This window comes from Vigna unguiculata, chromosome 11 (assembly GCF_037176805.1).
Source record: "Vigna unguiculata cultivar grain cowpea cultivar isolate G323 ecotype 2 chromosome 11, ASM3717680v1, whole genome shotgun sequence".
NCBI lineage: Eukaryota > Viridiplantae > Streptophyta > Magnoliopsida > Fabales > Fabaceae > Vigna > Vigna unguiculata.
This window is the reverse complement of record NC_140802.1, coordinates 38740504-38859626: the sequence shown is the minus strand read 5'-3', so window position 1 is coordinate 38859626 and position 119123 is coordinate 38740504. Positions and strand designations below refer to the sequence as shown.

The following is a 119123-nucleotide window of genomic DNA, read 5'->3' as shown; positions in this document are numbered from 1 at the left end:
AAAACTTAATACATGATTTAATATAACTGTAACTACAAAACAAATCACACAGATAAAGTATTGTTTTTTCAGATTCTTGAATTCATCAATAATTAAATAAAAACTAAAATTTTCAGCTATTTATTTTTATATAAATATGAAAACATTTCTAAATAATTAATAGGAAATTTCTCATGTAACTCGTTGAACTTTAAGAAAAAGATCTTCTAATTGAACAATATGATCATTAGTATTATGTTTCAGACTATGTAAAAAATTGAATTAGTTTCCTTTTATCACTTTAAAACAATGAATCTATTATCTTATTCTTCATTAATATTTATCACAACCTAATAAGAGATTGAGAGTTCCTAAAATGGATTAAAATCAAAAAATAAGTTATTACAATCTAATAAAAAATGAGAATTCCTACAAAAATCTATGATAATAAAGTCACAATTCAAAATCGGTTATAAAAAAACACATCATACATTACTTTTACTTCTATATTCATAAAAAATAAATATAAGACTCATGAGATAAAAGATAATGCTAACTATTAAACAAATATTTTAGGATGAAGTAAGATATAAGAATTTCCTTTTTTTCTTCAATTGTAAAAGAGAAAAAATAAAATTAAAAGAAAAAAAATAATAAGTTTGTATCCAATTTTTTTTTTTTAAAAGCGAAAAAAAAAACATGTGAGAATAAGAGATAAATCTAATATGTAAAAAAACTCAAAAAGATAATAAAAAAGGATGTATCTTAATAAATATTTTTAATTTTTATTATATTTGATTTATGTTTTATCATTTATTATTAAATGTTATACTTTATAAAATTTTAAAAAAAATACCTAATTTAATAATCATATTTTTTTTTAATATAAACTACATATAATTTAAAAAATTTTTAAAAATATTAAAATTTTCTAAATTACATATAATATAAAAAAAAATGGGAGGGGATGCCATGGCCACTCCCTGCCCCCTCAAAACATCCGCCACTGCATGGAATGAAAAACAGTGAGTATTTTTTTGCATCCAATATCATAAATATTTTCATTGCATTTTTCCTGTTTATTAACATGTACGTGCCTAAAATAACAGAAAAATCTAATAAATAAATCTAATATTTTAGATTTTATAAAAATTTCATGCAACTTTGTAATACATCTACTATCTTTTATATTAATTACATTATATCCACATGTATTTATTTCCTATTTTCTCATTCTATAATAAATAATTGAGAATACAATAGAAAATATGTAATCATTGATACTATAAAATAAAAGTTAAAAAATGACAAAGTATTTTTTGGTGGAACGTTGAAACATTAAATAAAATGCAAGAGTAGGGATAATAAAGGAAAGCAGTATTTTAATTTTGAGGGATGGAGAACGGAAAGGAAAGATAGTGTCAATGAAATAAAACATAGGTATAATTAGTCATTTGGTCTGGTCTCCTAATTTTTTTAGTTCAATTTAATCCCATATTTTTTGTTGGTTCAATTTAGTACCTTAATTATTTGAAGGAGTTCAATTTGGTCATCTCCAAAGTTAATATCGTGTCTGTGAAGGACAAGTGTCAAACTGCAAAATTTTTTAATTTTTTTCTAAAACTTTATAATCTGTCATATGATCAAATTTTTTCCTTTCCAATTTGAGAATAAAGTAGTAAATAAGGTTAATTATAACTTATATATAAGTATTAAAATAATTTTTTTTGAATTTATACATAATTAATAACACATCCTTAAAAATCAATAACACAACAATTACACATAATTGGCATACTTAGGACTCGAACCCAAGTCCTCTTAACAATACTTTTCCACATCACATTAAACAACAATTAATGCTATAAAGGCGTCTTCTACCCGCATTTATTAATTAATTAATTATTTAATTAATTAATTTTCCCGGGTCTTACAAAAAGTGTTTTATACAAAATATTTTGCAATAAAATTGGTAGCAATTTCTTGCAAATTTTTGTTCACAACAAAATTTGTAAGTATTTCCTACGAAAAAAATTTCAAAATAAAATTGGTAGAAAATATGAGTTTTTTAAGTAGTGATTGTAAAAAATATGGGTACTAATAAAAATTATAAATTCAACAGCTTGTCATGTGGCACGTGGCAAATTATAAATTTTTAGAAAAATAAAATAAAATTTTAAAAATTTTTAAAAAATTAAAAATTCAACAGCTTGTCATGTGTCATTTACAGACACAGTGTTAATTCTAACTTAACAGAAATGATCAAATTGAACTCTTTTAAATAATTGAGGTACTAAATTGAACCAACTAAAAATATGACACCAAATTGAACTAAATTAAAAAGTAGAGGACTAAATAAGTAATTACACCTAAAACATAAAATTAATTAATGAAAGGAGAGTAAATGTATAATACGTTGTTATAGTTTTTTTAATGATATTTACCTAAAGTTATAGTAAAAAATTGTTGGAAAATGGTGATAGAATATTTTATTGATGTTTTATTAAGGTCTTAATTTTATTTTTTTTACATAAATGTATCTTATTTTAACGTAAAAGTATATGAAACTTTACTTTACATATTACTATATACTGACCAATATAAACTCTTTAATGAATTTATAATTTAAAAGCCAGAGCCTTTAAAGTCACATTTTTTTTATTAATCATTATACAAATTCTATTCAACGCTTAACACCCTATAAAATAAATTCTACCAATTTCAACTAACTTATTTTCCATAACTACAATTTTTAAGATATATTTAGAAAGTTGATTTTAAACCTAATTCTTAATTTCTGCATCAAAAGGAGAAAGGTAGATTGGTGGTGTGAATGATTTGAAAGCCGAAAAAAAGGCGAAGATGTTAATGGATGAATATACTGCATTAGCCCAAGCACAGAACACGTGCGTCAATTCTCATGTGTTACTTTAACTGCTTATTATGTTCATAACTGATTTAGCCAAAACACACGTCAATGTTTTGTCTTTTTTCAAATAACATACACGTGCTATTATTATTATAAAAGGTTGTTAAAAAAAAAATATGTTTTAAAGGTGTGAAAATAAAAGGCTAAAATATATATTTGATTTTTATTTTCGTTGAGTTTTGTCAATTTAGTCTTAATATTTTTTTTTTCGATCTTAATTTTCGTCAATTTTAATTCATTGTTAATGTTGTTTAAATAATTAACAGTAATGGATAGTGACTGTCACGTGTTACTTTGTGATTTTTTTTATTTTTTATTTTTAATTTCTGAAAAAAAATATCCATATGTCAATCTAACGTTGTGTCACGGGTTAGAGTCAATGTTTTTATATTCAATTTTATACCTATGTTTGTTAATTTTGTTCATTTTAATCATAATTTTTAAAAATGGAGCAATTTTGTCTCTCTCTCCAAATTAAGACTAAATTTAATTTTCATATAGAAGTTATAATGATGTTTTCGTTATAATTCATATTTTTATTAAATATTGTTTATTTAAGGTTACGATTAGTTTAAAATTAGGATGAAAATTTTAAGAATGAAGGCGAACATAATCTAAAATTTTAAGAGGTTATTCCTCGTCCTTAAAATTTTCGTTCAATTTTGTACATAGGTGTATATGTGTGATGTCACTGACAATATGAGGCTGAATGATGTATACGGGTTCATAGACCCCTCAACTCACTCATGAAGACAATAAGTTTGATGACATCTAAGCATATGTGACAAAATGCCTTCAATGGAGAAAGGAAAACTATTTTGTTCCTTATATTGTTGGGTAAGTGTACTTTGTTAACTTATGAATATAATATGGCATTTTAATGCATAATAATGAACTTATTTTCTTCTCAGGCATCGTTGGGAGCTACTTGTGGTTGATAGATTTGGATTGTAGATGATGTTGAGTTTGATAAAATGTATTATGTTGTTTCTATTCTGGTCTGGTTTGAAAATATGTGAAGGTTTAAAATGTGAAAACTAACCAAAACAAAAAAATCATTTAAAAAAAAACACCCACATATTACATTGGTTGTTACTCCAATCGAAGCAAAAAACCACATTTAGTCTTGGTTCCTACCATAACCGAAGCCAAAAGTTCCCCACATATGGCCTCGGTTCAACAATAACCGAAACCAAAAAATCATCATATTTTAAAATAATTACGTAATTTTAGGGCCATTGACTTTGGTTGCTAGTTGAACTGGAGCAGAATATGAAGCTTTTTCTTCAGTTGTAAATCAAAGCCAAAAGCTAACCCTTTTTTACCTCACTTAAATATGTCTTGGTTCTAGAACCACATCAGAATGACAAAAATAATCGCAGCCAAAACTTTTTCCTACATTATTGACTTCTTCGATTGCCTCTAAAGAGTAAAGGTTATCTCTTCTGTGAAGTTTTTTATGTGGTGAGTTATTCTAAATGGAATATCCATAAAGGTTAATTTAAGACATAAAGTGATCATCTTAAACAACAAAAATTGTGTTATGTGTGGTGAGTCAGGGATTTTGGGGGTAAGTCATAACCAGGTTTCAAGCACATTATGAACATTTCCACCTTTTGAACCTCAACCATAAAGGAAATATGTTATAGAGAGGGGAGGGGGGGTTGGAAGGCTTCCTATAGTGTGGAATCTCCAGAATCATAGGAATTAAGAAAATTTCAGTTTTCACCCAGTTAAGAGTATGGACATGGTTAAAACATAAAAATGCAAATGTAACCTTTTCATTTTTTGATTGGTGTTTTTGTCCCATAAATTGTTTAAGATCAATAAGATAGGTACCCATCACATACTTAGGATTGTTGGTATATTAGGAAGTAGGAATTTACTCAGTTTTGAGGGAGTTTTTTTACCATAGGAAAGTTATACATTAGAAGGTGTAGCAAGATGGGAGAGGATTAAGGCATTTGTGAGTTAAGAAGAATAACTTGGTATTTGTAAAGGGATCTATGATCTATCACCTGGATTTTGTGGTCTATAGTTCTTTGTTTTTGCTACAGGTATAGTTTTCAACTTCTACCAAGGAAGACTCACTTATGAAAATCTCTTATGGATGCAACATTATTCATGCCAAAGTTATTAATAAAGTTGTTGTACGTGTTTAAATAAGAAGAGTTCTCTATAAGCATGTATACATAGGCAAATTTTGTGACGTGAGCCTATAAGTGAAGGATTATTATTCTGTTCTAGTATCTTAATAGATAAATGTGTTGTGTACTTCTCTTGACAAGTTGTTTGATTATATAGTATATTTTGTGGTAGTTTTGTTATACATGAATACAATTTTCATAGACTTTTTGTTTAAAATACAACCTTTAAAACTTATCATATGAATATTATGTATTTAGAAAATCTTATAAATATGTGTATAAGAATTAGATAAGTTAGAGTACCCTGAATATTCTGTTATATATCTATACATAAGCCGAAAAAAAAAACAATTGTACCAATAAAAACTAATAAGTGGAAAAGACCACCTGTAATATAATTTGAAAAGAATAACTCTAGATCAATTCTGTTGGGAATTTGAATCCACTTTTGTCTTTACTGAATTGTATTCTAGAAACCCTTTTGCACTTATTATAATGATAGGAAAATACAGATTAAACAAAGGTAAATAATAATGAATTTCAACCTACCATCACCAATTAAGATAATATATATTAATAATACCATAAATTAATATATTTAAATATCTGTACTAATAATAACAATAAATAAACTTTCAAGAACCCTTAACCGTCTACATCTTTGGTAAATAGACCAAAGTTAATTGGGACTTAGATTAAATTACAGAAGCATGTAAGAATTAAACATCAGAAAATAAACTTCATTCATTTTCACTACCCTTATTATATACATACAGGTATATATTTCCATGGAATAAAATAGCATGAATTTATGAACTTCCATGTAAGTCGAAACTATATTGAATTTATCAGATTTCTTGACCTCTGTATTTCATTTTATAGACTTTCATATTAGTTAAGATTATTGAATTTATCAGATTTATTTAATGTGACGGAAATTATAGGAATGGGTGAAGATTAGTTAAAAACTATGGGTATGGTGGTGCAAGAGTATCTATATATTATTACTTTTCTGTTCCAAAGGTCTTCCCTCGACGTAGAGCAAGATGAAGATGTAGTAGATGTAGGCGTAGACGTACACGTATACATCTTCTAACTTTTCAATCAAAAACATAAAAATTATCGTATGAAACTTAATAATTAATTAATGAATTTCAGTACTTCCATTTTTTGAAAAAGTCAATATTTTTGTGTTTTGTGAGAGGGATAAAGTCCAACCTAACATCGCATCATGTTGCCCTATTTTTCATGGCCAAATAATAATCATATAGACTTTGATAAATAAGTTGATCTTTGGTGGAAAAAAATTCTTGCCATCATTTATGCGTGAGCTATAGATTAAAGACTTTAGACAAAATTTCAAATCAGAAAAGGATATTGACTTAAGAATATATAAATAGAAGAAATTTCTCATCTCGTGACCCAGTTTTGTAGGTTTAATCTCAAAAAGTTATAGTACAACATTAGAACTTATATTTATATTTGTTATTCAAATTAAGAAAGAATTAACGTTGAAGAAAGATAATTTGGATTCTTATATAAGACAGTTTGGTTAAAAACAATGAGAAAAGGAAAATAATGGCTCAAATATGCATTGTCATGAATCACGATTACCTTCACAGTCAAATACTCATTAAATTGAATTCAATAGAATACATCTTTGTTGATTTGTTCTTATATGACCGTCATACGTGTTGCTTAGTTATAATTTTTTTTACTACAGTTCTAGTAAAAATTAGAAACAACCGTCATATTATTTATGTGATGAGAGTCGTAAGAGGTTTTTATTTTAAAATTTATTCTTTGGTCTTAAACGTAAATGGGATTAACTTTGTGTGGTTTGGTGATAACTACTTGAGACTATGAACTCAGAGGAGTATAGGTACTATAAGAGAGAGCACCTTTAATGAATTTTATATTATGAACAAATGAATTCAATATTAATTTTTTTTTTCATTTTCTTATATAAAATGATTAATTCTAATTTGAATTTTGACGTTATATATATTGGAAACATAATAGAAATAATAACTAATAGAAACAAAATTTAAATCAAAACTTTTTATGTAAATATACAAAATAATGGAATACACAAAATAAAAAAGAGGGAACAACCACACAAAATTTTTAACATGAAAAATTTTCAATATGAAGAAAAAATATATGGAACTTAGTTTAGAAAAAAGAATTTGTTAATAATAAATAATAGGTATAGGTACATCACAAATGCTCTTAGAGTTTTTTAAGATCAGCCAAAAAATGTTTTCTTCAACAAAGTAAATAATAATACAAAAAAGCACTAATAAATATTTAACTAAACAAAAGAAGAAATAAAATATAAGAAATGTGGTATGAAACTTTTTTTCTCCAAATTAATTTATCTGCATAAATTTATGTGGAATATTGATTACTTTTTTTCTCCTTTTTCACTCTCTCTTAGTTTCTTTTTTTTTCTTCACCATATTGTCATACGAAGGATTACATTATTTTAAGATGTACAATGAACTCGACTCGTAACTCATAAAAGAATTTTTTTTTTAATTAAGTCAGAATACCACTGGGTTTAATCTCGTGATCTATGTTGTTTATTACTAATGAATTAAGTCTTTAACTTCATTATACCAAAAAGAATGCCCTACACTTCACACTTATACGAGTCTTCGTGCACAGCATTGGACCATAGAGTGTGGTAAAGGGAGCTTTCTTCCTGCACTCTCAAATTTCAACTTGCACCCCCATGAAGTTTGTAAAATGCCCGTTTATCTTTATGTTTTTCACATTATTTTTTCTTTTTCTTCCTACACCAGCAAGGCAACCTCTGTATCCTATTCTTCCTTGAATTTTTGTTTCAGATTCATTGTGAAAATCCTTTGTCACTGTCGGAACAGTCTTGCGCACTCATTGTTCCACCGCATCTATGTAAGAGATTGGTTTTCATAACTATTGTCATTCTCATTGTTGTTTATGTTTATTCCAAATTAGTTATCTGTAAAGTATTCCAAATATAATCTAAAAGGTTTCCAAAAGTGAAAATCCTAAACAATAGGATAAATTCGAAAATTTCAAGTACAAGGGGTTGCGGGTTGAAATTATGGGCGTGCAGGAAGAAATGTCTATGATAAAGTTATATATTGGGCTTTCAAGCACTGCGGCAACACATGTTCTAGGTAATTGCTATATAAACCCCCTTAAGTATTACATGCACACACCCTTTATATTTTTATAAGAATATCCCTTTCAAACTAATTGTGAAAATTATTTGTCATAGCTTAATCAACTAACTAAATTTTATCAATTATGAAGTTATAATTCAAATAATCGATTTAGTTAAATTAGTCAATTATATAATAGTTCTAGGCAACTGCTAGGGTAGACAAAAGGTATTCGTTTTTATGTTATACTAATAGTAATGCTTAAGATTTTTAGGTTTAATTAGTCGAATGATATCTACTTTTGTTTAAATGTGTTAGTTTGGTACCCACTTTTAAAAATGTGTCAATCTAGTCTCAACTTTTGAAAAATTATCTTAATCAGGTCCCTTTCAAAAACAAAAATTACTAGAGTCGTTAATTTAATTTATGATTTTTACCACTAAATTTTAATATAAATATCAATACTTAATTTTATAAATCATTTTAAATATCAATATTATTAACGGTGTTAATAATTTTTAGCTTAAAATGACCTAATTGGGACATTTATTCAAAAGTTGAGACTCAATTAACATTTTTTTAATAGCGATACCAAACTGACATATCTAAATAAAAGTGACATCATCTGAATAATTAAACCAAATTTTTATTATAATCATAATTTCACTGTGCACCATAAATTGCTACCAGATTAATGGAATAATCCCTTCAAGTTATGCTCACTTCATCGTTTGTTATACGAGGGAGCGCAATTTCCAACTGTTCCACCTGATTAGCATGTATCAGATTTCTCATAAACAATATTGGAATCATACTAGTAGTTTTACACCCTAAAATCTCAATCCCATGATTAAACAGATTTAAAATATATGTGTTAATCTATATTTGTGTTATTAAAGATATTTGTGTTAATTATTTTCAATGAAAATATGCATGTTAAGGATGTTATTAAAGTAATTTATTAATTTTATTAATAATTAATTGTTTAATTTATCTTAAATTCATGAAAGTCACACGTGCATTTACTCAATTAATATAAATTATTGATTGATTAAATTATAATTTAATCAATTAGATTGATTAAACAAATTAATAGATGATTATTATCAAATTAAAAGTATATTTTAAGAAATAATTAATTTTCCTTTTTTCAACTAATACTTTTATAACCGAAAATGTTTAGATTTTAAAGACGAAACACATGCGCACATGTGTCAATTTTTTTTTCTATTCCAACAAAAATTTATGAAATTATTTTATCAAAATTAATTACAAAAATGAATAATTTGTATAATTTATTATTATTAAATATCTTTTTATTATAAATAACTATTTGAATTTAAGAATAGTATTAATTGAAATGATAAAATAATTATTTTAATTTATAAAATAATTAAATTTAAATTAACGATCGTTAAAAGTGAAAATGTAAATATAACTATTTTAGTTTAAACTAATGGCTACTTAAAGAATAAAATTGAAAAAAAAAGTACAATATATATATATATATATATATATATATATATATATATGAATAATTTTAATATTACACTAAAAGTAACCGACTTAACATCTACATCAACCTTCTATTCAAACCAGATTACCTTATTTTCTATTCATTTTCTTTAGTGTCCACCTTGCTAAAATTTAAAATCAAAACATAAGTAAAGACTTATCATCCTTAAATCTTATTTTCGCACATTGGTCGATTCACTGTTTCACTTTTTCGAAACTTTGTGAATAATGTTCATAGGAGGAGACAATTTTTTTTGTTCATCATTCTTCTTTAATCTCTCACTAACACAAGAAAAAATGACATCTATGTCACTGATTTACGTTTGACATGAAAATAATATACTTAAAAAATACACGTGATATTTTTATAAATAAATAAATAATATTTACATCTTATCTGTAATAACTAAACATAAAAAATGTTTTTTTATGTATGACCTATGAAGAGGATATACACAAATTTATTAAGGTTATTATTGTTGAGAATTTATGTGTGAGTCTAAGTTCTACATTGAATAAAAATGAGAATGAAAACTCATAAATACATTGTTTTAAGATTTTTGGTTAAGAGTGGTGTCAATAATTTATGTGGTTAAGTTTAGGTGTTGTATATGAACATAAACCTAATTATTAGTCACTAAAAAAGTTAAATATCTAAAAGATTTTAAGGATAAATTACTCTTTTGGTATTTGTTTTTGTATGGCTTCTTCATTTTTTCTATTGTCTCAATTTAGTCTTGATTTTTGTAAAAGTGATTCAATTTAACACTTATTGCCAAAAATTAAGGACTAAAAGAGTAATTTAGCAAAATTTTAATGACCGATAATCAGGTTTAGGTTCACATGAAACCTAATAATAGACATGTCAAAATGGTCAGAACCTATGAGTCAATCCGGCTCACCACAGGTTTGAACCGGTCAGGTTAAAAAATTTAAAAGTTTTCAATTATGGACGAAAATGTGTTGGGCTCACTTAACCCACATGTTATGTGGATTTGAGCCAGGTTAGGCTGACTTAACAACCCATAACCAACTTATTTTTTAAAAAATCTTTTTTTTTTATCTTTGAATCAAAAAAATAAACCATGATTTCATTGTATTTATTTGCATTTCTTAATATCTTTGAGATCCTGCAAATTTCAATATCCGATAAAAAAAATTGTTTACATCCAACAAATTTGAATATTTGAAAATTATTTTGTTTTTATATGAATTATTGAGGCAACTCACTTAATTCACCAACTCGTTGTAAATTAAGTGGATTGTAAAATATCTAACTCACCAAATTGGACTCACTCATTTTTAATCTTGTGATAAATACACTCACACTACTTAATAAGGTGATTTCTAGACAACAATAAACATATACTCAATTGGTTTAGAACTTGGATTAAAAATTAAATTTTGAGCCACATCAATAAATATTGATGTTTTGTCTTAACTATTCACTTTTAGTCATGTCTCTTTACAAAAAAAAATATTTAAATGAAAATCACTTATAATATCATATAAAAAATAAAATAATTTATTAAATGAAGATAAATCTTTTTATAAGGCCCATTTAATTTCTGCCTTTTATTTTAAGGGTTGCCCCAAACGATTGGGCTTAAGGGTTGGCCCAAAAAGAAGATTATGACCTAATCTGCCCTAGTCTCACCTTTTTCCCTTCACTCTGCAGAAAACACAACTATCACGTTCCTTACTCTCTCCAAGAGCTCTGCTAGGGTTTAATCCCAACCTCGATCCTGTGAGTCCAGCTTTGTCTCCTTGATTCGTGTAAGTATTCACAACTTCCTCATCCCTTTCCGTTCGTATGTTCGTGTTCCTAGCTAGGGTTTCATGGTGAATCACTCTAAAAACTCGCTTCGCTTTTCTGTTCCAGCTGGTTCGTCTATCCCGGGAACTGTCGTGTCCCCGCTGTTGGAGTCGAACCCTTCCTCTAGCTATTTCCAGGTAAGGGAAGCTAGGGTCCGTGTGTCTAGTCGTTTTTTTTGCTTGCTCTAATATTATTGTATGATTCTGTGGACTGCATGCTACTGTGAGTTGATGAAAATGTCGTTGTAGCCTTTTGGTTTGATGTTTGCATGACTATTGTGTGAACGAACAGTGGCGGGCACGGGTTTTCTCTCCCAAGCGAGCATGCCTCGTCTAGGCGAGACTAACAGAGGCTCGCCCAAGCATTTCTGTGCGAACGGTCGCTCAAGCGACCTGGTTTCTTTTTGAGCGAGGTGCAGTCTCGCTTAGGTGAGAAGGGACTCGCCTGAGCGAGACATCGCAAAATCCACTATTCCCCTGTCGCGCCCTCGCCTGGGCGAGAAGGGTTTCGCCTGAGCGATAAGGCCTCTCTCGCCTGAGCGAGGCCTGTTAGCTTGAGTGAGACTGCAAGTAGGTTTTGGTGCTTTTGTTGAATGGTTCATTGATGTGTAGTTTGCTTGTCTGATCTAAATGCTTTACTGAAAGGGTTACGGGATGATGCCATGATTAATATATGAGTTTGAGATGGAAATGGTATGTTACCTTATTGGGTATGAATTGGAAAGCATGAGTTATATGATTTGTTGCTTATACATGATATTAGTGTTATGGGAATTTCCTGATTTGGTGGGTGGAACATGTATAAAGTGTGGGTAGGGCGTAATTCCATGACTCTTGTAGTGAGAGCTCTTGGTGACGCCTCATCTGTTGGACGTAATCCCATGGACCCTCTTAAGGGGAGTCCCTGGTGGTTCCTCAACGTAAGGACGTAATTCCACGCGAGTATCGTGGTGGTGCCTTGAGGTCAGGACGTAATTCCACGAAGGCCACGTGGTGGTGCCTCTTGTAAGGGTATAATTTCGCGAAAGCCTCGTGGTGACGCCTCATTGCTAGGACATAATTCCACTGCCACGTGGTGGTGCCTCATTATGCGTATCCGGATAGTCAAGTCTTGGGGGTCTTAAATGATTTTGGTAATCCACGTGTGAATGTCTGCTATTCATGTTTGACTTTGAGATTGCATGTTGACTGTTGTGATATAAGATTTCTTTACACTAGCTTACCCTGTTTGCTTGTTTGGTTGTCTTGTATGTGGCTCTTCTCTTATTGCGATGATAATCAATTCTATTGATGTGAGCAGATGGGAGAACCTCTGGTATTGGTGATGATGATAGGAATGATACAACTTGATGAACTGGACGAGTATTAGGCCCACCATGAGGCTCATCGCTGAAGAATTTATTTGCTATGTTTTTCTTGTTTGTACAAGACCTAGTACTATTAGTTCACTAGTGTATTTTGTTTTAGACCGTGTGAGACCTCCTTTATATTTTATGAATATGTTGGAATACAAAGTACTTCATATCCTAAATCTTCGTAGTAAATATTATGTATGTAACATTTTTATTAAATGGGATTTACCTATTTATTCGACATTACGCTTTTACATAAAAATAATAAATAATAAGTATATATATAACAAATCATACGACCACACTAAAAAGCCAAAAAATAACTAATTATATATAATAATTAAAATATCTAAAAATTAAACAATTAGTTATATATGTGTGAACTGTGTGTGAATTGTGTTGATGCCTTCAGAATTTCCGAGTGACAGCAATCCGCCATATATGAAATAAATGCTTTCCCATTTTTCGTTGCACTTTTTGACTGTTTCTAATCTCTTACCATACTTTCACTGTCGGTTTTCAGTGTCATGTACCCATCAAAGCGCGTCAGATACTTACAGAAAGTTTTTCTAATAAAATATATATATATAATGATGCCTGTATATTTTATTTTATTTTATTTTTTAAAGAAAAATAGATTAAACAAAAAGTCGTTTCATTTAATTGGGATACATAAATTATTATCTCTCCCAATTCTTCATATATATATATATATATATATATATATATATATATATATATATATATATATATATATATTTTATTTTTTTTTTCATTGGCTCATGCTATCAGAAAATTATCAACATGTAAAGTATTTTATACAATTTGTAGTACAAGCAAGAATAAACATATATACGGATAAAATTTCAAACAAAACATTTATAGTCTTATATTAGCGGAATCACATGCGAATGTAATTTTTTTAATTTAAAATAAAAATGATTTCAATGATAAAATAAAATAAAAAATTGAACACAAACAGAAAATTCCCTTTTTATATAGTTATATCTTAAAACTTAGTTATTAGTTCTCAAATGAATTATAGTCTATTGGTATATATATGAAAAACAAATAAAGTAATACGAGAACAAATTTATAGTACTTTAGAAAAATATATTAAAAATGATGTTAAAATAATACAAAAAAAAAATTACATGCGAATGGAAAATAAAACTCTCTAAAAAATAAAAAATAATCCTTGAATATTACTGGCTCTAATATTAGACCTCACCAATTAAAAATTAATTTTTAACATTAAAATATTATATAAGAAAATTTTAAGGGGCTCAGAAAGTAGTATTAAAATACTATAAACATGTTTAAAATACTAACAACAACAATAATAACAATTTTTTTATTGATATCAATAATACAACTGAAAGAAGTATTTTGTACCTCTATATATTTTAAGAAAAATATATTATTAATAATAAGTGATATATATTATATTATATAGGTAATACTAGCACAAATATAAAAGTAAAAATAACAATATATTGATACAATAACATTTTAAAATAATACAATAATACAAATACCAATAAAAAGAAAATATTATTTGTGCCAGCATATTAAAATAATATCACTTTTGATAAAAACTTTCAAAAAATTTATATATTTTTCTGATGGTGTAATGTAAGTGGAGATAATCATATTGAGTCTACATTTCTCTCAACGGTAACAATAATTTGTTAGTATAGTAAAAATATTTATGTTTAATTAACTTTTTTATCTTTATTTTTGTCCAAAAATTTTAAATTGGTCTTCTAATTTTTTAAAGTTTTAATTTTATTTTAATTTTAAAAAAATTGATACAATTTGATATTTTTATTAAATTTTTTGAAATAAATTAATGATTTTTTATCAAAATTTGCACTATGGTTATGTTACTTATATTAATAACCCAAATCATTTTTTATTAACCATTTCAATTTTGATGAAATTTTTTTGTCCATTTCAAAATATTTAACAAAAAAATCAAGATACAACATTTTTAAATAAAAATAAAGAAAAAAATAATTAAACCAAATATATAATATAACAAACTTATGAAATAAGAAATATAAGTGCTGTTGTAGATAGAAAAGTCCGCAGTCAAACCCACTTTATTTATTTGTTTATTTTGAACATCTGGGTCTCTTTGACTTAAATTTGTTGCTATTCGGACAACTCACACATTTATTATTTTTATTTGTTTCTTTTTTTCCATGATTAAATATCCTGAGAAATTATTGTATTACCATCTGCCAACATCCCAATCTGTGTAATTTTCCTAGAAAAAGTACCTTAAATTTAAAAACATTACGAGATTGACAAGTACAAACCAAATCATCACCAACAACAACTACAAATATCATAGATGCAATTCCAACGACACAACCCTCAACATTGTCTTATCTGTTTTTTTTTTTTCTCAGAAAAACAACGACAAGATTCTCCAAAAGCAAAAAATTATATTTCTCGTCATTTAAAAGAGCTTTTTAGTCTAATTTAATTTTAAAAAAAAAGTTTGTAAGATAAAATTTAACACTAATATATAAATTATTTATACAAATTATTTGATATCACTATTAAGGCTCGACATTTATAAATTTTATACTTTCTATACATCAGTTAAAATTGAAAAAAAGTAATAATTAAAATAGAAGTCAAAATAGGGTTTAATTGCAATTTGCAATTTGCAACGGAAGCTGGTATAGTAATAAAGAAAAATGGAAGGTCTTTATATTTGATCATTTAATATGCTATCTCCCACGTACCCAAACCTAAAGCTCTTAACTTGTTCACCATCACCATCTCTTCCTTTTAATTTCCATGTGTTGACCTTATCATTCACAACAACTTGTATAAACTATTCCTACCTTATCTACCACTCTCTTTTTTCTCACTACGTGTCTTCAACATATGCTACATATATTAAAAAATGCTAATACAATATTTTGCATTCTTTTTATTATTTTTATCGTTGGATAAAGTCTCTTGAGTACATTATTAAATGTTGATATGGAGAATAAGTGAATAGATATAACAACAAATTTAATCTAATGACAAAAAATGTTTTCTTGCAATTTCTACTCTTTAACTATAAAATAAAGTTTGTATAAATTAGAGTTATTAAAACAGGTAGAGGACTCATTTATTATAGTGTTTTAGCTTTATTATTTTTCCTATAATCTATTTTTTTTTCTAATAATGAAAATTGATCTAAATTTCAAATTAGTGAAATGATTATGAAAAAAAAAAAACATAATATTAAATGCATTGAGATTTTGGTTTTGATTTTAAGAATAAAGAAATAAGGAAGAAGGAGCAATGGAAAGGAGAGGATTCGTCGTGGATCATGTATATTTCTTCCATCCATTTTTTTTTTTTATAATTATGTTGGTTGTTGTTCGACTGTGTTAAGATGTTTGTTTTAACCTTTTTTTTTATAATTAATTGATGACTAACCACGAACACTCACGTAAATCAGATTCTTTGGTAAGCTAAATTTAATTTCGGACCATTTTAAAATTTATAACTTTTTTAATCTAACTAGTATCTATGGTGTGCCAAATTGGTTTAAGTTTTAGCTTATGAAGTTCTACTTACTTTAATACTATAATATTAATGAATCCATCTATTGATAAAATAAATATTAAAGAACTATATATTTATGTTTATTTTATATTATTGCCTTAAATAGTGAGTTAGTTTCGATAAGGGGAGTGATGCGAAAATCTTGATTTATCAAACACACTTTTTTATTCTCTTTTCAAATATTGTGTGCTAAAATTTACTCATGAATTTCAACTAAATGGGACCATTAAATATATATATATGTATATATTATTTACGCCTTTTCATGAATTTTAATAATAATAATAAATACGTTATTCTAATTTAGTCGGTATTTTTGAACTTAAGTTTAGAGTACATAACATTAATTAATTTTTTTTATCTTTTTCCTTGTTTATAAATAGTCTTCCTTAACTCAAACAACATTATTTTGTTATAAAAAATAATGTGACATGTTGAAATTGTAATCATAAAATTGAAAATATATTAAAACGTGAATTCTTATACTTTAGAGTTGATACAATATATTTATAGTATTCATCTTATTTTGTAGCTAATTTATGGCTGTCATTTATTTCTTGTTCTTTTCTCTGACTCCTCCATAATAGAATTCAAAGGAAGACCAAAAAAGCTAACACTATTTGTTTCATGTCATTTCTTTTTAGTTGGAACTGAGTTGAATCCAACTAACCATGGATGAAATGGAGGTTCCTGCACTTTTCCTGTGTCCAGTTTCTTTGCAGCTTATGAGAGAACCCGTGACAGTGTGCACAGGAATCACATACGACAGAGAAAACATAGAGCGATGGTTATTTTCATGCAAGAACAACAAAACCTGCCCTGTCACTAGGCAATCACTGTCACACACAGATCTTACTCCAAACCACACTCTCCGACGTTTGATCCAAGCATGGTGCGACCACAATGTCTGTCTCGGACATGAAACCTTTTCATCTCCAAACCCAACAACCATTGACCAAACCGAGATTGTCAAACTTCTCTTAGAGGCAAAGAAGTTCCCGGAAAAACAGCTCAAGTGTCTCAGTAGGCTTCAATGTATTGCTCTCGAAAGTGAAAGTAGCAAAATCTGTTTGGAGTCTGCTGGGGCAATCGATTTCTTGGCTTCCACCATGATGATAAACTCAACTGGTATGAGTGAAGCAGCTATAGAAATCATGTTTCACCTAAACCCTTCTGAATCTCAGCTTAAAAACCTGATGAACAACGAAGGGATTCAGTTTGTTGAGTCTTTGGTTCATGTGTTGAAGCTTGGAAAGCACCAATCTCGAGGTTATACAACTTTGCTATTGAAGTCAGCATTTAAGGTGGCTAGCCCAACCCAATTGAACAATGCCACCCGAGAAGTGTTTGTGGAGATAGTTAGAGTGTTGAGGGATCAGATTTCAATGGAGGCTTCAAAGGCAGCTTTGAAGCTTCTGGTTGAGTTGTGTTCATGGGGCAGGAACAAGATCAAAGCAGTTGAGAGTGGTGGGGTTTTAGTCCTCGTTGAGCTACTTCTTGAGGTGTCTGAGAGGAGAGCATGTGAACTCATGTTGATAGCTTTGGAGAAACTATGTGGTTGTGCAGAAGGAAGGGCTGAATTGGTGAACCATGGAGCTGGATTTGCTGTTGTGGCAAAGAAAATTCTGAGGGTTTCACAAGTGGCAAGTGATAGAGGGGTCAAAATTTTGAGCTCCATTTGTAGGTATTCAGCCACCCCTAGAGTTCTTCATGAAATGCTGCTGTTTGGGGCTGTGTCAAAGTTGTGTTTGGTGCTTCAAGTGGAGGGTTGTTTCAAGGCCAAAGAAAGGGCAAGGGAGACACTCAAATTGCACTCTCTGGTTTGGAGGAACTCTACATGCATTCCTCTTCCTTTGCTTGCATCTTATCCATGATCTAATGGATCATTTCATATCGTATCATAGGCTTTGTCATTATCAACGTCAAAGTATTGAAATATGTTTGTTGTTGTCCCTGATCTTTTCTAACACTTTATTGTGGAATTATGTATATGTCAATGAACCTCTCAAGTGCTGTGAATGGAAAATGAATCGCAGTATCCATGTTTGTGAACATGAAGCTCAAGAACTGTAATTAAGTTTTCATTGGATTGTCATGTGCATTCTTTCATATGCATTGACCCACAGAAAAGGTGAGATTGATTTTGGTTGGTTGTGCTGAGCTTTTAGCTGAACATGATGTTTCAATATTGAAGTATTAGTTTTACCTAATCCACTTCGTAGTGATATAAAGACAAAGAGCCATTGATGTAAGCTTAAAATCAATTTTGTTGCTTGAGCTACTTTTGGAAACACCTATGAACATATTTTTAAATTATTTTAAATATTATTTTTAAAGTAATTATTACAAAAAAAATTGTTTTCAATTATATCATAATTTATATATATATATATATATATATATATATATATATATTACAAACAATATTTAATCATGTTAATCATGTTAATGTATTTTAATTAAATTCTTAACGTTATTATAATTTTGGTTTACGTTGGCTTATCTTGATCTTCAGCTAGATTGAGTAACGTTGACATGCAGCTTGGGACGACCATTCTCGACCTTCAACCCAAGTCGACCCATCTCGAAATTCAACCTGGGTTGGTCCAAGTGGACCTTCGACTTGAGTTGGGTTGACTAGTCTCTTCCTTCAACGTAGGTTCCACCAATCTTGACCTTCGACCTAAACAAGTTGTCTTGAACTTCGGCGTTAGCCGACCCATCTCAACCATCGATATAATTCGACCCATCTCGACCATCGATATAATTCGACCCATCTCCACCTTCAGTCCGGACAAACCTATATCAAATTTCTGCTAAGGGTGGGGCAAAATATGGGTTGGGGACCGACTCGGCCGAATTTAGCTAAATTTCAAACGAGGCAAAGTCGACCAAATTTAAGTCAAAATCGATTTTATCGAAATTTGATCAAGCCCAACTAGGTCGAATTTGTCCGAACTTCCCTTATATGTACTAAGCCGAATTCAAGAAAATTTTGGACAAGACAAACTCGACTGCATTTTGGTCGGGGCTTAATCGACTAAACTTTGTTGAATTTAAATAGGAGCCGGCTTAGTAGAAATTCAGACGGACCCGAATTGGCTGAATTTTTGTGTGGGCCAGCTGAAATTTGGTTAGGGCTGACTTAGCTTAATTATACCGAATTTTGGCCAGGGTTGACTCGACATAATTTTGACGAATTTTGACCAGAGAAAACTAAATTGAAATTCGACTCAGTTGAAATTCGGTAGGACCAATTTAGTTGAATTTCGGTTGAGACCGATTTTTTTGAATTTCGGTCGAGATCGACTCTGTTGAATTTTAGTTGAATTTTGCTTAGAGCCAAATCATCTGAAACTCGGTCGGGACCAAATAGGTTGAATTTAGCCAAAATTCAACGGATTTATGGGTTTTGATCCTTATATGGTAGTCCACTTTTTCATTTCTACCTAATACCACTTATACCACTTGTTAGGTTTTTCGAGAGAGAAGGTTCACTAAAGACTTTTGATACAGGGACTTGCACTTGTCTGAGCTAGTTTTAACCATCAACCATCGATTCTGTTACCACTTGTTAGGTTTTTCGAGGGGAGGAGGTTCACTAGGGAGATATAACAACAATTAGACCTGCGCCCAACAACATAAAACATTGACACCACTCTCAATCCAAAACTTTCAGACAATGAGTTTATGAGTTTTCATCCTTATATGGTGCTCAACTTTCTCATTTCTATTCAATATGGGATTTAGACTCACACTTGAATTTTTAATAGAGATCAATTCTTTTAGTAAGCAAAACCTAGGTAATTAATGTTAATGACCAATTTAAAGATCAATTCATACTAGAAATTATTCTAGTTACCAATTTAGAGACCAATTATAATTTTTGAAACTATTTTAGTTACCAATAATTTTTAGTTTATAAATTAATATCTAAATTGGTCACTACACTGACTAATTATTTTTTATCACTAAAATTGATGATCAATTATTTTTTTTTTTCATAATGTTTATTTTAGGTTATGAATTAAAAGTGAAAGCTTACAGTTAACATATTATATATATATATATATATATATATATATATATATATATATATATATATATATATATATATATATAAACATATTAGTATTAATTTTGAATTTACATAAAAAAATATTATCCGATCATCTTTCATTAGCTGCTGAATCTAAGTTTACACGCATAAGACAAATGATATCATGAAATTATTAGTGTTTCTGTGACCTATTTTCTTCGGCACAGCTTCGTAATGGAAGTGTATATAACCCACTTGCTTTTTGCAGCTTCAAGGATAATGCGTATTAATTTTTTAGGTTGAGATTGAGATTATCAAAATACCTTACTAAAAGTCACATAGTTAATGAGGATATAATTAGCGTAAGATCCAAATTTAAATAAATTTAAAAAATAATGATATTTTGAGATACTTTTAATTTACCATTTTGATCACTCTTTAGTTATAATATTATACTATTTAAAAAATATATTAAAATAAATAATTAAAAAGTTATAAAATTAATAAATTAAAAATAAGTTAAAGAAATTATCAAAATATCATTATCTTTTCTTATCGATAGTACCACTTACATTTGACTAAATTACTAAAAAAACGCAATTACCATACTTGTTCACCAAATTTTCCACATAATTTAATATTCAATTAACTATCCGTCAAGAATATTAGAGTTGTTAACGTATTACTCACGACGTTAAAAAATGTCAACTACTTAATATTTCGCTTCAATAACTATTTAATATTTAAACATGAATGAAATCAGATGAAGATACTCAATGTTTTTTTTTTTTATTTCAATTCTTAGAGTATTAGAATAAAATATAATTAAATGTTATATATAATCAATTATTTAGCTTTTAAATATTTTAATTTATTTTGTTATTATATATAGTTATCACTTTTATATAAATAATATATTTTGATTTGATAAATTTATTTTATCTTTTTGTGTTTTAATATGGTATAAAAAAGATCTTTTTGCATTCATTTCAATAATATATCTAACTATAATTTATTTTAATATAAAATAAATTAAATAGTCCTCTTTAAAATAAATTAAATTGTCCTCTACTTTTATCCAATTCTAAACTCTTAACACTAAAATGTTTAAAATAGTTAAGAATACTAGCTAGGGTTCCATGAATAATCAATAAACTTAATGAAGTCAACTCTTGATCTCAACTTTCCCATCAATATGATATCATAAATTGGTAATGTTGATGATAAACATGATGATTTGGCCTTCTTGGCATAATGAATGGCCAGAATAGAGTCAACCCAATAGGTTGCAAAATATTCAACTAAAAAACACATGGTCAAAGAGTTTACGTTTGACCAAACTTCACATGTTATTGGATTAAGCATACAATAACTAGGGCCCAAACCAGGGGAAGAACGAGTCACAAGTTGAAACCCAACATATGGTGAAAATTTGAAAGAAATAAACGACTTTTTTTTTTGTAATTAGAGAGAAAAATGTTTTTTTGATAGATTTGATCATAGTATCAAAAATAATAAAATGATCATTATTATATGTATGATCTGGACCAACCCAACTGATACTTTAATTTTAGATGACTCGATTTATCTCTTGATTCAGACTAATTTGACTCAATTTAATCTTAAATTATCTTATCTAGACTTGGATGCATCTTAATTTTAAATTTTTAAAATCCAAAAAATTATCCAATCTAAATACAATCCAAATCTAATTAAATTGATTTGATCTAAAATTAAAAAATATAATTTTGAATTAGGAAGAAATCCCTTTAAATAGACTAATAAATTATAACTTACGAATTTAATTTCACAATTTATACTTTTCTCACCCTTAATAAATTGAATGCAATAAAGTGCACAATAATTGCAATTCGGGGGACATAAGATTGAGCTGGCTCATCATTTTACTTAAGCTCGAAGGTATTTTCTATTGTTAAAAATGAGTTAAGCATTATTAAAAAAAGAAAGAGAATATAAGATAATAGTTACTTAAAAAAATAGCATTTTATAAATAGAAAATGATACTATGATTTTTTACTCTCTGATGTATCCCTAATGTGGCTTAGTATGGATCATTACTTAATGTATCACCAGTGGCGGAACTTGAACCCAAATTTTAGGGAGGCCAAATTATATTTTTTATATTTAAATTATTTTTTTATATTAAAAAAAATTACTTCCTCACATTATTTTCTCTATTCAAAACAAGCACATATGATAATAAAATCCAAAAAAATATGATAATAATATATATAAAAGTGTAACGTAAAGTTTATTATCAACAATCATATATTAAAAAAAAGCAAAAGTTACTATAGGTAAATTTTAAAAACTTGAATAATTGAATCAGAAATGAAGTTTGTTGTAATATCCCTTGCAATATAGATTATCATAGTCCTTGTTATAAAAACTTTTAAAACCTATAAAAAAAACACTCAAAAAAAGATAAAACATGTTGATGAAAATCAACTCAATGTCAATTAGAATTCGATGAAAATCAACTCAATTACATGTAACAATGAAAACATTTGAGTCAGGTCGTCCACTTGATTTTTTACTAAAAAGATAGCACGATAAACAATACGCAACATCTTTTAATAGCAAATAACGAATACTCTAACCATGAAGGAAATAAACTAAACCATGTGTATTGATATCTTCTTGGATAACCATCTTTACTAGACAACGGATAGTTTTCTAGATACATTTGATATAGACCCCATTTTAGATAAGTCCTTCGTACCTTATCAATTTGATTTGGTGGGTATTGCCAAGTTTGAGGACGTTTACCTGATAGGAACTTTAGATAGTTTTTTTTTCATTTTCTTCAATTTTTGGATTATCGTGAAGTTTTTTCAAGTTTAGATGATGTAAATGCATTTTTTTCATCTTCATCACAAACATCCATCTTGTAAAAAGAATCAATTCTTCTACTCTTTATCATAATTTTTCTAATATAAATTTGTCACCTCTCACCTATTTAGGAAAAAATAAAATTATGAATACCCCAAATTAAATATCAAAACCAAGACTCAATATATTAAGAAAATTAACACCTTCTAAATAATTAGCTTCCTTTATCTTAAAGTAGATTCCTAATATTGTTCTTCCCCTATACAACTTCAAAAGCTAAAACATCTCTATCTACACAAAGAGAGTTTGATCAACAATTAGAGCATGACTTTATAATTATAAAGATATGCCTAGAGCGTAGAAAAGTCACATACAAGAGGAAAACATACTGTTTCGAAAAAAAAAGGGTAAAAAATAAACTTACTCAAAAGAAAGAATTGTTCAGTCCAAAATGTTCCTTAACTTTTCAATTTTGTTGTAATGTCGTTTGATTTTGAAAATAATAAGAGATTGATGATAAAAAATGGAATAGAAAGAAGAACAGAAAAAGAGATGGAAGTACCGAAGATAAAGAAATCAAATAAAGAAGTAAAATAAATTACAAAAGAGAAGGAAAACCTGATTTTTAAATTTAAATAAAACTTTTAAAAATTAAATTATATAAATAATATAATAATATATAAATATATTTTTAAAATATATATATAACAAAAAAAAATTTTGAGAGAGCCGTGGTTCTCCACTGTCTGTCAGACTTAAATCTCACTCCTGTATATCATTGTTATTTTTTTCTTTAAAAGAATCAATAATTCATAATAATAAACTATGTGAGAGAATAAATAATGAAAGTAAAAAATAGTTATAATATATTTTTCTTTATAAATTTTGTTGTCCGTAGACATGATGCATGAAAATCGTCCAACCGACAGGTTTTACGGAATTAATTTAGACAGTGAGCCTAGATACAAAGAATTTCTGTTAATATCCCAAACAGTATGACAACCAACCTTAATGGGCCAACCATAGAAGACAAGTATCCACTCACAAATCTCTATGTTTGCTTCCCCCACCACCCCATCCATATCTTTCACAACTTTCCACCCTTCTCAAATTTACTCACACTATTATGCCACACTCCTTTTCTTTTCTTTTATTCAATAGATTAGATATAAATAAATAAATATAGAATTTAGTCCCTAAAATAAAAGTTTGACACGTTGAAAATAAAAGTTATTTAAAGTTGGACGATGATGATTAATTCCCGTTTAACGTGAAATGGATGAATGTTTGGGTTGATTGAGATTTTTGTGTGGAGTGAATGAAAGAAGAGATTTTGTAAGATTTTGGCGAGGACAACTAGTTATTTAATCCACCAACATAGAACGTAAGAAGGGTATATAGTATTGAACGAAATTTTCCGTATATAATATTGGATGGAAAATAGAGCAGCACGTGTAGATAATGTTTTGTTGGAGCCACTAATTTTTGTTCGCTGCTGTTTATTTTTCCCTTCTTTTCAATAATTTGACGAATTTATAAAAATAGTATTATACGAACTAGGGTTGGGTAGCTAAATGAAGTATATGTTTTTACCCCAAAAAGAAAAAAACACTGAAAAGGGTTTGATGAGCATTCATTCTTAATGTCGGCCACCTTTTTGGATAAAGCTGTGGAAATACAACAAATAGAATTGTCGTACGTAAGCTAAATATTAGTCAATCCATGCCATTACCATGCCACTAACATTAACATTAACATTAACATTAACATTATTTCTTTCACATGTTGCTTCTTTCAGGTTGTTAACAAAAGTGGTCGTAGTCTAACGTAAATGAGTGGACGTACGTATATATCCTTGCATGTTAAACTTTTCAGTGACATATATTCTATTTCTATATATATTCCTCCAACCAAATATATCATGTCATATACATCATGCATATGCATGCATGCATTCATGAATGATTCCTCCACTCACATACATCTCTTTCTTTCATCAACTTTGGTACATGTATAACTCACCAACTTAACTGTCACCTATTCAGTTATGCATATTTTAAGTTTAATTCGATTCTGGTTGTCTACGTTTCAAATTATAAAATATATATTTTTTTAATTTTACAAAATAGGAAGGATAAGAAATAGCAATTTCAAAACAGGAAATAAAAACAAGCTTCTTCTTTTTATGTATACTGAATAATACTTTTAAAAATTATAAAGAAAAGGGGTATAGCCATGAATTTTGTGAAACATCATAATTTTGCAGCTAGCCTTTGTGGTAAAAGTAATTGATGTTTAAGTTTTATATATATCCACGCATAAGAAAAATTCCGCGGAAGTTTTATCATCAATGTGTATTCTCTTCAAAAGACTAGGATGAAGCATTGTCACTTTCTATTTTTATTCCAATAGAAAATGAAAAAAGGAATAAAGAAAGTATATGGTTAAAGTTTACATAAAATTTCATTCCCACCTTAGTCAAAAATCATATTTATTATTTAAATACCAAAAATATTGTAATAAATTGTTGAAATAAAGAGGAAAATATTATAAAACAAGAAAAATTAAGGAATTTTATTAATTGAAAAATTATCTTTTTAACAAAAAAGTCTTAAAAGTTGAAAGCGTTATTATGAGGCAATATATTTTTTGGGGGCCACTGGCTTTAAAAGATCCGGCCTTTCTAGCGGGCCGATGATCCACCGTATGTCCTGTAAAATTTGTAGAATATTTTTCTTAGAATATAACTTTATTCATCAAATTATAAAAATACTAAGCTTATTTTAATAACATCTTAATTAATTTCCAATCTACTCAAACTATACAAATTGTTACTTAAATTATTCTAAGTAACACTTCTAAAATATTCTCATTCCCCTCCCTATAAATACCCTCATTCTCCCCTTCCTCCATTCTTATCATCAACCACAAACCAAACCATACCATTCAATTCCTCTCACACTGGTCTCTCTCAAGAGACCTCTGTTGGAAGCTGTTGCCTTGCTTCCTTCAAGGTATATTTTCTTAATTCAATTCTTGTACAAAATTTAGATACAATTTTTTTACTGATTTTTTGTTGTCTTTTCTAGTTAGATTAAGATAAAATTACATTTCTGATAAGAAAACAAAACCAGAATCACTTAGAAAAATGTATCTAAGTTTTGTGCATGTATTTTCCCTACACCTCATTTATAACCTGTGTTTTCCAAAACCTCATGCACGTTACCTATTTGACTCCACTTTGAATCTTGAAAACTCTTGTATTGAAACACTTGTGACTCACTTCACTACTTTATTTATGGTTATCGTCACGTACACTTCTAGGGGAGTGTTTATGATGTTGTTATTGCTACTTGGCGTTTTGTTCTAAATTTTGTGACTTTTATGTGCAGCTAGCTAAGTAAGAAGCACTTTATATTGCACACGTCAGCACCTTCTATTGCCATGACCAACAACGACAACATCAACAATGTCAACGACAAGCTCCAAGGCCAAAGCATGTTATATTCCTCTGCTTCTTCTTCTTCTTCCTCTGTGAGGAGAGAAGAAGATACCATGATGCAGAAGCAGGGTATCATCACCATTTTGGACTCAAACGCTAACACAATTTCTTCTGCTTCTTCTCTGCGAAGAACTCTCTCAGCAGACATGTCCTCAAAGAATTGGCTCTCTCAAACTATTGCTCCTTCCCAAGAACTCCTGCATGCCAAAACCATTGGTGACTCGGAAGATGATGAGAGCAATAACAAGGAGCTTGACGATGAAGCCGAAAGAGAGAGGCTCGAGATTTGGAGTTCCATCCAACGGAACAAGAAGGAGGAACAAGAGAAATCAGCGTCATTTGATACGTGGAGCTCAATCATTTCCCTGAAAGGGAAAGATGAAATCTCGAAATCTCTTCCTGCGTCACCTTATGTTCACCCTCTCGTGAAAAGGTCCAAGAGTTGTTTGAGCGAGAAGAGCCTCCAAATCTGCACTGAGAGTCTCGGATCCGAGACCGGCTCTGATGGGTTGTTGTTCTCTTCTTACTCTTCTTCTGAGACAGGGGATGCAGAGGAAGAAGAGAAAGTTGTAGAACCAACAATCCAAGAAGAAGAAGAAGAAGAAGAGATGAACAATTATGCTTCAGTGGTGGCTACAAAGAAGGCTTTGCCACCAACACGTGCTTTCCCTCCACCACTCCCTTCACTTCACATGCGTTCACGCCGCGACAATGGAAGGTTGGTTCTAGAAGCTGTTTCTGTTCCTTCTCATAACAATTTCAGCATTCAGCGCCAAGGTGGTCGCCTTGTCCTCTCTTTCTCCAATCACCAAGAGGAGGAGGAGGAAGAAGAAGAGAATGACGGTTCTCCGGAGCAAGAATACCTCGGACGGTTGGAGATTGAGGAAGAAGAGTACTCTTTTGGGACGAAATCACGAGTATCTTCCACTGGATTCAATTCTGGCTTCATGGAATATGAGAGTGTAATGGAGAAAGGACGCTTACTGTCTGGTGGGGTGACAACAAGTAGTGTTCAAGGGTTGGCTTTGATGATGAATAATAAGAATAAGCCAATCGGGGCAGTAAACAGGAATCCAAAGTGGTCGGAGAAGTTCAGTGAGATGACCAATTTTAATGATGTTAATGCGGCACAATCACTGCCTCCGAGGCCTAGGGTGGCGAGGTTGATTCCATCAGCACCAGCAGTGGCTGCAGCTGCAGCTGCAGCTTCTCTCAATTTGAATGCCTATGAGTACTATTGGAGGACTAACTCTGCTCCATCAAAAGGTACCAGTGTTAAACTTGACCCACTTGACCAAAACAAAAAACATCATCCCAATCATCAAGAGAACACGAAGAACAAGGTTGTTGTCTCGAGGGACATGAACAAGATGGTCCCAAGGGAGCAACAACAGGTGTTGGTTCTAAGAGGGAAAAATGGTGATTACTTGGTTCACAATCTGAAGAGTTGCAAGGATTCTAGAAGGTCGTTTCTGTTCTGGGAACCCTATTGCATTGCCACCTCTTGAATCCGTCACAAACAACTAATTAATCCAGAATCCATTGCTGAAAACACTATTTATTGCTTCACCATCATTTTATCTCTACCTGGTTCCAGTCTTGGCGGGAGCTGTTTAGTGTTGTCAAATAAAGGAAAAGGGAGTGGGAGAAAAGGATAGTGAGAGAGAGAGAGAGAGAGAAGAGAAAAATACTTTATTTGTGTTGTAAGATAAGAAATGACTTGAACAGTGTTATCATATATATATAATACTATTTATCTGTCTGTATTTGCTATTGGCTAATCGTTTAATACATACATAAAGTAATCTTAGTTCATCTTTGACTTGGTCGATTGTCTGTCTTGTCTTGCTCTAAAGCTACTGATTTTTTTTAGAAAGTAAAGATTATATAGTAAATAGCTGTGGGAATAATTTAGATTTTTTGTTTCTTAACACAGAAAGGAACTGAAAGATGGCATGGTAATTACAAAGTTGTTGAATAAGTATAATTGTATGGTGGTGCGGTGGATAGGTTAGAAACATAAAATATGCAGAAATTTGAGGAGTATTTATGCATAATCCATAGTTAGAGGACATTTATAGGTGTTGTCAAAATCAGAGTGATACGAAAAATAAGATAAAAAAGGCGAATGAATTCTGAAGCAGTATTGAGAAGAAAAGAGGTGGGGGAATAAAGGTGGGAAAATAACAGTAATCTTTGTTGTGAGACAGTCTGGAAGATAGGGTTATAGATTGGAGGAGGAGCAAACAAACGTATAATATATATGTGGAGTGATGCAGTTCGTGAATTGAGATTAAGCCTCATCGAGAATTTCTGAGACATACCCTTCTGATTCTATCACCAAAAACAGTAAGAAAATGAGTTTTTTCTTTTATATATAATTCCATGCACACATGTCATGAAATGAGACGTAAAAAATTTAAGCCTAAGGAATATACATAAATTCTGCTAGGCTGGCTAACAATATATACCAGTTGAATGGAATGAAAATAGCGAGGTAGTGGCTAGTGGTGGCTCATTCACTACCACCACCCCCAATGAGCTTGACCATGATGATCAAAAAGCCAAAGCTAAGGGATTCAACCATTTTGGACCATCAAAAACAAATAACAAAGGAACTGTGTTTTGTCTTTTCTTTCTGTTTCTGTTTTCACAAATTTTTTTAGTTAGAGAAAAGGGAGGATGGAAAATGGACACTTATACCAAGTTTATACCTCATCACATGCAACATCACTGTACATCACTCATACAACTCAACTATAAGATTACAAGATGGAAGAAGAAAGTGAGAAAAGATCCCTTCTCTTTTTTGCTTTTTCGGTTTTTGAAAATATGCTTCTTTTCAAAATTCAAAAGATTTACCTCACAAATCTTTGATTTTTAGTACAATACAAATGCCTTTGGTTAATACTTTGTTTCAGTTTTTTCTTGAATGTCACCTTTCATTTATTAAAATATGTTATGCATACCATAATCCTTCTCTTCTTAAACAAGAAGTTAGAATGTTTTTTATTGGTAAAAAAGATTTAAAAATAAAGAAGTACTTCGTTTGTAATAAACTAAACTATTTATAATAAAGATAAAAAAAATCATTTATTATAAAATGAAATGATTAAATATATTTGTAATCTCTAAATTTGGATGCAAAATTGAAATTTGTTCTTGTCTTAAATTTTGATATAATTTAGACTCCAAACTTAAAAAATAATAAATATAATTCTTTTAACCTAAACAACCTTACATTTCAAACTGATGTTAGAGTTGAAACGTGTCAAATGATGTTAACGTCTGATCTAAAATGTTATTTAACATGTAAAAGTATTCAACATAATGGAATTGAAAGAATTATAATTTATATATATCTATTATTTTTAAAATTTAAAAACACAAACTATATAAAGCCAAAGTAGTTAGTTAGAAAAAGGAAAAACCCTAGTTGAAGTTGAAGTTGAAGAACATGCCGTAGAACACAGACTATCGTGTTCATTGTGTTTATGCAGCAGATGGCAGTGGGCGATTGGGAAAATAGAGTTATTCCCATATTTAGTGTCGATCTGAATTAATTGAAAAGAATAGCAGAAACAATTTGTATGGATATATGTAATGGAATGGATTGGAATAGTTGGAAACATATTCCAGCATTTAAATTTTCTGTCTTTGTTTCTGTGCCACCATAACGTATCATCCAATCAAAGAGATAATGGGAGAAGAACTTCTTCCTTGATGAGAATAATTTTGTGTTAAAGAAGTCTTTATTAGAAAAGGAACACTTGTTGCTATGGCGAATATCTCCCTTTTCTTTTATCCCTACACTTTGTTTGAACAAATTTGAACGAAATATAATGAGCTTCCAAAAAGTATCTGGAAAGTAGAGATGCTAGCAGCTGCTTCGGATGACGTATATATATATATGTTTTAGCTATCTTTCGGTTTAAAAGCTGCAAATTCTGATAAACTAGAATTTTCACTTCTTCATTCTATAATTATTATTATGTACCACTCTAATTCATACCTAGCTACACCTTCCCTCAATTATTCCCTCTAATTAAATCAAATTTTATATAACATTCAATTTAAATTCTCTCCCTTCATCTTCTTCTATATCTTCTAATTTATCTGTCAAACACAACGCAGATGCATGTAATATTGAGTTATGGAATATTTTTCTAAATTTTGAAAATGAATTACTAAATCTTGTAATTCAAATCATTTAATAAAATTATCTCAGGGATTTTCTACTCAGATGATTATAAGTTTATATAGTTTTCTATCTACTTCATTTCAAGAAAAAGTATGTAGGCATTAATTATAATACTAAACTCATTAATAAATTCGGATTAACATAGTTGGAGTTCTCATATTACATAAGTAAGAATAAACTTTCTTTTACAAATCAATTCTATTGGATTAAATTAAATTTAAAGTTCAATGTTTACCATCAAAAACCATTTAAAAAGTTTATCATTATTTAAAAAAATGCGCTCATGACTTATTTCATAAAATTTCATCAAATTTAATCAATATCATTTTTTTTTTCACAAATAAATATCTAATCCATTCACAAAAATATACAACAAGCAAATATCCAATTAGTAAAAATAATTAATAAGTTAATTTCAATTAATAATTTCATAATTTAAAATTTAATTTTAAAGTTAAAAAATTAAATAATTAAAATGATAGTGATGTTTGATAACACTATTCATAATGTTCATAACTTAAAAGAATAATTTTTGAAAAAAATAGAATTGAGTTATATGGTATGATTCAATAAATTCATTCATAATAATATTGGACATTATTATTATGAATTTCGATATCTTAATTACGTTATACCTCAAAATTCATACATTATAAATAACATAACATACAATATAAAAACAGTATAAATAACACAAGATGATGCCTCACCAAGTGGAATTTAATTCAAGATTTTGGAAGGAGAAAAGAAATAATTTTGAGAGTCAAAAACTTGATATAAATTGTCAAAATATAGTTCAACACACGTGTGTGTGTATATATATATATATATATATATATATATATATATATATATATATATATATATATATATATATATATATGAATGAGATTAATGATATTATGTTATTTATACCGAATATTATAATATTTAATATATTTTAAAAAATTACTATTGAATTGGAAGTATTTTTCACAAAAAATTATCAATAAATAATTAAATTAATCTAAAATTATTTTATAACTTATTTTCTATATATTAAAATTGAAATAATAAATATTTTGATCGGCTTTCGGTATTATAAATATTTATGCTGACTTTGTGGTGTTTTGTACAAGTAATAGGTAAGATGAAACAAAAACAAAATAATTATTTAAAAAAACGCTTACATTACATTTTGGTTATAGTAAAAAACTAAAGTATAAAAGGTATATCAGGCCTCGATTTTTATAATGATTGAAGCGCCTAATTTAAATTTTTAATTTAATTTTAAGGGTATTAACTTTTGGTTTAAGTCTCGATCGAACTGTAATACCTTTAAAATTAAATAAAAGTATAAATAAAAAAGGAATTAGATTTGAGTTATTATCAAAATTGAGACCTAACATTTTTAAAATTAAATAAAATTCTATATGAAAAAGAATATTATATTTTGAGTATTATCAGAATTGATGTCTAATATTCATTTCTTCATTTTCTTTTATTTATGTATTGTTTTATTTTTCAGTTTTTATAGAACCGAAATATAATGTGAAACTTTATTTTTCGGTTGATAACCAAGATCAAAAAATTACAATTTTTTACCTCATTTTAATATGTTTCTGTTCGACAAGTAAAGTATTATGTTCAAAATAAGATATGAAAATCATTTCTTTCTTTAGTATTAATATTTAATATGTATTCTTTAGTGTTAATATGTATAATTAAAATAATAAATGGTAATAATATTTTTCTATATGACGTTGTAAATATACTCTTACAGTAGCATTAGATATCATTTTCATTTAAGACTAAATTTTATTGTAATCGATATCATATATCAGTCCAAATAACATGTTTAAAAGTAAATTATATATATATATATATATATATATATATATATATATATATATATATATATATATATATATATTCAAATAAAACAAGAGTTTATGGTCTCTTCCAACCTTCATAATTATATTTGCACAGATATTTTAAATTTTGTGATTTTTATTTATGTCTCTAAATGATAATCGACATCAATGAAATAAGAACACAGCTAGTAATCCCACAACAAAAAAGTCACAATAGTAAACTAAAATTTACTATTAATCTATCTTATGCAATTTTTATCTTTCTTTTTGATGAGTTATTTTGATATTTCTAAATTTTTTACCATAAAAGTCACAAATTTTAAAAAATATATGTAACTCTGGTTCAATTAATCTTCATTTATATGCATTTTTTTTTTTGTTATACATTTTAATAAGTTACATTTATTTTTGTCACGTAAGATGAATATATTAGGTTTAAAAACGTAACTTTTATAAAGCAAAATATATAAAATAAATAAAATTAAACGAAAATTAAAAATTTTTCCAAATCTGAAAAGTAAAATTGAGAAAAGTTGCTCGTTAAAAATTGATATCTAGACATAAAAAATAAAAAAGCAGAATTGTAAAAATTGTAAATATAAAACAATAAGATAAGTAATTTAAAAAAAAATTATTAAGAGAAAACAAGAGAAGATATTTAAATTTATGATAGAAATAACACACTCCAATCTAGTGGTGAAGATGTGATAGTGTGTGGTATATTCTAATTTCAATGTCATTATTACATATTAGACTTTTTTTTAATGATAGAGATTGGAATAAGATGAAAATAGCATTGACAATAATTAATTGAGTGAAAAGTAGTTGTCGTACAGAAAAAAAAAAAAAACAGTGAGACATGATGAATTCATGCATACATGAACGTGATTTTATGTTCAAAAAGTCTAAACTTACTTTGAGCATATACTGAATATATATGCATCTGTTCTAAAACCAAACACGAAGTCATTAAATTCGGAAAATGACTTCTATCGTGTGCATTAGAGCATCATTCTAGTTTCAAATTTTTGTTCTTGTGTTTTTTAATTCAATACTAATTATATTTTTTATAATTTCAAACACTATATTGATAATACTCTACAATTTGAGAAACTAAATAGTTAATAAATTATTGTAATTAGAGCTTTATGAACGTGCTTCTACGTATAATATATGATTTAAGTTTGTGCTAAAAGGGAATAAAGATAATTAATCGGTGTTGGTGCAGTGAATATTTTAGTTATTAAAAAAGTTTTAGTTTTTTTATTTATAATTAAAAGATAAAATAATAGATATAAAATATGTATACAAAATTATTGAGTGTCAAAATAATAATTTCTCCCTAAATATAGAACATCGAAATACCAAGAAGAACCTCAACAATTATAATTATTATGGATAACAAACAAAAATTGGGAAAGCAACTCATACAACAACTTTACAACATATAATAAATTATTCAAAATATCTTTTGTATCACCTGCTTTCGGTCTGCATGTAGACGTAGTAAAATACATTATCACATAATCAATCTTTGTTGCTTATCAGATAAACGTCGTTTTGTGAATAGTGTGACGAGTTTAATGTAATGATAAGGAATTGTTAGGATTTTAAGGAGGGGGTATGGGCCTTGATCCTTATATGGTGCTCTACTTTCTTATTTCTGGTCAATGTGTTGTATTCGGATCTGATACCACTTGTTAGGATTTTAAGGAGGGGTATCACTGGGGAGACGCAACACCAATGAGACCTGAGCCCAACCACATAAGGCATTAACATCACTCTCAACCCAAAATCTTAAGGCAATGGGTTTATGGGCCTTGATCCTTATATGGTGCTCTATTTTCTCATTTCTGGTCAATGTGGGACTTAGACTCACACTTGGATTCCTAACAGGAATTAATTTTTGTTTAAATTAAAGTTTATTGTATGATAGATAAACAGCCGTTTAAGGAACGTGCTTTTATAATAACTATATATATCTAAATATAAATTACTTACCCTATGACGTGTTTATCGTTCATAATTCAAAACTTGACTTTTCACGACTTAATGGCAAAAAGTAAGAGTTATACTTTTGTATATTAAACATGTTATTTTTATACAGTAATTTTCTAAAAGTGTACTTGAAATAATCCTGTTCCATCCAAATTATAGGTAGCCCATTGTTTCTTGACAAAATCGTAAAACCCACTATGTTTCAGCCACATATCCAAGGTTTTGAAAGGTTTAGGTCCCCTGATTTTACTAATAAGGCACAATGGTCCAATATTGTTTTGTCCAAAACATTCTATTTGCCTCCAAACCATGTTCCCTTCCGATCTCTTGAAACCAGAATTTGGTCTATTCTACTAATAATAACCACTCATTGGAACACTGTAAATATTACACAAATAAACATGTTATTACTCATTAACATTTAGTTTGCTAAATATGAGTGGCACAAAGAGGTTAGATTTATATGCATAATCTAAATAAGTCATTTCCCATAAATCTATTACTAACCAATCGATTATCTTATGTAATCTTGATTAGTTAATATTATAACACTTTCGTCAAACAGTTTCTTAGTCATAAAAATAAAATAGAATTATTTACATAAATATATAACTTCTAAAACAATATGTCTACTTAATTTATACTTTATCAATCATTTTATATTTAATTTACCTTTCACATTTTTTCAATTTGCCAGTAAACTCATGCCAGACAACAATACCATCACATAAAAATTTTATTAAAAAATAATATAAAAAAAGAAAAACATAAAAAAACCTAATAAAACCCATGATAAAAAATACATTATATGCCACGTAAACAAATTATATCTGTTAGCACTCTCCAAATACTTTCTATATTCATTCAATTTTTTTTTTATCTCCGATAAAAAAAATAAAAAAAATAAAAAAATGAGATAATCTTTTTCACCTCCATGTTTGCATAAGACTGTGTTAGCAAGTGGGAAGGAGGGACAGAATCGTATGCTTTCCCTTTACATATTTTCCATAACGATTGGTTTCCCTTTAAATGACAATTGTTTATTAGGTAAAGCAAAGTAGTGGTCTATGTTCTTAAACTTTTCATGTTCTTCACACGTGCCATTTTCTCACTCGTCATATTTCTCAATGCCTTTGCCACTCACAAATGCTATTGTATAACTAATAATATACTAAAAACATTCATTTTTTATCCAATAGGGTGAGGGGACAAAATTAAATATATACAAATAAAAAGCCTCTTTTCAACAAAAACATAAATTCACATTTAATATTCCACTTCTCAAACTAGGGTTTTTACAATTACTTGGTATTTAGACAAAGTTAATTCAAACGGAGCTTAGGTTAAAAACAATGTTATCACACACTATAAAAGAATCACTACATTTTATTTACATAATATAATAATAACAATAATATGTTAAAAAATTTAAATATATGGATCTAAATCTTGTGTTGAATAAAATATAACAATTGAACGATTTATAAAGTAGAAGAATTATAAATCTATTGTCTTAGTCTTACGCAATCTTTAACTGTTTTTAAAAAAACAAGGAGTTCTTCAGCTGCTTTTCTATAATGGGAAAGGAACTATAAATTAAGACGATAGTGTGTACCGACTAATTAATCAACTAACCTAAGAACGAAAAGAAAAATTGTGGAAGAACGAATACAAATAGAAAAATTTTGTTTCGATAATTTAATTGTTTTTCATATGTGTGCGAAAGGGCACCAAGGTTTGCTTCAATTTGGTACATGCAATAGTTAATTCAAAGTTTTAGGTCAAACACTATACTAACGAACCTTTATAGGTTAAAATAATTGGTAAAAAGTTTGAAATAGTGAATTAAGCTTTATTTTGAAGCTTAATTAGGTCCTTTAATGATGCATGCTAATCTAAAATACTATTATAGCTATGATGAGACTTAGAAACAATAGTGTTTAGGTTGACGGAATCAATTAAACAATAATGAAAGCATTAACGATGTGGTTAATTATAGTAGTTGAATTAATTAGTGGCACAAACTCGTATATGCTTGTGAATATTATATTATTATACTGCGTAATAGCTAGTTATGCTAAATGATAGCTTGGTATTAACATATACCTGTTTTAGTTATGAATATAAGTGAAAGAAGTTTGAAAGTAAAATTCTGATTCAAAGAATGTAAACGTCGATAAACTGAACTCAGAAGTGGAGTCAACTCCGAATCAAACCGTCCAGGCCATTGCATGTTAACACTCCATTACCAAATTCTAATGAATATTAAATCACTAACACTACTTTTTCCCATTAAATATCAGCTTCAACATTGCTTTTGAGGATTTTTCTATTCTAAAATCAAAACTTTGATTAAAAATATTAACTAGTTATAGGGGTGGCAATGCGGGCTGGTCCGGCCCGTTTAGGCCCGCACAACGCGGGCTGGCTCGCTCCGTCCCGCATACTTTATGCGGGCTGAAAACATTGACCCACTCCGCATACTCCTTGGCCTGCGGGCCCGCTTTTTTTTTTTTTTTTTTAATTTTTATGATAAAACTTTCAATGTTTAAAAATTGGGAAACTTTAAGAAGTTCACAAAATTAAGTAAAGACTTTGGAGAATTAGATGATAAATTGATAATTCAACATTTTCATCATATTCATATTATGACATACACAATGTATTTTTTAAATTTTAGCACATTAAAAATTACATAATACTTGTCTTTTCCAATTATACAAGAATTTGAAACGTTAATGCAAGAGTCCATAAAAGAAGTAATTAATATACACAAGTGCAAGTTTTTTTATTTTAATTTTATGCGGATTTGTGGGCCTATGCGGGCCGGGTCCGCGCGGGCCTGCAAGCTCACTATCTTGGCTCGCCCCGCATTTTTTTTGCGGGCCTGCGGGCCGGGCTCGCGGACCAAGTCCTAATTGTCATCCCTAGCTAGTTATGTTGTAATACATGTTTAATTAAGTTTTGAGTCTATCATAAATTTGATTATTTTTAATTGAGTTCTGTTATTTTTTTTTTGGGTACTCAAAAATCTTATATCTTTTAATTGAGTTGTTTTTGTTTAACTTTTTTTATTAATTTTGAATGATGTGATTGTTATATTAGTCTCTCAGCTTATTTTAATATCTTCACATATTAAGAAATAAGATTTTGTGATTAATAAAATAATATTGCAGTGTGACAATAAATGACTTTTACTACTATAATATCGTTAAGATCAAAATCTCATATTTCTTATTATGTAGAGATAAAAAAAATAAGATGATAAAATATTATAAACTCAATTAACGAAAACACTAACGAAGACTCGATTAGATTAAAAAGTATACAAATTTCAAATAACCACTAATAATTTAAAAGTAGACAGCATTCACTCATGAATGTTTTTAAGGAAGTATCATCGGATAAATTTATTATAAATGAATTATGAGTAAACTCATATAAGAGATTAATACATTACTTTTAATTTAAAAGAGTTTGTCATAATTTATTTTCTATATATTATTTAAATTTTTTATGTTTTTACATAATGTGAGGCCTGCTATAAGAAATATATATTTTTAGGAAAAAATAGTTATTATAATATAATCTTAATTAAAATATAGGTGTGAAAAGAAAGAAATAGGTGGAAGTAACATGTGGACATCTGAGTTGTAGCAGTGTTGTAAGATTTGTTAAATGAGAAATGATATTCGAAACAGCATAGAAGTTGTTCGATGAAATGTCACGTCACTTTTTGTGTTATTTGAGCTTTGTTTAAACGTACGTATATCCATCAATTCCTTAATTCTCTTCTGTTTATCCTTATCAAAAGAATTTGTGAAATGAATCCTTTGCAGCTACCACAACCGCTTATTTTCCCCTTTAATTTTATTTTACTTTACTAATGTAAAAGCTTATATGAATCTTCGCTCACTAATCTCACACTTTGCTTAGCACAAGATTCCCACAGATTTTTAAATTTATATGCCAATTGCTACCTATATATATACTTTCTTCCACTAATATCAGATGACCTAAATCAGAAACTAATGCTCTACAAATGCCATTTTTCATCATCTTTTTTTTCTTCACACCTGCATTCTGGATTCCACTTCAATGCCACTTCAACACATATGTCAATACCCACAGCTACACTAATATTATATTTCATGTGCCATCAAATAAATATTATATTTTAGGTTAAATGTACAAACCCTGTTATGCTTTTGCTTCTGCTTACTATTGTATATTCGACATAATGAATTAATTAATGATTGTAGCTCGTGACTTTTTTTTGGTTACCAGTTCACTTTATTAAGATACTATATTTATTCAATATTGAGATTAAATGACTTATAATTTTAAAAAAGTATATCACTAAATATTGATTTAATAATAAAATTTAGTTAAAAACTTTTTATTTATAGTTTAGTGTTATAGATAATCCGATAGTTTAATACGGTTTATAGTTCAACATCGTTTGATAGTTGAAGAGTGAATGGTGCCCTATAACAAAATGTTTAATTAGTGATAAAAAATTATTAGTCAATATAATGACCAATTTAGTTATTAATTTATAAAATAAAAGATTATTGATTACTAAAATAGTCACTATTATGAATGAAAAATTATAATTGATCTTTAAATTAGTTTTGAAAATTTAGCTACCAAGGTTCTAGTTATTAAAAAAAAAAATTCACTAAACATTAGCTACCTTGGTTTTTGTTACTAAATGAATTGGTTTGTAAATTATTTTTTAAATAATTAGTGACCAATTTAACGACCAATTATAATTTTTTATTCATAATAGTGACTATTTTAATAACTAATAATTTTTTATTTTGTAAATTGATATCTAAATTTATTACTATAGTAACTAATAATAATTTTTAGTTACTAAAATCGGTCGTTAACGAAGAATTTTCTAGCCGTGGTGGTTTATCATTTGTCTTGATGAGTTTATCTATGTTCATCAATTTAGTTGCATTGAATTAGATCTTAATTAACTTTCTTTGTTGGTAATAAGAGAATCCTTCTATATGATATTAATTTTATGAGTCATTTATGAAAGGTAGTTATTAGAGTTATTTATGCATACATAAGATCTTATATTAACAATTTTGATTAATTGAGAGTTGTGAGTTCAACTTTACAATAAAAAAATTGGTTGTTGGGAGAGAAACTTCAAATTACAATTTTTGTTTCATAATGAATTTGTGTCGTGAACATATATTAAAGTTCGATAGCATTCCAATTAAAAACGTTAATCTTTTGTATGTTTTCTCTTATTAACCTTTTAAGTGTTCTTCATAATTTTTTTTATAGTATGGATTTATTGTTTGTATGGTAGACTATTTGAATGAATTTATTTAAGTTATTTTCACTACATAATCGCATTTCATCGTTTAATTTGTTGTCTTATAGAAATCTATCATTAATTTGGACAATTTTAGTGAGCCTGGAATATATAAAATATGTTGGTCCAAAACATTATATATTAGCTAAATTAATATTTTTGAATCTTTGTGATTGATTATGAAATATATTAGATGGAAAAAAAAAAACAACTCAAGACCATCAATTATTGTTTTATAACAATTTGAATCTCTTAGAGTCGTAATTAGATATATACATAAGTTTTTTTCTCAGCAATTTTTTGTATTAAAGAAACATTTTATGCATATTTAATTTAATCATATATGTTATACGTTTGTAAAACTAACATTAACCACGGTATATAAATTTAATTATGTGAAATTAAACTAAAACACAAGTAAGATATAATAACATTTTTTAATAAGAAAAAGCGAACAAAACATTACCAATCCATACAACATTAATTAAACCTCCTTCAACTCAACTCAAAATGCAATATTTAAAAGAAAGGAGTAACATGTTTTTTGCAAGAGGACTAAAATACACCAACAAATATTAGAATACGCGGATTGGAGTAGAGAATATATAGTGTATGCTATTATGATACGTATACACACGACTTTTATATATAAAAAAAAAATTAAAGAACCTCAAATTATTCTCTATTTATTTAATTTATATTGTCGATAAATTTAAAAAAAAAAAAACATGTTTTTTCAACAAATAATTTAATTATTTTTTTCTTATAAGTTACAGTATAACACCTTAACAATTGAAATAATTTTAAACAGTGGGTACTATATTCTGAATAATGAGTTATGTGAAAACCATAGTGTTGTTTATCCTTTTCACACCCGAAATAAATAATCGGAATGTGATTCCTGCTTCATTTTGTTTATTAAAAGGATAAAGAAATTGATGAGCATTTAAAAGGACATTTGAATGTTGCAAAGGCCATGCTCCTCCCAATTTGGTACCCAACCATCCCAATCTATCAATTTTTAGGATCAGCCTTCCCTTTTTTGCTTCCTCAACCTCACCACAATCATTAGCCTTCACTGCCACTTAATTATGAACCTCTCTCTCTGTGCTTGCTCAGTGGTGCTTGCCAGTTGCCATGGAAATATCTTGGAGCAGCATCTGGGTATATAGATCACCATTTTTTTCTGGTTAAAATTGAAAAGAAATTTTTAAAAATAAAAAATTGTAGAGGGTATACTATAGCGTTGAACGTAGTAGATAAGCTTTTGTAGGTTGAGTGGCTTAGCTTTTTAGTTTTTATAGGCGGACAAAGAGCATCTACTTACCATCTTTGCGTTCCTCAGTTCGTGGCAAAGGATACTACTTGCCTTTCAATTCCTCTATCTATTCATTCATTCCTTCATATATACTTTCTTTATGCTATTTCGTATTTCATATATACATCGTATATATTATTCTTATTTTTATCATATCCAATAGTTACACATCATTTAGAAGTCAAGATCAAAAAGACGATTTAAATACTTTTTTTTTATTTATTAAACTATTTTTGAATAACAAGATCGTAAAGAAATTTTATACTAAAAATAAATAATATCTCAGATGCATGATGATTGATCCTCAGATGCATGATGATTGATCCTTACGATATTACTTAATAGACTTGGGATCGAAACACTTCTTTGTTTTTTCCTCTCTGTCTAAATATACTCTTTGAAAATCATCAACATCATCACCTTTTAGATGGTGGGTGTATATATTTGTATAGAGAAACCCTAATATGAGTATTTTATACACGCACGAATAATGCAAAAACTACAGTGATCGATCGAAGATGGAGAGAGAGAGAGAAAAAAAAGAAGAAGTGAGAGTTGTATCCAAAGAGGGTCCCTCAAAATCAAGAAGTGACGCGCGTTCATTTGTTTCCACATACAATATTCCTTGTGATTAAACTATTGTGAGTTTTAAATTTGTAATATTTATTTATTATTATGTGTGTGTGTGTGTGCATGTAAGTGATGATGTATTCTCTTTCTCTTGTGTTGTGGGTTTGTTTGTAGCAGCCAATCGTGTTTTCCTCCTACAAAGGTGATTCCTTTGCTTCCTTCTTAAGCCAATTTCGACCAAAAAAAAACCCCACTTTCTGTCTTACCTAATTGGTATGATTAGTAATGTGCATGAAACTGTGTTTTTCTCCATTGAGTAAGGTTATGGTGCTAATTAATTACCTCACTTTTCTTGTCTTCCTCTTATTGCCATTTCCCCTACCAATATCACTTTTATGTTCCTTTCCCAATTTTTTTACAAAAATAATACTTTTTCTTTTGTGGGAGAGGAAGATGATGAGTTATACTTTCACTCTGAAAATTCTATGTAATTTGTTCCCATATACAATTTTCCAACTTTCTCCAATCCACAGAATATATATAATTAAAAATTACTTGGTTAGTTTACGAACTACACTTTGAGTTTTTTTTTTTTTAAGGTTTCTAAAACTAAAAAATAATAATAATTAATTTGACTCTTCATCATGTAAAAATTCTTAATCTAAAACACCCTTATATTATCGATCTTTAGCAGTTTAAAACTGTGGGAACTTACCAAGGTGACTTATTTTTTAAGTTTAGAGACCCATTTTTTTTTAAAAAAAAAAAAGAATAGTTTTCAATAATTTAACCTAAAAGTAAATAACTTTTTAATTTTTTTACTTTTATGGACGGTATTAATTTTAATGTTAATCTAAAGGAAGTACTTTAGATAACTGGAGCAGGAGATTTCACCTACGATGCTTTTAAGATATTTTCATTCTCAAAGTAATTAAAAATCTTAATTAGTGAAAGAGACCTAGCTAATTGCATGAACCAAATAAACTAATACACATCATGATATATAATATCAATCAAACATGAATAACTCACTCACCACTTCTAATTCAAAACTTTAAAATAACAAATTTATGAGTTTTTATTAATAGTATTTAACTTTTTTATTTTCATTTAATATACAAGTTAAACTCATACTTAGATTATATGAACATATTTATATACCAAAAATGGTTGTGAAACTAAATCTTCTTATGTTACTATTACCTCAATTTTCACACATGGGTTTCAACTTGCAAAGAATATATTTAACCATATTAAGATGGTTTGGCAGGTACATATATGCTTGATAGTATCAATAACTTCTGAAATATGACTCAATTTAACATTAGCATTTAGGTTTTTGTCGGAATATCATTATTGATAAGACATAGAATTTAAAATTAATCACGTTTTTATTTTATGTATTTTTCTTAATTTTCCTTTTGAGAGTTTGTCATTTAATGTTAAATGTTTTAAAGCTATCCATACGAAATTACAGAATAAAACTGAATTTTCATACGATAAAAGTCAAGTTAAACAAAAAAGGTCACCAGTAAAATCACTTGATTTACTTCTGAGCCAACAATTTATATTATTATATATGGTTATTTGTTGATTTTTTTTCTTAAAAAAAAAATCTAATTTTATTAAAATTGAAACAAACTTATTTTTTATATTAATTTTGTTTATAATAATTTTGTATGTAACACGTGACGTGATTATGCATATCCATTTTCACTGTTCATTATCGCCATCCATTTTCATTTGTTCACCAATGTAATTAATTTCAGAAAACAAGTAAACAGCACATAACATATATTGCGTGACAGATCACAGTGTATTTAATATCCAACACGGATCCTGTTTCTGTTCTCAAGAGAATTAATTCCTATTTTATTTAAATTCACTATATTTTTATTTTTGGTTTTCTATTTTTTTTTATATTTTTATTCATTTATGGTTTTCAATTATAAAGATTGATAATTTATTTTTTTAAAGATTAAAATTTATATAATAATATTTGAATTTTTATATGTTTAATTGTAAAATTGATATTTTATTTATAATGTACTAAACATATAAAATAAAATTAGAGAAAAATCTTACTTAAATGAATTAACTCATCGATTTATAATTAATCGAGTTATATTATAAAAATTTTAACTCTAAAAATTAAATCAAATCAAATTAACTATATATTTTCTTTACTTAATCCTACATATTCATTTAGTTTATATTTTTTTATATACATTTAACTGAGTTTTAATATATTTTAATTAAAGTTAATTTGGTCTTTTTGTAGAATTGATATGTCACGTGTAAAAAAATGGAAATATCTTTTACTTTATTATTTTTTTTATTTAACAAATAATACTTTCAAATAATTTGACATGAGACATTTTTAATATTTCGATACATGACAGTTTTCATCGATATTAAACTTTAATAAATTTTGAGTTAAATATTTTTATTTAAAAAATGGAGTGAAATTCAGTAGGGGTCACATCTTTTCCTATTATCAAGTGCAAAGTATCGATAAATTTTGACAACATGCATGAATTTATATCTTGAAATTATCTATAATAAATAGGCACATCAACATTTTCCAGAATCCTTCTCAAACCTGTGTCCATAATAAAAATGGGAAAAGGGAAAGAAAAATAAAATAGAAATTGATAAAGGAGTGTTTTCCTGGTGCGTAAGTAGGGTCCACTGAACACGGTTCTTAGAGCTTTTGGCCCCTTACAAATACCCTCATTCTCCCCTTCCACCATTCCCATCATCACTCACCCTTTCTTCCATCTTCTTCCTTCTTTCAAGGTACAAAATGTGCATTCAATTTTTTAATTCATTTTTTTTCTTCTTTTTTCTACTCAGAATTAAGATAAAACTTCATTTCTGACACTAAAATCACCTACATAAATGTATCTAAGTTTTGTACACGTATTTTCCCTGCACCTTATTTATATTGTACGTTTTCCAAAACCTCATGCATGTTACCTATCTGACTCCACTTTGAAACTTGAAAACTCTTGTTTTTAAACACTCTTCACTACTTTATAGTTATCATCTACACTTCTAGGGGAGTGTTTATGATGTTGTTTTTACTATTTGGCGTTTTGTTCTAATTTCTAGTGACTTTTTTGTGCAGCTAGCTAAGTAAGAAACACTTTCTATTGGACATGTCAGCACCTTCTGTTGCCATGACCAACTTCAACAACAAGCTTCAAGGACAAACTCTATTATTTTCTTCTTCTTCTTCTTCTTCCTCTGTGAAGAGAGAAGAAGAGACCATGATGCAGGATCAAGGCTTCATCACCATTTTGGACTCAAACACAAACACAAACACAGTTTCTTCTGCTTCTTCTATGCGAAGAGCTCTCTCGGCAGACATGTCCTCAAACAACTTCCTCTCTCAAACCATTGCTCTTTCCGAAGAACTCGTGCATGCCAAAACCATTGGTGACTCGGGAGATGAAGAGAGCAACAACAAGGAGCTTGAAGATGAAGCTGAAAGAGAGAGGCTCGAGATTTGGAGTTCCATCCAACGGAACAAGAAGGAGGAGCAAGAGAAATCAGGGTCATTTGATACGTGGAGCTCAATCATTTCCCTGAAAGGAAAAGAAGAAATCTCGAAATCTCTTCCTGCGTCTCTTTATGTTCATCCTCTTGTGAAGAGGTCCAAGAGTTGTTTGAGTGAGAAGAGCCTCCAAATCTGCACAGAGAGTCTCGGATCCGAGACCGGCTCTGATGGGTTGTTGTCCTCTTCTTATTCTTCTACTGAGACAGGGGATGCAGAGGAAGAAGAGAAAGTTGCAGAACCAACACACCAAGAAGAAGAAGAGATGAACAATTATGCATCGGTGGTGGCTACAAAGAAGGTTTCGTCACCAACACGTGCTTTCCCTCCACCACTCCCTTCACTCTCTCATCAACAAGCAGGTCCTTCACTTCACATGCGTTCACGCCGTGACAATGGAAGGTTGGTTCTAGAAGCTGTTTCTGTCCCTTCTCACAACAATTTCAGCATTCAGCGCCAAGGTGGTCGCCTTCTTCTCTCATTCTCCAATCACCAAGAAGAGGATGAGGAGGAGGAAGAAGAAGAAGAGAATGATGATTGTGTGGAGCAAGAATACTTAGGAGGGTTGGAGTTTGAGGAAGATGAAGCAGACGAGGAAAAAGAATACACTTTTGGGAGGAAAGAACACCTATTGTCTAGTGGGGTGACAAGTAATGTTCAAGGGTTGGCTTTGATGACGAACAATAAGAAAAAGGCAATCGGGGTAGTGAACAGGAATCCGAAGTGGTCGGAGAAGTTTAATGATGTTAATGTGTCACAATCGTTGCCTCCGAGGCCAAGGGTGGCAAGGTTGATTCCATCGGCACCAGCGGTGGCTGCAGCTGCAGCTTCTTTCAATTTGAATGCTTATGAGTACTATTGGAGGACCAACTCTGCTCCGTCAAAAGGTAGCAGTGTTAAACTTGACCCACTTGACCAAAACAAAAAACATCATCACAATCATCAAGAGAACATGAAGAACAAGGTTGTTGTCTCGAGGGACATGAACAAGATGGTCCCAAGGGAGCAACAACAGGTGTTGGTTCTAAGAGGGAAGAATGGTGATTACTTGGTTCACAATCTGAAGAGTTGCAAGGATTCTAGAAGGTCGTTTCTGTTCTGGGAACCCTATTGCATTGCCACCTCTTGAGTCCGTCACAAACAACTAATTAATCCAAAATCCGTTGCTGAAAACACTAATTATTGTTTCATCATCCTTTTATCTCTACCTGGTTCTGGTTGCAGTGTTTGAGGGAGTTGTTTAGTGCAATCAAATAAAGGAAAAGGGAGTGGAAGAAAAGGATAGTGAGAAAGAGAGAGAGAGAGAGAGAGAAAGGAGAAAATAGTTTATTTGTGTTGTAAGATGAGAGAAATGAGTTGAACAGTGTTGTGATATATAATACTATTTATCTGTCTGTATTTGTTATTGGTTAATCGTTTAATACGTACACAACGTAATCTTAGCTCATCTTTGACTTGGTCGATTGTCTTGTCTTGCTCTAAGATTATCATAACTTCTTAGCTTTTCAACTTTCTTACTTTTGTAATCCTAACCAATGGGGTTTCAGAATCAGTCCTGTCTTGCCTAATTGGTCTTATTTTTTGGGAACACCATGATCATTCCCTGATATGCCTTTCCCTTCCTCGCTGTTAAACTAACACAGTGACAGCAAAATTAAAATCATATTTTTCTTTATTTGAAGAACAAGAAAACATATGATTTTGTTAATAGAGACTAATCTATACTGCAGTTAATGGTTGTACGTACGTCCACTGGTTCATGCTTTTGGTTTAGAGAAATAAAGTTGGGAAAAGAGGGTAGCACTAAAAAAGGAAAATGTAGCCATATGTGTCATGCAACATCACCGATGCATTTTTGAATGATATTATTAAACAATGTGAGACAACTATGGAAAGGAAGATGACAGCATCACCAACTTCATCTGATATATATATATATTTTAGCTGTCAATTTTATGTGGGTGGAGATGACGAATTATCAATAGAAAACAGAAATGCACAAACTTAGGAATAAAAAATTAACATCAAGTGTGATTTTACTTCCAATATGTTGCTAATGGTAAGCCATGGATTGCATGCTACTTATTTTGTTTTTCTGTAGTAAACTACGTTTTCTAAGCTTATCTCTTTATTCTCTTGGGCCACAAGACAGAAAACCATTCATTTTGTTTACTATTGTCTGATTATACATCCACAGATAGGAATTCTCTCCTTCAAAAATTTTCGTAACGACTTGAAATAGGGAGGGTAAGATATAGGTTTCATCTAGGGAAGTGATAGTTTAATAAAGTTTTTGCTAACAAACTTTTGACAAATTACCAATGTATTATTTTATTTTGGTTAAAAAATAAAATGATAATCCATTTTAATTCTATTTATAGTAACTTTCTCAACTTTGTCAACTTTTTTTGTCAAAACATAATTTTCTTTTTTTATTTATAGACAAAAAGTGGCATCATTTAATAAGGATCGTTCTAATTTAGTTACATGTGGAGGTAAGGTGAATATGTAGGTGACTTTTTAGTCCTTTTGGGAATGTTATACTAGCTTTATGGGATCATTTAAGTTTTGGAGGTAGGAATTTCACATGTTTTGGTTTGAGAATGATTTTAGTTTACTTTGTCATGACTTCTTGATCAATGAGTAACTCCTTGAAGTTTTACTAGGAGATGATATTGATACTTATATTTTTGTAAGTATAAAATTTTGAAGTTTCTTATGTTTTTTGTGAAAAAAAAAATCATTATGCTCATAAGTTAAATAATTAAGCTTTGACTAAAATCCCTTTTTAGTCCTCTAATTTGTTTAAAAAATTCAATTAGGTTTACAAATTTTATTTGGTTCAATTAAATCTTTTAATTTTTTAAAAATGATCCAATTTAATTGTAATTAATGACAACATTTAAATGACTGCATATGTGATAGGTGTGTTCAACGTGGTAATGTAATTTGTTTTATGCTATGGAGACCACACAAGAGGCCTCCATCTTCCTTTCAAATAGGGAGGGAAAGCACACAAAATAGACATACATCTTCCCCTTTCTCTTCTTTCTTCTTCTACAAAATCACACATAGGCCGTCTCTCCTCTTCTTTTGTTTCTTCCCTTAAATCACATCATAAAAATATGTATATAAATTGAACTCTTAGTTGTTGATAATGTTAAATATTAGTAGTACATTTTATTAAATTCCATTCCAAATATTCAAAGGTCCAATTTTAAATAATATTAACCTGAAAAATTTGTCACACAACTACCCATATAGGATTAGGCACATAAATCACAATGACACTAACAATAACAAGATTATACATAACTAATACTTCACCTCTCAATCTGTTTAAAGGTATGAGGATTAACGTCAATATTCGAACTAGGAGTGATCTTCTTTTTCATAACCTAATTCCTCCATTCCAACTTGTTCATGGTTACATCCCCACACCACAAGATCCCCTCAACCACATGTTCAGACTCTACAACAATCATCCTTGCAGTGGTTCCACTATGATCCTCCACATCGGTGTCAAAGTGGTCCAATACGTAGAGCACCACTCCTTCATAATCTCCTTCTTCTTCCCCAACTTTAAATCCTTTGATGAAACCTCCTTCGCCACGCTAGAATGTTGTTTGATCAAATGGATGAGAGAGATGTGGAGGTGCAGCAACAAAGGATTTTTCTAATCAAAGATGCACTTGCTACTGCTAGCACCAATATATCTAAGAATGCTTAATTCATTGATTTAAATAGTCTTAAACTGTCAAACAAATGAGTATCCCAAACCTACACTAAAGTATTAATGATAATTCTCAAATATCATAGGGAAGCAAATTATTAAATATGTTCCTCCTCCTCCTCTTCTCTTCTTCATCCTTCTTTTCTTCTTTTTGTTCTTCTTCTTCTTCCTCTTCTTCCTCTTCCTCTTCCTTTCCCTCTCCTTCTTCCCCTTCTTCTTCTTCCTCCTCCTCCTCTTCTTCTTCTTACAACAACCAAATAATATATAACACAATTTTTTTAAAAGTGGCATTAAAAAGCTTAGTACATAATATAACATCAACAAAATTAGAAATAGCAAAGAACAATTTTACTACTAAGTACCAAGAAAAAAAAAAACACAATTGATAGTAGGATGACAAGACAACTTTTATACAAGGAAACAAAACAAGAGACAAATTAACAAAATATCAATATCAAGGACACTTAATTTAGCAAACTTAATTTTTTTTTTGCTATATATAATAACAATGAACTTCCAAAAGTTGCCACAAGCAACAATTTTTTTTTTCTTTTTGTGTTTTCTTTCTTTTGCTTTTTTTTTTTTAACAACAATACATCCCTTAAATAAATAAATAAACTGTACTAACCTGACTCTAATATTAAACGATAAAGATTATTCTTAGTCTATATAAATTATAAACTTAATTAAGATTTGAACGAAACTCATAGTACCAATGAAATCATAACAAACATGAGATTTACACAAGGATATTAATTATTGTCCTAACACTTGAAGAATTGAGAAATATAAGTTCTGACCTATAGAATTGCAATTGGACGGAAAAAGATATAAAAATAGATGCCACAATGAGGCTTGATAAGTCTCAGAATATCGCCACAAAAAATAACAAATTCTTTATAAGATAAAAATAATTCAAGAAAGACCTTAACAAAGAATTTCTATCACTTCAAATGATAATTAAAACATTTTTTCTATTTCCTTCGTTCAAAATTATTTATATCCCTTTTTTTACAAAAGAAAAAAAATTCAAATATTTTATTCAAAATTTAACAATTGAGCTGGACCTGTAACTGAACGTCACCATTTTCCGCAAATTTTCTTGAATCAATTTAACTCTTGTTTTTGTGATGAACCCTTTATATTGGGTCTGGAACTTCTCGTTATCTTGAGTATAGACTTCACTGATCTGCATTTTGGAAGTTTTATTTTTTATTTATACGCGTTTCGAAATATGACAACAGTCCTTTTATCTTAGTAAATAAATGAGTACATGTAAATTACCTTCACGATTTAAAATATATTGAAAATTCCATTACTGTTCAGTATAGGCCAGTCAAGTATTTTCTTAGTTTCACTATTTTTACTTTTAATTAAACAGTATTCTCCGCATGTACATTTCACATCTGAAATTAACCAAAAAATGTTCTTCGACCATTTCAAACTTTTTATTTTATCTCAAGATATCTATATCTAAATTTCCTAAGTGCTATCACTTTCAATGTCCCTTTTTATCACCATCCTATCTTTTTAAGAAACATTGGTAGTTAAAAAGTCTTTATGAATCTAAAATATAAATTATACTTAAATATAATAATTCATTATAAATTTCAATTACAATGTAAAAAAATTATTAATTGTGTAATTTAATTTTATCGGCTAAATGCAAAACAGATCAAAACGGACCGAGTATGATCCCTGTTCAGACTCCTGGATTCATTTAGGACGTGCTTTGGAAACTGAGAATGGGGATTAAAACATGCAATATCTATCACTGCCGGGAACAGTGTAGGGTATTTGAAGCAGAAGGCAATATACAAAATTCTATTCTCAAAATTCACATTTCTGTCAGAATATGTGGGTTCACACAGAAGTTAGTTGTACAGAGCATGGATGGGAATTACACAAAGCAACACCTATGATACATGGACCCCCAAGAAAGATTTCTGATTTTATATATCTCACCATCACAGGGAAAAAGAAAAGAAACCCGTCCTCTTCATTTAAAATATAAATTCAAAAAACAATAACCTAGGGACGACGAGTAAAAAATATGTAAGAAAAATAATGAGAAAAATAACCAACACTGACAACCCATGACGCACACATCCATGACCTTGATTTTGTACCTACGGCTCAATTTACAACAGCTGGGTGGGAACCCAAACTGCAACTTCTAGCTTTGTCAAAGTCAACCAACCTAGCAGTGGCTACCAACTTTGCTTCTCGAACTTGTATCTTCTAGATGCCAGATGATTGAGTAGCGAGAACCAACACAAAGAAAAGCTTGGTCCTTCAACATTCTGCGGGTATCGGATCACAAGCTCCAATACCCCGTAAATGGCATCATGCTATATGTAACATCGGAAATTCAGGCGATAGCACAAGCGTCAAGGCATAAACAATACGGGTTTCCTTCATAATCACTATATCCAAGCCAGAGAACCTCGGTCATTTGTTACTTGAGGACGGCCTCTAGTTGGTGTTGGTGGTCTATTGGCATTCAACTCCTATTACGTTTTAACCAAAAACAAATGTGTGAATAACAAAAAAGAGAAAACAGCAGAAATATAGATTTAGTCCCATAATACCAATTTTCAGATTAAAATTCACTTAGATATGAACGTATTCATTTAATAAGTGAAATATTATGCTCTAACCATTGAGTGAACAATACCTGCATCCATGTGTCTTCAATGTGTCGCTCCGGGGAAGTCTCTGGTGAAGAAATTGCAGGTGGTAATGGATGAATCAATTTAGGAACCACTACAAGATCTCTTCCCAAAACTAAAATCGCCCCAGCATTATTTGCCGTACCTATTACCCAGCCAACAATAAAGCGCCAAAATTTAGAACGGAGAATTATCTTTAGAGGAAAGTGCAATGGAGAAAGCCCTGAGCAATGGAGAATTAACAAATACCACAGTAGTTTGTCGCAGAAAAAAGTGTGATCAAATGTCCCTGAGCAAAACGCTCAAAGCCATCCATCACACATTCATGTGCCCGAACAATCAGCTGAAGATCATTGTTGTTGCAAAATTCCATGACCCGATCAGGCTGCAACAGTAAGACCCATTTAGATGAGCATAATATCACATAAAGGAGTTTAAACAATTAAGGCAACAGAACCTAAAATTAAAAAAAAAAAAAAAAAAGCAAACAATTCCAAAAAGGCAAGCGCCTAGATCTTAGATGAACGAAACTAAAGATAGAATTAGATATGAACCGAAATTTTTTATCCCATCACACTGAAAACATGAGTACAGAAATGTATTTATGGGCATTGCTTACTGAGAGCTGTACTGACTAACTAGTAAAACCTAAAGCTGTACAAAATGACTTACATACGATGACTATATAAGCTGTATAGACTATCTTGTTTCTACCAACACTAGAACAATAAAAATAATAGCCATCAGAAAAGGTATGAAGTCTTCAAATTAGACGAAATACTGAGTGTAGCATTAACAATAACGACAGAAAATGCTTAGGGCTAAGGTAACTCAAGTGGGAGAGCCGTATTATGGGTGACCTTATTGCATGGTTCAGAGAGTACTTGTGTATGTGATGTAAGTGAAAGTGTACGAAGATATGTATCAAGGTGAATTCTTCGTTCTTCATCGACCCTATCTATTTTGAGAGACTCTTTATGGGAAGGGAATAAATGAGACTTTAGACATGCAGTATAGAAAAGCGAAACAACAGCACTAGTAAATGAAAGAAATCAGATTTGTAGTTTTTGCAACTATCTATGATAAGGCTAGCTTTGAAAATAATCGCACGTTAGAAGTTTCAGGGCATAAACACTGCACAATTTATTTGAAAAGTTTCAAATCATGCATCAAAATTAGTAGACAGTAATACATAAACATGAATTTTCTGGATAATAAAATTAATGCATAAGCATGAGCATTAATAAAAGTTTGTCAAATTTATGAAACCGAAAAACAAAATAAACAATATTAGTATACAAATTGAATTAGAATGTACTGACATTCTAAAGATTTTATTCACCATCCTCCGATCATATATGGTCAATTATGTACGACTGTTGACATTAATAACAATTACTTTATAAGTCGTACATAAGGTATTTTTTTAATTCGTTGATGGTGTAAAAATATTTACAATGCCAGTAAATAAAAATTAAACTATTATATATTTGTTGTCAAATTTAGAAAAATCAAAAACCTTAATCTATTTATATCATTCTACCGGAAACTAAAACAAAATCATAATGGTTTGTCCGAATACCAAATAACAACCACTCACCCCAAAAGTAACTAATCCTGGACCCCGAGCATTTGGCCGCAGCCCTTCCACACTGTCATTCTCTGTGGGGTCAGACCTGGAGAAACACTTCATGCTGTCATTCTTTCAAAAGAAAATGAAATAAATTGTCACAAACATCACGAGTATACAAAATACACCAACCACAATAGATCCATAAGCACAATTGATCCTGCTTCCATCGTAATTGGACGCTGAATATTCTCAATTTGTTCCAAGTGATTTATTGAACGACCAATACCCCCATGCATGCAAATAATTTTTTTCTCAATTAGTGCTGCCAGAGGAAGCCAATTAAACAGACGGTTTATACGGTGCCATGCCCAAATTCCATCTCTCTCACCCTATAAGAAAATTACAGAAGTTCTTGAGTGACAGATAACAAAAGAAAGATGACCTGCATATGTAATTTCAAAGTCCTTACCATCCTCTCGATGCACTCTATTCGGAAACCAAAAAGGGCATTAATATCTGCAGCTTCATGGTTTCCACGTATTAAATGTACATTGTTCGGATACTCAACCTGCATAATCCAAACAACCATGCATAAATTTGATGCCATCAAACTTGTCAAACAACACAAAAAGACAACCTATAGCATCCAGAGTACCTTCAGAGCAAGCAGAAGGCTAATAGTTTCCAGGCTGTGTTGACCCCTATCAACATAATCTCCAAGGAATAGATAGTCGATGTATCTGATAGTCATTATACAAAATTAACATTAGAGGACATTAAATGCCTAAATCACTTACATTAGAATGGTCCAAAAAATATAATGCTGCTCGGTCATGGGGGAAGGGGAAATAAATACTAATTATTTATTCTATTCAGTACCTCTGCAATAGCCAGAAAACCAGTAGAAGAGTAAGAACCTTCTTATAAACTTATTTGAACAGGTCTTTTCAGAAAAAAAATGCTTATTCAGTTTTTTCGTTAAATGAATTAATGCTCATATATGGTATTTACATATTTTGCTTTTATTTAACTAGTTATAAAGAACTTTAAAAAGTTAAGAATTTGTAATATGATCCTTTTATGGTAACTTAAAAATGATCTAACTAAATATAAAATTATGCGTTAAAATTACCAACTCAACCTACTTCAACCATAATTAAACCAATGAACACTCAATCAAGCCCCTTACCAGTCCATCGTTTGGTCTGATTTAAAACAACTCATTAACATTAACCATACAGTTGGACTCCACGATGTTCAAGATATATTTTGAAAGCAAACCCTCGGGCACAAACAATTAAAAGCAGGTTGTCGTAGTTTGGACACCTTAACACGCTACCAATCATGCACAGAAACGATCTGATAAATACTTATTGACCCAGAGGCTATTACTAGAAATAGGAGACAGATGTCATAATAATAATAATAATAATAAAAAAAATAGCATTAGTGACACAATATAACTATCCTTCATTCACATTTATATACAAATCAATCCACGGGAACTAAGCAACTTACGATATGTCACCAGCCGTGGATGGTGAGCCATACTCATCAAAGAGGCGCATGAGATCTCCAAATTGCCCATGTAAATCACCAAATATTTTAATTGGAGCCCTAAGCTGTATGACGGTTGGTTCACTTGAAAATATTCGTTCTGCACTATCACAAAGATCCGCAATTTCATTGCAGTCCAAGAAAAACTGTCGCCGAACTGGCGGTTTCCAACCACGTGGCTTTAAGAGGTGAGCTACAACCTATAAAAGAAGGTCCAGAAGCTTGATAAGAAACAGGAAGATATAACTTGAAGCCAACAAGTTGGGTGATTAAACGTAATATTTAAAAATAACCTATGAAGAGACGTAAAAGGAAATCAAGCTTCAACACCACACATTAAAAATATTGCAATGCAGGAAAAGGGTGTGAATGTAATGGTGTAGTTATTAGTTAATGCCAACAAAAGGAGGGTTAACGAACAAGACTAAACGAATACCTGACCCTATTCATGACTAGCAGATTTTATAGGTCAGGTTGTTAAGTAGTTCATGTTATTTTAAACCGATTACATATAAAGATATAGTGCACCTGATCCTCTACTATTGCTTAACTAATAAACACAAATACTATTTATTCTTAAAGAATTTAATTTTAATCTTCTAGTAGTGCAAAAATTCTTCACTGTCATCCAATCATGTATTCTCAGTTTTAACGTCATTAAAGAGTTTGAACATTATAACCACCATTAGCTAAAATGCTTCCAACAGTGTGGCAACCTATTATTGATACCATTAAAAATATGTGGAAGATTAAACATTTTTTCCAATATTATTGGTACGAATACTATAATCAATTATAAATAATAAAGAGACAAGTACCTTCTTTGGTACACTATTGATAGACATCTGTCGATCTAATAACTTTCTAGCAGCTGTTGCACTTTCAGGAGTCCCATAACTGACTCGCCTGCCTTCATTCTCAAACTGATCAATTGAAAGCTGTCTAACCATGCCACCTAATGCACCACCAGTCTCTGCAGCAACAACCACCTGCAGAAAATTCCAGGAAATGGACATTGGCCTTCAACATCCATGGAATTTGAGACAACATAATTTTCCCAAGGAAATAAAAAATGTACTACTCACAGCTCTGTGATGCAGCCTCACTCCACCAGGAGGAATGCTATTTGACGCAGAAGAATCAGGCTTAATCAAGGAATATATTTGTTTCCCACTAGGTGTTGCCTCAGCCCCACGATCTCGATCAGGCAATTCAACTTCCCCATTTACTTGCCGTGCTTTGGCAGCTGCCAGTGTGGCACTAATAGCTTCAGCTTCTGCAGCTGATGCTTCAACTAGATATTCAACTCCTTTGCTTGTTCGCCTGTTAAAAATTCTTCACATGAATGACAAAGCCAAAATAACAATTCAATACTTCACCCAAAGATATTTTCAGATGATAAAAACAGACATACCTAGTTCCTGGGACTAAGGCATTTTCAGTGCTGATATCAGTATGTATGTCCCCATTTACAGGGGGGGCAACTGGATTTCCCAAAACAACAGCACCATCTGGAGCTGCTTCAATCATGGTTTGCCTTGTCCTATCATCAACAAATCCACCATATCGTCCAGGTAGTCGTCCAGCTTGTACATTAGATGCAGCTGCAGCTGCTGCATGTGAAGCAGCAGCTGTTGTTTCAGCAGCAGCAAGATCTTCAGCAACAAGTAGATCGTCCAGCAAGACCCCTGTGGCATAAAGAATACAACATGGTCACTCACACATCAAGCAAAAAAATTAGAACTCACCATAGCATACAATACCAAAGTGAGCACGATAACAAGCTTTTCAGCTTGCAAGAAGAAAAAAAAAGAAAAGTGCCTGGTCATGCTCAACAACAGTTCAAATTTGAAATAATATTGTTATCCTAGATCCATAGAAAAAAAAAATAAATGAATTTTACAACTGTTAATTGGAATTATCTCTCATAATGTTCACACATGCCTAGTGTTGGAAGAGAGAAACGTTAAACTGAAAGCATATGTTTTTGACACAACACACGTGCGTTATTTATATTGAGAAAAAAGAATCAATACAATAAATAGAGGAGATTTGATATCCTTTAATAATAAAGATATAGAACTGGAATAAATAAAAATGTTTCTAATAATACATATATAATCTAGATATTCCTGATTATATAGGATAAGCACCTTATTTTTATTTCTATAATTATAGCAACAAGCAATACCCAAGTTTCTCTCAACAATCTAGATGTGCTCTACTCAACTCAAAAACAGCTACCTAAACATGCAGTTGAGCTAAATTAAGATTAAGATTTTCGGAAGTCATGTAAGAAGACAAGAGAACTATCACTGATAGGTATTAGAAGTAACTGACCGCTCTTGTCAGTTAAAACTAACATAAGAGAGTCTAACAGAAAATCAGTCCAACAGAAAAGAGAAAGAAATATCTTCAACAGAATCATTCTGACAAAATAGTAAAAAACTAAGAAATATATTTAACGATCCGAAAAATTGAAGCTCTAATAATGGCAAATACAGTTTTCATGATAAGGATTGTTCCCTACTTTTAGACTATCAGTTGATCATTCTCTAGTTAATACAAGATCTCGAACATATTCTTTCACACTATGCATCAAACACCTCAAGCATAGGACAAAATATTTGTGGTGAGTAATTTGATAGCGGATGACACAATAATTAATAGAAAGTGGGACAAAATAACAAGATGAGAATTGCTCCGATTAATATGCTACAATGTGGCCACATATGTGGTTGAACTGGGATATTTTGTAAATATCTAGTCTCAAGCTTGATAATCTAACATGGCCTGATATGGTCAAAATATAGCATATAAGTGGATTTAAACCTTACCCTAAAAACCATTTGTGTGAAGTTGAGTTCATTCAAATCTCATCTCACAATTATAATGAAAGAGATTATTCTAGCTATTTTGTTGGACCTATCATCCAATACACTATTGGCCCATAATTAGACCACTAAAATTTAGTCTCGCATTTAAGATGTCCAATTCTCAACTTGAAACAGTATATTGAGATTTTGCATTAACTAGTAATATGACTAAAATATAGTATATAAATGGAGTGCAAATCTCACCTTACAAATTGATTTTGTAAAGTTAAATTAAGTCGGAATCCATATTCTAAGATATGCTAAGATGATCATGTGATTTGAGCTATTTCGTAAGTTTCTACCTTCCACCTCCTCTCCTAGCACCAAGAATTCATATTCTAGTAAGCAATACTAACATTTAATTCCATTTGCTTCAAAGTCCAAACAAAAATAAAAAAATAATAACAATAAATTCAACTGAATATTAAGCAAAATAAAATGTGTGAATTAGATACATTGAAGTGACTAAATTAACATCATAAAAAAGTATGACCTCATCAACAACATTGATATTGATAAAAGTGTTGAACAATAGGAAAAAAAGAGATTGAGCTGACACTGTGTTTTTCTAACAAAAAGGAATTAATACAATAAATAGAGGAGATTTGATATCCTCAAATAATAAGGATATGATCCTTATTTCTACAAGTATAACACTGCTCCTTAAGTTGGAGCATGAGTCATGTCTGTCCAGCTTGCAGCAAATATAATCAGTGTTTTATTCTCTTAAGAGACTTGGTGAATGTCAACCAACTATTTACTAGAATTGACAAATCTAGTAGTGATATCTCAAGACTCCAGTCTTTTCTTTTATGAGTGACGATCCCCCTTAATATGCTTGGTCCTCCTACTAAAGTCAGCATACGAGACAATGTGTAATATTGTCTAGTCGTTACATATAAGGTGCATTTAGAAATTTTATCCAAGTCTAAGCTCTTTGAGGAGTTATTTTAGCCATATGAGCTCACAAATGACTAATGCTATTTCGTTGTATTCTTGTTCTGCACGTGATCTTGCCACAAAAATTGTTTCTTACTTTTCTACAATATTAAATCACCTCCAACAAGAACACAATACCCTAAAGTGGAGGATCAATCAGATTGGTGACCCTACCTAGTCAACATCAAAATACACAACAATTTGATTATTTCCCTTATCTTTGTAAATGAGGCTTTTAACAAGAGCATTCTTAACATACTTTACTATTTGTATGGTTGTGACCTTGACTAAAAAAGTTTAAAAATTGACTTACTATGGTCACTACAGAGATCATCTCAGGTTTGGCCACAGTTAGGTATTTTAGTTTACCAACTAACATAATGTATACCCCAGAATCAAAATACAGCACTACTCAGTCAAGTACAAGTTTGGTACAAACTCATTCAGGTGTCCACGGACTATACATCCCTATTTCTCCTAGAATGTCAAGAGTACATTTTCTAACATATGACCAAACCATCCTTGGATTGTGCAACTTCTATACCAAGAAAATGCCTTAGGTGTCCAAGATCTTTTGTCTAGAGCTTTTGAACAAGATATTGTTTTAGTTATACAATACCATCCTTATCACTATAGTGATAACAATGTTGCTCACATACACAATGAGATAGATATAACCTAGGGGAGAATAACAATAATACAGAGAGTAATTAACATTGCTTCGTTTATTACAAACTATTGGATTATAATAAGAAAACTCTCAAACCATGCACGAGATAATTGTTTGACACCATGTAAAAACTTGTGTATACTACCATATCACACCATCTTAGAAAGCATACTTTAAGCTTAACTTATCCTTAAAAGACCAGTGTAAGGCAAATTTGCATCCACTTATACTAGAATTTGGTCATATCTTTAGTCGATATAGAATCTCCAACATATTCCCTCACACCAAGGATTGGACATCTCGAGTGTGAGAATAGATGTTTATGAGTGGTCTAAAAGTGGACTGATAGTAGTTAGTGCGATAGACCCAACAGCAAACTTTGCTAGAATAGGCTTAAAACCATGTTAAACTATAGGAAAGAGAGAGACATTGAGTTGTATGTGTTTTTAAAACAACACATGCTTTACTTATAATCAATACAATAATTAGAGGAGATTTTACATCCCCTAATAATTAAGATATGATACGGTAATACATAAAAACTTTCCAAATAATACATATATAATCTAGATATTCTTTATTATATAAAATTTACTCCTAATTTTTATAACAAAAACAGTCATGAATGTTCAAGCAAATACGAAATTAATTCCATTTAGATGAACCCAAGTAACTTAAATTTAAGACTTACCGCCACGCAAACCACCATAGATAAAAATCAGGTCACCAATAGCAGCAGCAGCATGCCTACAACGCCGTGTCAACTCAACTGATGCATCTCCACCAGCAGCATCAGCACTGTATCTACCTGTTCTTGGACTGGTAACAACAGATTTTGTATCACACCAAACACCAGCAGCAGTGTCCAATACTACAAACAGCAAAAGAAACAAAAGAAATACTTATAAATGCTACATTAATTGGCATAACAATAAATCATGCTTTCACATACAAAAGAAATTACCATCGGAAAAAAATAACTAAAGGCTACAGCAGCATCTAGGCACGAGCAAGGTACCCTACACAGTAGCTAAAACAGTAATGAAACTTCAAAAGTATTTGGTATCGCTTATAACAGGTCATCCCGATTTCCACAAGATTCTCTTTCTCAATTTGTCCAAAAGTAAATTCATCCTTCAGTCAAAAACGAAAAAAATATGTACACAAGAATATAGGAAGATATAAGGTTATAAAGGCAAATAACTACTCCGTAAAAGATTTAAGTTCTCTAAAGTGAGGGATACACAGATAAAGTACAAGTCATAACAGTTGATCCAAAATTAAAAAGGCATATTTTAACAACTTCATAGTTTGTTATGCAATAGCACGTATGTTAGTACAATAAAAGATATTAACTTTACAATCAACAGTTGTACCTCTGCTCTTTATCCAAGATTAAGCATCACAACAAAGAACCAAGTACCTGCAACACTTGATGAATCTTCAACCATCTGTCCTCCCCCAAGAGCCCCACCAAACACATGAAGCCTTGCATTAACAAATACCTGGAATCGTTAAACAAGTAAATTGAAATCCTTAGAATATATGACCAACTAAGAAATAAATATAAAAAATAAAAGAAACTAAGTCATACCGCTGCATGTTGATATCTTGGAGATGGTGAGACACCAGGAGCAATGGCCCATTCCCAACGGCCATCTCTATGCTTAGCAAGTCCATATGCACTTGCCAATGGCTGTAATATAAGATTTAAGGGAAGGGCAAGAGGGAAAGAACATGTGGTCAGGTTAAAAACAAGAAATTCATATGGGCCACATGAAAATACTTAACAAAGACAGAATTACATGAATCCACCAATAACCGTTTGTTAATGAGAAAACAAAAAGCAGAAATTGATAATAACTGTTAGAAGTCCCACATCGACTAGAGATAAGGCCATTTTATAGTATATAAGTGAGGTGCAAACCTCACCTTACAAGCCGGTTTTGTGAGATTGAATTAGGCTTAAAACCCACTTCTAACATGGTATCAGAGCCAAGTTAGAGCCTATCCTAGCGAACTTTCTTGGACATTCTGTTCCACCCGATATCGGGCCGCTAACGGACCACCCACTAATTTCTTGTCCCACGCACGAGATGAATATACCTCGGCGTGAGGAGGTGTGTTGGAAGTCCCACATCGACTAGAGATAAGGCCATTTCATAGTATATAAGTGAGGTGCAAACCTCACCTTATAAGCCGGTTTTGTGAGGTTGAGTTAGGCTTAAAACCCACTTCTAACAATAACTATCGGTAGAAACGAGGTCAAACATAAAATAACCATGAGTGTTGACTATTTACTCGCAGGTAATAATAGACTGCCTGAGCAATTTAAAGATTCTGTATAGTTGTCAGAATTTTCAACAGGTTATTGCCAAAAGTATTATCTAGCTTCATTTATTTGAACTCAAATATCACCGGATTCTATACCAGTCCTATATGTGGGTAAGTCAGATTTAAAAATAAATGAGTGGGTGCCAAGAAACAATTTAACAATAACGTGTTCTGGATGGAGGTTAAAACAGTGGACAAAATGAACAGAGATTATGCTTAGTCAAGGGAGTGGGATCTACGAAATGAACATATTGCTACTTGCTGCTTGCTGGACCTTGTGCTGCGCTTTGAAAAAATGAAGTGCTAATGTGGCTATGGATTTTTCTTCCTTCAAAGTAATAACTCTATAAGGAAACAAGTTATTTTACTTATCAAGAAAGAGTAAATACAGTTTACATCAGAATTATGATATTAAATTGAGATTCCTTTGCTCAAACAGCAGTTCAACAGGATTATGATATTATTTTGCACTGAATTGCAAGCCTCATATTGCTCTCACTCTGGATCTACTTCACGCTCAAGTCAAGAACAAAAACAGAAGATCACTTATTTATGAAGAATTGAAGGTAGTCACGATTCTTCGGGTCAATCCAATTTGCAAAAGAAAGATACTGTCCTGTAATCTGCTACAATCCTCCTAGTATCTCTGTTTTGTTTTTGCCTTTCTTTTTTCAACTCTTGAACATACCTTATCTTTGCCCCTGTTTACTCCTCCATCAGAATGTTCTTTATATGGAAACCAGGTAGAGACAGACCTAATTATTATGGTGAGTTAACATCTTAATCTACCATGGTAGCTTAAGAAAAGTGGATGGGCCACAGTGCAGGTAAACCACAAGGGCATAATGGGAAATAAAAGTGATACTAATGACAAACTATGGAAAATTCATACAAGCAAATTCCTATAGAATTCAATTCAATAGAATGACAGTGAATGTCTGAATAGATAACTCACAGCACTATTGGCATCCCTCCCTCCACAAAGCAGAAGAAGCCCATCAGATCGTGCACTGGCAGTTGCATACCTAGTAAAAAGTAAATGACAAAACAGTAACTCAACCCCAAATCATAAAAGATTCAAGTATACAACAAAATAAAGAAAAGGAAAGTTTTAGTTGTGGTAACAACAATCAAGGTTTTTGTAGTACACTACCGAGCTCAATAAAAACACACCATTAGCTAATTTAGCAAAAACGGTCAAGAATCATGATTGATCAAGTAAATAACAACAGGAGAAAGCTCCCCTAAAGTAAGTTTGCCACCAAAGTCAGCAACTAAGGGCACATTCAACCTTACATCATATATTGAGTTAAGTTTACAATGTAATTTATTAGATTTCTAAGAAAGTAGAACTAAACCTAACCCAACTCTACAAAATTGTCTTGTAAAATGAAGTTTGTACCTACTTATATATTATAATCTAGTCATATGTTTAGTTCATGTGAGAACTCCAATGCACCCTGTCATATCGAGAACTGGACATCTAGAGCATGGGACTAAATACTTGTGGGTGATTTGAGAGTGGTCCAATAGCAAGAAATACAATAGGTCTAATAAGCCTTGTTAGGATAGATTTTAATTCCACCTTAGAAAGTGGAGTTAAGCCTAACTCCACCTTGTAAAAATAACTTGCAAAGTAAGATTTGTATCCATTTATAAACTATAATTTAGCTATATCTCTAATTGATATATGATCTCCAACAAAATTAAGGGAGTTTATCTTTATTTGCTAACCTCAACAAATACAAACTTGCTTTAGAGGAGCCTTTCCAATTAAACAATAATGTAGCATTTAACATTCACTCTTCATTAAGAATATTCCACAACCTAATTATCATCACACATAAAAGCAACCCCAATATAAAGGCAATCCAACTCTAATATAAAACGTTCTCAAGATGTAGAAAGAATAAAGCCGTGATCAACAAATATACCATCCCAAATATACAATGCAATAGTAAACCGGATAATAGCATGTTTAACATGGCAGAACTACTGAAAATTACAGAAAATTCTGTTTTCACCAATTTTTTCCTGGAGGAGGAAGAGGGGAATAGATAGAACAAAGAACATTAGGAACAAAGCCAAGGCATGGAAATAATTAAAAAATGGGACAAAGAATTTGATATGAAGGGAAGCAAACTTAAAAATAAATTTAACCAAAAGCATATCAGTCTAACAAACCAACACATCCACATCTTCACAAGCATGTCAATCTAACAAACCAACATGAAGGATTCAAATTTATTCAACTCAATTACAGTCACCTATATTAACCATCAGAACCTAGTTTAAGACATCAGAAGCTACAGACAAGAAAAACCTGCCCCAAGTGACCCTCAAACTTAGTCCATGAAATCAAAGGATTTTGATACGGCGCATGCATAATATTCAATGTAGTTAATTAACATGTGTGTGCGTAGTGAAGTCAAGATATTACTAAAGAAGGGTAAGTTTCATGGACACATTACATGCATGGAGGTGGACCCTCTCCTTCTGGCTCCAACTTGCGCCATTCATAAGGCTTGGCAGCTGTGTCCAAAGCCCATACATCAGCCAAAGGTCTTTTTCCTGGAAAGCAGGCAACAAATGAGTTAACATCCAATAAATTTGCATTTAGAGGAAACATCCAGTACGAACAATGTAAAAAGGAGCATTCCGGTAGTTACCATCATTGCCTCCAATTACCATGAGATACCTCTGCCCCACCAAAGCCATAACATGTCCATAGCGTGGCCCTGGTCCAGGGCCAGGAACACCAACTCTAAATGACATTCAGAATACACTAAATCAGATAAACATCACTAAGGAGGAAAGAAAACGTAGTTTATTATTCTATCTAACCTATGCCATCGTGGTCGTTGCTGAGTGAGATCAAGAACATGAAGATCCTCAGCAAACAAACCAGCAGGACCGATGCCACCCTGTTTTATGGTGTGCAAATACTCCAGTGAGAATGGCAGTACTCATTTAGGGAAACAAATTAAACAATACTTAGATAACCTAAGAGATAGACTCTCAACACTACCTGAATAACTACCATAGTTCCCACAGCAGTTGCCACATGTGCAGCCCTAGGCGTTGGAGGCTCACCAATGGGAGTTATCCTGCAATAAATTTCCTAATAAGCACTGAAGCAAAGTACACAAGGGTATACAAGTATTACTTAAGCCTTAAGAAGAACTTAGTACTGAGCTTACCTAGACCATTTATTAGTTATGACATCATAACAGTGGACATCAGCAGTGGCACCAGATAAACCTGCAGTGCAAATGAAATGTACCAGTCATGACAAATTTCAACCATAAACACCAACCAATCCAATCAATATCAGTGCTTATACAAAGGGCGGAGCAAGGAATGCACAACATGTAGAAAAAAATCATTGTCTGTCTTGAAACATCCCTAATACAATGAATAGATTATGCATATTCCAATTAAATTAGGAACGGCCTAATCAAGTTTTAACATCAGTATTTAGCTTCTGACATTGGCTTGCACCAGAAATAATGAAGGATAGCTGGAACTTCAAGAACTGCACCAATTGTATGGAGCTTCAAATGATGTACAAAAGTATAGCCATTAAATTATGATATATAGCAAGGCCTGTCAACTACGTAGAAATGGGCTGCATTGCTTGCCCAAAACAATACCACTTGGGCCTAGATGAGAAACAAAACATTCTTAATCAGCCTTTTTATATTTTTTCCTTCATCAGTAATGATATATAAAGTAACCCACCAGAAACAACAACAATCAACCATCAATCTTGTGAAACCATCTCTGTCCTATAATTCATGATAATTTACCATCAATACCACTTCAGACTGCAATTCGTGAGAAACAACATATTTGAGTATTCAGGAAATAAAGAGCCAAATATGCAAACAACCATCTCTTGACAGATATGACAGGTACCTTTTGTGAATCCAATTTTTTTCTGGAATAAAATGACTGTTTCCATTATACACCACAATATCTCAAACAAAAAACTTACCCAGTTACAGCAGCAAAAGAAGCAACAGGAAGAAAGGAAATAAAAAAGTTAAGACAAACGGAGCCTTATTACTTCAAGTAACTCGGAAATGATGTGACATGGATACAAGAATACAGAAATTTAGTAAAAATTCAATATATAATTTAAGTCCTAGAACTATGTTGACATGAATTATATACAAAAAAAAAAAAACTCATGCAAATGCATAGTGTTTGCAAAGAGATGTTGATATTTTGCAATTAATTCAAGACTTTATCATGAATGATGATCAAAATTTGCAACCAAAAAAGAATAATTGTTACCATTGCAAGAAAATCACAGTTACATATCTTCCCTTTACATATTTTTCCATAACCTGTGTTAGAATGTGACAAAATGTATCATCTGTACTATTTAAAAGAAGTCTGGCTCCATATAATTGCTAATAGCTTTATGGATATTGAGGAAGAGATACAATCATATATAATTTTATTTGTACTCAAAGTAGCAGAAACACATCCGAAACATCAGTCCATTAAATTTAAAAATAAATAAAAATAAAAGTTGAAGAATACTCCTTAAATACTTTATTTAGGATATTGGTATCAGATATCAGATATGTGGATTGCACCAGTAAGTTACCGTTTTTTAAGAATCTGAGCTTCATAGCTTCAGACAAAGACAATATTCCATAACCCACAGCAAAGAAATGGGGATTGGCCCAATTCAACAATTGGTTAAGATATAATTAATAATGAAATAAATTTCTGGCTCATAAGTAAGCATAGAAGTACGGACGGAGTAAACATATATTGGATTGGAATGAATAAGACACATTATATTAAGAAATTAAAGACCAGCTAATCTAATGAAATGTTTCCTAATACTGTTTTTTTCATCCATTTTGTGCCCCACTAAAAAGAGGGCAGAAAGCCATGCAAATGGAAACGTTTTATAATTAACTATAAACTTCCATTTTAACCCACAGACCACAAAAAAGGAAACAAATAATAAAACAGCAATATAGGTAAAAATTTCCATAGATTTCAACTCATTTATTGCATTGTAGTGTGCCCAATATGAATGAAGTATCCAAAACAACGTTAATGAGAACCATGGTCTCCATGACCAGCATTTAGTTCATAAGGAGGACAACGACGGGAAAAAAACCTCTGGCATAGCACTTACATTTCCATAACCTTAACCAACAAACAATCGAAGTCATCGTGTATAAACATCTATAACAACTAGCCAAATACATACACGGTCGCATGCAAAGCGCGAAGCATAAATTTCCAGATTCTGATCAGACTATCAAACCAAAAGTTAAAATACTCGGCAGCTGCATCTACGTTATGTTATTGCCTTCACGACGAAAAGGAAAGTAAAATACATACGTATGCCAGCATTTCCAGCGGATGAAGGAGTCCCTGAGGCCGCAGAATTCCCTTCAAGCTCAGTGGCACCACCGAACAAAATCAGCCTCGGACCGATATACCCCGGCGTCCCCTCCTCTCCGACCGCTGCTACCGCCGTCAACGTGTGGCCGCACCGCGGTCCCGGCCCATCCTCCTTCTTCTCCAAAATAGCATTCACCACTGAGTAAGTCGGCGCGAGTCTCGGACCAACCACCGAACTGTGCTGCATCTGACCTGCCGTCACCGGCGACGACGGCTGCTGTTGCGACGGCGACTGAGCTGGAGATCCACCTGCCGTCGACAAAGGCGGCGGCGACGGAGGAGGCTGTGACTCTTTTAACTGGTCTCTCTCAGCATGGTTCTGCACCGCCGAATCGTGATCGGCCTCCGGCACCATCGAGGAATCAACGTCCATTTCTTAACCCTAAGATTCGAGCAATTCCTCTAAGATCGGTGCTAGAATTCCCGCGAAACAGCGTCCTGTGCCAACATTTCGATTCGGTTCAAAAAATTGCGATTAAAAACCCTAACATAGATCCTCCGCTCCTCCAATTCAAATTAAGATTTTCACACACACGCAAATTTTCCGAAAATAGAGGAAAATTCAATTAGGTTATTTCGTTTCTCTTTCTCTCTCTGTGTTTTCGCTCTCTGTCTGTGCGAAAAACAAAGAAATGAAAGGAGCGGTTGTGAACGACACGAAACGGGACGGAGGAGCAATCTGAATTCCCACGCACAATCGCAACCCAAAGCAGAAAAATAAAATTAATAAAAAATTAGAAAAAAAAAAATTCTTTCACTGAGACAAAGGGATCTGTCTTTCTCTCTCTACTTTTATTTCTCTAACTTTCTAATTTTTTTAAAAAAAGGTAATTATATATTATAATATACTATATATATTACTTTGAAAGGCATGTATTTAGTGATACCGAATTATTCGGTATTTGGTTGGTTGACATGGTTGATTGTGTCGAGGAACGAAGAGTGAAGTTGGTGACCGGTAGGGGCGGTCGTCAGAGACGGATCTTAGTGTTCCATCAGAGTCACGGTTTCTTAAATTTTAAAAGAAATTAAAATGACATGTAATATATTTATATTAGGGAAGATTAAATTAGGTAGAATTTTATTTTGTTAATAAGTATAAATTCAACGTTAATAAATAATAAATAAAAAATTAAATATAATAAAAATAAATAAATTTATTAAGATATTTTTACTTTTTACATATTCTTATTCTTGCATGATTTTTTTTAAATAAAAAAATAAACATAATTTGTCTTCTTTTTATATTTCTCATATATATATTATTTTATAAAATTATGTACTACATACCTCTTCGTAACCATTTGTTTTCTTAATTGTGACTTAATTATTATAATTTTATTTTAATAATTACATGTTTAAAATTTTGATAATTCTTTTAATTTTTGTTTTTGAATTGATATATAGATGATGAATAAAAAAAATATATTTATTTTTTAAAAATATAAACAAAAGATACATATAAAAATGAAAATGAAACAGATTATATTTCTATTTTGAAACCTGCCGATAAATATTCTGAATTAGAGAAATTTTTTGAGATTTAAAAAATTATATGTGAAGAGAAATTGTAAAAACTTATGCCCCTAAACTAATATTTTATAATAACACTGGTAATAGTAAAAGTTGACTTCTTTTAATTGCAATATTTTTTGTCTCAAAATGTATTAGCATTGACTTTTGTTATCACAAAAGCTTTTCAATTTTTTCCGCTCTAAAGTATTTACCACCAACAAGCCAAAAGTGGAAAGATGAGAAAAATGATGGTGAATTTTTTATCGTAAATCATTTACTAAAATAAAATAACAGAAAGCGATGACATCTGAACTCTCTTTTCTTTTTCTTTTTTTCAGATGAAACAAAAAGAAGATTACATATTCCTTTGCTGTAGTTTATGTTTTCAGTGATAGTCATGTAAACATGAATTTAAAAGTTATTTTTTTAAATTAAAATAAAATAAAAAACAGTGAAAGTGTTGTGGTGTGAGTATATTTTGGCAAAAGGAATGTTGATGTAGAGTGGTAAGGAAACCTATTCATAAAGACATTAATGGTGTTGAGTGGCATGTGTTGTATTATGTTTAGGTGAGTTCTGAAAACATGAGGGTACACATTCTTTCTGGTTATGGAAAAAAAAAGGCACTTTATTAAATACTACAATGCAATGTCTTATTTGATGACTCCATTCCTTTTGCTTAGCTCATTTCTCATGTCATGCCAATTATTGACAACTAAGGATAGGACCTCCATGTCTTTCTACAAAGGTTTCATTTATGGTTTTGGTTTGAGGTTTTTTGTCTTTTAATGTGTCTCATCATTCTTTAAGGTTTAACTTTTAAACGGTTTTTGGTAAATATGGTTTATGTGCAGAAACCAAGAATCAGATTTCGACTTTACACGGGATTTGTTCATTATTAACCAGGTTTTTTCTTTGTACTTGTTAGTTAATTATTTGAAGTTTGAAGAATGGTAGGGAATACATGTTTGGCTCACTGAGGAAGAAGGTGTTTTCATTTGAGTTCATCATTTTCGTTGTTTTCATGTGAGGTGGAATCTCGTAGACAAGCTCACATGGACCAAAATGCATGCCAGATCGATATGTATCCTCTTCAGATTCTGATTCATTTAATTTTCTTTAAGAGATTTTAACTTAATCCATCACTGTTTGTTTATACTGTACATATTTTTGTTTCCATATTCATGGAAACTTGGAAGAAATGTCATTTATATATTGATATTTATATATTGATATGTAATTAAAATATAGCGTGTTACTATTTTTTTGATAGTATAATTTTGTATTCTTAATTAATCAACAATGTAAATATTTTACATAGAAACACACTTTATGGTAAATATTTGTATTAACTAAGTTGATTTGTTTCCTTTATGGATTACATACATATTGTATCTATAAATAGGACTCTTCCTATCAATAACAATACACATATGAGTTGCTCCCTATTCTCTCATTCTCTATTCTCTATTGTTTCTTCTCTATTATCTATTATTCTCTTTGTTATTCATTTTATTTCATAACACGTTATCAGCAAGATGTTCCAACCAACTGAGGACTAGTGAAAGTTTTTTCTCTCTAATGACAGGGCTCTGCGTGTCTCAATCCAGGATCTTTCTAATCCTTTCTCAATTTATAATTTTACCTTATATTCTTCCTCTTGTGATAAGAATTGTTTGACTTTATCAATTTTCATCTTCGTCTTATTATTTATTTTTATTATGACGATTATTATTATTAATATTATTATTTTATGTGTTAGTTCTAAACACGCGAAACATTGCAAAATTTTGGATTTGTGACCCTTGATATTGCAAGGAAGAATTTCTTATATTGGATTTTAAATTTTGAAATACATTTAGATGCAATGGATAATTGAATACCATTAAATCAAGAAATAAAGCATCTAAGCAACTAATTTGCTCATGCGACAAAAATATTGTGAAAAAGGATTCACAAATATTATGAATTTATTTCATGCCTATGTATGGCTGGCTGGACAAAACAATAAAGCTTTTGATGAAAAATCATGAGATCCGTCTAATCTCTTCCATTCCCAAAAGTGAATGCAGCAATCAATATTATGAATTTATTTCATGTCTTTGTATGGCTCATTGCTTTTGATAGAAAATCATGAAAGTTGTCCAAATTGGTTCTGCTCCATTCCCAGAAGTGAATGCAGCAACATTTTATTTATATTTCATGATCGTGATCGTGATCGTGATCTTGATTATGGACATGGTTATAAAGAAAATTTTAAAGACACATTTTGTCACCAGAAGTGGCACAATAATGTGAAAAAAAAGAGGAAAAGGAAAATGTGAAAATATTGACAAAAAGATGAAAGTATTTATTACCATTACGATGGTAAAGGCCATTTGAGTTGTACTTATTGTACACCAAAGCATCTTACAAATAATGAGAAGAACATAGAAACACACTTTGCTTATGAAGATGGTGATTCTGATTATGGCCATATGGATGCTACTCATCTTGATATTGTTATTTTCTTTGCTAAAGAAAATGGAAGCATTGATCACCTGATTATGAAAGTGTTAAAAAAAATAAAGCTCATATTGATATTTACGTTTATATAAAAAACGAATGTTTGCACTAGTACCAAAAGATATGTGTCTTATTGATAGTACAACAACTTATACAATTCTCAAGAGTAATAAATTTTTCTCTTGTTTGATAATGCGAGACATCAATGTTAGTATTATTTATAGTACTACAAATATATTTGAAGACTCTAGAAGAGCTATTATACTTCTACCAAGAAGTTGAATAGAAACTTATTAGGTTTCAATGACATTTGTCTAAATGAATATTATATTGAGACAAACAATGAAAAAGCTATGAAATATCTTTATATCTCTATGATTGAGTTGAAAAAGAAAGTGTGTTGGAGAAATTATCAACATTCTCTTATAGTTTGTACTACAAGTTTATTAGTACAATTAAAATGTATGTCATAGTAAACCAGAAGTTTACAAATCAAAATGATTGCCTTGTTTGACATGATCAGTTATTATGATGCGAAAAAAAAAGGGTTGAAAAACTCATGTGGACACGTTTGAAGCGTGATAGACCTATTGGTTCCAAATATAAAAACTCTTGAATGAGAAAGGGAGCTAAAATGCAAAATGACCTAATCGAAAAGGTTAAAATCCCAAAAGATTCATTTGACATAATTAATGGTTCGGTTCCATAAGAACCTCAGGTATCTGAAATGGTTGAAAATGATGAGATCTCAATAAATTATATCATCAATCATATAATATGGAACCAAAATGAAGTTAACATTGACGAAACTTTTACTTATAACATAGCGATGAATGCTATGAATGACAATGAGGATCAATAAGCAATGATCATTGAAGATTGTCGGCAAAGAAAAGATTGGCCAAAAATGAAAATATGCAAAGAAGCATAATTATATTTGTTTGCTAAACGAAAGGTTTTTGAACATATAGTTCGCACACTTAAAGTTATGAAACCTGTTGGGTACATATGGATTTTTGCGCAAAAATCAAATTAAAAATGATGAAATTGTTAGATACAAAGCATAATTGGTTGCTAAAGGTTGTTCACAAAACCTTGTATTGATTAGTGAAAAAACATGTTCACTAGTATTGGATGCAACAACATTGCAATATTCGATTATCCTAGTTGCACAACAAGGTTTGCATTTACATCTAATGGATGATGTTACAACCTATTCGTACGGTTTTTTTGAGAATCATATTTATTTGAAAATCCCTGAAGGATTTTATTTGTCCAACAAGACAAACTCTAAAGAGGGTTATTCAATAAAATTGAACATGTTTTTTTATTGATTAAAGAAATCAAGATGTGTGTGGCATAACCGTCTTCTTGAGTACTTATTAAAAGAAGGATATAAAAATGATCCTATTTGTTCTTGTATTTATATGAAAAGATCCAAATAATGAATTTGCCATAATTATTGTTTATGTAGATGACATAAACATCGTTGGAATTCCTAATGAGCTCACAAAGGCAATTGATTACTCAAAGAAATAATTTGAGATGAATGATCTTTGAAGGGCAAAGTCTTATTTGAAATTAGAAATTGAGTATTTAAATAAAGGTGTTTTTATACGTCAAGATGCTTATATAATTAAGGTGCTTAAAATGTTCTAAATGGACAAGTCATGTCCATTATGCACTCCAATAGTTGTGAGGTCGTTAGATGTTGATAAAGACTCTTCTTAGACCTCAAGAAAATGATGAAGATCTTCTTGGTCTAGAAGCACCATATCTTAGTGTCATAGAAACACTAATGTATCTTGCGAATTATACTCGATCTAATATTGCATTTGCTATAAATTTGTTAAGCAAGATATAGTTCTTCAACTATAAGAAGAAAATGGTTTGGAGTAAAACATATACTTTGTTACTTTAAGGGTACTACGAATATGAGCTTATTCCATCCAAATGATTCAGATTCAGACCAATGGGTTATGAATATGCATGTTATTTTACATATTCTTACAATGTCACAATGGTTGATCACAAACAAGATGTTTGTACACATGAGGTAGCACAATGGTTTCATGAAGGTATATGAAACAAACCATAGTAGCAACATCGTCTAATCATACAAAATTACGAGGAAAGTTGTGAATATGTTTGGTTAAGGTTTATAATTCAACATGTGCAAGAAACTTGTGACTATCCTCGAGAAAGATGGAATCAACAACCATATATGAAGACAATAGTGTATTGTTCAATTGAAAGGATGATATAGATATCCAAAAATTCGTTCATCTGAAAATATGACAAGTCTATTTGTAAAGTTTTTGCCAAGAAAAACTTTTGAGCAAATGACTCACAAATTCGGACTCTGTCACCTTAATGATGTAAATTTACATGAGGGAGAGAATTAGAATATGTGATGAACAATATTGTATTAAAGAATACAGAATGTTGTACTCTTTTTCCTTCATTAGGTTTTTTTATCCCAAAGGGTTTTTCCTAGTAAGGTTTTAACGAGGCACATTCTTTATCAATGGACACTCAAGGGGGGAGTATTATGAATTAATGATTGTCCATTGATGTGATACATTGACTCATATGATTCATTACTCTTTATGATAAATATTTGTATTAACTAAGTTGATTTGTTTCCTTTATGGATTACATATTGTATCTATAAATAAGACTCTTCCTATCAATAATAATACACAGGATGAGTTGCTTCATATTCTCTCATTCTCTATTCTTTATTGTTTCTTCTCTATTATCTATTATTCTCTTTGTTATTCGTTTTATTTCATTTCAATATTTATATATTTATATATTGATATGTAATTAAAATATAGCGTGTTACTATTTTTTTATAGTATAATTTTGTATTCTTAATTAATCAACAATGTAAATATTTTACACTGAAAAAATATTGAAATTTAAAAATAAACGTATTTTATTAAAACATTAAATTCGCTTAAAAGATTACAAGAAATCGAGAAAAATATTTTACTTTAACATTTTTTGCATAGAACTTTAGTTAAGTTTTCATACTTCATAGTGGACACAAAATTGTAAAATTGGGAAACGGATTCGGTGACTTTGTAAAGCAGGAAAAATTAGGTGACTTTATACTTAAAGTGGATCATATTTTAACTGTCTTTTTTAATATTAAATAAAATATATGTTAGTAACACTTATGTAACTTTTCCTGTTCAAAAGCCACTGAATGTCTTCATAAAATTGTATTCGCCCAAAAAAAGAAAAAAACATGATAATGGCTACAAAATTTAGAAAACTATTATTTTGAATTTAAATTATGAGAGATATTTCTTCTTTCTTTAAAAAGTCTTTGATCACACTAAAGAATAGTAAAAAGCTCAAAACGTTAGTTTTTCTTTTCTATTGAAATGAAGAACTTGAATTAATAGAATGAAATTTAGAGTGGTAAGATGGGCTACATTAAATTCAAACTAGAGGAACTTCAGACAACCAATTTAGGGATTGAAAATCTACCTTTCCTTAAGGAAGAAGAATAAGATATTATCCTACTTCTCTCCTTGATTGTACAGTAGTGAAGCAGAATATAGGGAGGAGTTTTATTTGTAAGCAATGCCTTGCACAAGAAGACAAAGTTTAATTAGCTAAGAAAATTAATTCTGATGGTCTTCAAAACGTTAATTTAAATAAAAATGCATTCTCTCTTCTCCGGATTTAGAGCTTAGACTTATTTTCCTTTCATTTCGATGCATGATATATTAAGTCTGTCTTTTCAAAGTGTGAGAATGAAGAGTGATGTCTACGTTATCCTCATTTATAAATAGAAGCAACCCAGATATATTTGAAACATTTTCCTCTCTTCCATCCTCATGCACAATGAAACTTGAGAAGCAAATAAAGGCTCATAGTGGCCTAAAAAAGTAGCTCAAATGAAACCAATCCCATAGATAGAAATAAAAATCTGTGTAATGTTTTATTGTCCTAAACATCGGGCAACCTTCAAAATCGTCTCAATTATCGGCACAAAGATGCGTAGAAAACACACGTGTGCGCTCAACTATCACTAATACTAGTACAATGGAACCTGATTTTCCAGTCCTATGGCATCATTCTCAACCCATTAACAAGAACAATAATATTTACCCAAACATCTTTTTCCTATGGGACGAGCTTACGTAAAATTGCTCAACATCATATTTCCGTAATATCCAAAACAAACGTTATCTTTAACCTCGTATTAACAATGTAAATATGAGTTTTAACACATAAGCTGTTGTACAAGAACAAGATCATATGGCCTCATCAATCCTTCAGAGAACCTGTGTTAGCTGGTTTCTGAAAGAATCTTACAACCGGCGTCCCATCAGCATCATCGTTTCCTGCTCTCCAGGCACGATCTTTTTTCCTCTGCGGCTTTTTATGATGTTTATGAGATGCCTTGGGCTTCTTAAGAGTCGTACTTTTTGGAGCAAGTCCATTAGCCATGTCGAATGAACTGAGGTCATCCAAGACATGCTCAAGATTTGGTGCAAGACCACTCTCGACATCTGAAGAATCTTCAACATCAGACGAATCTGATGCATGCAAGTCAACTGAGTCGTGTCTGGTGGGATCTTCCAAAGCATGTTCCTCTTCTGATGTACCTGGAGGCAGTTCATAGTGAGGCAGCTTCCCATCAATGTAATCTTTCAGTATCTGACGGGTGCCCCTAGTTTCATCAGGGAGTCCACTAGAAGCAACATACCCACGGGAACCACAGTATGCTCTTAAAAGTTCAGATGCTAGAGGGGGACGGGATTGGGACTCGTATGGCTTAGGTTTAGGAAGCGTTATCCTGTAAATCTGTTCGATGAGATGTCTTGGGACTCTATCGGCCACAACTTGGATAGATTCCCGGTGTTCAGTCATCCTATCAATGGGCAACACCCCACAAGCAATCATCTCATATCTTGAGCTAGAGAAAGATGGAAAAACTAATCCGGGACAATCACAGAGGGTCAGCTTATCAGAGATAATTAATGTCTGAAAGTGCTTTGTTTTCCCAGGGGTGGAGGTAACACCAGTCCGCTTTTCACCAACCAGAGCATTGATAGTTGAACTTTTCCCCACATTAGGATATCCAACAAATCCCACAACTACATGACTAGATGATGAGCTGCCAGCAGTATTTTCAGCAGGTGATTTAATGTTAGATGGCCCTGCATCAGAGGTGCCTGAATTCCTCCTCCTGTTCACTATCTCTTCTGCCTCTGATTGCAGGCGGGCCAATAGCTCGTCCCTTCCGTATATCTTTGTGTCTGGGCTATTAGTTCTCCCCATGTTATCATCATCCCATGATGAACCAAGGTTTTTGCCCTCCAGGGCTGCCGTAGCAGCTTTAGCAGACCAGAAGATGAAGAGAATATCATGAGCACGAAAATATGCTGCCCATTTCTCTCTGCAAAATAAGAGAAGAAAAGAAATACAGGACAAATAATGAGGCAAGAAACAAAACCAAGGCCAATGATTTGATTATGCATAAACCTCGTATTGGAATAAAACATTCAAACCTGACAGAAGCAGGTAAAAGATCTGCCTTATTAACCAGAAGCAATGTGCGTTTATGTTCATCAACCTCCCGTGCATAAGCCTGTCTCAAAGAAATCAGTGCAAAACAAATCATGCTTGGCTCATGCGATAGGGATTCTTTTTTAAAATAAAAACAAATAAAGATAAGGGTTCAGAGCGGGCTATACAAACGTACAATGTCTGATCAAATCTATCTCATTACTGCTTACCAAAAATTTTTATGGAGATTAAATTTAAGCTAATATTTTTTAGAGAATAGAAGTAGTGAATCTGAAAGGACGCTTTGACTGTTCTAAACTCATTACACAAGAATACCCAGTCCAAAATCGTCCACTATTTGCTACAATCCTAGCCACCTCTAGAGTTGTCAAGTCAGTATTTAGTTATGAAGAAAGAAAAAAATATCTCACCTCAAGGTCTGGACAACGATAAAACAGAGGATCTCGTGAATCGACAACCATAACAAGCTGACAAAAAAGAATTAGAGGATTGTCAACTTTAACATTTCATGCACTTCAAAGAAAAGGAAATATATAGAAAGAATAACACAGTTGATACTTCAATACACATACAAATTCATTACTGATATAATATATATATATATATATATTGATAGGAAGAAAAAAATGAATGTACATCTAAGGAGGAATAAAAAGTAGACTAATATCCACTGTCCCAGGTTTCCTACTAGAGCTTTTCTTTCTTTTTTTCACAGTATTAGAAAGTTGAAAAATGTGATCGTTTCAAACACTTCTCAATTTGCAGCTAATGATGCAGCTCCCACTTGTTTACCCGTTTTCCCTTATTTTTTGTTTCAATAACAGGCCAAATTAAAGATAAGACCAGCTAGAAATGAAATCAATGAAACCAGTACAGTTAAAAAGGAAACAATAACAAAAGATCACAAAGGGTTGTGGAACTCCTTCTGTGTCTATTAACATGCTCCTAACAATCATCTTAAGCAGAGCAGAGCTCCATTATTTGTTATCACTCCAATATACTGTTTTTTCCAGTAAATGAAGTGACATTAGGGAAATGAGAGTGAACTCACCAACATAGAAAACAAGAACATGACAGAGTAGACTTATTTACTTCAACAACAAAAAGTGTTGCATGGATAAGCAGATGCAGTTGTTTTGCAATCATATTCATAAAAAGGAGATATATGCTTATCTTCATTGTGTACAATCCAAGTAACTAGGTCATTATCACTCATTCCAGCATAACATAATCAAACTAAAATCCTTCATCAACCCATAAAACTTCAAAGAGGATATGAACTCACCAGATCACTACGTTCAACAACACGCCAGAGCTGTCTCCAGATGTCAAGATTTTTCTCAAACGGTGTAAGGACAAGCTTCTTATTCTCCTCGAGCCTGAAAGACCGTCAAAAAACAAACTAAAATCGCCTACAAATCCTTTAATAACGGCAGCAAAATTTGAAAGATGAAAATTACATTCGTAATCCCTGAACATGCAATAACCCTAGTTTCCATAACTTAGTTCTAGAAATCCTATTCATAGCCTATAATCCGGACAAGCCTAAACCGACTAGAACTAACCTCGCTAAACTGCGACGCCAAACCAAAAAAGCTTGCGTTTCGCTGTCGTGAAGCTCCTGGGGGGACATGTCGGGAGTCCACGGCGGCCGGCGCGGGACTCGGAGGCTGCTGGCGTGTAGCGCCTCCTCCTGCTTCCTCGTTTCTTCAGGCGTCATTTCGGCAGGGTCCCTACTCTCACAGAAGGATTAAAGTCACAGAACATTCACGGAAATAAGAGCGTGGCACGTGAGTGCCGAAGGAAGGGAGAGAAGAATCACAGGCTTATGATTGTGGTGGAGGCGACGGCGTGTTCGGGGAGAGACTCGAGGGATTGTTCGATGACGGCGTCGATGTCGGAGACTTCGGTGAAGGATTCGAGAACCTTCTTTTTGTAGAAGCGAGACTTGTCCTTGCTCTGTTGAATCATCTGATTGTGCTGCTTCACCAGGGCTCGACCTAGCCCCGTTTTCTGATTCTCGTTCTTCTTTCCCATGGCTTCCACGCAGTGCTTCTTCTCCTTCCTTTTTCAGTTTCTTTGCTCTGCTTTTCGCTTTCTGCGTCCGCTAATGCTACCTACCATGGCTGGATTCGGATTTAGGGTTCGGATATGTTGCAACGAAGAGGTACCGTGACCCGGCTCCGTCCGAGTTATTTGGCCCGCTAAACCGACCCGATATGCAATTAATACTAATCTATAACAATTAACAAAGTTTTTCAGACTAAAAGTATATTAATAGCATCTGCATGTTTTGTCCCTACAAAGTATTTCGATAGATTAAAGAAAATTAATCTAAATAACTTACCAACAATTAATTTTTTTATTTCGGAGTAGAAAATGAGAAAGCAAAAATGTAAAAAATTAGAAAAAAATAAAATTATTCATATCAAGAAAAAAAAATAGGACAAAAATAAAATTTCCATAAACGACCTGTAGCATAATACAAATGTAATAATTAGATAATCACGACGTGATAAAAATACTCTCTTTATAGAAAGTTAGATTTAGTTAAATATTAAAGGCTTAGATACCTTTTTGGTCTTTATTTTCGTAGTGTTTGACATAATGTTTAAAATGGTCATCATTTATACCGAATGTTTAGAATGGTCCTCATTTTTGCAATTCGTGTTTTATTTGGTCCTTTTCTGTAACGCCGTTTAAATCATTAACAGAGCATTGTACATGTGGCATGGTGGTTTGTATTAGGGTGTGTTACGTGTACTGTACAGGAGGCTTAATTAGATATTTGGGGATAAATAAGTGAGCTAGGGTTTAATTACACACAATAACAGTACGAATAATACAATAACAACTCAAGTGAACCCTATTACTAATTGCAGCATCTTCTCAACAACCTTCAATGACTTCTCCAACTCATTAATCTGCCTCATTTGTGTTATGATGATGACATCATTTTCATCAACACCACCATTTGAAAAAGTTGCAGCCCACATTATTGGAACCACCGTAAATCAATAAACCAAAAATTAAAACCAATTTATTATTAACACAAAAATAAAAATAGATTGTATCCAAAATTTTCTACCAATATTCTTTGGAGTTCTTGTCATCCTCAAAGCAGTCATCTCTCTGCAACTACAAATCGGGGTTAATTCGTTTTTCGTTGAACCACCAATAGTGCACGAAGTGATACAACACGGTTGCCTCCAACGATTACAACCAGAGGTAAAGGAAGAAGATTGGGACCGTAACATACCTATATAATGGGATTGCAGGAAGAAGAAGATTGCATCAATACCAATTGGGAATAGAGGAACAAGATTGCCAAAACTCACCAACTGCCCAAACATTCCCTACCAAAACCCTAGCTCACTTATTTATCCCCAAATATCTAATTAAGTCACCTGTACAGTATACGTAATACACCCTAATACAAATCGTGCCACATGTACAATGCTTCGTTAATGATTTAAACGGCGTTACAAAAAATGACCAAATAAAACACGAATTGTGAAAATGATAATCATTCTAAACATTCGGTAAAAATGAGGACCAAAAAGGTATTTAAGCCAATATTAAAAAACATTGAAATCTTTATTATAAATGTTTGTTTATAATATACTCATCCATTAAATTAATTGTGCAACTTGCAACAACAATTGTCTACCAGGAATTGAACTATTCACATCCATCACAAAACAATTGTTAAGATCCATTACTTATCATTAAACCCAAAAACTACAGTCATTAGTCAGGACTCAACTCTTTTTACTTTAAAGTGTAACACAAGATCAAGCGTCACGATTCGATCGTGACCCGACCCACCACTGACATTAGTTATATTTAATTAGTGATTGACCACATAATCATAAAAAAATGGGTCACCAAAGTGACTGATCATATAACCATAACAAAAAAGGGTCACCATACATCTCACGAACGAGAAATATATCATATGAGAAAAAAAAATGGCTCACCCTTGAGGGGAAGTTGTTGGAAATAATCCAAGTGTGAGAGTAAAAGTCTCACATTAGATAGAATTGACAAAGTTAAACATTATATAAGAGTAAAGACTCATAACACCATTGACTTAAGATTTTAGGGTAGAAGTCATGTCAAATGCCTTATATGTGTAAGACCAATGTCATATATAGAACCTCAATCTCTTTATGTTGGGATTCCAAGTGTGAGTCTAAGTTACACATTGACTAAAAATGAGAAAGTTGAACACTATATAAGGATAAAAACCTATAAACTCATTGTCTTAAGGTTTTGGGTTAAGAGTTGTGTCAATCCCTTATGTGTCCTCGAGAGGAAAATTGTTGGGAATCCAAATGTGAGTCTAAATCTGACATTAACTAAAAATGAGAAAGTTAATCCAAATATGAGTTTAGGTCTCACATTGAGTAAAAATGAGAAAGTTGAGCACTATATAAGAATAAAAACCCATAATACCTTATATGTATAAGACTATAATATATATATATATATATATATATATATATATATATATATATATATATATATATATATATATAATCTCCCAAGAACGATAACCTATATGAAAAGATGTATAAATCCAACATTATTATTGATGAAGTTATACATGAATAGATATAATCCTCATCAAATCGATAAGTTATTTATAGATAACTAAATGTATATCAAAATATAACATGTATACACATTAAAATTTCAATTTAAGTACGATATTAATTAACAAAAACTATCATAAAATACTACAAATAGTTCTTAAAGTACAAAATAATTCAAACAGGTTTATAAAATTGTTACTAATATTATTCCAAAATAATTCAAATAGGTTTATAAAATTGTTACTAATATTATTCCATGTGTTTGATGTTCTCTTCAAAGACAAACTAAACAGGTCAATAGACGAATTCTCGTCACTCATCATGTTGCTAAGTTACTAAAGAAAACAAATGGAACTAAAGATATTGAATCATGTAAGATAAAGTTACAGTTCATTTTCTAATAGAGTTAAAATCATAAATCTATTAATAATACAAATGAAGATAGTACAAAATACAAGTTTTTAATAAAATAATATATATGTAAAACTTGAATTTCAAACTTTTGTCCAGAAAAAGTAAAGAAGCTAACATGTCAAACAAACAGATTTTTTAACTAACTAAAATTAAATAAAAAATCAAATTTTGAAACTTAAAATGAACCCTCAAACGCTCATTTTTGCATCACTCCCTTCCTCTCACAGACTCCCACTTCCTCTCACTCCCTTCCTCTCACAGACTCAGTATTTTTTCATTTTCTTCCTCTCTCTCACGCATCACTCACATTATTTCTCTCGACACAACCTCTACTTCACTCAACGTTTACTTTATCCTCTACAAGGTTATCTTTTCTCAAAGTTTTCCTTCTTCTACATGAGTAAGTAATTTTTTTTCATGATTTCTTTCTCAGATGAAAGTTTCGATCTTTACTAATGAACACATTCAACGGATTAAAGTTTCTGTTGGATATCGATTTTGCTCTCATATCTACTGTTTTTTGTTTTATTTTTTGTTGGATTGATGTTTTGCTCTCAGAATCATGAGCAATGTCAAAAACACCAAACAGGTAAAAACTTTTATGCGATTTTTTGTTATTCTACCACCATATTTAACTAATCTTTTTTGTTATATTAATATGTTTAATGCATGTTTTTCTCTCAGATCTACTTTGTATTTCTTTTATTTCTAGTTTAGAGTGATGTTTTGCTCTTAGAATCATGAGCACCATCAAGAACATAAAAAAGGTATAAAAAAATTCTGCTATTTTGCATTCTTTTACCATATTTAACTTCTTTTCTTTGTCATATTTATCTTTTCGATGGATGTTTTGCTCTCAGGTCTACTTTTATTTGTATTGATGTTTTACTTTCAGATTCATGAGCACCGTCAAGAACATCAAAAAGGTAAAAACTTTTTTGCTATTTTGCGTTCTTTTACCATTTAACTTCTTTTCTTTATTGTATTTATCTGTTCGATGGATGTTTTGCTCTCATATATACTTTTCTTTGTATTGATCTTTTGCTCTCAGATTCATGAGCATCATCAAGAACATCAAAAAGGTAAAAACTTTTCTGATATTTTTCATTCTTCTACCATAGTTGTTCTTCTCGCAAATCTTTGCTTCTTCTCCAAGATCTGAATACTTTTTTATGTTTCTTTGTCTCTAATGAATGAATGCTTTTTGGCAGATAGATGAAATGTGTCAAGAACACAATAAAGGTTGAAATTTTTGTTCTTCAGTCAATAGATCTGAATATTTTTTTATGTTTTTTTTGCTCTAGTGAATGAATGTTTTGTAGCAAATGGATGAACTATTCCAATAACACAATAAAGGTCGAAGCTTTTTGTTATTCTTGCGAATGTTTTCTTCTTCTCCAGATCTGAATACTTTTTTATGTTCTTTTTCTCCGATGACTGAATGTTAACGGGTTGAGGAACACAATAAAGGTAGAAGTTTTTGTTCTTCTTGCGTATCTTTTCTTCTTCTCCCATATGTGAATATTTTTTGTGTTTTTTTTTCTCTAATGAATGCATGTTTTCTAGGAGATGGATGAACTGTTTCAAGAACGCAATAAAGGTATAAGCTTTTGTTCTTCTCGCGAATCTTTTCTCCTTCTCCTGGATCTAAATACTTTTTATGTTTTTTTTTCTCTGATGAATGATTTCTTTCTGTCAAATTGATGACATGTTTGAAAAACACAATAAAGGTACAAGCTTTTCTTTTTCTCGAGAATTTTTTTTCTTTTTCTCCCATATCTGAATTTTTTGTGAATCGTTTTTGCTTTTACCACCTATATGTAATGTTGTATGTCTTCTTTCTTCTTCTTTTTTATCAATGCATTTTTTCTTTGAAATGAATTAATTGTTTCAACAAGACAACAAACTTACAATTTTTTCTTCTTCTCTCATATGTTTTCTTATTCTACCACATTCAAGTAGTTTTCTGTCTTTTTTGCACTTTAAAAATGAAAATTTTCTTTTTAGATGAATGAACTCTTTTTTTGTTTTTTCTTGACAAAGTGTCAAACACATTCATGTTTTTTTTTAATGATTTTCACTTTTGATTTTTTATTTATGGATTTTTGTATTGTTGGATTCATAGTTCTACTGAAGTTTTTGTATTTTTAATAACTCTAATGCCATTATTTATATTTACCGTTAGAATAGTCATGATCAACACATTTATAGTTTTGTCTTTCATATAAGTTACGAATGTTGAATTGTATCTTTGGGTCTATCAGTAACAATCTTCTCCCACTTCATTACCCATCTATAAGTAACAATATTTTCCGTCTTCTGTTAAAAATATTCTATTACTATTCTTCTTCATTACCAATATATTGTTATGGTTAAATATTAGTTAAAATTGAAGTTTTCTATCACTTTTCTATGTTATATAATTTCTTAAAAGTAGTAAATTATGAATACATTTATCAACGCTTATCTGTATCCATTATAATTAAAGTAATGCCAAGAAATAAATATTTAAATTTAATTAACTTAATTAAATATTACAAATGAATAAAAGCAAAATAAATAATTAATAAAAATAAAGTTTGGATGAGAAATATTTATAACAAAATAAATACTTAAAAAGAAATAAAGATTGGAGAAACATTATTATAATATATTCATATTTTTCAATAATGTTTATTGGTCAATAACATTTACAAAGTTTGAACTTGAGGAGCCATAATCACTTATTTTTGAAAGTGATAAAGACAAAATCAACAAGGATATCATAGTTATATATCCGTTTGATTAATTTTTTCTATTTCATCACAAGTTTTTTATTTTCATTTAAAGGCTTAAATACCTTTTTGGTCCTCATTTTCGTAGTGTTTGTTGCAGATGGTCTTCATTTTGACAGGATGTTTAAAATGATCCTCATTTTTACCGAATGTTTAAAATGATCCTCATTTTTACCGAATGTTTTAAAAGGGTACTCATTTTTACCGAATGTTTAAAATGGTCTGCATTTTCACAATTCGTGTTTTATTTGGTCCTTTTTTGTAACGTTGTTTAAATCATTAACAGAGCATTGTACAAGTGGCACGCACAGTTTGTATTAATGTGTGTTATGTGTACTGTACATACAAATCGTGCCACCTGTACAATGCTACGTTAATGATTTAAACGACGTTACAGAAAAGAACCAAATAAAACACGAATTACAAAAATGAGGATCAATTTAAACATTCGGTAAAAATGAGGACCATTTTAAACATTCTGTCAAGATGAAGACCATCCGCAACAAACACTACGAAAATGAGAACCAAAAAGGTATTTAAACCTTATTTAAAAGACCTTTATATTTACAATGTTTCATGTTTTCTATTTTATATTTTAAAATAATATTGTTTTGATTTCTAATTTTAATCATTATTAACTATTTTATATTACTTAGTTTAAATACATTTATTTAGCAAAATAAAAATTAAGACTTTTATTTTTTGTTTTACCTAGCTTACTAAAGAAGTTTTTTATACTTTTCAAAACTTACTTTTCATCCTCCAACAACTAAAAGAGGTTGAGAAGAATAAAAATAACTTTTCAGTTTCTTCCAACATTACTTCTAAGATAAACTTTTCTCTCTTCCAACGCGTTTTTGTCATTAATTAACATTAATTATGAAGAAACAAACGACTTTTTGTGTGTTTCAATGCAATGTTATATTTAAATTTATTGTATTATAATTTTAAATGAAAAATGTTTTTAAAAATCTACCTTTCTTCTTGAAAAAGTTTTATACTGGTCTCAAAAATCTTCTCACCTTTCCATAAAGTAAAAGTCATTTTGAATTACCAAATCTCTAATGATATCTAATCTAATATGTAATACATAATATTATATACAATTGCAAAGCTAACAATATTGTTTTGAGTTCTAAGTTTAACCATTATAAAATGTAAATATTACAAATAAATGAATAAATAGTGAATAGTAGACAACAATTAACTTATAACAAAGAACAAAGATAGAAAGAGAAATAACAAAAAATAGATAACAAAATAAATAAATATATACTTATTATATATAATATATAATAAATACATATACTTTAGATTTTATGAATTTGTCAATAAACAAATAATAAAAGTAAAGAACTTGATTGCACACATTTATCAATAAATTTATTCTACATTAAATGAGTGTGCATCTTTCCATGCATTGATTTTAAATAGTAAAATTAATTTCATAACATAAAATTTACTATTTGACAATTATAATAGTAAACTAAATACAAATCATAAACTACAGTTTATTTTTATAATAAATGCAGATCATATAGGTTAAATCCAAAATTTTCAAAAAATTAAAAAATTAAAATCAAGATCACAATATGATAAATATTTATTAAAGTTTAATAGGTTAAATCTAGTTAAATCTATGAATGACTCTTTTACTTAATTTTATTTAACTTTCTGAAGAAGATTTATACACCTTTCAAAACTTCTCATTTTTTCATACTTACTTTTCATCTCCATAAATCAATTATATTGACAAAAATAAAAATAACTTAAGATACATGTTCTCAAAGATGATGATTTGCTTTTTTTTGTTTCCATACACTTAACATACATATTACAAAATTTTAAATTCGAAATATATGGTATTAAAATTTGTATTTGAAATTCAAAATCACAAAAAACTATTATAATATGGAAACGAAGTTTGATTAATTATTTAATTCTTATTTAATTAATTTGGTAGAACATATAACATTAATATTAATTAATTCTCACATTGGCATATTTTGAAAGTATGTTTTATGTGAGTAGTATCATCTCTCTATGTATGCCTAGTGATTGAAAATGACAATTTCATAACTAAAATTTTAAATTATTTTAATATTGTAGTCGGTTACTCAAGTGTTATATCTTGGTATGTTTTATTTATTTCTTAGATCGTCCTAATGTTTTTGTTCCTGATAAAGAAAAAAAAAGAAAGGGCTTGATCATAATTGAGCATGTATACGAGCAGGTACTTGAGATACCTTTAGTTCAAGAGGTTGGTGCATCGAGAGCACAACGAAATTAATGTAACAATTATCAGTAGAAAGGTATGCTTGAAGGTAAGCTTTGGAATGATATAGTTTATTCATGGAAGTTGTTCTTTTTCTTCATCTATTAGGAGACAAGTTCTTCTTCATCTTTATTGTTGTTTATATGTACAAGTTTAGTTCTTTATAGTTATGGTTGATTAATTTCACCGCTGATTTGTAGAAGCTGCAAGGCAAAGTGGAGTCTCAACTAACAACTTCACCAGATGGAAGCAACTTAAGAGGAAACAACTAGGACAAAAATAGATGAAATTGAATATGTGGAAGATATGGAGAATTGGTGGGTACATGATATGACTAAGATAGTTCCTTAGAAAAATGAATAACTTAATTGCCAATGTTAGCGTTATTACTTTCTGCATGAAGAGGTCACTATGGCAATAATAGATGAGAATACGCTTTGGGTCAAGATCATCATGAGAAAATGAGAAAAAAGAAGGGAAGTTTTAGGAAGTTGATGAAGACACTCAATTTTAATTCGACATTGAGTTCATAAACATTAATCTCACTATCATAAAATGAGCATTTCTGATTACAAGCTGAATATAGGTGATTATGAGAATGATAATAATCAATAATGTTTTTTACTTCAGTTATTTCTCAAATTCATAAGAAACTTGAAGATGATATGTGATTCATCTTTTCACGACTGTCAAAAAGGACTTTTATTTTTTTGTAATAGATGAGAATACGCTTTGGGTCAAGATCATCATGAGAAAATGAGAAAAAAGAAGGAAAGTTTTAGGAAGTTGATGAAGACACTCAATTTTAATTCGACATTGAGTTCATAAACATTAATCTCACTATCATAAAATGAGCATTTCTGATTACAAGCTGAATATAGGTGATTATGAGAATGATAATAATCAATAATGTTTTTTACTTCAGTTATTTCTCAAATTCATAAGAAACTTGAAGATGATATGTGATTCATCTTTTCACGACTGTCAAAAAGGACTTTTATTTTTTTGTAATAATGATTACAGTGATAACATAGAATTAGTTTAGTTTATGTCAATTAAGGTATATGATTTTTTGTTACAAATATGAATGATGTATGCGCATCCTAATCCATCCTACCTCTCTGACTATATGTAGTGTGTTTTAACTAAGAGACTTACGATATATAAAATAAAATTTGGTGTATTATTCTTACATAATAAAAGAAATGTTGGAAAGAAGCGATATACACATAGCCAAGAACTTGAAAGATTGTGTCTACTTAAACTTAAACCATACAATAAAATGAAAGATAGTTATAACAGAACTATCATTGTTACATTTTTGCTCTTATATTTTGTTGTACTTCAAAATGAAAATAGATTACCAATAATCATGTATCAATTTAATTGGTATTATACATCTTTATATTAACAAATTTACAAAAAATATGTAAATATATTATCATATAATAATATACTCTATTAAAAAACAAAAAATAATAATAATTAAGGTCATTTAATTATTACAATTGTTTATTCATATTTCAAATATTGTTTGACACATGTACTTTATCATTTGTTCTAAACTTAACATATTTCTATATTCAAATCACAATATATAAAAACAATTTATATTATTATAAATAAACTTATCATATTTTTTTATTATTCATTATTTTAATTAATTATTATTTAAAATAATAAATATTTCATAAATTTTACTATTTTTTATATAAAATAAAATACATGTATATAAATATTTAATAAATCTTTATTTCAATAAAATACTTGCATTGAAAGGTTGAATTCTTTATTTCCATGAATAGCATTAATATATCGTGTATGAAAATAATTAATGTAATAAAATATGAAAATATGAAAAGAATTAAAATAAAATAAAAGAGGGAAAATAAATCAAAAAAGAAATTTCTCATCTATTTTCACGAATAACATTAATAAAAATTTCTTTACACAAGAAATAATAAATAGTAATGTTATAATTAATGAATTCAAAAAGTAATAAATAATAACTTTATAATTAAGAAATACTAAATTTTATTATGTTTTGGTTCTATACAAAATTGTGATTGCAAAATTGGGAAATTATAATTGTATTAATTTTTAATTAAATTTTTTTGTGAAGTATTGCATCTGGATTTTAATGATATTATTTTTTTATTGAGAAATGAATTTTAATTATATTAATGTTTAATTTAATTAGGTGAAAGGTAGTTGTGTGACTTAGAACACATATAACAAAAGACAAGAGCAAACTCTCTCTAAAGTTTGACTTTATCTTTCTCGTGCCATATTCACTCATGGACAATTATATGTAATCGTTTCTAGAGTGAAATAGAAAAAAAGATTGGATTGAAAATACTAATTATAGATGAAGATGAAAATGTAACTAACCACTACAACTACAAATGTGGTTTACAAATAAATATTTAAAAATCTTTGATAAGAGGTATACAAATTAATCTTATACTATTCTGGTTATTTGTCAATTATAGTATTGCATTTTTTTGTTTTTTTAATCCAATTTTAAATTTAATAATGTTATATCGATTTTATATTGCAGATTGTAATGGTCTTCTGAACAATGAAATCAATAAGAAGTTTTGTATAAATGTTCATAACAAGTATATCTATAAATGTTTAGAAAATTAAAACTTTATATTGAACAAAACAATAATTATTACAATTAGTATTGTCATGATCTAGATGTTTCAGAACTGTTGTTGCATTCATTTATAAACATAATAAAATTGATATTTCCCATTTTAAATCATATTTATCATTATTATTAATATCTACTTTTAACTTCTTAATTTTTTTCATTTACTAAAAAAACAAAATCCATTCATTAAAGAATAATCCGTGCCTTGCACGGGTCAAAAATTTTAGTAAACAACAATTAGTAAGATGCAAAGTTTGTTGGAAGTCCACATCGACCATAGATAAAACAATTTCATAATATATAAGTGAAGTACAAATCTTACCTTACAAGCTGATTTTGTGGTATAGAGTTAAAGATGTTCATACCTTTGATGCAAATTTATTAAAAAGCTGAAAATGTTCTTTAATAAAGTGTAGAATTTACTATTATTTTTGTGTTAATGAACAGTTGCATGAATCGCTAGTGATTAGTTAATTAGGTGATACATTGTATCTTTTGACACGGAACCTTTTCTTTTTATTATCAAGCCATTCTCATATATATCCTATTCTATTCTTATCTGCTATATCCTCTTCTCAAGCCACATTTTCAATACACAATTCCAGATTTGATAGTAATCTCTTTCATCAAAGTAATGAAATGAACGAATTTAGATTTTTTACTGTCATATGTTATCTTGTCTTTAAAATACACTAATATAATGATTTTATTATTTTTAAATATATTTAAAATCTTTTTACATAAATATCCAGTAGTGTATTTTGAAAGTACAACAAAAAACAGTACAAAAAATTCAGAGAAACTAGACTCAAAATTAACAAGTAAAGGTACATGCAGCCTTCAAGAATGTACAAATACTCTTCATGTAATGCTGATATAAGCCAAAAACTGGTATGCAATAAATATTCTGTAACAAATAAGAAGGCAAAGAACAATATAATCACAGAAAAGTTACAATACCATCCCAAACCATCAAAATAATCCATAGGAAGAAATTTTGTTCATGTTGTTAAAAGAATTTGTTATACTGGCTGGTGAGAGAGTCCCTCAGATTTGAGTACAAGCCGTAGAGAGAGTACTGGCGCAGGTTTTCCACTTCATACCATGAATTAAGCACTGATAGATGCTTGTCTGTACCAGAAAATGCTAGCTGAATTCCCAGACTGCAATCTACTGCACCTCCTCTGCCTTTACAAGATGATGTTCTGATACCACAATCTTGTTTGTTGAGGCATACAAAGTTGGATTTTCCCTTGCATGAAGAGCAACCATCTCTCTTCCAGTACAAGTTCTGCAGCCTACCCTTCTGAAACTCCAGCACCTAAATCCAATGGAAAGTCCAATCACACCTTAGATTTTTCAATAACTAACCAAAACTCAACTCATCATGTTCATGATCTACATCTCTTACCAGTGTGAAACTTGTCACTGTATATGTGCTGTTTGCAACAAATGCAAGTGGAGACCTTGCAGCATACTTTCTCCCAGCAAATGCCATCATGTATCCACCATAATTATCCTACTCATTCAGATGAAGATAAATACAGTGGTCAACAGTGGCTTAACTTTAAGTTGGAGCACACAAGAATAAGGGGAAATAGTTTGTAAAAGGCAGATTATTATGATAAAAAATATTGTCAATATCTTCACAGTAATTAAGAAAAAAAAAAAGTCTATCTTAATCAAGTTCATTAAGGCTATTCTGTCACCCAATATTGTGCTCTTCTTAAGCCACCCACAAATATCTAATGCAACATTCAAGATGTTTATTCTTAGAGTGTGTTGGAGATTTCATAGTGATTACAAATAAAGTCAAATTATAATATATAGACAGATGCAATCTTACTACAAACCAGTTCTGGGAGATTAAGTTAGGCATAAACCTATTGACTAATACATAGCAATATGTCTACACAACAAAAATACATTATGGTTGAAACTGGTGAATGAGGACTATTCCAATCCTATAGAGGCAAATACTAGAAAGAGAAAATATTTATTTAGCACACTGCAAAAACAAAAAGAAAATAACATTATTGAGCTAAATGCAAAGAACATAGGTCAGGTTTGCTCATTGTACCTAACTCCTTTAAGCAGGATTCAGGACAGGACGTGCATTATATGATAGGTATTACTGCAATGGGGGTTGAATCTCTATTCCCTGGCTTTGATTTACCATTTTTGCCAAAGCTCTACTTGATCTCTTAGCAACATGGTATATTGTGCCATATCTGATGTTTCTATATTGGAGCACAAGTCTCTGAAATACATAGCAATTTCTCCTCCATGTGCTACGATAATAAATAGCCTCTTATATCTCATTTAAAACACTTTAAAGCTGAATTTATGACATTCAACAACCTCAATAACCTCCTTGTACAGCTCAATTTCTTCTTGCCATAACTAGAACATAAAATTAGGTTCATTGGTCATGTCAAACGAGAAAGTCGTATGACAGCTATAAAAATATATCAAAACTTATTTCTACTTCTAACATTTTCCCAGACCAAATTCTTATTTTCCAAAGAATATCCATTGATTGTTGAACCCTCGCCATGACACGAAATCACCATGTCAATATCAAATACAAAAGTGCCCCACTCGACCAACCAATGAACAGAAGCAACAATCCCAGTATCCCCATCCCATATTCTACAATGAAAATTACAACACATAAATATAAGGGATCCCTTGTTTGCACAATGGTATCATCCACCATTTTCTTTAACATTATCTTTTACCTCTATCTCTATCACACCAACTAACTAATTTTGTACTTACACCAATAAAATTTCTCCAAATATAATCTTCATCTAATATACATCACTGATTCGTACAACAATATCACCATGTCGACTATTTTATCCTAAACATTGTCTTCTCTTACTCTCTTATATATTTATGGTACAAAACGATAAATTTCTACGAATACAGTCAACATATCACCTCAAAGTTCCAAACTTTTCAACACAACAGAATCATACATCCATGTCCCAGTAAGATTATAGTCCCAAAAGTCCACAACCAAGATAAACAAATGGATATCATCAGTTTCAAATTTCAATCAGCCAGACCCAGATAAAAAAGATCGAACCAGTTACTCACAGGGAAAAAACTAGAGGTGTTGATGGTGAGGAGAGAGATCTCATCAACCTTGGGACGAAAGAGAGCAAGCTGAGAGTTGGAGGAGGAGAGAGAAAGACGGTGGTCACAGGGAGAGAGCTGAAGGGACTGATTGAAGAAGAAAGACTCCCTGGAACTGAAGGCGATGCCAAAAGTGAAGCCATCAGATCTCTGAATCTTGGCATCAGCACAAGGCTGGTACACGCTGTTGGTGTTGGTGGCAATAACAACAGCTACTACCAGTGGCAGCAGCATCAACCACAATGCTCCTTTCGCTGCCATTGTCGTGTTTGGATTTGACGATGATGATGACGATGGTGTGGTAGGAGTGACAAGCGTTTGTTTTTTTCTTTCCCCTCAACTTTGAATCTACCGGCTACTAATGGGGTGTGGCTGGTTTTTATCCTACAGTGTAAAGTTACAAACTTTGGAGAGCTATAAGAAGAAAAAGGTGATTAGAGTTCTGTGAGGGTGGCAAATTTGGTAACAAATAACGAAGTTTTCTTTTTTTTTTTTCTGACTCTTTTTTAACTTGCTTCAATTTTTTATTGTAAACTTTTTTAAGTTAGTATATTTTCTTAATATTGTAGCAAAGAATGTGTTAAAAAGATAATTAAAATCAACACACGAAAGACATAGCTAATTTGTATTTATTTTCTTAAAATAAAATTAATTTTGTCTTTCAAACTAAAACCGATGGTTTTAATCTTTGTAATTTAAAAGTTGTTGAGTTAAATATATATGTTTTCCTTAAACTTTTGTGTTGAATTGAAATTTCCTTTTATACAAAATTTGATACAATGATCTTAAATATTAAAAATAATACAATGCTTATTAAATTAATTGCGTTAAATTTTTTTTAGTTTTCAGACTAGCATTTGAATTTATATCAACATTTAAGATGAGAAAAATTCAAATTTCATATAAAAATTTATAAACTATTTAACTTGAAATTATCTTTCTAATTTTTTATGCTACTAATTATTATATTTGATCGAACATTCAATTAAATATCATTTTATTTTTTGAAATTAATTATTTTAACAATTGAGGTTGAATGACTAACGATAGATTCTAAATTTATGTTGTAAAAAGCTAACTTAAATTTCATGATTCCAAATATATCAATTATTTTAAATGTTTGATGAAGTGAAATATTATTGTTTTGAAAGACTATATTTTACATATGATATTTTTTGAAATCTGATTATTTAATTTAATGGATTTATTTTTGTTATAAAAGGTTTAATTTAGCAGGAAGGTAAAAAGAAATGCATAATAAATTTTTGGAGCTTCATTTTGACAAATAAAAGTAAGAAAAAAATATGGTTGGTGTAATCAAATGGAAATAATAGAAAATGATAACATAAATATTATTGTATTAGAGAAGCGAGGAGGGAAACGCCTCGGTCAACACATCAATGCAGGAGGAGATATCTTTGAACATCACGTAAACTATAATTACATGATGACGAATTACAGGTAAAATAGTTTAAGATTGAACAAGGGTAAATTAAACCATAATCAATTATTGAATCAAATATTAATAGGTTAAATTTAAATTTGTTTTTGTTACATAAGATTTCGAGTTTGATTTGTGTAAGTATTTAAACTAAAAAATAAAATGTCTCTATGAACGATTGAATTATTTAAATATTTCGCCCATTCGATAAGTATAAAGTCATTCGTGTTTATACAACTATATCTAATGAATGAAAACTTTGGATAAATTACGATAATACATTACTCTGAACATTTATAATGTTTATTAGGTATTTTAATACTTATTACATGTGTGTGGAAAATGTTTGTTTATTCATTATCTCAAAAGGAACATGCTTTAGAAGTGTCATGACATAAATATATCAAATATTGTGTCTATAGCTATTTTACACCAACAACTCATTTCATGTGTTATAAAGATTGCTCAGAAAAACTTTCAACTATGCATAATCCTTACTTTTCTTTGTTTAAAAGAAAAATTATTATGTGATTAAAGTCTAACAAGTGATGACGTTTATTGAATAGTTTCTTAAAAAATAAATGTGTTTTTATGTTAAATAAAAAGTATTTAAAGTGTTTCTAAACAACCAAGTGTGAAGTTGAAGAAAAGATAATAACTCCAACTTGTCTTACAATAATTCCAAATGATTTTCTCTTGTTAACTCTCTGTAAAAAAGTTTCTCTTTAATAAAAAAATTAACAATAATAATCAAGATGAAAACGCTAAAATTCTTATAATCTTTAGCAATTTTTTGTTTTGTTTTGTGAATAAGAATACTCTTTCGTATTTGAGGGGAACTTGAAAGAGTGTTTTCCATTTTGTATCTGTATTAGGACATTACCTATTATACTCAACCACTTATATCTAACACAAATATTACCAGTCAAATTTGTATACACATCAAAATTCAAATAATATTTGTATAAAAACCTCTTGATAGTTTGAAACTGTTAACATTTTTTAAATAAAACTCGTTATATTAAAAATAAATAATTAAATAAAAAATAAACAAGTATAACATTCTATCAATCATTAAAAATTTGGAACTGCAGACATAATTCTGAAAACATAATCATAATAGTTGTAACTTTCAGGTTTCTATTTTTTTTTTCAAAAAATCAAATAATAAAATAACTTAATATGAAAAAAATATTTTGAAAACTAAGGCAACATCCTACTAAAATAATTTAAATATTATTACAAAACTAATCTACACATCATAAAAAAAAACACTTTTATCAACGTTTGGTTTACAACACAGTAAGAAAATACTCTAGCAAACATACATACATCTACTTAATTTATTTGATTGTAATGAAAATACATGCATTACATGAATATTTTTTTATTATATGTTTTTATAATTACAAAATTAAATATAAATATTTTTTTATAATTTTATTGTAAATTATTTTTATTTATTTTATAAATAGTTTTCTAATTAATGGAACTATTTAGATAATGATACAAATTATTATTATTATTTTCTTGAAGTAAACAACACCTAAAAGAGTTTAGAATACATATGATTAACCAACCGCTTTTGACCTTCCTTAATGTTGCTTAGAAAATTATGATATTACAATTTTGACCGAATTAAATAAGAAATGAACAAATATTTTATTTTTAAAGAATATAAAAACATTAGAAAAAAGAAAAATAGAACTCTCCTGCATTTCCTAGAGCTTACGAAGGAAGGATCTAGAACAAAATTCCAAATCAAACATATGGTTCACACCTCCAACTTCACCTAAACAAGCAAACAAAAATTCTAGACTCTTCTCTTGTGGGACCCACGCCACAAGCACCCTCCATCGCAACCGTCCATTGATCACTCTTCTCTCAATCTCCACCACATAAAATAAAGACAAAAATAAAGAAGATTTTGAATATAAATATAAATATTCAACTCTGGAGGTTTCGTATCTAGGGTGTTGCTTCTTCTCTAGTTTGTTCCGATCTAGAGTTTTCCCTTCTCGTTGTTCTTTGCTTCCTCAAACTAGGGTTTCAATTTCGATCCATTAGAACAAGATGTTTGGGAGGGCACCAAAGAAGAGCGATAACACACGGTACTACGAAATCCTCGGCGTCTCCAAAAACGCTTCACAGGATGATTTGAAGAAAGCTTACAAGAAAGCAGCCATCAAGAATCACCCCGACAAGGGCGGTGATCCCGAGAAGGTACCTTATAAGTCTTGAATTTTCTACTTTGATTAGGGTTTAATTTGTTGATTTAGGTTTCAATTGTGAGGTTGAGGTTGCATGATTGTCGGTAGTTGAATTAGGTTTTAATTACTTTTAGTTGTTATGCAAGGGAGGCGATGCTTATGTTTTTTTTCTCTTGTCTGGTGTAGTTTAAAGAATTGGCTCAAGCTTATGAGGTTCTGAGTGACCCTGAGAAGCGTGAGATATATGATCAGTATGGTGAAGATGCGCTTAAGGAAGGAATGGGTGGTGGCGGTGGCCATGATCCATTTGATATCTTTTCATCTTTCTTTGGCGGTGGGAGTCCTTTTGGATCAGGTTTGGCTGTTGATATAATGAATGATTGTTAATTTTAATTGATCTATAATCGTATGATAAGTTTGACTGTGTGCTAAAGGGGTTATGGCTTTGTGAACAGGTGGTAGTAGTCGTGGTAGGAGACAGAGGCGCGGAGAAGATGTGGTTCACCCTCTCAAGGTCTCTCTGGAGGACCTTTACCTAGGGACTTCAAAGAAGCTGTCCCTCTCCAGAAATGTCATATGCTCCAAGTGCAGTGGGTGGGTATTTTCAGAATTTGTTTGGGTTTTGTTTTATAGTAGTTTTCTTTTTGGAAAAGTCGTTTGTATTGGGTTTAGAAGTATGATATTCGTTAGTTTGGACATGATCTACCTTATATTGTTGGGAGGATGAATGTGTTCTTATATAAAACAATTATTTTTTAGGGACAGTCTTTGTCTTTTGATTTAATTTAGGTGTACTGAAGGAGTTAGTTCTTGGCTCCAATTTAAGTTAAAGGGAATAATACCTCGTTTGGTTTTGAGGGAAGGATGCGATTAATATTTGCTACTTTTTAGTCCCTCTGTGTAGGAGAATGATCACCTATAGTCTTCAAAATATAATGATTCCTTTTGTTTTCTCATTTGTGGACATGTGTCATACATAGCCTTATGTTCATAAATGAAGGACTGAAACGATTTTTTTTTTCTTGTGGAAGACAAGGGCCATAAGATGCTATTATTTTTGATAGATTGTAAGGAAACAACGTTTTTATACTTACAGGACTATAAGCAGAATCATATTTAAGCCTTTGCATTTTATTGTTTGCATTATTGTCGCGTGTTCTATCCATGGGATTTATTGTATTAGTTGTTTGTGAATTGTTTACAGCAAGGGTTCTAAGTCTGGGGCTTCGATGAAGTGTGCTGGTTGTCAAGGAACTGGTATGAAGGTTTCTATAAGGCACCTTGGTCCATCCATGATTCAACAAATGCAGCATGCTTGCAATGAATGTAAGGGTACTGGAGAAACTATCAATGATAGAGATCGCTGCCCACAATGCAAGGGAGAGAAGGTTGTGCAGGAGAAGAAAGTTCTTGAAGTGATTGTTGAAAAGGGAATGCAGAACGGGCAGAAGATTACATTCCCTGGTGAAGCTGATGAAGCGGTATGCCGTGATTCTTACAATATTCTTATTGCCATTTAGTTTATGATTATTGATTACATTGTTTATCTGACGATTAATGATTGTTTGTGTGTGCAGCCGGACACAATTACTGGGGATATCGTCTTTGTGCTTCAGCAGAAGGAGCATCCTAAATTCAGAAGAAAGGCCGAAGACCTTTTTGTTGAGCACACCTTGTCCCTTACTGAGGCTTTGTGTGGTTTCCAATTTGTCCTAACTCACTTGGATGGGCGTCAGCTTCTTATTAAATCAAATCCCGGGGAAGTTGTGAAACCTGGTACGTAAATGATTCACATGTAATCCTTTCAGGTCTCTATTTATGTGATTATTAACTTTTGTAATGTTATGTTCATTGGTCTATAACGCAGATTCATACAAGGCTATTAATGACGAGGGGATGCCCATGTACCAGAGGCCATTCATGAAGGGGAAGCTTTATCTTCACTTCACTGTGGAATTCCCAGATTTTCTAAATCCTGATCAGGTTAAGGCTTTGGAAGCCGTTCTGCCCCCAAAGCAGCCTTCACAGTTAACAGACATGGAGCTGGACGAATGTGAGGAGACCACACTTCATGATGTCAATATGGATGAGGAGTCTAGGAGGAGGCAACAACAAGCTGCTCAGGAAGCATATGAGGAGGATGATGATATGCCTGGTGGTGCACAGAGGGTACAGTGCGCCCAACAGTAGTGACTTGTGCGGAAGGAATGTAGAATCTGAATTGATGAAAAATGAATGATGATGAAACTGATGATGATGATACTGTTTTGATGTTCCGTAACTGTAGCGTGGACTATGGACTAAAGATGAGTAGCATGTTAGTAGCTGTTGATTGTGAGGAAGTGAAACAGTAATATGTGGAAAGGATAATTTTCGTTTTGCATCCTAAATACTTCGCTTTATTGTTTATTTTAAGTATTTCTGTTTCAGTTATTCAATTTTATTATCATTTCTTGTATGTGACTGTTTTAAGAAACTTGGCTAAGACCTTTCTATAAGATGCAAGAGACCCAGAATGGGGATAACCTTATTATTCTCACACAGATAGAATGAAGTTCCTATGTATGAGTTTTTGCCAGGATTAGGAAGAGTTTTTCAATTGTATGTTTTTTGGGTTTATATAGTTGGATGTATGGTGGGTGGATGTACCATAGGTCTTCTCCGGCAGAATTTCAAAAGAGACGGAGGATTGCCAAGCCGGAATCTCGTAACCAGCTTTTCTATTTGAAATATCTTAAATTTTGACTAAAAGATTAATCAAGTAAATCTTTGTAATTATCAGTTTAATCTTGATTTATGTATACCTTTTTCAGTGAAAATCAAACGTCCCAAGTCAATTTACATCTGACTTATCGGAGCATTCATATTCATTACTTTAATCAGGAATGATATAGGTTGTTTTTCTAAACGTGATAGGCTAACTGAAAAACAACTGTCTTTAGTTTGGATACTAAACTCGTTCGTCTCATATAGTATTTTTTATATGTTTGGATCTCTAGAATATCATAATAACTTCTTGTCCATTTCCCAGATTTTGCTTAATTGGATGTTTTCTTATGTATAATCGTGTTTTTTTTATTAGTGCTATACTAGAAGACGATAAATCGAACCAAAGGGGTTATGTGTTTTGAGTCGAACAAATGATTTAATTATTTATTAAATGAAAATAAAGTTTTTTAGTTTACAAAAATTAAAATGAAGCTTGAAAGTTGCAGATAAACTATATCATGTTTATAGATTTAAGTAAACTCCTTTAAATGTGTTTTTTGTTGGTACAAAGAAGGTTAACAAACAATTTAGATGTAGCCTATTAGAAATGAAGGGGACCCAAATCCTAAAACTGAAATCTGCCCCCGTTATATTTGTATTTTATTAAACGACCACCCATGCATTGCACGCGGTGCGTAGTTTATTTTAATTTATAGCTCTTACGCTTCAATAATGAACAGAAAATACTACAAAATTAAATAATATTTTCATAGATTTAAATGAAAGATACACCAACTCTATAAACAAAACAATACGCTTATTTTTAAATTTACATCATGCTGATATCATTAATGTGTTTATTATTTACGCCGGATCTTAAGGGGATTACTTAGAAAGATTCTACCTAAGCAACTTTTATGTGTATTTTAATAAAATATTAATGTTATGAAAAAATGACTTTTGTAATTTTTTTTTTCTAGATTAGAGAAAGAGAAATGAAGTTTTGGTTAAGAAGTTAATTGAAACATAGTGGTAGTGTAAAAATATTTTATTATAATCATAAAAGTTCATATCTAACTTTTAGTTCATGTGATGTAACTATATTACTAGACATATATGTAATGTTATTTTAAAAATTCTCATTTAAATGAAGATCGATCAAGCTATCCATTATTTTATCCATTATATTATGTCAAAAGCCTTTGACTTAATGCATGAATTGATATTTTAATATTTATAATTTATAATGCAAGAAACATATCACTTTAAAAATTAGGATTAAGTATGTTTTTGTCCTGAAAATAACAATTAATTATTCTTCAAAATTTTGATCTAAATTTATTTCTCAACTTTAGAGATGTCTGAAATTAGTTATTTTAGTCAAATTTTATTAAGTTTATTAGACGTTTTGAACACGTTGTTTAACTAATATAGAAGCAAAACATGTCACAAATGTTATAATGAAATGCATTTGACTAAAAGTTAAGAAACAAAAAACATATTTAATTTTAAAAAAATATATCTAGTAAACTTTTCGGTAGTTCATAATATAAAAAATATATAATCATATGAAGAAATTAAATATTAGAAGAAGTTATAGATATTAAATGTTTAATTAGTTGGATGGTACACATTTTTGTTCAGATATGTTAGTTTGATATCTATTTTTAAGAAAGTGTTAATCGAGTCTCAATTTTTGAAGAAATGTCTTGATTAGATTCTTTTCAAAATAAAAAAATTATTAACACCGTTAACTTTATTCATGATTTTTACTACTAAATTTTAATATAAATATCAATATTTAATTTCAATACCGTTAACCGCATTAATATTTTTTTTTATCTAGAAAAGACGTAATTGAAACATTTTTTTTTATAAAATTGAGATCCAATTGATACATTTTTAGAAACAGATATTCAAACAAAAATGATACACATGTCTGAGGTTAATTATATAAAGTAGAATAGTAGAATTCTTATATCGTAGAATCATCAATACTAAGAGGACATAATTTTTTTGGTATAATTTCTTTAATAATTTCATACTTCTTACTCTTAAACTGTTTTTTTTAACAAAAACTATGGTGCTAAATGTTATTTTCATTTTGGTAACTGAAAAAACAAAAATAGCCACACACGCTCATGTGCTTCCACGGTTATATTTAACGTTGAATCCGTTGGTTCACATTGTGGGAGCCACTAATTTTGTTTAATACCTAAGCAAAACCTTGTGTTTATCAGTACATCTCTTCCTTCCTAATTCTCACTCTCTCTTCGTTTATTTGTTCCTTCTTCACCCTTGTGCTTGCACTGAGCCATGGAGTTTCACTCTCTTCCCAAACTCTACCTTCTATTTTCCTTATCCATTCTCTTCCTTTCGCCCTTTCAAGCACAAGCTGCAACTAAAGTCACTTACTGCGGTACTTCATCACTCTCTCTTTGGGTGTTGACTTTTTATTCTTATCATTTTGGTTTGATCCGATCAGTTCAAGATAAGAGTAGAAATTTAGATTTACTTCTTTGTGTTCTAATGTTTGACTACTTCTGTTTGTTGATATTAACTTTTCATCTGCATAGTGGGTTTTTTCTACTCCCTTTCCCACACCCTCCATTTGGTCCTGCAAATTTCAAGGATTTATATGAAAAAAACAATCTTTTTATTGTTTGGGTTTTTGATTTGGTTTCTGTTTGAAATTGGAACCTGTTATTTTGGACCAAAAAACACTGTAGGAATTAGGTTGAGATTGAGATTTATTGAAGACAACGAAATCATGAAAGTGGCTGGCTCCTTAAGACTATCTCCTCCTATGTGTGTGTTTAAGAGGGTTGATCAACGATAAACACTGTTACTTAAATTTTTATAGCATCCAAGCATATGAGTTGGCGTCGACTATACTAGCGCAATTGATTGTATAGAAATGTTGCTTAAAAATTAGGAGAAAAAGAAAAACTATTGAGGAGAAAATTATCGATCAACAAGACAGAAGGTGCAATGAAAACTAAACCATTTGAATGCTGAAACTCAGGAAATAGAACTTTGATCCCCAAAAAAAAAATGATTAAAAGGAATCAATATTAGGACCCGCAAAACTAGATTAAAGAAAGACTATAGCAACTTTACTATTGGCATGAATTTCACACTGAATAGTGTTTTAATCTGTATGATATTTCAAGATCCATAAAATTAAGCTAAACATTTCATTTAAGCAACCATGCACTTTGGATGCTTGGCGAGACCTATGAAAAATTGTCATTTTTAATAAATTTTAGTGTATATTAAACCGTGCTTTAGTGTGAGCAAGTATTGCTAATATTTCTCTTTATATGAATTTTTGTGAACGTGTACTGTGTGTGATGTCATGTAGTGCTGGCAGCTTATCTGTGTTTATGGTTTGTTCAGATTGTTTAAATCATGGTTTATCTTCTTTACATCTATTTTTCCGCTGAAAAAAATCCTTGCAGATAAGAAGGCAAACTATCCTGTGAAGGTGTCTGGAGTTGATATATCACCAGACCCTGTGAGGAGTGGCCAACCGGCTACCTTTAAGATCTATGCTACTTCAGGTAATACCCCCTCCTGTCTTCTTATTTATCTAGTTTTGTAGATTTTAAATCATTCCATCAAATTTTATTTTATCTGCATGGTAGTACATTACATACATTTCAATGTTGTTTTTAAATTTTATGTGCAAGCAAAATAATTTGTCCAGACGCCTGTTATTTGCAAATGATTCAGAAGCTATCATTTATATTTTTGGTTCAACTTTCTTTGCTCCTTATCTTACAGTGTCACTTGTCTATTTTAACAAATTATAAGTGAGGTTTCTGTCTATCCTTCATGCAGGTAAACCTATTCTTGGTGGAGATGTAGAAATTGGAGTTTCATACGTTGGGGTGCCTGTCCATACAGAAAACATTGATCTTTGTAAAGAAGTAAAATGCCCTGTTTCTAATGGCAATTTTGTGATTTCACACACCCAAACATTGCCCATAATTACTCCACCGGTTAGTTTCATTTTATCACTATCTTACCAATGCCGATGACTTTGGGTGTGTTTTGAATCAATTCTCTAATGTAGAAAGAAGAATTAGTTGCTTCTGTGAATTTTTTATTTTTTAATTAATTTTGGAAACCAAACACGTACTGATTCTGTGTTAGAAAATCAATTATAATCAATTCTACATCAATTTGACGTAGAACCAAACACGCACTTTGTAAAAATATAATCCTATCAGGAAATATAGCTTCCTTTGATTCTGGTGCTAATTTTTTTATTGTTGGGCATTTACATATTTGCACTTGGTGTGTATTCCACCGTCTTCTCTTTTATAGGTTTGTAAATTAAAAATTATTGCAATTTAAAGTTTGCTATGATCAAGAGTAATTAAATTTATCCCATTAGAATGTGAAATGTCTTGCAGTGTTACTTCCTGGAGATCCTCCTCACATGCAGTACTTGTACACATGATTTTCTTTTTCTTTTGAAAAGTGGGTTTATTGTGGAACTTCAAACTAGCATTGTTTTCACGTAACAAGTTTTCCTTTATCCAAATGCACTTTTCAAAGTTGTCTTGTACTCTCTCTGTGACATCACGAATCACCGAATTGTGAAGTCACAGATCATTTTGCTACCAGTGAACATGCATAGAAGTGATCATTGAAATGCTATTTTTATCTGTGATGGTCATAGAAACTCAGTTAACAAACCTATGTAACAGATTGAATTGAATCAATAGTTATTCTGCTTGTCTAGATCAGCAGTCTCTGTTGGCTAAAAATGTTTAAAGCACGATCCATGATATCAAATGTCTGTTACAATACATGTATAAGGTGGTCAATGCTCTATGGTAGTTGATATTAGGCAGTGGTAAGCACGTGTAACAGAGATGAGATGGTTAGACACGAGGAAAGATAAAATAGGAACAGATGTATATGGAGAATGTTGAAGTATCTCCTATTGATAAGATTATGTTTGGACATATGGGAAGAACAACATAAGCTCTAGCAAGAAATGTTTATCAAGTGGAATATAATGTTGAGAAAGATGGAGAGAGAAAAACGAGAATTATTATTATGATCAAAGGCTTACAGAAACAGAGAAAGGGAAAGCAATATATAGCCATGCATGCAGGGGCAACTGCATGAGCCATGCATGTAGGTCTAACTATATTAGAAGAAATAGAAACTAACAATACAAGAGGGTACAAGTGGTATGTTAACACCCCCCCTTTAACTTAGGGTGGTTGACGAAGATTAAACACCCTTGTTAGAACATCTGCAATTTGGAGACGTCTAGGAATATGACGAACCATAAGTTCATTTTTCTGTACTTTTTCCCTGACATAATGGAGATCAAGTTCAAAGTGTTTTGTGCGAGAGTGCATAATAGGTTTAGCTGTGAGAAGAATGGCACCAAGGTTACTGGAATGAATAACGGGTTTTTGAGGATGAAATGCGAAGCTCACAAGCAAAGAGAGAATCCAGAAGATTTCAGTGAAATTCGGCTTTGGTGCTACTTTGTGACACCGCCTTTTGTTTCTTTGAAGTCTACATGATAAGGTTAAAACCAAGAAATATGCAGTAGCTGTGATGGATTTACGATCATTAGGATCTGAGCTCCAATCTGTATCAGTGAAGGTATGAAGAGAAAAGGGAAAGCTGGGTGTGATGCGAATGCCATGAGTTGATGTTCCTGCAACGTAGGTAAGATTCGTTTGACAGCGTGCCAGTGATGAAGCTGAGGATTTTGCATGTACTGACAAACTTTATTAACTGAGTATGCAATATCTGGTCTTGTGAAGATGAGGAATTGAAGGGACAACGATTTGACGATACAATGTTCGATCGGTAAAGGCTGTAGAACCATCAACAGTTAATCTAAGAGAGGAGATCATCGGCGTATGTTGAGGTTTGGCTTCAACCATTTGTGCTTTGTGTAGAATTTGGTTGATGTATTTAGTTTGAGTAAGCTGAAGGGCACCATCAGAAGACCTGGTTGCTTCAAGAACCAAAAAATAGTGAAGAACCCCGAGATTTTTGAGGGAGAAAGTTTGATTGAGAGTGGTAATGAAACTCTGAATAGCATGTTTGGAAGAGCCTATCACAAGAATATCATCTACGTAGATTAACACAATAAAATGGATTTATCAATAAATTGAGTGAAGAGTGAAGGGTGAGAAATCTGAAATACCGAAGATCGATGATAATAAAGAACTGAGTTCTCCTGTTGTGGATAAAGAGCTTCCAAGCCCCTCTGCTATATTGTTCTTGCCTACTAAAAGTTTAAATGCCTCTTAGAAGGAACTTTAGACGGAAGTATGAACATCCAATGACTTAATATAAACAAGACAAAGGCCAAATTTTCAGTAACACTCTTTATAGGAAAAGTATTTTCTAACGGTTTTTTTTTCTGAAGCTTCATTCAGCATTCCTTTATAACTTTTGGTCGAATTATCTGTTAACAGACCTCTTGTACCCTCTTGTATAGTTAGTAGTTTATGTTTCTTCTCATGCAGTTACACCTGCATGCATGACTATATATTGCTTTTCCTTTCTCTGTTTTTGTAAGCCTTTGATCATAATAATAATTATCGCTTTTCTCTCACCATCTTTCTCAACATGGTATCCAGAGCTTAACAATCTCACCATGACCTCTGCAAACTCTGAAGTCACTATGCCCCTCCCAGCTCTTCCATCCCACCTTCCTTCATGCCCCATACTTTTTTCACCCCATTAGTCTCAAACTAGATGAAGAAAACTTCTTTGTCTGGCAACAACAAGTGCTAGCCACAATTAAAGGCTTGAAATTCTTGAAATTCCTTGATGGGTCCACTGTACCTCCGAAATATCTCACTGAAACCGATGCCTGAAGGGTCAGATTTGACTCAATTGTTATTCACGTGCAAACCTTTCTAATCTTCTAGGCATATAAGGCTTTCTTAGGCAGAAGGTGAATAGAATAGATTGAAGGTACAAGGATGGATGGGCACATTTATGCATCGGTGGATAGATGTAACAGAATATCAGAAGGGAGGTAGTTTCCTGCTAAAGGTAGCTAGAAGGAAGTGGAAGATGAAAATGGTAAACTTAGAGCGGGTGCTGGAATGTTTACCTTTTCGAAATGTCAACTGTTGTGGTCTCTTTCAACATAACAATACCTATCTCGGAGGGACTTGGGGATGAAGTGTGCATTCGACATGGTGTGTCACTATGTCTAAATATAAGAAAATTGTGATGAAATTTGGATTCAGGGAGAACAACTCCGAGAATCTCCACAACCAGAAGCAGGGAAACTAGAATTAAGAATGGTATCCTTTGCCAATGGAAAGAAAGAGAAAGCAGAGATAAAATTTTAGGGAGAGAAGTATGTTATTTTTGTCTGATTACTTTTTCATTTAGCCTACTAGGCCAAACCAAATTAGCCAGTTAAAGCAATATCCGGAAAAGAGATTTTAACAAATCACTCCACTGTCTAGTGCTACACAAGCAACCCAAAAAAACAATAATTCATGCAATAGAAAACAAAGCTGATCACAAAACAGAAAAACAAGAAGTTATTTAGGTCAAACCACAAGATAAAAGGACAACGTTATAGCTTTGTAACTACTGTAACAAAAAAACACAGCTGAATGTGAACTGTGAGTACCCATCTCCCTCAAAAGACAATTTTTGTTTCATTTGATGCTTGATCTCAGCACTCAGGGTAATAGACATTGATAAGGTGATAATTAGCACCTATTGTCACGTACTGTGCTGAAGTTTTGGTTGGGTCCTAAGGCAAAGAGTAATGAAGTGCTAAAATTTTCTTGAACTCTGTCTTCTTGGTTAAATCATCCTTGTCTTGGACAGCAAAATTCTGTTGAGTTAAAACTTTTGTTTTCTTTAAACCTCACATTACTGAGCTCATTTTTCCCTGACTTTGTTCGTTCTGCAGGGACCTTACGCTCTGAAGATGACACTGAAGAATGATCGGGACGAGTTGTTAACTTGCATTAAGTTTAATTTTAAGATCGTTATTGGATCTTTGGTGTCTGATATGTGAAGTGTCCTTTGTATGATTGATCTGGCGAACTTCTCTGCTTCATTGTCAAGTGTTTTCATTGTAAGTTGTACCGTGTATCACCTTTCACCAGTCAGAATCATGTAAGGCTAAAATTCAGTGATGTCAAAGTCATGTCAATGACTTTGGACATGTGATGCTATGTAAGGTTAATGACTGAAAATAATGTTTCTGTTTAGATTTAATTCAATTTTATTAAGTTGTCTAATGAGATGTTGTCTCTTACATTGTGTTTTCGTAAGGCATAGAAAAAAAATATACTAAATTATCTTATCAATACTAAATTATTCAATAAATAGTTGTATAAAAAATAATATTTATTTTTTTGTTTTAGCCATCTATAATACAGCGGTAATGAAGGGAGTAACTTGTATTTCTACCTGTTTTTCAATTAATCTAGTGTTGGAATAATATATTCTCTTAGAAATCTCATTTTGTATTCTTACTTAAATTTTAAAAATTTACTACTATTTTTTCTTTAATTTTCTCTCTTGTTTATATTAGAACATTGTTCATATATTATTATTTTTTGTATATAAGTTTATTATTAACATGTTTCTTTCCTTTGATTATATCAAGTGTTGGTTTAAGCACTAACATGAAATCTTATTTAGAAAACACGAGTTTAATTTTATCATATCAACATCATGTTAATTATTTTGAGCTTTTAAGTTTATTATAATTATTAAGTAAATTTAGAAAGCAAATTATTAAGCAATATCATACTTAAATAATTACACAAAAAGATAGGGTAGTATAAATTAAAATTAGCACACATCAATGTACGATCAAAAGTACTATAAAAATGTCAAATTTACATTTTAAAAAAATCAAACACGCTAGTTATATAAGAAATTTATCAATAAAATAATATTTTATTGATTAAACTGATTTCATGAAATAAAAATTCAAAACGTATATATCTTTTCCTTTAATTTTCATCATGTGGATTAAATGACTTTTTATTCTTTATAAATTTTTGAATTTTACATATACTTCTCAGTAAAAATATCGTCCGTTTTGGTTTTTGAATTAACTTTTAATTTTGATCTGTAGGTTAGATAATTTTTTTTTTTTAGAATTTGAATCTCCTATTTCTGTTAGCGTGTAGAATCTATAAAGATTATTAACATGCATGAGGTTTTTTTCTGGAATCCTTTGTTCTTTTTGGATGAAGTTGATTAATTTATGGTCCAACAAAAAGAACTTTAAAAAATACATGTACTAATTATATTCATACACCCCCCCCCCCCACCCCCCCCCCACACACACACACACATATATATATATATATATATATATATATATATATATATATATACACACGGTGGCACAGTCATATTTTTTTTTCTTTTAAGCAAAATATTTAAAAAATGCTGGTTTTTACTAATTGTTTACAATAGGCTAATAAAACACATAAACATGAATAAAAGAAAATTTACAACAGAGGTGAGAAAAAAAACTATTGAAGACTAAAAGAAAAATATATAGATTTATGGGAACAAAAAATACCGACAACTTGTTACTCAATGTCACTGAATAACAAGAATAAAAAAATAATAATTTTTTTTAATACCAAAATTGAAGAAAAAAATATTGAGAATGTATTCAAAATTCGCAAATTTACGAAAATGTTATTTAATTTTTAAATATTATTTTATGGTCGCTAAATCTTTTTGTCTTTACTCTTTGTCTTTATTTTTCCATGTGTATTTTGCAAACTGTGAGCAATGCTGGTAGAATTGAGTTCTTCCTCCTTCTCGAATTAGGGTTTTCAGATTTTCATTTCACTCTCACTTCACCATCCTCATCATCTGCAATGTCTTTCCCTTTGGATCGCTAATAGTTGAACATATAATTCCATTTCCCCTCTCGTTCCGTTTCGCTAACTCGACATTCCAAAGTGCTAATTGATTCGGTACGTTATAGAACACTGTTGACATATCTTATCTTTCTTGTTTTCCCCGTTATTTTGCACGTTCTATACTTGCAATAGTCAGCTATGATTGATTTACTTAACTTTTTAGTTTGATTTCTTTATTTAACCCTAGATTCTATGACTTATGTTTATTATACAAACTCATATGACTTATGTTTTGAAATATCTGTTTCAATTTGTTTGTGGAACGTTTCAGTAAGAGCAAGTAATCGGTACATGCATGTTGCGATGTTGCTATATGATTGTAGTGTGGGTTATGTGGTTTAGTGATTGGTTTGGGTTTTGTGGCTTTGATGTCTCAGAGGTTGTGTTCACATAGGAGTTGTTTGTGACAATGCGACGGCAGGGGCACTATGGGGATCCATCTGCCAACACTAGTGTTGGTGGCCAGATGCATCATATGGTGGCCGGTCCAAGGGGGGAGGCCAAGTCTGGTAATTTTGAAGGACGGCTCGAAGCCTTTACTCCAGAGAGAGAGAATCCGTATGCGAATTCCAAACCAGAGGGTCAGTGGAGATGGGAAATGGATGAATCAAAGATGTCCAATTCAATGACATCTCGAATGTTTAGTGAAGGCAAGTATTTTTCGCTGCCACTTCACACTTGTTTGTTCTTCTGATAACCTAGCTATGTGCTGCATCTGGCTTTGCGGAGACAATCATGTTTTTGAAGTATGTCCGTTTGGGACCCAGATATATTGAAGTTGTAACTAAGTATTGTTTTTACAGGATTTTATGATTATTTAGTATAATGTATATTTTGATTTCTTGGCAATTTTTTTTTCGTGAAATAGAAAAATATGTTGAGTCCTGAATGGTTGATTTGTCACTGAATAAAAAGTAGGATCTATGATGTAGACTTAAAGGAGAATAGTGTGTATGTATGATATATCTGCTGCTTTTTACTCTGTTGCCAGAACTAAACCACCTGATAAATGGCATAAGACAGAATAACTCATGGTGCACCTGTGGACCGAATTTTTGTAAAAAAATTATCGAGAAAGTTTAAATGCTGAATTGGAGACAGAGCAAAGAGAAGACGAGGAAACAAAAAGATAGTAAATGAGATTATAAAGAAGACTAGGAAATGAAGAGACGTTGTATGGTGTAGTTATAGTATCTGAAGTATTGTGGCTTAAATATGTTTTTGGTCCTCAAAAGTATGATATTTTTTTTGGTTTTAATTCCTATAAAAAGGTTTATTCGGTTTTAGTCCCCCAACATTTTAAAAAATGTGGTTTTACTTTCAGGTGAGGGACTAAAAGCACATGATTTTTGTAACTTTCAATGACTAAAAATCAATATAATATAAATATATATATTTTTTTTTAATTTTGTGCGGAGAGTTATATCTTCTCTACTAAATGAAAGGAAAAACAGTTAAATTCCCTGTAGACTGTGGTTGTTAACATTTCTTCTGTGTTTTAATATGGAGATTTTTGTTTCTAAATTAGAAGTGAGGTATTAGCACAATACTTTTGAATACACTTCAGAAAATAGATTAACAATTCACGTGTCTCAATTGGGCAGCATAATCCTTTTAAATGTCATCATTTCCATTTTGCTATTAAATGCATATAGTTATTCTTGTTCCTGTCATCCTTTCTGCAAATTTTGCTTCTTTTTTGATGAACGCACTTAAAAGTAGTTCTTGATGTATAAGAGATGAATTTATTTTAATTTTAATGTCTGCTTTTATGGAGTTCTAATTCAGCAAACATGGCACATTTTCAGAACTATTTTGCTTTTGAATTTTTAAAACATTAGCTTCCGTGTCTAGAAGGCCTGGTTACACAGGTTTATATTATAGAAAGAGTTTTCAAACTCCTAAACAGAGGGGAACCGTTTCATGTTCTAGTGTAGGTCAAGGGGTTGATGCTTCAAAGTCCTATTTTCAAGGGCAGGGCCGGAGCAACAATGATTCCAGATCTCAGGCTCATGAAGAAGATATGGATGTTGGATACGAAGGAAATCATTTATCACAAACTTTTGAAGGTCTTGAGCAGAATTTTCGTGATGACATTATTAAACTCACTAAAGAACAGAATGATGCTGAAGATGCAGAATATGCCAGGCACAGAGAGGTCTGTGATAAACATAAAAATAAACATTATTAATTTGTTACTGTGTTCTTGAAATATCGTATGTCCTTTACTCTTTTTGCAACTTCTTTTGTCTTGTTTCTTTCTTTTTCGTAATAGATGTTAGACAGTTTGCCTTTTTTTGAAGATGTTAAAGATACTGTTGAAGCCGTAAAACTTTTTATAGTTGTTACGGAAAGTTAGAAACACACCAAGGTATCAGACACAGATCCTCTTAGAATTATGATTTGCAGGGATCGAACTATGTCAATGCAAGCTTATCAACGGGTTTCTATCTCCATTTATGGAATAACTTCTGGAAGCAAAAAAATTGTTCGTAATGGATAGTTTTTCTGTAACTTGTATACCTAGGCTTTTTCCATGACATTTGATAAACTTGAAGTCATTATGCAAATGCAAAACTGCAGTTATAAACTGCTCTTTTTGCATCTAGGTTGATAAACTTGAAGTGATAATGCAAAACTTCAAATACAGCAGCTGTGTACTTTTGTGCCATCGTTTAAGAACCAGCCCAGTTTGCAGTGATCTTAGTTATGTGACCCATTTTTCTAATACTTCCTGAATATTAAATTGACGTGCAAAATTACCTTTGCACAAATATTTATTCTCTTATTCTTGACTCGGGTTCTTCTATCAGCTAATTGTGAGCACTGGGTCAGTTCTGTCACCTGCATCTTTCCTTGTATTTTAAACAATCTGCACAACTATGTCTTGAAGCTGGATATTTGCATCACAGTGGGTGTTGCAAGGATAATCTTGTTCGTGATATTTTCAATTCCGTTGAGCTTTACATAAGTTCTACATATTTCTTTTCAGAAAATTAATGCAATCAATGCTCAGTATGAAGAAAAACTGGCAGCACTTCGAGCTCAGCATAGCAACCGAAGAGCTGAATTTCTTCAAAGGGAAGCACATGCTAGGCAGCAGCAGTACCAGCAATTCATAAGGGATCCTTACCCTAGCAGTGGCATGGCACCCCGCGACCCTCATGGTTTCAACAATTCGAATGCTCCAGGTGTGGGTGGAGAAGTGCAACGAGGCTATTCTGCCGATCACTTTGATCCTTACAGGGAGAGAGCTCGATTTCTTGGGGGTGGTAGAGATCAAGGATTTGAACCTAGGGGTCCATATCCTGGTGGTCGTGTCTACGACACTGGTTCACGCTACTACAATTGAGTTTTGACCCAAAGGTTTATCTCTCATTTTGGGTTTCTACTGCAGGTGAAATTATATTGACATGATCTAATGCTTCTAATGCTTTGTCGTCTTACCATCTTTTTGTTACCCTGTTTACGGAAGTTAACTGTTATTTATATAGATCAACATTGGAGGTGCACACTTCTATTGGTGTTGTGCATTTAGATGTAGAACCACTAGGATATTTGTTGTTTGTGCTTATGAAAGTCAATAACATAAAAAACTATGTAATACGGTATTTCATTTAATTCAACTGCATACGGAGAGATAGCATTACTCGGATAACTTGTTGCAAGCATCGATGCCAACCACGCAAGAAGCATAGCAAAGCACCAAACCTTGTGCTTCTGCTGCTGGTCTTCGATGTTTGTGATCCAAAGAGTAAAAAACGCTAATTTAAAAACCCAAACAGATAACAAACCAGTGAACCATTTTAGTCCCTAAATGTGTCTTGCTTTGACAGCTTGATTTTTGAAGGTAAGGAGATTTTAAATAAGTCTAAACCTTCTAGTTGTGTCATTTGAGTTTCTACACTTGACTATTTATAGTCATGTTGGTCACTTATAATTTCACTCGCATTTTAATTTTTAAAGTAGTATGGTTGATCAATTATACTATAGATAATGTTTTCAGTTTTTCTTTTCTTTTCAGTTTTAGGACTATTGTGATTGTTACACACTTTTAGGGCTAGTGTGATTTACCGAAAAATAACAAGAAGCTCTAAAGTCCAAACTGGGCACAAAAGAATATAGAATGGCCTTTAAATATTCAATGACTCATGATAGGACAATAGTTGTTGCAGTATATCTAATGCCATCAATTTAAGAAATTTAGTAAGTGACTTGGAATGATACGTCCTGTGATGTTACATTATAAATAAGTAATTATTGTATAAAATTGTTTGGAGGGTGAAAAATGAGCAATTCATATAATTCATATAAGTGTTTTTCTTCCAATTTCTTCCCCAGCCCATGTAACTATAAACAGCATAGCTCATGATCAGAACGAGGGAGAATAATGGTATATCTGAAGCGTTGGGGAGGACGTATTCGGAACTCAGGCAAGGAGCATACTGCAGAAGACGATGCCTCCAACCACTCAGTGGGCCTGGATCGTGAACTTGTACAAGCCCATCAGATCCTGCTTCTTAAAGAGCTTCTTTGCGATTGCATCTGTTGGGGGCACTGATTGGTTGTAGAAGGATGACATCTCTTAAGCTTTTTCGTTGGTTTGGTTCTAATTTTTTCAAGTTGGGGGCACTGACTGGTTATGATTTTTCTTCTCTCTTCTCCCATGATCTCTTCTCTCTATAACGGTAAAATCAGTTTTTGTTAATACGCAACTGTATTCTGTATAAAATACAGACTTTATTCTAAACAGTTTCTATGCCATGCATACTTGTTTCAATGAGAAGAAAAATAAAATAAAATAAAATATTATATCAAATTAAGACAACCACGACGACATTTGCATTATTAAAGATTCTCTTAGAAATGATTGGATGTTTAGATTATACTGAAACCGAGTTTGCAAATTTATCGCTGCTGCTATTCAAGCTAAGTTACGTTGATGGATCACAAAAGTGGGTTTAAAAGAAATTAATAACGAGATTGAAGCGCCTGATTACCGATTAAGTGGACAATTAAGTTATCAAGAAGAAAACAGATAGCAAAATTTTCAGAGGATCTACTTTTGAGCTGGAGACCCTGAATAACCATTATAAGCTTACAATTATAGTTAGAAAAAAGAACTTAACTTCTCGTTGAAGTCTTTCAAATAATTTGAGGTAAACTTTGTATATATATTCTTGAATTACGAATATTTAATTTTTGTTCCATTAACCTTACAAGGTGAGTTTTTGGCCAGGACTCATGATTGTTTGAAAATATTTTCGCTTTGAAATTTATATCTTCATCTGTGAATTTTATGTATGATTTAACCATTCATGAAGTTTGATCTTATTTAGAATCAATGCAATATCACATGTGGTTTCCTATGCTTTATTACCTTTTGTTTTTGTATATTTTGAAAATGACATCGTAAATTGTGCATATAAAAAAATAATAAAATATTTTGACTCACTTAAATTAGTTTACTTTAACTCCACCATTTCATTTATCTTTCAATTATCTATTTGGACAATGATACTATGACTTTCATTTTTTTACTCTCATTCTTTATTTTCTAATGTGGCTTAATATGCGTCATTGATTAATGTACCACTATTTTTTTCTTTTGAAAAAATCAATGACCTACACTAAATCACGTCAATGAGTAAAGGATTGTCAAAATATAATTTTTCTATCTGTTTTAATTTATTTTAGTGATGTGATATGATAATTTAAGGGTAATTAGAGTGTTAGTGTTAAAATGGATAAAAAAATGGATAAAAATATCATTATCCTTTAAAAAAAAATGAAAAGTTGAATAGGATTATAAATACTTATCATTCATTTAAATATATTATACTTCCCGTTTGTAATGCATTTAAACTTTAGCATGCAATTAATTTATGCAAATGTAACTCGTCAATGTACATTAATGGAGCTTATGTGGAGTCTGTCATTGATGCCACAGTAACTAGACTATCATGAACAATACAGCAGAAGTATTTTTAATAAACGACACTTTTTGCAAGAAAACATTGTCGTGTAAGCATTTCATATTCATTTTGTTCTTTATATTAGAGTCTTACACACAGAACATGTCTACAATTTTTTTGTGAAGAATTAACTACTTGACTTCAAGTTTCAACAATAGTTGTTACTATCAAGTTTATACAGTCTAGCTTTGTGCATTGTGTGAATCAGTGTTAGTATTTTCTGAGGTGCAGTTTTCTGTAATGTTAGGTATTGTGAAGCTATAGTGAGAAGTTAGATAGTGGAGAGTAGCAGAGAGTTTTGGTAATTGATGAAAAGGGGTTCCAATATATAGTCACTTCATGAAGAACAAGCTGGAGACATGTTGATTTTTGTGCAGATAATAATCTTGATCTGTCAGCTTGTATTGCGCATGGAAGTGACAAATCTTACGTACATGTTCCTTTAAGCTGCCAGGTGCTCATTATAGAGGACATGTCCATCTAAAAGTGCTGTTCATCTTTTCAATACCCATGTTCACCCCATCAGCATATCAGAGAAGACAAAATCTGCAGCTGCCTATGTTTTTTTTTTTTTTCAGAAGAGTTTTTGAAAGCATAAACATATGAACATAATATTAGAGTACCTATATATATATATATATATATTCAAATACTAAGAGCGTAAAACTTCACTAACATTATTGTTACTGATGTCAAAAATTCAATGTGAGCTCAAGGATCACATGCAAAAAATATAAAGTTGAGTACTACACATGAGTGAAGATCCTTGAAGTCATTATCTTGGTTAGAGGTGGTATTAATATAGTGGTTTGAACTCATATTCTAGTGTGTTGTATCTTCTTAATAAATTTATTTTTAAAAGATTACGTATCCCATTAAGATGGAGAGTGAATGGACTCTCACTTAAGGAAAATCGTTAAGAATCCAAATGTGAGTCAAAGTTTCATATTAAATAAAATAAGAAATTTGAACATCATATAAAAAAGAAGATTTATAAATTCATTACTTTTAAATTGTGTTTATATGAAACTATATTCAAATGGATTATGAAAACGAAGCGTGTTCCTTTGGCGTGGTTTGTGAGGAAATGGGAGAGCGAAATTGATCAATTCTCTCATCTTGCGAAGGTTGAGAAGATTTATGGGGATAGTGTGCCATTTTACATATATAACCCTGTCACGTGTTGTTTTGTTTTCGTTTTGTTACTAGATTGTTGAAGCATGGTAATCTGAGGTGCAAGCTCCATGTGAGTCTATGTGCAAGTTCTATGCGTTTGGATTGAGTGTGTGTTGCATGTTTAGGGACATCAATTATGTAACTAATGTTATATTTTGTCTTTGGTAATATAATTGATTACGTAACCGATGTTGTGTGTGTAATAATAATCAATTAACACACCGGTGCAAGAACATAAAATATATAGTGGTGTGCTTAATTTTGAGCTTCCATTTCTTGTTGTACAAGGTGATTCGTGCACATATTAGGTACCATTGATCAAATTTTTAAAATTAATCACATATAACATAATTAATTATATCCTAATTTTAATCTAATAACAATTTAAATTTTTATTACAAAACATCAACAACTTTTTCACTAATTTAGAAAAACGAAATGAATAGTGCAATGTCAACATATTTTGAACATGAAAACCAAAAAATAAGTAAAATTTTTAATTTCACTCATAAAATAAATTTTTCCCCATTCATACTAAACTAAACTGTAATCGTTAATTTTCTAATTGCATTATTTTTTTTACAATTTATTAAATAATAATTATTAAATTTTAATATTTTTAACTCATCCAATAATAATAATTTAATTTTACTTTTATCATCAAGCGTATTTTTTTTATTTACAAATTCTATTTATTAAAACTTTTTTTTAATCCATCACATCATTCAAATCATTCATTAGCTTTCATAAAATTCATCTCTAAATTCATTCACTCCAACTTTTAAATTCATTCAAAAAAACACACATTCATCCATATAAATTTATTAAAATTTATTTTCACACTTTCAAATCCATCTTATCATGAGAATCTAACATAAGATTTTAGGTTAAAAATGAGATCTATGTGAGATAGACTCATGTATCACTGTTATTTCCCGAAAAGATCTCCTAACAAGACCAGAAGACAAAATTGAGCCCAAAATAAACTTTGATGAAATTGTCCTGATACATCTTATGATAAATAATATTCTTAAAGCTTTGATTTTTAACTCCGACAATCACACTGTAAAATTCATGTAGCTGATTAGATAAGACCTTGTTACTATTATTATTATTATCACCATTATCATTATTACAAAGCATATAAACAATATATGGCGCCCTGCATTATATACCTAACAAAAGTAGCAGATTCTTCTGTTATTCACATTATTAACACTAGAAGATGAATGTATGCAGGAGAAAGATTAAACAGGAAAGCCCTTCAACAGATTGAAGCATAAATTTGTTGATTACAAAACCAGAATAAGGAAATTGAAGGACATGTTGAGGGAGAAAAGAAGAAACAAGATTTTGGTGTGATTACAGAAGCACAGGATTTTAGCAGTAGTAAAGTAACATAATGTCTGACATTTGTTAGTTTTGAGCATCATGGACCACATTTCCATATTGGTGTTAAGCTGTGGCAGAAGTACTTGAGACAGCCTTAAGGGAGGGACCACTCATTGATAGGACTTAGGATTATTTAGACATTCATGAATTTGTCTTTGTCATTCACTTATCTTGTTCACAGATATATAATAATTTATATGTAACTGACTGGGGAATATGAAGTAAAGTTTAAATGAGACAAAGATGATGAAACTAGATATAGAAGAAGCCACTTGTGCTACTTCAGTTAAAGAACAACACTCTCAGAAACCACTTATTTAATATACAATGGCCTGTTTGTTATGTCGAAAAAAAGAAAGTGCTTCTGGTATACAATGATTTAAGAATTACTTTTCAGAGAGTTATTTTTATAGAAGAGCAGAATCTAATTTATGCTTTTCAAAAAATAGTTTTGTATTATTCGAAGGTAATTTTTGTTCTCACTATAATAATGGCCTGTCTGTTATGTAGTAAAAACAAGTGCTTCTGATATAAAGTGATTTAAGAATTACTTTCCATAGATTTATATTGCTACAGAAAGGCAGAAGGTAATTTATGCTTTTTAAAAAAAATATTTTTGTGAGAGATTTCAAACAAAGTAATTTAGTCAACTTTAATATTTCTTTTTCAGATTTTGGTCATTTTGTTATTTTTATAATAATTTTTTAAAAACAACTACATTGTTTAATATTTAAAGAATTTCATATTTTAAAAATATACACTCAATTATTAGAATTCTTTTGGTACACTCAATATAGGATTTCCAAGTCAGAAATATATTTTAAAGATAAAATTGTGATAGGAGTTTCATGTTCTAAAGCGTACAATGTCTCAGATGTGAGACTATTAGGTGTACCAAAATGAGCTGATACGATCCTATCCAGGAAAGAATATGATCATATCTAAATTTGAATCTTCAATTAGCACGACACGAATAAATCAGAGAAGAACGCAGAATAAGATAGAGATGGAGGATGCTACAATATAACAGATTGATAAGTCAAGTGAAGATTTGTCACAAAGATGTTAATCTTTGATAAGAATCGGATGCCTAAGCCAATAACAAAGAGAATCCTCTCTTTAATGAGATTAAATTCAATATATGGCTAAAAGTGTGCACATCAGTTTTTGGTACCTCTATTTATATGCACATAAGTTTAAGAAAACCTGAAAACCCTACAAGAAGACTCAAGCCCAAAACATAAAAGCATAAACTAATTTATAAAAGAAAGCTCAAAGCCCAAAACCATAGAATATAACTAATTTCTAAAAGAAAAACCAAAGGTTCATCTTCAAGTTCTTCTTGTATATAATCTTGGGATAGTTCTCTAT

General features: G+C 30.8%; 8 protein-coding genes and 1 pseudogene across 12 annotated transcripts; 6 read left to right on the top strand and 3 right to left on the bottom strand.

Annotated features, from left to right (window-relative positions):
* Positions 1-17015: 17015 nt before the first annotated feature.
* LOC114170479 (E3 ubiquitin-protein ligase PUB23 pseudogene) lies at positions 17016-18520 on the top strand (annotated as a pseudogene).
* A 7754-nt stretch (positions 18521-26274) lies between these two features.
* On the top strand, positions 26275-28684 carry LOC114168224 (protein FAF-like, chloroplastic). The gene is made up of 2 exons (XM_028052970.2): positions 26275-26374; positions 26753-28684. The coding sequence occupies exon 2, from the start codon at positions 26805-26807 to the stop codon at positions 28368-28370; it is 1566 nt and encodes a 521-aa protein (XP_027908771.1). The 5' UTR covers positions 26275-26374; positions 26753-26804; the 3' UTR covers positions 28371-28684.
* Positions 28685-44872: 16188 nt separating this feature from the next.
* On the top strand, positions 44873-47160 carry LOC114169799 (protein FAF-like, chloroplastic). The gene is made up of 2 exons (XM_028055108.2): positions 44873-44939; positions 45271-47160. The coding sequence occupies exon 2, from the start codon at positions 45302-45304 to the stop codon at positions 46826-46828; it is 1527 nt and encodes a 508-aa protein (XP_027910909.1). The 5' UTR covers positions 44873-44939; positions 45271-45301; the 3' UTR covers positions 46829-47160.
* Positions 47161-51247: 4087 nt separating this feature from the next.
* LOC114168493 (serine/threonine-protein phosphatase BSL3-like) lies at positions 51248-68289 on the bottom strand. Its single transcript, XM_028053332.2, has 21 exons — positions 67427-68289; positions 65254-65314; positions 65082-65160; positions 64898-64977; positions 64723-64817; positions 64525-64624; positions 63009-63078; positions 61314-61415; positions 61143-61224; positions 60411-60590; positions 56649-56922; positions 56320-56557; positions 56053-56223; positions 55196-55434; positions 54333-54417; positions 54147-54245; positions 53867-54066; positions 53705-53780; positions 52354-52489; positions 52110-52249; positions 51248-51942 (listed from the first exon to the last, which is right to left on the bottom strand). Exons 1-21 carry the CDS (start codon positions 67860-67862, stop codon positions 51859-51861), a joined length of 3027 nt encoding a protein of 1008 aa, XP_027909133.1. The 5' UTR covers positions 67863-68289; the 3' UTR covers positions 51248-51858.
* A 7376-nt stretch (positions 68290-75665) lies between these two features.
* On the bottom strand, positions 75666-79206 carry LOC114169722 (P-loop containing nucleoside triphosphate hydrolases superfamily protein). The gene is made up of 6 exons (XM_028054990.2): positions 78885-79206; positions 78628-78795; positions 78348-78441; positions 77473-77529; positions 77044-77123; positions 75666-76931 (listed from the first exon to the last, which is right to left on the bottom strand). Exons 1-6 carry the CDS (start codon positions 79097-79099, stop codon positions 75797-75799), a joined length of 1749 nt encoding a protein of 582 aa, XP_027910791.1. The 5' UTR covers positions 79100-79206; the 3' UTR covers positions 75666-75796.
* An 11453-nt stretch (positions 79207-90659) lies between these two features.
* On the bottom strand, positions 90660-93327 carry LOC114168833 (Expp1 protein). The gene is made up of 3 exons (XM_028053796.2): positions 92888-93327; positions 91194-91301; positions 90660-91103 (listed from the first exon to the last, which is right to left on the bottom strand). Exons 1-3 carry the CDS (start codon positions 93185-93187, stop codon positions 90792-90794), a joined length of 720 nt encoding a protein of 239 aa, XP_027909597.2. The 5' UTR covers positions 93188-93327; the 3' UTR covers positions 90660-90791.
* A 2988-nt stretch (positions 93328-96315) lies between these two features.
* Positions 96316-98967, top strand: LOC114169260 (dnaJ protein homolog). The gene is made up of 6 exons (XM_028054327.2): positions 96316-96590; positions 96764-96932; positions 97033-97171; positions 97782-98058; positions 98155-98353; positions 98445-98967. The coding sequence occupies exons 1-6, from the start codon at positions 96441-96443 to the stop codon at positions 98765-98767; spliced, it is 1257 nt and encodes a 418-aa protein (XP_027910128.1). The 5' UTR covers positions 96316-96440; the 3' UTR covers positions 98768-98967.
* A 2495-nt stretch (positions 98968-101462) lies between these two features.
* Positions 101463-107553, top strand: LOC114169803 (uncharacterized). The gene is made up of 4 exons (XM_028055116.2): positions 101463-101705; positions 102748-102849; positions 103130-103290; positions 107220-107553. The coding sequence occupies exons 1-4, from the start codon at positions 101603-101605 to the stop codon at positions 107325-107327; spliced, it is 474 nt and encodes a 157-aa protein (XP_027910917.1). The 5' UTR covers positions 101463-101602; the 3' UTR covers positions 107328-107553.
* Positions 107554-109032: 1479 nt separating this feature from the next.
* On the top strand, positions 109033-113977 carry LOC114169800 (ubiquitin carboxyl-terminal hydrolase). 5 transcript variants are annotated; one of them, XM_028055111.2, is made up of 5 exons: positions 109033-109263; positions 109587-109859; positions 111147-111367; positions 112202-112575; positions 113551-113977. In XM_028055111.2, exons 2-4 carry the CDS (start codon positions 109619-109621, stop codon positions 112559-112561), a joined length of 822 nt encoding a protein of 273 aa, XP_027910912.1. In that variant the 5' UTR covers positions 109033-109263; positions 109587-109618; the 3' UTR covers positions 112562-112575; positions 113551-113977. The 5 variants fall into 5 exon arrangements, with proteins under 5 accessions (XP_027910912.1, XP_027910911.1, XP_027910910.1 ...); XM_028055110.2 differs by having other exon boundaries at positions 112202-112606; XM_028055109.2 differs by lacking the exon at positions 113551-113977 and having other exon boundaries at positions 112202-112867.
* Positions 113978-119123: the final 5146 nt, after the last annotated feature.

Excerpts from the sequence above, each read along its gene's own strand:
- LOC114168224 (XM_028052970.2), top strand. The coding sequence starts at position 26,805 with ATGACCAACAACGACAACATCAACAATGTCAACGACAAGCTCCAAGGC.
- LOC114169799 (XM_028055108.2), top strand. The coding sequence starts at position 45,302 with ATGTCAGCACCTTCTGTTGCCATGACCAACTTCAACAACAAGCTTCAA.
- LOC114168493 (XM_028053332.2), bottom strand. The coding sequence starts at position 67,862 with ATGGACGTTGATTCCTCGATGGTGCCGGAGGCCGATCACGATTCGGCG. Across the intron at positions 56,224-56,319 it reads TGAGGCTGCATCACAGAGCT|GTGGTTGTTGCTGCAGAGAC; the intron begins GTGAGTAGTACA and ends AATTTTCTGCAG. Across the intron at positions 54,067-54,146 it reads TAGAGTGCATCGAGAGGATG|GGTGAGAGAGATGGAATTTG; the intron begins GTAAGGACTTTG and ends ATTTTCTTATAG.
- LOC114169722 (XM_028054990.2), bottom strand. The coding sequence starts at position 79,099 with ATGGGAAAGAAGAACGAGAATCAGAAAACGGGGCTAGGTCGAGCCCTG. Across the intron at positions 78,796-78,884 it reads TCCACCACAATCATAAGCCT|GGACCCTGCCGAAATGACGC; the intron begins GTGATTCTTCTC and ends CTGTGAGAGTAG. Across the intron at positions 77,124-77,472 it reads ATCGTTGTCCAGACCTTGAG|GCTTATGCACGGGAGGTTGA; the intron begins GTGAGATATTTT and ends TCTTTGAGACAG.
- LOC114168833 (XM_028053796.2), bottom strand. The coding sequence starts at position 93,187 with ATGGCAGCGAAAGGAGCATTGTGGTTGATGCTGCTGCCACTGGTAGTA. Across the intron at positions 91,302-92,887 it reads ACACCTCTAGTTTTTTCCCT|GATAATTATGGTGGATACAT; the intron begins GTGAGTAACTGG and ends CTGAATGAGTAG. Across the intron at positions 91,104-91,193 it reads CAGTGACAAGTTTCACACTG|GTGCTGGAGTTTCAGAAGGG; the intron begins GTAAGAGATGTA and ends CATTGGATTTAG.
- LOC114169260 (XM_028054327.2), top strand. The coding sequence starts at position 96,441 with ATGTTTGGGAGGGCACCAAAGAAGAGCGATAACACACGGTACTACGAA. Across the intron at positions 96,933-97,032 it reads TGGGAGTCCTTTTGGATCAG|GTGGTAGTAGTCGTGGTAGG; the intron begins GTTTGGCTGTTG and ends CTTTGTGAACAG. Across the intron at positions 97,172-97,781 it reads ATATGCTCCAAGTGCAGTGG|CAAGGGTTCTAAGTCTGGGG; the intron begins GTGGGTATTTTC and ends AATTGTTTACAG.
- LOC114169803 (XM_028055116.2), top strand. The coding sequence starts at position 101,603 with ATGGAGTTTCACTCTCTTCCCAAACTCTACCTTCTATTTTCCTTATCC. Across the intron at positions 102,850-103,129 it reads TAAGATCTATGCTACTTCAG|GTAAACCTATTCTTGGTGGA; the intron begins GTAATACCCCCT and ends TCCTTCATGCAG. Across the intron at positions 103,291-107,219 it reads TGCCCATAATTACTCCACCG|GGACCTTACGCTCTGAAGAT; the intron begins GTTAGTTTCATT and ends TTCGTTCTGCAG.
- LOC114169800 (XM_028055111.2), top strand. The coding sequence starts at position 109,619 with ATGCGACGGCAGGGGCACTATGGGGATCCATCTGCCAACACTAGTGTT. Across the intron at positions 109,860-111,146 it reads ATCTCGAATGTTTAGTGAAG|GTCAAGGGGTTGATGCTTCA; the intron begins GCAAGTATTTTT and ends GTTCTAGTGTAG. Across the intron at positions 111,368-112,201 it reads AATATGCCAGGCACAGAGAG|AAAATTAATGCAATCAATGC; the intron begins GTCTGTGATAAA and ends ATTTCTTTTCAG.